Source organism: Blennius ocellaris (genome assembly GCF_963422515.1).
Source record: "Blennius ocellaris genome assembly, chromosome: 6".
In the NCBI taxonomy this organism is placed as follows: Eukaryota; Metazoa; Chordata; class Actinopteri; order Blenniiformes; family Blenniidae; genus Blennius; species Blennius ocellaris.
In genome coordinates this window covers 18,106,066-18,250,244 of record NC_137655.1, presented here as the reverse complement: position 1 = coordinate 18,250,244, position 144,179 = coordinate 18,106,066, and the positions used below count along the sequence as shown (strand labels likewise).

The 144,179-nt window shown below is 42.3% G+C and overlaps 6 protein-coding genes across 10 annotated transcripts in view; 4 read left to right on the top strand and 2 right to left on the bottom strand.

Annotated features, from left to right (window-relative positions):
- klhl6 (kelch-like family member 6) overlaps positions 1-1,546 on the top strand; it is a gene marked incomplete at both ends in the record, with an annotated part of 4,947 nt that extends 3,401 nt beyond the window's left edge. Inside the window, 3 exons of the mRNA XM_080498714.1 lie at positions 309-511; positions 734-947; positions 1,257-1,546. Of these exons, the coding sequence (XP_080354840.1) occupies positions 309-511; positions 734-947; positions 1,257-1,546 (707 nt within the window). The remainder of the gene's footprint in view (positions 1-308; positions 512-733; positions 948-1,256) is intronic.
- Positions 1,547-3,206: 1,660 nt separating this feature from the next.
- On the top strand, positions 3,207-15,861 carry LOC308131595 (uncharacterized protein). Of its 4 annotated transcripts, XM_080498378.1 has the most exons (17): positions 3,207-3,418; positions 3,822-4,118; positions 4,975-5,250; positions 5,427-5,540; positions 5,998-6,105; positions 6,310-6,351; positions 6,611-6,733; positions 7,579-7,749; positions 7,831-8,286; positions 8,474-8,515; positions 8,981-9,052; positions 9,775-9,945; positions 10,803-10,874; positions 11,597-12,316; positions 12,506-12,547; positions 13,007-13,078; positions 13,801-15,861. In XM_080498378.1, the coding sequence occupies exons 1-17, from the start codon at positions 3,370-3,372 to the stop codon at positions 14,706-14,708; spliced, it is 3,735 nt and encodes a 1,244-aa protein (XP_080354504.1). In that variant the 5' UTR covers positions 3,207-3,369; the 3' UTR covers positions 14,709-15,861. The 4 variants fall into 4 exon arrangements, with proteins under 4 accessions (XP_080354504.1, XP_080354502.1, XP_080354503.1 ...); XM_080498376.1 differs by having other exon boundaries at positions 7,579-8,286; XM_080498377.1 differs by lacking the exon at positions 6,310-6,351 and having other exon boundaries at positions 7,579-8,286.
- Positions 15,862-46,603: 30,742 nt separating this feature from the next.
- On the bottom strand, positions 46,604-91,285 carry anos1 (anosmin 1). Its single transcript, XM_080497578.1, has 14 exons — positions 91,015-91,285; positions 84,601-84,648; positions 70,193-70,255; positions 69,617-69,839; positions 64,822-65,006; positions 64,300-64,429; positions 61,875-62,080; positions 59,051-59,195; positions 57,918-58,064; positions 53,791-53,879; positions 52,493-52,664; positions 51,779-51,999; positions 50,948-51,089; positions 46,604-47,744 (listed from the first exon to the last, which is right to left on the bottom strand). Exons 1-14 carry the CDS (start codon positions 91,204-91,206, stop codon positions 47,686-47,688), a joined length of 2,022 nt encoding a protein of 673 aa, XP_080353704.1. The 5' UTR covers positions 91,207-91,285; the 3' UTR covers positions 46,604-47,685.
- Positions 91,286-105,478: 14,193 nt separating this feature from the next.
- tbl1x (transducin beta like 1 X-linked) lies at positions 105,479-127,608 on the top strand. 2 transcript variants are annotated; one of them, XR_013936645.1, is made up of 16 exons: positions 105,479-105,630; positions 118,996-119,105; positions 119,694-119,839; positions 120,110-120,329; positions 121,785-121,917; positions 122,038-122,179; positions 122,303-122,366; positions 122,516-122,613; positions 123,723-123,783; positions 123,896-124,017; positions 124,099-124,173; positions 124,288-124,415; positions 125,014-125,179; positions 125,269-125,370; positions 125,503-126,974; positions 127,052-127,608. XR_013936645.1 is itself a non-coding variant. In XM_080497554.1 (15 exons), the coding sequence occupies exons 2-15, from the start codon at positions 119,048-119,050 to the stop codon at positions 125,527-125,529; spliced, it is 1,542 nt and encodes a 513-aa protein (XP_080353680.1). In that variant the 5' UTR covers positions 105,479-105,630; positions 118,996-119,047; the 3' UTR covers positions 125,530-127,608. The 2 variants fall into 2 exon arrangements, 1 of the variants encoding a protein (XP_080353680.1); XM_080497554.1 differs by having other exon boundaries at positions 125,503-127,608.
- A 161-nt stretch (positions 127,609-127,769) lies between these two features.
- On the bottom strand, positions 127,770-135,388 carry gpr143 (G protein-coupled receptor 143). Its single transcript, XM_080498420.1, has 9 exons — positions 135,034-135,388; positions 133,827-133,936; positions 133,012-133,106; positions 132,564-132,656; positions 131,662-131,771; positions 131,340-131,448; positions 129,951-130,068; positions 129,604-129,859; positions 127,770-128,447 (listed from the first exon to the last, which is right to left on the bottom strand). Exons 1-9 carry the CDS (start codon positions 135,287-135,289, stop codon positions 128,344-128,346), a joined length of 1,251 nt encoding a protein of 416 aa, XP_080354546.1. The 5' UTR covers positions 135,290-135,388; the 3' UTR covers positions 127,770-128,343.
- Positions 135,389-138,742: 3,354 nt separating this feature from the next.
- Positions 138,743-141,895, top strand: LOC308131045 (ankyrin repeat and SOCS box protein 9-like). The gene is made up of 7 exons (XM_080497603.1): positions 138,743-138,870; positions 139,014-139,093; positions 139,257-139,364; positions 139,815-139,965; positions 140,167-140,301; positions 140,978-141,160; positions 141,290-141,895. The coding sequence occupies exons 1-7, from the start codon at positions 138,786-138,788 to the stop codon at positions 141,451-141,453; spliced, it is 906 nt and encodes a 301-aa protein (XP_080353729.1). The 5' UTR covers positions 138,743-138,785; the 3' UTR covers positions 141,454-141,895.
- Positions 141,896-144,179: the final 2,284 nt, after the last annotated feature.

Here is a 144,179-nt window from a genome sequence, read left to right as displayed (position 1 = left end):
CGACGTGTCACTTGAGGTTTAATAATAGCCGTGCTGATGCGCCACATTGAGACACTGAGTCATGAATTCTTGCTAAAAGATGTGATTAAACTTAGTCTTGGTTGTCACAGTATGCATGCTCCAGAGCAGTAAAGAAGTGAGCCGTCATTTCCTGAATTGGGAAACAACTAAAACCACTTCCTGTTATCTGCTCCAAATGTTGTGCTTTAAATGTAATAATCGAGACATTATCAGATTGCACGGGGGAAAGTACAGCGTCCAAAAGCAACTGTGATTAATGGTGGGAGGTTTTACTTTCGTTTCGATAGGAGGTAAAGAGACCCAGCACGACGTGTGGAAGTACAACGGTGCCCTGGACAAGTGGATCCAAATCGACCTCCTCTCCACGGGGCGCTGGAGACACAAGATGGCAGTTCATGGCGGGAAGGTGTACGCACTCGGGGGATTCGATGGAGTGCAGAGACTGGCCAGTGTCGAGGCCTACGATCCCTTCCACAACCGCTGGATGCAAGTAAATACAAATCCTGCACATAAATGTACATGTTTTCCAAAGTAGTTGTGTTTTGATTGTCTCTTAACTTGTGTGCATGTGGAAGGCATTTCTGCGGGGAGCATTTCAAGCTGGCCAAATGATCATTCGCAAGCAGTTTACAATTAGTTTTACGGCCGAGCATTCCCCTGCTTTGGCTCAGATGTCCTCGCTCGCAGTTGATTGCGTTCGCCTGAACTGCAGGTGACCCCTCTCGCGGATGGTGTGAGCTCCTTCGCCGCTGCGAGCTTTGACAGATGGATCTACGTGATTGGTGGCGGGCCCAACGGAAAGCTGGCCACTGATAAGGTTCAACGCTGGGAACCAGGAACAGACTGCTGGGAGCTGCGGGCGCCCATCCCCATTGAAACCAAATGCACAAATGCTGTTACATTCAAAGACTGCATCTATGTAGTAGGTTCGTAAGCAGTGGTTTAACGTTACTGAACACATTCACTCAGGTGCTTTAAGTCTACATTTGTAGTATTTACATTTAAATTGGATCGATGTTTCCCATTTAATATAAAACTACATTAATATAAACTATATATGTCCCTTTTGCTTTTCGCACACTTTATTTAGTGAATGATCTGAGTACTCTAGTAGCGTAAACATGTCGTCTAAAGCTAAAGACTTCCGACTTTTATAGTGTGCAAATAAATGCTGCTATATAGCATTGATTGATTACATTATAACCTAAAATAATGAATGCCCTTGATGATCCTAGGTGGAGCCATGCATGCCATGTACTGCTACTCGCCTCTGTCTGACTCCTGGTCCCTTGTGACCCGTCTGGGCGAGAGGGCAAGCTGCGCCATCGCTGCCTGCAATAACAAACTTTTCATCACCGGGGGAAGAGACAACAAGAACCAAGTCATCTCCACAGTGATGTGCTGGGACGTCGCCCGAGGGGTGTTGACAGAGGAGTGTGTTTTACCAATGGGAGTGTCGCACCATGGCAGTGTGACACTAATGAAGTCCTACACACACATACACAGAGTAACACCTGCGACATAATGCCAGTGCCAACGCAGACACACGTCTGCAAACTAGACTTGTTGTTGTTGAAAATGGAAGTTGAAGCATAAGGAACATTTGAAAAAATAAAAACAAATATGTCTTGTATTTGTCAGGCGCATCACAATAAAAGTTGTCTTTTTTTCTCTATTTTAGCTTGAGGGGAATACAAAAAGTTACATTCAAACAGAAGTGTCAGACACAGCAAAACAACATGTATTCACTGTAATAGTGCAGCAAAAAGGATGATGCATCATGCTTGTTTTTCCTCTTACTGACCACTGAAGCAGTTTTTATGCAAAACAGTATCAACTGGTTAATCTGCATATGATGTGAATGAGCAGAGAATTTCTAACTACAATACAGGAAGTGTTACAGTAATAATAAATTCAAACTACACACTTCTTAGATGGACACATTTCAAACACACACACATGCAAACTGCAAATAGAAATGCTCCAAAGTCCAGAATTGAACCACTGATATTCTCAGAGGCAAAAGTGAGCCTCGGAAAACTGCAACAATATTTAAAAGCAGACCATATAAATGAAAACAGTGAAAACTGTGTACCTTTGTGAACACTGCCACCATGTGGTAAAACTATAAGTACTATTTTTCATTTAACAAATGCCTTTTCATATTTGTACTTTTAAAGCAAACAAACACCCCATGACAAAGCTCAACAAAACACATTTAGAGTCAATATATATAAGTTTATCTAATGGGCAGCCCAACTAAAAACTAAAAAATAAATACATTATTATTATTGACTATAATAATAATAATAATAATAATATATACATTGTTTCCCTGGTGTGAAAATGTGGTAAACAAGGTATATAGTAACATAATTTCTTAATTTTTTTTTCTTTTCTACAATAACTGTACACTCTTGTATTATGAATAATCATTAATCTGCATCAAACTGAAACAGTTTGAAAGTAAATCAATGTTTATGTATAATCTCACATGTTTTGGGCCAAACACGAGGTTTGAGCCAAAACATTATTCTTTAGATTCATAACACAACTCCGTCCTCAAAGTTCAAATATGAAGCGCAACAAATGAAAGCGTCAGCCCACCTCACTTCACTGATTGGCCAATGCTGGTTTCCATCAAATTCTGAGCCAATCGGAAGAAGGCTGGAGGCGGGGTAAAGGAAACACGGCGGAAAAGAAACCTGTCTGTCTATGAAAGGAACATTTGGAAAGAAACTACAGGATTGACAGCTTGCGTGGCTTGTAGCCGAAATAAGCAAATCCTTTGTAGAAACGAGCACAAAATAACCGCAAAAACAAGGCCAGGGTCGATCAGTTTAAGCGGACTTGTCAACATGTCGCGGTCAATGAATACCTTAAAAAAACCAGGTCAAGCTCGGTATAGTGAGCGTTAAGTACAACATTTCAAAATATAATTGATATGGAGTTTCAGAAAAGAAAATACAGTGAAGATCGATGCTGAAAATAGAAACATTTTTGAAAGTGTATATCTCTCTTGGATCAATTCTCGTTGTGAAATATCAACAGTTACATCCAGGTTGTGTCCAGGGTCAAACCAGTTCTTATTGTGAAAGCCGAGAGGTGTACTGACAGACCGGAAACTCAGGTGTGACACCTGCACTGGCTGGAAAGGCGTACCTTCTTCGTTTGGTCTCTACTATTCAGCATTAATGGCTCTTAATAGTTTCTTTGCCAGTCTGGACTTGTTCAGACGATAATGAGTCTTTCGATCACACGAGTTATGAGTTATTTGCCGTTTAGTGACACAGAAACCAAAAAGTGAAAGTAAATCGGACAATTGGAGAATCATCTGTCTCTTGGAAAATGATCTGCGGATATTTCCAGGCTGTATTTATCTTCACCCTTCACTTAGGTGAGTTTTGCTCATTTGTGGATTGTCGTTGTGCTGTGTTTCTAAGCCTGAGAGCATTTACAGCCCTTACACACATTAGGTAATGTTTTATTGTGCTCAGTAAAAATATGTTGACGGTCGCGGTGATTGCATGACTGATGTAACCTTTGAGCGACATATTTCATGTTTAAAAAGTTTAGCATGCATCTGAAAACTACGAACAATAAAAATAAATAAATAAATATAATGCACATACATCCATACTACAACACACCAAACATCCCATGTGGAGTACTTTACAAGTTTGTGGATTCTGATTAAATTGGTTATATTAAATTGCATATAGGCTACTTTGTGTTCTGATGAAGTATGAGCTTGTTATGTTTTTTTGTTTGTTTTTTTCCCCTGCGTTTCCTGTGTTCAGTTGCTGCACAGCCTATACAATATGTGCTCGTGGGTCAGACAGGCAGTCTGAATCCCGAATTAAAGACATATACTGATGGAAGTGAGATCCTCTGGAGACACAATGGGGACAAAGTGGTTGAGTTTAATGGCAACGAGGAGCAAGTGTACAAGCCATATAAAGACAGGGTCACACTGAACTGGCACACCGCAGAGCTGGAGATCACTGGCCTTACTTTTGAAGACAGTGGAGACTATAACCTGGAGGTGTACAAGAAAAAAAACTTGCATCGTTTGGGTTTTAAGCTGAAGGTCATTGGTGAGTGCTTTCCTTCTGTTTTCTAACCATATACTTAAAGATATTCACGGTAGCTACTATTGCAGCTGGGAGTTACACACTTTATGCGCTTCTAAAGCAAATTTCACCAAGAATTATGAACTGTATTTGTCTGAAGCACAATTATAGAGCGATTGATGCCAGAAATGATTAACATGCCATATGTGTTTCATTTTACAATTGCTGTGATTTATTGTTTTACAATGTGGTTTTACAGTGGATGCTTGATAATGAACTCTCGATCTACTGGAATCTTAAGTCTTTGTTTGCAGGATTAAGTGTCTTCTGCTCTATTAGTTAACATGGCAAAGAAACTGACAGTTCAGAACATAGCTTCGATAAAGTGGCTTGGAATGTATCTTTTTAAATGGTATTTATACAGTGAAATATTGAACCTTTTGCAAACTTTATTGAATAATCAAATGTCATTGCTATTCCTTATTTACTTCCACTGGCTGGATCGTTGTCATAGATATCTTATTAACAGTCACACTGTTCTGTTTCCAGCCAATTTACTTTAAACTTAATTCAAACACTACATTTAGCATGTATGTGTAAATGTATGAGTTGTTGTTTGCTCTAAAGTTCAAAGTGCCCTTGGCTCAGATGATGAAATGGGTTGGGTTTGTCAGTATGTCTATAAAATGCTTATTGTACTTTGGCAGAACCCAAACTTGCTCCAAATGGAGTCGTGAGCTTCTTGCATGGCAGCTCTGCTATCTTTGGGTGTGAACGGCTGAATGCAGCTAAAATTTTGTTAGAAAACAGGAAAAACTCTGAAGTCCATTTAACATTTTTTTATTTTTTTTTTATTTATTATCATCTTACATCTCTATAGGTAAATTATCCAAGCCTACTATATCTTGTGAGATTGTGGAAGAAGGCACCAACTCTGATGAATCTGGAGCCCGGGCATCACTGATGTGCTCTGCAGAATCCAGACAGTCTGAGTCCTTAATGAAGTTTGAATGGAGCGCACATGGAAACACGCTGCTCTCCCCAAATTTAACTATCTCTCTGGGGCATCAGCATAATGACGAAGAGTACAATTGCACTGTGAGCAACCCGTTGTCTAGAGAGACGACCACATTCACTGCAAGGGATTGCTACCCTGGTAAGACACTCTGACAGCCGCTCCTCATAATATTATGATGCAGAATTTTATCATTCCGGCAAATATATTTTGAGACAGTAAATTACATGCATCTTTTTTTAGATTTCCTCCAATGTTAGTTTAATGCATGTAAGACTGTGGGTGTTTATGTCTTTGACTTTTGTGCTTTTGTGCAGAGAAAAATTCAACTGCGCTCATTGTTGGCATTTGTGTTCCCATTGCCATTCTGCTGATTGTGGGGCTGATTGTGGGACTGATGTTCTGGAAACTAAGACACAAATGTGTAGAAGGTAAGTCATTTCTCCTGCATGGAGAAATACCTTCTAAGTGTAGTAATCTTTCTACCAACTGAAGAAAACTGACTGATAGACGTCGTCAAAGTTGCTTTGACAATTCACATGTTGTCAAATATTCATATTCACATTTCTGCAAAGATGTTTTAAATGACAGAACATGACAGTGTATAGTTTGATTTGAGGAATAACTGAAAGAAACTGAAACTGTTGCTGATGTGCAACCGACATGTCAAACCTGTTTTAACACTTCACCCGTTTGCATTCTTATCACTTGGTGTTAAGTGATATCTCACTTTAAATATCTCAGACAATTATTAAAGGTGAATGTTTGTCAATAAACGTGATGTTTTTTCCACGGACTATTCCAACACTATTGAAACTATTTCTATGACTTTTCTTTTCTGGTACTGATGATAGATAATGATTTGCGTTTTTTCTTCATGATCTGAAGGTAAGACAGGAATCCCTGAGGAAGAAGCTTTTATAGGTGGACCGTCCACCGTTCAGTGTCCTCAGCCACCACAAGGCTTTCCTACAAAAACTGACAAGAACATGACAGGTGATACATTCTGCTGAATCTTGTGCTCTCAGCGTACTCTCTATTTTGTGGAAATGTTTTTTTTTTACCATTTAGCTTTATTTTAATGTTTTTTTGTCACTGAATATGATATGATATCACTAAAAACAGCATATGTAAAACTTAGATTATCTATACGTTTTGTTATACTGATTAAAACATGTTTTTTACTTCTGTTTCTTACAGGAAATGTAATGAACAGAGTGGAATATTTCGAAAAGAAAAATGGTAAAAAAACATTGCATATAATGCCTAATAATAGATAGATAGATATGTATAATATCACTACAAACGGCATTTGTAAAACATAAATTCACTAAATATTATTCATACTTTTTGGTATACTCTTTAAAACCTTTTTTTCTTTCTGTTGTGTCAGTTGTGTGATATTATTCACTTGGCTTTTCCAACACTTTGGACGATGAAACAATTTCTATGACATTTGAGATCTCTTTTTTTGTGTGTGTTTCTTCTTCATGATCTGAAGAAAAGGGAGGAAACCCAGAGCAACAAGCTTTTATTGATAGACAGTCCACCTTTCGGTCTCCTCAGCGTCTCGCAAGCTTGGCTCCCAAGACTGACGACACGGAGTCAGACCCGAACGTTACAGGTGATCAAGTCTGTTGAATAGACAAAGTAACCTTATATGCAATGTTGTGAGTAAAATGTTTTTGAAGAGATGACTCACTGTGAAAATTGTGACTTTTGGTCAAACGGTGGCCACATGAACTGTGAACATGTCGGGTCTGACAGGCACACAGGTCCTGCAGTGAGCTGCAGGCCGACGCTGGTGCCAAGCTGAGAAATCTGACACAGGGTCATTAACATCGCAGCTGTTGCTTGAGGTTTTACTAAGGGGGAGGAGGAGTGAGGCTGACAGCAGATCAGGAATTTGACATTTTTTGACACTCTCATGCAATCTTGTTAGCCTACATTCCCATGGCGCTCTGATGTGAGCAAAACGTCGCCATGCACCACGTTCCAATGTGCGTTGGTGTGTGAGGACCTGTTCAATGCTGCTTTCAGCTTTAATGGTTCGTGTTTCTTCTTCATGAGCAGAAGGAAAGAGAGGAAACCCTGAGAAAGAAGCTTTCCTCGGTGGACAGTCCACCGTTCAGTCTCCTCAGCCACCACTACGACGAAATATTTTGTGAATTAGCTTTATTTGAATGCTTTTTTGCTCCTGAATGTGATATAATATCACGATAAACAGCATATGTAAAACATAGATTATTTAGACTTTTTATTATACTGTTTAAAACATGTTTTTTTTTTCTTCTGTTGAAAACATTCTGTTTTCATGACTTTTGTGAATCTGCTTTTTTTTGGTGACAATACTTCTAAAGGTATTACACCAATGTTCCATCCTGCCAATGAAACATACTGAATTTATCAGGATGACTGTTACAAGCTATTTTTTTATGCTAATTTGCTTATATAATTTCCCTGTTTCAGAATCAAAGAAGGAGACGGATGATGATAACGAGACCAATCCGGCTCCTGCTCATCCAAACAGTGTGTGTCCTTCTCTGTCTGTCCAACCATCGTCTCCGTCGACATTGAACTCTTCAAACGCACCTCATGAGGGCGACACCGATGAACACCAGGAAGAAGCCAATGGTCCAGGTGATCAAGAAAATACGTCTCAGCAGTTCGACATTCCAAAAGGATCAAAACATGAAAACTCCCTCCATCATATGCTTTCAGAGCGACCAAATGCAGCTGATGATCAGTCAGACAGCCAGTCAGACAACGACTTTGAAGACGCCAGTGAAGAATCTGAGAAACCTGCCACTCAGCAGGAGGACCAGGTCACTGAAAAAGTAATACTCAGAGAAGCTGAATCAAAAGCCAAAGTGTCAGAGGAAGTTCTGCCCCCAGATGAAGCCAAAAAGGCCTCAACAGAAAAGCAAACGTCAGAGCAGGTAGAAAAAGAATCACACCCAGCGAAGGGAAGCCAGCAGGAAGAGGAACAAAGTCATGAAGATGACCAACAAGAAAACAATCAGCAGCCTGAGAGTCTCAAGAGCTCAAAACAAGAAAAGCACGACACCGTCTGTCCTGATTCCACGACGGCCCCCGAGCAAGGAGACGATTCCAGGCTAAGCAGTCAGTCAGAGAGCTTCTCTGAAGAGGCAGAAAAAACTGACGGCACACCGACAGGTGATACATTCTGCTGAATTTTGTGCTCTCAGTGTACTCTCTTTTGTAGAAATATTTTAATGTTTTTTTGTTCCAGAATGTGATATAACATCACTAAAAACAGCATCTGTAAAACATAGATAATTTATACTTTTTGTTATTCTGTTTAAAATATGTTCTTTTTCTTCTGTTGTGTCATTTCTTACAGGACATGTAAAGAAAAAAGCCGAACAGTTTCAAAGGGAAATTGGTAAAAAAAAAAAAAAAAATATATATATATATATATATATATATATTACATATATGCCTAAAAATATATATCACATAATAAGAATAAATCCTCAATGTTTGAAGTGATATATTATTATATATAATGAAATACAATTGTGAAAATGGAAATTTTAATGTCTCAAGAAGAAATCTAGGAATTGTATAAAAAAACAAGATTCCATGTATCAAGCAGTATGTTGTATTAATTTAATCCCTTTCTTGTTAATAGGCTGAGAAAGTTCTGTTTTCTTGACTTTTGTTTACCTGCTTAATTTTGTGACAGTTGTTCTATAAATATTACACCAATGTTCCATCATGCCATTGAAGCATACTGAGTTTTTCAGGATGAACATTTTTATTCTAAACTTTCAAATTAGCGTATGTGTTATGTTCAATTCAATTTTACATTTAAAATCTCATGTTTGTCTTTTTTTCTGTATTTCAGATGCACATGCAATGAGTCCTACGAAACCCCCTCGGTACTCTGCTTTTTGTGAGTTTGGATCCAGTGAAAAAGGTCAGCAGAAGCAAAATTGATGAGTTTCTGAATTGAACAAAACAGTCCAGGGATTGTGGAGCAAGTCTGAGCCGCTTTATTCAAATTGTTGACTTCCATTCAGTGTCAATGTTATATTACTGTAAGAGCTTTTGGCATTGCTATAAACTTCCTTTTACTTCAAAATAGCATATATTCCATTAAGCTCGAATTTGAACTCCTGTTCCCACTGATCTTCCTCGTGAATGTTTCTATCTAGAATTCACTTGTGGTAAACTCAGTTTGGACCCAATTTGGAAAGACACACACCGTCTGTGTAACGTCCCACTGCTGACGGTGCAGGTCCTGAGCACCAACCAGTCATAGCAATTCTTAGGTTTTCACTTTTAATAAATTTGCAAACATTTCTCGAAAACGTCTTTGTCGTTACGAGGTATTGTTTGAAGAATTTAGAGGGCACGAAATAACTTCATCCATTCTGGAACGAGGCTGTGACATCAGAAAATGTGCAATAATTGGACTGTGAATATATTATAGATGCACAGTATGTATCTTCAATTATTAATTATGCCTCATCTCAAGTTTTTCATCTACCTTCAGAGTCATATGTCTCTTTGGCCTTTACAGTTCATACAACATTTGATTGCACAGCTTTTTAGACAATTTGTATTTTTTGTGGGGGATATGTAATTTTACCAAGCTATTTCTTATGCTAATTTGTTAATATTATTTCCCTGTTTCAGAATCAAAGAAGGACACGGATGATGATAACGAGACCAATCTGGCTCCTGCTCATCCAAACAGTGTGTGTCCTTCTCCGTCTGTCCAACCATCGTCTCCGTCGACATTGAACTCTTCAAACGCACCTCATGAGGGCGACACCGATGTACACCAGGAAGAAGCCAATGGTCCAGGTGATCAAGAAAATATGTCTCAGCAATTCGACATTCCAAAAGGATCAAAACATGAAAACTCCCTCCATCATAAGCTTTCAGAGCGACCAAATGCTGCAGATAGAGCAGCTGATGATCAGTCAGACAGCCAGTCAGACAACGACTTTGAAGACACCAGTGAAGAATCTGAGAAACCTGCCACTCAGCAGGAGGACCAGGTCACTGAAAAAGCAATACTCAGAGAAGCTGAATCAAAAGCCAAAGTGTCAGAGGAAGTTCTGCCACCAGATGAAGCCAAAAAGGCCTCAACAAAGAAGCAAACGTCAGAGCAGGTAGAAAAAGAATCACACCCAGCGAAGGGAAGCCAGCAGGAAGAGGAACAAAGTCATGAAGATGACCAACAAGAAAACAATCAGCGGCCTGAGAGTCTCAAGAGCTCAAAACAAGAAAAGCACGACACCGTCTAATAATAGATATCACGACATAATAAGAATAAATCCTCAATGTTTGAAGTGATTTATTATTATTATATATAATGAAATACAATTGTGAAAATGGAAATTTTAATGTCTCAAGAAGAAATCTAGGAATTGTATAAAAAAAACAAGATTCCATGTATCAAGCAGTATGTTGTAGTAATTCAATCCCTTTCTTGTTAATAGGCTGAGAAAGTTCTGTTTTCTTGACTTTTGTTTACCTGCTTAATTTTGTGACAGTTGTTCTATAAATATTACACCAATGTTCCATCATGCCATTGAAGCATACTGAGTTTTTCAGGATGAACATTTTTATTCTAAACTTTCAAATTAGCGTATGTGTTATGTTCAATTCAATTTTACATTTAAAATCTCATGTTTGTCTTTTTTTCTGTATTTCAGATGCACATGCAATGAGTCCTACGAAACCCCCTCGGCACTCTGCTTTTTGTGAGTTTGGATCCAGTGAAAAAGGTCAGCAGAAGCAAAATTGATGAGTTTCTGAATTGAACAAAACAGTCCAGGGATTGTGGAGCAAGTCTGAGCCGCTTTATTCAAATTGTTGACTTCCATTCAGTGTCAATGTTATATTACTGTAAGAGCTTTTGGCATTGCTATAAACTTCCTTTTACTTCAAAATAGCATATATTCCATTAAGCTCGAATTTGAACTCCTGTTCCCACTGATCTTCCTCGTGAATGTTTCTATCTAGAATTCACTTGTGGTAAACTCAGTTTGGACCCAATTTGGAAAGACACACACCGTCTGTGTAACGTCCCACTGCTGACGGTGCAGGTCCTGAGCACCAACCAGTCATAGCAATTCTTATTTTTTCACTTTTAATAAATTTGCAAACATTTCGGTAAAACGTCTTTGTCGTTACGAGGTATTGTTTGAAGAATTTAGAGGGCACGAAATAACTTCATCCATTCTGGAACGAGGCTGTGACATCAGAAAATGTGCAATAATTGGACTGTGAATATATTATAGATGCACAGTATGTATCTTCAATTATTAATTATGCCTCATCTCAAGTTTTTCATCTACCTTCAGAGTCATATGTCTCTTTGGCCTTTACAGTTCATACAACATTTGATTGCACAGCTTTTTAGACAATTTGTATTTTTTGTGGGGGATATGTAATTTTACCAAGCTATTTCTTATGCTAATTTGTTAATATTATTTCCCTGTTTCAGAATCAAAGAAGGACACGGATGATGATAACGAGACCAATCTGGCTCCTGCTCATCCAAACAGTGTGTGTCCTTCTCCGTCTGTCCAACCATCGTCTCCGTCGACATTGAACTCTTCAAACGCACCTCATGAGGGCGACACCGATGTACACCAGGAAGAAGCCAATGGTCCAGGTGATCAAGAAAATATGTCTCAGCAATTCGACATTCCAAAAGGATCAAAACATGAAAACTCCCTCCATCATAAGCTTTCAGAGCGACCAAATGCTGCAGATAGAGCAGCTGATGATCAGTCAGACAGCCAGTCAGACAACGACTTTGAAGACACCAGTGAAGAATCTGAGAAACCTGCCACTCAGCAGGAGGACCAGGTCACTGAAAAAGCAATACTCAGAGAAGCTGAATCAAAAGCCAAAGTGTCAGAGGAAGTTCTGCCACCAGATGAAGCCAAAAAGGCCTCAACAAAGAAGCAAACGTCAGAGCAGGTAGAAAAAGAATCACACCCAGCGAAGGGAAGCCAGCAGGAAGAGGAACAAAGTCATGAAGATGACCAACAAGAAAACAATCAGCGGCCTGAGAGTCTCAAGAGCTCAAAACAAGAAAAGCACGACACCATCTGTCCTGATTCCACGACGGCCCCCGAGCAAGGAGGCGATTCCAGGCTAAGCAGTCAGTCAGAGAGCTTCTCTGAAGAGGCAGAAAAAACTGACGGCACACCGACAGGTGATACATTCTGCTGAATTTTGTGCTCTCAGTGTACTCTCTATTTTGTAGAAATATTTTAATGTTTTTTTGTTCCAGAATATGATATAATATCACTAAAAACAGCACCTGTAAAACATAGATAATTTATACTTTTTGTTATTCTGTTTAAAATATGTTCTTTTTCTTCTGTTGTGTCATTTCTTACAGGACATGTAAAGAAAAAAGCCGAACAGTTTCAAAGGGAAATTGGTAAAAAAAAAATATATATATATATATATATATATATTACATATATGCCTAATAATATATATCACCACATAATAAGAATAAATCCTCAATGTTTGAAGTGATTTATTATTATATATAATGAAATACAATTGTGAAAATGGAAATTTTAATGTCTCAAGAAGAAATCTAGGAATTGTATAAAAAAACAAGATTCCATGTATCAAGCAGTATGTTGTATTAATTTAATCCCTTTCTTGTTAATAGGCTGAGAAAGTTCTGTTTTCTTGACTTTTGTTTGCCTGCTTAATTTTGTGACAGTTGTTCTATAAATATTACACCAATGTTCCATCATGCCATTGAAGCATACTGAGTTTTTCAGGATGAACATTTTTATTCTAAACTTTCAAATTAGCGTATGCGTTATGTTCAATTCAATTTTACATTTAAAATCTCATGTTTGTCTTTTTTTCTGTATTTCAGATGCACATGCAATGAGTCCTACGAAACCCCCTCGGCACTCTGCTTTTTGTGAGTTTGGATCCAGTGAAAAAGGTCAGCAGAAGCAAAATTGATGAGTTTCTGAATTGAACAAAACAGTCCAGGGATTGTGGAGCAAGTCTGAGCCGCTTTATTCAAATTGTTGACTTCCATTCAGTGTCAATGTTATATTACTGTAAGAGCTTTTGGCATTGCTATAAACTTCCTTTTACTTCAAAATAGCATATATTCCATTAAGCTCGAATTTGAACTCCTGTTCCCACTGATCTTCCTCGTGAATGTTTCTATCTAGAATTCACTTGTGGTAAACTCAGTTTGGACCCAATTTGGAAAGACACACACCGTCTGTGTAACGTCCCACTGCTGACGGTGCAGGTCCTGAGCACCAACCAGTCATAGCAATTCTTATTTTTTCACTTTTAATAAATTTGCAAACATTTCGGTAAAACGTCTTTGTCGTTACGAGGTATTGTTTGAAGAATTTAGAGGGCACGAAATAACTTCATCCATTCTGGAACGAGGCTGTGACATCAGAAAATGTGCAATAATTGGACTGTGAATATATTATAGATGCACAGTATGTATCTTCAATTATTAATTATGCCTCATCTCAAGTTTTTCATCTACCTTCAGAGTCATATGTCTCTTTGGCCTTTACAGTTCATACAACATTTGATTGCACAGCTTTTTAGACAATTTGTATTTTTTGTGGGGGATATGTAATTTTACCAAGCTATTTCTTATGCTAATTTGTTAATATTATTTCCCTGTTTCAGAATCAAAGAAGGACACGGATGATGATAACGAGACCAATCTGGCTCCTGCTCATCCAAACAGTGTGTGTCCTTCTCCGTCTGTCCAACCATCGTCTCCGTCGACATTGAACTCTTCAAACGCACCTCATGAGGGCGACACCGATGTACACCAGGAAGAAGCCAAGGGTCCAGGTGATCAAGAAAATACCTCTCAGCAGTTCGACATTCCAAAAGGATCAAAACATGAAAACTCCCTCCATCATAAGCTTTCAGAGCAACCAAATGCAGCTGATAGAGCAGCTGATGATCAGTCAGACAGCCAGTCAGACAACGACTTTGAAGACACCAGTGAAGAAACTGAGAAACCTGCCACTCAGCAGGAGGACCAGGTCACTGAAAAAGCAATACTCAGAGAAGCTGAATCAAAAGCCAAAGTGTCAGAGGAAGTTCTGCCACCAGATGAAGCCAAAAAGGCCTCAACAGAGAAGCAAACGTCAGAGCAGGTAGAAAAAGAATCACACCCAGCGAAGGGAAGCCAGCAGGAAGAGGAACAAAGTCATGAAGATGACCAACAAGAAAACAATCAGCAGCCTGAGAGTCTCAAGAGCTCAAAACAAGAAAAGCACGACACCATCTGTCCTGATTCCACGACGGCCCCCGAGCAAGGAGACAATTCCAGGCTAAGCAGTCAGTCAGAGAGCTTCTCTGAAGAGGCAGAAAGAGGTGAAGGTGAAAGTAAACATGAACAACCAAAAGATGATGCCAGTGATCATGGGGACAAGGCAAACTCCGATCAGGTCAATGGATCACCTGCTTCAGGAACAGATGAAAAAATCAAGTCGGGTGATTCTACTCAAGCGTCACCCACTCCCGAACATAACGCCGAAGAAACGAGAGAAGGAGCTCACAAAGAGAGGGACACAGGTTAACCAGCATAAGGGAGGAAACAAGCAGATGAGTGTGAAAGGGATGGCATAGAGGTTTGAAAATAAATGGAGAAGAGAATCCACAGTCTGAGAGTCGTCGAATCAACACAGACAATGAAAGCTTCACTGAGGACAAAGAAGGGGAAAAGGAAACCAAGAATTGTGAATGAGCCCCCGCACAAACGGAAAAGCGAAAACATCGTAAAGGAACAACAGAAGACAGATGAAAAGAAGGATGAAGCGGGTGGAGCTGCAGTCGCATATTTGCTCAGTGACTGCAATAAATGGCTCAAGTTGATATAAAAAGCCACAACTAACAGAATCACATGTGTGCTTGAAGAGGGGTGGTCCTCCTATCAATGTCACTCTCCTCTTCTTAAAGTGCCTTAAATCTTTATGATACAATATCGAAACAAAACATGACAGAGATATCCCCTCTTTCAATTCCTGTGCTCACCTCAGCCTCGCAGGGTTTTCCTAGAAAGGGCAGAAAGCAAACGAACTGAGGAGCCCCCGTCTGTCTTCTAGATTAAATACCTTTACCTTTTTTTTAAATTAATTTATATTAACATCTTTATTGAAAAATCACATATCAGATTACAATACAGTATAAAAATTCTAATTACATGATTTATAAGAATCTTTATATTCAAGTGCTGCTTTAAAAAGAAATCGGAATTTGATTTTGTTTGTTTCTTGCTTTTATACCTTAAGCTACAGGAAATACACTGTGATCTAGACTTGAACTACTAAATCACTGAGCCCGCATCAAGGTTGAATCCTTAATATCAAATTTGAAGAATGAACTGTATCTAGGTAGTTTATTGAGGTTTTTATAGAAGGAAGGAATGTTGATTGTTTTTAATGATTTCAAAAGTCATTCATGGGCCTGTGTTTGCATGCAACTGTTTTTAATATAGAAAATGATAATTTAACTAATTGAAAATGGAAATCATCATTAAGTTTATGTTTTAGATACATTTGCACTGACAAAACAAACGAGTGCAGTTTGTTGACTTTTGTATTTTTAAGCGTTTTTTAAAATTGTTTTGAACTTTTTCATACTATGACAGTTCCTTAAAACTTCGTGCTCAGTTGTGGGAAATGGTTGTTTTCAATAAATGTTGTTTTTTTTTGTTTACTAATATTTGAAATAAATAAGCTAATAATCTTGTGTTGTCCGTTGTGAATCATTCTCATTGGAAAAACTGAGTTTATTGAAAATAGAAACTGTAATGATAATTAAATGCCAATAGGGGGCAGTGTTTATCAGACTTTACAAACCATAAGTGCCTGATTTTTTTTTTCAGCTTTCATGTGAAAAATCATTTCTTTTTGAGAGTTTAGCACTGGGGTAGTTGAAGGACTTTCACTTTTTTTTTTAATAAAAGCAGAGCTCAACAAACAGCATAAAAGTACAGCATTGAAACGTTGGCTTACAAGATTGTATTGCTGCACATGGCCATTCAGACGCAGTGCCTTGAGTTCAGTGCAATCTGGTGATGAGGGGGTGTATCAATTTTTGTATGAAGTCTGACAGAAACCCCTGAATATTACTTCGACCCAATCAGCCACTTTTCTTTACAGATGCATGTCCAGAGGTTACCTGCAGCAGACCGATGCTACTAGAGAATAGCAATCAAGACAACTCAACTATTAAGTGATTCAAATGCACACCAAAAAAAAAGCATGTTCACACACTGCTGGATGATGAGTTTGTGTGGATTTCTAAGGGGCGCTGCTCTGGCCATGTGAGAAAGTCATTCATGATTAGTTTAACCTCTGAGTCACTGAGAAGTCTGGGATCTGCTACCACCTGACCTGCGAGTTCAGTGCACGAGCGGGGAATGAACACTATCGTATTTCTGTGGCCACAACCAATACCAGAGCTATATTAGAGTCTTCATTTGGCGTCATCAGATGAGGCTCTCGGCATTCCTCCTGTCAGTAGCGATGCCTCAGTGAAAACGCGACGAGTCGTCCACTGAAGCTTCGGAACACACTTTGTTTCTTTGGGACTGTTTGTTGCAGGCAGGAGAGCTTTTTGAGGTTTTTCAGTATTTTGAAAGACGTGACAATGACTCGCCAGATGTAACAGTTCAACGGGCCAAAGCATGCCCTGTAATATAAGAACTGCTGGTTTTCTTTGCCATGTTTTGTAGCTAGATTACACTGGAGTGCAATATTCTTTCAGATGCAGGCCCAGTTGCACTTTCCCTCCGTATTGTTTACGTCCTTTTGGCTGCGCTGCAATTGGAGGAGGGGGGATAGAAGAAGAATGGGCTGCCCTCCAGAACTCCCTTTTAAACCAGGTTGATTAGCATGCTGGGTTGTTTAAATTGCCTCCTGGAGGGCTGACGTGAAATCGAACAATATCCTCTGGCTTTAGAGACTAGCCCCATAGCTTCTCATTTATTTTTATGCAGAGTTAGGACAGAGTCTTGGCTCTGCTCCACTGAGGAAGCCGAGTCCGGGGAGGCCGGGTGTAGGTAGGTCAGGACAAATCAATTAATACCAGCTCAATAAAAAGTTCTTGGCCCTTTCTGGGCCATGCTTTACTGTGACAGTGTAACCTGGGCGCCACCGTAATGATGTGGCTAAATTGTTAAGCACGGTTGAAGCGTTATAATAAAATAATATCCCTTTTCTTTCCTATCTCTATAAAAAGACCTCTGTGAGGGCCGGGTTTGTTTCTGGACTCTGCTTTCAGCACACAAGGATTAATAGCAGAGCGTTGTTGGTTCATTGTAATTGTTATACTTTCCTAAAGGTTTCCCTCTTGGGTGATGATGTTTATGGCTGTACTTGGGTTCAACTCAACCTCTGTGCTTTTATTTTTCTGTTAGCATTTGGTCATCATGTAAAATTCAAGCAAGCCCAAGGCGAAAAGATTATTGCACCCTGGGCAGTCAGCAATACGGTGGAAACACTCATTAATATGCTGCTTATATACCTATAAGTGCTACAAATAGAGATAAAATGAGTGCAAGGTACATGTTTGGAAGTTGCTTGACGGTCCCCTGTGAACCAGAAATGATGTAAGTAGCTATAATTGCAACGACTTTAAATATAACTCGTAATTTTTGCGATCTTGTGTGGAGAAAGAAAATACAATCTGATTATGTCGTAATGATTTATTGGATTTTAATTACTACACTAATAAGGAGTTGAATTTGAGGATGTTATCTATTGTTTGGTTGTGGCTGAACAGCTCTATCAAACAATAGCAGTGTTTCCACGTCCATAACTAATAACCACAAAGAAAACTGCTGTTTTAAATCCCTCTGAATGAGTCTGATGGGGGAATCTTTCACACCAGGACAGCCTCTCTTGGTACGGTCACATATTTCCGCTATTTTGTCCAACGTCTTGGGAATAATTCCTTCTACAAGCATCAATCGGTCACTATTTTCTTCTTCACCGGGAAAAACCTTGGAGCGTTTACATGTTTTCTTTATGGTTTCTATTTGGTTCGCATGCAGCTTTCTTCTTTGAGACGAGGACTCAGAGCCTTTCCTGATTTGTGTGCTTTATCTAAACAATATGTGTGCACAGCTAAGCCTTCAACAGGGTCCAGCTAAACAGCCTCTTTAGTCAATCATTAGAAAGCACAAGTTTCACTGGAGCAGCATGATAAGTGTAGTTTGCAGAGATGCCAGTGCTGGTTGATTGGTGCGCAGATATTCATAGTCCTTGACAATTCTTCTGACTGTAATGGCCTGTAATGAGACCAGTGTGTTCACCCTTTACCACTAGTTGACTGATGTTCTTACATATGCTGAACTCCCTTTTTCTATTGTAAATTCAATTTTTTTCAAAATTGAGTAAAAACACTACACATTTATCATTCATTCATATGCAAAATTGTGTTGCATAACATGGAGAAAACAAACAACCGCTGCTGAATAATTCAAACTTTTGCAGAGCATTGCTTTATATGAACGCCGACAGGTGAGACGTTTTCATTTATATGCTGTATTCTCTATATGAGCGCCACTCATCGTCATTTTGGTTTCACACACTTCTTTCCCACAACTCGCGGCACGGGATGCCATTTGTTAAAGATAATCTCCTCTCTAATTATCTCAGACATGGAGGAGAATATGATGCACGCTTTTCAACAACTACAAATATATCCTCTCAGCACCGCGGACAGACCCAGCAGAGGGAATCACATTGTTTTTGTTTTCTGTTGTCATGCTCATGTGTTTCTGGGAAGAAGAAAAAAAACCAACTTTTTCTCAAACAGTGGAACTGCAGAGCGCCGAGGTTTTGTCACTTCTTTATTCGAACAAGCTGCCTGTCAATGCGCCACTCTGACGTATCTGCACTTCTGCAGAACCTGACACAATTCTCTTGTGGCAAAATGGAAAACACTTGCAGCACGCCGCCTGCTCCGCGTTGTCTGATGGGAAGATTAAAGCCGAGCCAAACAAAATCCACTGTCTTCAACTCTGAGTTGGTCGATGGCGAGACCACCAGAGGGGAGCAGCTCAGCTATGTCATCAGATCACGCTATCATTGATCTCGGCCTCCTGTTCTCGTCCTCTGCCTGTCTTTGAGTTTGCCCTGTGTTTTCAGACGCATTTCCCACAGCTTCCTGCTGCCTCTCATCTCTTAAATGTGATTAGAATTCGTGATGGCTCCACCAGAATAACATGGTGCATTTAAATATGTGGGAAGCCACTGTTTTTATTAAAATTACGTTTCACCTTTACTCTAATACTTACCTTCTGTTACTAATGGGATGAAATAATGTGTTTTTTAGGAATCTGCTGGTAATATTGTTTCTTCAAACAATAAAGGTGGTAGTTGGCTTTGTGCCACAGTCACAGAGAGCTTTGTGATGAGATACACTGCAGGAGCATTGTTCACAGCAGTTATTAAATTTGGAGATAAAGACCTGAGACATAACTGCTGCTTTGAGAGCAATGCAGTGCAAAAAAAAAAAAAAAAAAGTTTATATGGTAAGAGTAAAGGGAGAAACTAAATGCAGTAAACAGTCTCTGATTTGTCTTTTCTTTATATACTCTATGTATATAGTGACGGAGGCTGTAAACAAATCATAGTTCTTCTGAGTTACTTTTCCATTTAAGATGTCCTTGCTCACAGTTGTTCAAGTTACCTCACTGCCATCGCGTTGACTCAATTGAGAGCTGAAATCAGAACGACTCTTTGTGAGCCGTGCCATCTGACATGATACAGTCTCTCTCGGTGTCCATCAAATTTTCAGATACTGCCTTTCACAAGTCTTTTCTGGCCTAACACACACACGCACACACACACACACACACACACACACACACACACACACACACACACACACACACACACACACACACACACACACTTCCATGGGGAGTTTGACCAATTAGCCTCAAACACATGTGTTACACCCCCTGTATTGTGGTCGAGACAACACACCATAAAATCTCAAGCAGATCAGATCTCAAACAGTCAGCGAACGACATTTATTTATTTTTATGTACAAAAATACTATTTACAACATTTACAGTTACCCCCCCCCCCAAAAAAAAGAAAGAAAAAAAAGATATCACATAGATATCACTTCACCCTTACTTTCACCAACAACAACAAAATTCACAGATAGAAAGAATTCTTACCTGATTGGCCAAAGGGGAAAATGTACATCAACCCATGACTCCAGTGAGTTTTGTCATTGGTTTATTAGGCTACAAGTCTTTTTATTTAAAAAAAAATGTCACTTGTCCTGTTCGCAGCTTGGGCTAACAATATTATGTGATTGAGAGTCTTCCAGTGTCAGAACGGTTTTTGCTCTTGCAACAGGAGGGAAGTCTTTTTAGCTTTGTGGTCTGAATGGTTCATTACTCGTGGCTGACACTTGGCTGACCTAACTACTGCCCAGGATCAGGGTTCCGCCCAGGTTTGACCTGCTGTCATTTATTGATATAAATGCAAATTTAAAAAAATGAAAAACTAATGGGAGATTCAAACAAACTGGCAGACCTTTAGCACATTTTTTTTATTAAGTGACGATACCATTTACATGAAAGAGAAAGTAGTGAAACTTCAAAACACAGTTTAAAACATCAGTAAGTGCATGGATCCAATGACTAACTGCAGTTATATGATAGTAAGAAAGCAGTGTTACAATATAGTACTTAAAGGTCAAACGGCACACCCACCAGAATTATTCAAAATGGCCCACTTGGCATTGTTTTATGCTCATATTTGATCACTTTTATACATATAGTCATCAGATATTCCTTTAATGATGAATCGAGATGAATTGGATACCATGACACAATAAAAGAAGAAAAAAAATTCCCATGTGAATAAATAGGTCAGGTTTCAACTGTTTTACAGATTAATTTTTATCATGCACTGCAACAGATATTTAGATGGCCGCCGAAATAAGGTGTATCCTTGCACTGAGCTGAAGTGAAGTACGAGAATCTCCCGACCCACCTATGGTCTTTACATGCACCAAAAGGTGATTCTCTGTGCTACTCACTCTTAAATAAGAACCTGAATGTGTGAAAGACTTTTAGAAAATACCATAATATGGGATATTTGAATACAAAGTGAAGAGAAACCAATCAAGCATGTGGAAATTTGAGAATTGACACAAATGTTCCTGACATTCAGTTTTCGTTTTTAGTCAGTTGTTTTTGTTTGTATTTCGCCACAAAAGATGGACTGAAAAAAAAATCCAACTGAAACAACAGGAATTGCTTGCAGAAATCCTCTCATTATAAGGCCAATCATCAATGATATGCCTCTCAGTCATAATAAGAATACGGAGTCATAATGAATTTCAGTCTTCTGTGAAATAATACGGAAAGCTCCAAATGAATAATATGCTCATTTTAGTAAGAAAGGATTTGGGGGACATTTGTGGCTCTTTAAGATTTTTATAAAAATGAGATGTTACTAAAGCAAGATGTACAACACTGCCTGTCTCTGTTGTGGTTGGTGGGGAGTCTGAATATGTCCAAATGCTCCCCATATGTCTGGCAACTTCAGTGACCCCTCATATTCAAACGTGCCAGGGTAGATGTGTTCCATGCAGCAATGTTGTTATACTTTACATGGATAGCATAGCAATAAAAATATTCTAACAAGAACAGATATATGTACTCTGTGGCACGTCAAAAACTGAAGTTTAAAAAAAAAAAAAAAGGGGTCAACCACTCATTTAATATAAATAGATTATTTGGGGGGTTTTTTTTATGAAAGAAAAAAAACAGTCCTGCTGTTAAAGCTTACTCAGTGAGACAGAATGTCACTACATGCTTAAACAAGCACTGCAGCCAAATGTTATAATTGTTTATTTGTGTGTGTTCGGCTTGATGGCAGCATGTCACTCGTGTTTCCTGGATCTGTCTGCGAGCGAGTGATTCATGCGGACAGCGCCACAGATTGTACTGGCGATTACTCAAAATAGCTCTGGCATGCTGAGTTGTAGAGATTCATAGTTGCATGCATGCATGTAGGGGGGGGGGGGGGGGGGGATGTACTGTATGTCACTGCGAGGGCACTTCTGTGTCTATGTGCGTGTGCGTGCACATTCCTGCGTCCATGTACACGTAGCCAGGGATCTGCCGTGTTTCTCTCCACCCATGGTGGGCCTCTCTCCACCAGATGGATGGTCTCAGCCAGTGTCAGCGAGGTGACAGCTGGCTGGCCTGGCCTCTCTTGGCCAAGGGTCTGGATCCTGTCCACTGACAGCTCCTGACAGCTCCTGATGGGCGACACGTCTACCGCTGCCCCCCACCCATGAGCTTGCATCATGGAAACGCCTGGTTCACCAGGAAAATCAATGATGTCTCACAGCGTGCTTTAATGAAATGTAAATGATATGAGCCACACCCCGGTGAGAAGACGCCTGAACTCATAAGTGCTCCGAAGGAAGTAGCCACCCTCGTGATGATTGAATAATTAGGCCTTTTCAGTGGCTGTAAAACATGTTTAATAGAGGAAAAGAATAATAGCTGCTCCGCTACAAACTGAAGTAAGACAACAGGTCGTGATTCAGAATGAAAAGCAATAAGAACTTATGTAGCATGTCAAAAACCTCATTAAGTAAGCTGTACACTCTGGAACAAAGCCTCTCATGAAAGTCATAAATTAGACTAAGTTAGTGCTACTCTTTTCACTTCACGTAACACCCGGTCCTCCCTCCTGCCTCTTCTGTTCCCTGGCTCTCAGTCTTAAGTGGCCTCAACATCACAGTCAAGTCGTTAGAGAGCCCGGCGGTCTAAACTGCAGCAACCTAGGGAGCGGTGTTGTAACTGGGGACGTTGTACGGGGACTTTATAATGTGTGTGAGTCATTATTTTCAGCTTCCATGCAGCAGGCCACAGGATTCGGCAGGACGGAGATGGGGCTACGCTAAACCAAGCCTGTGTTAATGAGACAACTCTGCAGGGATGAGAAGAACACACACCGAGCGACTCAGGAGACGTCTGCTGGCCTCCCAAAGGTAATTCCCCTAAATGAAAAGCAGACTGCATGCTAGTCATTGTTGCATCAAGGGGGTGAGGATGAATAGTGACAGGGTTGTATTTCAACACACCTCCCCGTGCTCTTATTACGGAGCCGAGATGAGTGGAGGCAGGGGTACCTTGTTCAGACACTCCCCGCCGATGCTCTTTCTTACCCAATTATCCTTGACTAGAATGACTTGTGTAACACTGGCTCTGTCACGCAGCTTTGGAGTAGATGCTTTATCCTATCAAGGCCTTTTCATTTTTCAGATTAGGGCTTGCTCATGCTTCTAACCAAGGACGCCAACAGGGCCAGAGCACTGCACATCTGGGAGACATTAGGGACACATGGAAGAGGCTCATTTAAGGCTCTTGTTAGCTCACCTGGCGCTTTAAGTGGGACCATTAATATTGAGCTACTTAAAATATGAACAACCTCACTTCACACATGTCTGTTTGATGAGAAAGACAGTCATCCGTCCAATTCCTTGTCAGTTCCTGCCTCTCATCAGTAATCCCTATCAAAGTGGCCCGAGCCGCGATTTGGAGCTAATCAGCTTTCCAGATGTCTTTTCTTGCATTTCATTGAATCCAACACCTCTGCAGGCCACCATCCAGCCATAAATCACAAGCTGCACGCTGCATGAGGAGAACGAGGGGATGTGGCTTGATGCATAAGTTGCATACTTAATTCATGAGCTCACTATGGATTTCTTCAGAACACAAGTGAAACAATTAGCTGTTACCGCAACCCCGGAGGCCACAAATCTCTTAAAGGGGTTTAGTATCCCCTTTATAAGCTCCGAAGGCCCAGCTTAAAGCCGCGGGGACAGCAGAGCTTTATAAGACTGATTTGGTTTTATATGGTATTCTTGGATGACAGTCCACTGCGAGTCACTGTGCAGTGTTAGCAACAGTTCAAGGCTTTATTTGGTTCTTCCAGCGAGCCCAGTTCCAACTGTCTGAGATTAGCAGGGTTGAACAGATGTCTGATAACATGTTGTGCTCTCGTCCATCTAATGTAAATGTGCTTTGTGACTTGGGTTGTTATTAATCTCCTCAAAGTCATCAGGCAATGTTTTTATTCCAATAGCTGAGCCAGAATCAGGACTCGGCGAGACTCACATCTATATCAGTATTCAACACGTGAGCTAAACTGAACATTTATTCATAAACACGCGTCCCTTCATTATGATGCATGTTGCAAATGACCAAATATATGATTCAGCAGATTCTATTCAGCCTTGCAATCTGATGAATGTTTATTACACTGACTTCTCACAATATTCTGAATTCACACACAGGACACATCATTCAGACTCAAGATGGCCGTATTTCACAGGAAGTTTTCTCTCCAAGTATGATTTGGTTACTGACGCCTTTGGGAAATCATGTCATTTTAAATCTTTCTCTCTCCTCAAAGAATGTCGCCTCCGTCCCACTTTTTCAGCTTTTATAAACGGCCACTGGCAGGTCTGAAGTCTTTTAATGTGCAATCCATCTGTTCTTTGCCTCATATCCAGGAAATGAGCCGATCCATAATCTGTACCTACTCGGGCAAGGTGATCTGACATCGTGACAGACGTGATCGATCGGCTGTTAAGGTTTATCTTTTTGGAGGAGGTTTTTTTGTTTGGCTCAAATATCGAAGTGGAACAACTGGATGACACAAAATAAAGGCATGAAGCTGTGTTTTTTTTTCTTCTACTGATCCGTTATTCTCACGCTATTAGACATTTCCCAAATACCTTCCCTCCCCTCACATGTAATGGTGTGTGAATTTGAAATCATGTTTAACTGCAAGAATATTTTCACACTCTTAAATTCTGGGCAATGAGATACCTCTGGATCACAGTTTTCCACAGTTCATACCAGCAAACATGTCCTCTTTTTTGCAATATAGCCGTTTGAGGCGCAGGGCTCACATTAACCAGCGTAAGCTGTTTTACATAGTCCAACCTGTTTGAACTTGCGTAAAACTTTACTTACTAAGCTCTCAAGTTATAATGAGGTTGGAAAGCTGGTGCAAGCCACTCCAGATCTCCTCAGTGACAGCTTGAAGGTTGGCACTGTGGTCTCCCGAGAGCTGTCTCTTCCAAGCCATAATAAAGCCCAGAGCGACTGCACTGACTGTCATAAGATCATCCTGTTATTTATTCTATACAAATTACTCGCATATGTTCGGTCCTGCCGTGCCCTCAAGGTTAAAGCTCTTATCTGAGCCTGAAGAGGGATAGGAAAAGCACATTTGGCAGAGTGAAAGATCTACTCTCGGTTGCAGCCGCTAAATGTTGTCTCTCGTTTCCCATCCACACCTCACAGCTCGGTCCAGACGCACGGATAAATGACTTCCAGAGGTATTCGCGTGAAACGTCGCCGATTCTCGGGCCTGTTTGTGATCACACCTTTAGCGTCAGATTAAAGTCATGTCAGGAGTAACTCAAAGGGACACCTTCACATGTCAAACAATTACAATCAATGTCATTTTTCTGGGTTGAGCTTCCCCGTGTGATGGGAAGTGGAGAAAGTGATGAATTGTGTTGTTTTCATATCAAAGGAAAGGGCTTGGTGTGGGGGATCACTGTACAGCACTGGCCTGTGGTGAAGGGGGCTGATTGATGAATGAGGAAACTAATTAGAGGAAGTGGGCCTGTGGTTCTACACGGCGGCTGGAGTTCGGGGTCCTGATCTCACGTCACGCTCGGCACCAACAGCATGCTTGGCTTTTTGGTGAAGGAGCCGGATGGACCGATTTGAATCAAGTCCGACTCACCTTCCTGGAGAAGATGAAACCCTGGGCGGCTATTCACATTAATCATAGGCCCAGTAAATGTCATCACAGGAACTGTTGCAGACATGGCATGCAAAGAAAGGTGAATCTAAACAAAAAAGATAGGTCATAACCTGGATTCCATTACAGGACATAACTGTGGACTCCGGCTTCGGTTTATAACCAGAAACTTTGGCTCGCTGGGGAGATCTGTTGTATAATGCTCTGGATGTATTCTATAAAGGTCATTCGTAGGAAATAATTTATGATCTTAACATTTGGTTCTTGCCAGTTTGAAAATAGGACCAAAAAAAAAGCAACACCACCTTCGAACAATAACACAACCTGCAATAACAAACACTTTTATTTTACTTCCGAGTTGGGCTCCAGGAAAAGTTTACTGCATTTTAGATCGCTCGCACAGTTTATTAGCGGATTTCTTAATTTTAAGAACCGATAATAATAGCCAAAGCTACTTAGGAAAAAATATAAATGAGGGAAGCACATTCATCTCTTTAGGTCTGGTGTATTCTACAGGGAATGGTGTATCCACATGCTGCCTTCCTTGACATTCTCTTTTGCTTTTTAACAAGCGTGCAGAGACACGTAAAGCCCTCTCCATCTCCAGCGAGGTTGATGCAACTCTTCTGATCTGATTCTCCAAGGAATTCCCCTCCTCCAAATGCAAATCTCACTCGAAGAAAAATAAATCAAAAAGTAATCATCGTATCATGTGAAGTGGCTTAAATTCCCACCAAACAGTGTGAGCATGGGCAAACCAGGCAACCTTGTTTTTCTATGAACCGACTATCCGCTAAATGAATGCTAATTCAAAGTCCGTCGTATCAAGTGTCACTAAATCCCAGAGTTGCTTTTGTTCTTCCATGTTTTGAAGTTAATTTCCGAGTTGTAACAAAATTCAAAACGCTTGTCTTGACTGGGTTGTAATGATTAGGATAAACACTTTGATGGTTTGCTTTTGTTTTGAAATATGGATCCATTACAAATGGGCTCCTGACAAATAAACACATGCCTGGCTTCCCCCCCGACGTCCTCAGAGGCTCAGAAAGCTTAGACAGAAACAATGCCACAGCAATCATAAAAGGGAATAGAAAATCCTCTGCATGTCATGTGCTCTCACCATATCCATCAGCTTGAAAGGGCTGCTTTGGAAAGGGTGGACAAAAAAAAAAGATATATATATATATGTATATATCCCTGGATTTGATGAGGAATTATTTGAACCTTCGCTGGGGCATAAATCCACCCCGTCCTAATCCTGTGGTAAGTTGTAAACAGTCTACTGCTCACATGACATACCTCATATTCATGAGTGTTTTAAACTATGATGCTTGTCTAACAATATGTTACGCTTCGAGAATCTGCCTCCACTTCAGGCCAACGTAAAGTCGATGGATTGCGTTTTTATTCCCAGCATTCCTCACAGTTGTCGTGCCGTCTCACGCTTGAGTGAAGCCAGAGGAGGTGGCAGCCAGCGCCTCCGAGGAATCTGGTCGGGATCCCCTGCTGCCCTGCTGCCTCATTCAAAAGGTGAATTCATTTATCAGCATCCACAGTTAGGGAAGTTACTCAAAATACTTCTTTAGTATTAGTTGAGTGACTTAACCAGTTATTTAAATACCAAAAAATAAATAACCCATTATATGCAGAAGTATCTCTTCTGCTATTTTAATGGCTGTGTCTTCTTTAGATTGTCTTATTCATTTGCGTGGACACACTAGCTGAGCTGGCAGCACTGTGCGGATCAGTCTAATGACGGATTCACTCACTGAGTTCAGCTGAAATAACAGCTAGTTTGTTGGGTATCAAATGAAGATGTACACTTTACATTGGTCTGGTTGGCTTAATCAGTCGTTGTGTGAGTCAAGTATTTTTGACTCCAAGTGCTCGATGAAGAGGGAAACAATATTCAGGAGTATTCCGGGTCTCAGCAGAACACCTGCTCCAGAAGGAAATAAAAGAATGACAACAAAAAGGAGCAGTAACAAAAACAGTTGAGATGAAAAACCAACAACCCTGTTGTTCAGCCATTTGCTTTATTGAACTTATGGACGAGGGGCCAATCCCAATGGACTCTGGTGAACACTCTGGTCTACATTGGTCAGCTCTTTGGTCCAAATACACTCACATTGACACCTCCAGGCAATTTTGGAGGCACTATTTAGCCTTTAAAGCACTTTTTTTGCACTGTAAGAGAAAAACAACTCCACAATAACAGAAGATGAAAGGCCACTAAACATACCCAGAGCTCAGATTTGGGACATTCTTTATAGAAGAAGAAGATTATCAACTATATCAATGTGCAGCCCGTTTATAAAGGTAAGGTCATAATGTATAAAGTACATATAAAAGGGGAAAAAATGTATGATGTGATTTTGACAGAGCTTGTTTGACAGGTGTAAATAAAAATACATAGAATGAAAACAAGGGAAACAAATGTAAATAAAATGACCAAAGTTGATTGTAAATAAATAACTAAAAATACCAAATAACCACTGATAAAGGGAAGTTAAGTAAAGCAATGTGCCAATGCTTTAAATTCCAGTCTTGGTAGATCTTTACTAATTTCACAAATGTAGTACTCTACAGAATAAAAAGTTTGTAAACCCGCCCCCGGTTTCTCACAAAAGCCTGTGTTGTTTGCTGTTTGGAGAAGTGACTGCCTGCTGTTTGAGGTCCAGGCACCTTGGCCGTGACCGGAGCGCCATTCATGCCAATCAAAAAGAGTTTTTCAGGGAGATCGGTTTTAGTCAGAGAAAAAAAAAAATTGTCCTCCATGCTCCTCTTTCTTCTCTTGGACTTACCTGAACTCTGTCAGGGGGCAGATCGCTCCAAAAACTGTAATCCCTATACAGCCTGTAAAAACATTAAGCTATTTTGCTGTTAAAAGTTCACATATGGCCTGACTTTGTAAAAACATTTTATTTCTGAGTCCCATGTGGGGAAAACACCGGCCAGTATGAAGCGGCGTAGCCGTAAAGTGAAACAATACATTATGTTTATGATATCGTCATCAGCGATGGCCAAGACTCGGTCAGTAACTACAATTATGAGTCACTTCCTTTGAAAGGAGTGGAGTTGTTTTACTAGTTGTTGTTTTGTCTTCAGCTGCTCAGTCGGGGTGTCGTCACAGCAGATCATGTGCCGGACGGACGTCCTGACGAAGTAGGTGGTCAATAGCCTCGCTCAGGGACCAAGAGCATTGTGTAGGGCGCAGTTACTGAATAGTTACTGGAAAAGTAATTAATTTCTTTCTTTTTTTTAATCAGGATTGTGCGGTGGGGGTTCGCGGTGCGATCGATTCTCTCGTGGAGTTCAGCTGAAGCTACATCAGTAAGCTGGAAGTCAAACGGCGGTGCACCCACATTAGTCTGGTCCGTCTGAGTTAATCAGTCAGCTGTAAGCGCTCCTGCGGCAGTGACAGAATTTGGTGAGCGGTCGTGCAGAACTCTGCACAATGCCGGCTCTCGAAAGCAACACAAGTGAACATGAATGAGCAGTGACACAACAGCTGAGATAAAACACCAGCAGAAAACATACAGTTTGTACGTGTTTTAGGGAGCAGGACAAAGAGACAGCAGCTCTCCAACCATTTTCATTCAGGCCAAAATAATCAGTAACATAATAATTCAGGATTTGAATCACTTACGAACACATTAGTGGTGTTACAGCACTTGGGATGTCTTTTCCACCCCCTCACCGACTTACTCTATGTACGCACAGGTCTGTACGATAGAGTCGACACATAAAACGTGTCGCCCAATGACGAAAGCGCAGTGTCACTTCAGGCTTGCCCTTTTTGCAGAGTCCAAGGCTCGTTTCAGCTGCTTCTTACTCAGTGTATCGTACGGGCGTCATTGCACAGGGCCCCGCTGCCCTCATAAACATATCCAGAAGGGAGTGATTATTTCTCAAGATGTGGCGATGGAAGACTTGCCAGTTCATGCTTCTGAGTGTTTTGCCATGTCGGCCTGTTCCGCCTCACATTTGTCCCTCTTGTTGGGAGGAGATGCTTGTCCCGATCACCCTGTGGTCCGCGTGTCTCTGTGTCTCTGAACCCCGAGCCTCGTGCTGAGACAAACAGCACTGCGGGTTTCGCTGTTTGTCCCCCCCCACCATCTAATGAAATGCACCATATCAAGTGTCCTCAAATTAGTAACAGGTCATAAAACACGGCATCTCCTTTAATCCACAGTGACACCATCCCGCTCACACCCGCTACATGCCGCAACATCAGGAATGCATTTTCATCTAATGTGAGGCTTCACAGCCATGTTCATCCATTTTTGCGGAGACCAATTTGTCCCCGGATTGTGAAATTTCGAAAGATGTCATAAATCAGGACCTTTAAGGAGGAAAATAATGAGTAGCTGAAGTGTGGGCTTTTGGAAATAAATGGGAAAAAGCGTGTTGTCATAAGAAAGATTTGTATTTTCTCTCTCTTGGACAGGATGTCTGAATCAATGCCAAGATGCAACGCTGTCATTAGAAGGTTACACAGACACACTTTGATGAGTCAATACTGGATTTGTCATCATTTCTGTTTGTAGAAACTAAAAGTCTTCTTGACCAACCTCCCCAGTAAGTTTCTTTTTTTTTTTGGTGTATACTTTAACAACTGCACGTATAAAGGGTATTAAGTTAGTATGTGGTCTCTGCTGGGGGGATTTTCTCAAAATTCTTCAACATCAATCAGAAGAAGAACAAGAAGGGACGGCACAGTGTTGCAGTGTTTTCCTGTGTTGCATCACAGCGCAGAGATCGAGGTTTGATCCTGAGCTCGGGGCTTTTCTGTACCTTTGTGTGTTTTATCAAAGTCCTCCTGCTTCCTCAATACGGTTCAAAGACCAAGAGTGGGAGTAATGAATTATAAATACTCACATTACTCGAATTTTACACAGAAATGTGCAGTTTAGTCTAGTTGTCTCCTTATATGTGTATGTATGTGTTGTCTTTAGTATGCTAGTCGATCGTTCATGTCACTGTGTCTTTTGTGCTCCAGCCTCGTCCAGTTCTTGTCACTCAAACTTTGATCGAATTTCAGTGAATACGCCTTACCTGCTTGTTGGTTTTTACCTGCATGAAAAATCCACTGCTTCATGTATTTATGAAAATCTGCCAGACTGTCCAATATATTGTCAATCTATTATCAGTGCTATGTCATCCATACCAAATGATGAAACTGGCATTTAAAAGGTTAAAATCCTGAAAACAACTCAATGTTTTGTAGTTTCATGCAGGGTCGAAGTTGTTTAAGAGATTAATGAACCAGAAAAAAAGTTTTTAGAAACTTTTAATAGCAGTGTTCTTCCATAATTTTGTTCCTAATAACTTAACGGTGTGATCAAAAGGCTTTTGTTTACCGACCTATGACATAATAATATGCATGTGAGTTAATTGGGTATGAAACACAATTCAGATACTCACATTACTATAATTGATTCTTGAGGTATTTGTCCTTTTTTTCATATTTTGTTAAGTTTGGTAACTGTATTTTACACCACTAAAACAACTTGGCCTACTAAGTATGGACGCAATTAGAATATTCAAATCTGTTTTTTCTGCATTATTGTTTAACATTATTTTAACAGAGGATCCTGCTTTGTATTTACAGTTGTTCACTGCAGTGGTATTTGGACTTTATTAAGAAATGTACTACAAGTAAACTGAACTGGGTGCTTAGTATTTATAATATGATAAAAGGTGACTTAGAACAGGTTTTGTTTTTTTAACAAGACAACACTTTTCCTAGTAATTGCGTACAGTTTTGTGACATCTTCCATACTCTTTCCTCCCCTGCCAAAATCTTGCTTGTTAAGTATGTTGAATAGTCCGTAGGTGCACGTCTGTTTGCCCCATAATGGTCTGGTCACACGTCCAGCTGAGACATTGATTTTTACCTTACGTAGATTGGACTCGACTCTTGTCGGGGTAAAGATGGAATACTGGCTTCTTATTTCTTTTTTTTTTTTAAGTACAAACAAATATTAACAGCGGAGCAAAGTCGCGTACAAGGAATCCATCAAATTAGTATTTCTGTTTTGAAGTGGCTCAATATTGATTTCGCTCCCTGTGTCTGCGCTTCGCCGTGCCGTCGAGTCTTCACTGGGTGTGCGCGACGAGATTTGTGTTGTGTGAAGTCAACGAGAGTGAATAATGAAACCATTACTTTCCCCTGAAAGACCAACTCATCTCCTGAATAACGATCATTTTAATTATATTGTAGAAACGCTACCTACTGCTTTTGCCAGACCTTTGTGTGCAGAATCAGTCACGCAAGATTGAGCCTGGCAAATGTTTGTTTTCCCAAATACTAAATGGGACCCCGGGGATATTGTGCTATACCACTTTGTCTCTCTACTTCAAAGGTGCAGCTGGGAATCAACTGGCATGTTTCACTGAGCTTACGTGTTACCCAAACAAAATGTGAAATACAGGAAAGGAAATATTGTGTCAATAGCTGTAGGGGAATTACTTCATTTTTTTTTTTTATTATCTGTGTAGATGAATGAATTCACACAAGCACTCCTCCATTTCCCACGATCCTGCTTGTCCTAACATTAGTTAAAAATACAATAGTTTAGCACCGACACGCCTCATCAATGGATCTGAGCAGCTACACTCAACACAATGTGGCAGAACGTAAGACGACAGAAATCGGAGCCGTTTGAGTATTGACTCCATAATGGAGCTCTTATTATCCCAATACTCCTCAAACAAACTCTCTCACACTTGCTTAATTAAATGCACAACCCCCCCCCCCAAAAAAAAGGGTTTGTTGTGAGAAAGGAGATATTCCATGCAGAAAACACTTCTGCAGACAAATCCTGGCCTTTTGTTCTCCCAGAGAGGGCTTCTCTCACTCTCAAACAGATTCTGACTGTAATTGTTGGCGTAGAGCTTAAGCAGATTCATTTTCAACAAGTTTCTTTTTTTCTATATATTTTTTCCAGCATGTTGCAATGATAGGAACATTGTTTTTGCAAGCGTCCCAGGTCCTTTGAGTAATTAAACTACATCATCCCTGGATCCTTCCAGTGTGGCAGCTACTTTGGTCAGGAGGTATTTCTATGGAGAGAAAAAAAACAAAAAACAACAAACTTTAAGGTATGTGTACAGTACAGCACAAAATCTATTATGAGCAACCTTCAAAATGTTCCCAAATTGAAATCCCCCCAAATAGTGTCATTTTAAAATCTCTTTTCCAGAGTGATCCTGTTCTGACTAATATTGTTTTAAAGCCTGTTGCTTCTCCCGCTTGTGTGTCTTCATCAATTCAATAAATCTGGTGTTAGTCTAATTTCCCGAGCAAAATAGTGGCGAGCTTTCAGCATCTTGCTGTGAGAAGCTGTTCACTTCAATAGTACGACTTTTCATTGCACTAATAAAAGGAAACAAAAGTCAAATAAAGTGTAAAACTGCAAAAACCTAAATAAATGTCACATTGTGGTATCATCAACAATGCAAACATTGTGTTCTTTTGAAACATTAAAGATGTTTATTTGTTTTGTAATAGTTCATGACTTCCAGTCTTGAACGAGGGAACCAAGAGGTCGTGTCCAACCTGATATTAATGTTGACAGCAGAAATGGAGAAGCCTTATAAAAGCTCTTCACAGAGAATAATTAACTTAACTAGTGAAAGCAAAGTGAAGAAATAAATACAATAGCTGAGGGATTAAAAATCTCATCACCACTTAGTAGAGTAAATATTAAAGGCAGCTTTCATTTTTATCACTTTTTCAGGAGTGTTTATTATATCTACTAATATTTCTAAAATAATGTGACTAAGAGTGGAAACAATACAAAACGGCAGTTACAAAGTAGTTTAAATACTTAAACTTGCAGCGTCACCCCCTCCCCCGCAGGCCGGTTTTGGCCACAACCCTTGTTTCAAGTCTTTATTAATGCTCCACTTTCTGGATTTATTTACAGAATGTGATCGCTATTCAAATCATACTTCACTTTAATTTACCCTGTCATCCTATCTGCATACATCTGTAAGTTACATTTACCTCTCTGAAAAGTGTCGGATGCTATCAAATGCTATTAGGAACCTGAATCGACGCTAAAACAAGCTGACATTCCTCTTGTGTTATGATAGCGAGAACTTTCTTCAATGTGTTTTATGGTTTGGGATATTTTTGGCACAGCGAACTGGGAAGTCCACGGTCATTTGTGTTGTGGAGGAGGCATGTTGCGAGCGACTCACGAGGAATCCAAGACCGAGAGTGCATTAGGAGGGGAGACACTGTGCCAAACACAACACTTTTACGAGGTTTCAAACAATGCAGCACGACAGGAACACTGAAAGCAACACTCCGTGTCCTTCAAAACCCGGTGGAGGTGAAATTCCATGCATGTTGATATTTATGTATCAAAATAAGGGGAGGGTGGCAAATTTGTATTTTCATTCCAAGCATTTATGTTTGTTTTCCGCGGCCGAATACCCGTGGTTCGGTGGAGCCTACAGAGCAGGAATGTGGATGGGAGCTCTGAGAGTGTATTTACTGTAATGAGAAGCAGACAGGACGAACTCTGTGCTGCTATTGTTGTGCACAGGTTTGCTTTGGATTCCTCCCTCGGCCCTGCAGGCTACAGACCCATGAATATTTAAATAGGAAAGGGACTTCCTCTAAACATCAATCAAAACCCTATCTATTCAATTAGTGGCCTCAGATCTGAGATGTTCAACCAACAGCAGCTCGTGATTGGAAGAAATCCTGCCCCGTGGCAACGCCTGAGTATATTCCAACCATGTGGATGATCGGTCAATTAAAACCAGCTTCTCAATGGTTGGCGGAGCTTCAAGAGAGAAAAGTCGCTGGATATTTATTCGGTGACACTGCACTTGGAAGAAAGTTTTATTCTATTGAAAAGGGATCAGAATACAAAAGAGAATTTTCAATAAAGAAACATACAACCTCCCCCCGCCTCCTCCCTTCACCCGCAAGAAAAAAAAAGAAAAAAATACTGTACCCAGTTTGAAATTTTAACTCATTTCAATATTTTCTCGTAAAGCATGTTGACTACAACCAAATTCAAAGGCACTTTCACTCTCTGAACATATTTCATCCATGATAAATGCCAGAGGCCAACAGTATTTCTTTTTTATTTGAAACGACATGGGGAAAGTGGAGTGTGTGTGTGTGTGTGTGTGTGTGTGTGTGTGTGTGTGTGTGTGTGTGTGTGTGTGTGTGTGTGTGTGTGTGTGTGTGTGTGTGTGTGTGTGGACCAATGTGAAATGAGACACACAAACAGCACTGTAAAAAGCAAACGATGAGAAAAGAGTAATGAGGCAGATAAACAACAGCTTTGGACACCTGCTCAAAGACATTTTTTTTCTATTTATTTATTTTTTATCAGGCCTCTGCCATGAGACAAAAGCATGACTCACACTGGCACCAGATCAGTTAATTGGAGGTGTGTCATTGAGAGCGGCCCTGACATCTCTGTCAGCAAGCGATTGCACAATGGACCCGTGATCTTCTTTCACCACAACAACAAGCGGCGGCTCGGCCTGCGGAGAAGCTGTGCTTGACACAAACCTATCCCCCGCTAACGAGAGCCAGACACATCAGCCAAAGTGCTATTCTTGGCAGTTTGTGTTGGTCGTCCATGAAAGACAGATCGAGCAGGGGGGAGGCCACAAGACTCTTAAAGAGATTTTTCTTTTTTTTTTTCCAGCAACCGCTTCAGTGGTTAGTTAATAAAATGTTTGGTTTATATTATTCTCATTATTATCGTTGCATATTGTGGCTTCCTTTTCCTTGATTCATTCAAGCTAATTCGGCTAATCGTGTATCAGAGTGTTGGAGCCTCCAGCAAATGATTGATTTGAGTCTTTTGAGCTCAAGAAACCCTTGAGAGGGACTGAATACAAGCAGCAGCGGGACCATTATCCACAGGATTTCTGCATTACATGGTACACTGATTGGAGAAATCTCTCGTTGAGAGATAGATGAGAAGCTCAGAATATTGAAAGCAGCATACATTTTTTTTTCCCTCTGTAGGCAACGAGAGTGAACATGTTTTTTTGCCAATGTTTATTCCCTTTCAATTTGTGCAAAATAGGCAGTGGTGGATGGAGTATTCACAGTTTGTACTAATACACAAATAAACAAATTCTGTTGCATCGATTAAATCAGTAATCAGCTTGAAGTGTGTCCGCCACGTCAGAACGTGGCATTATAGCCTCACTCACAGAACATTTCTTGAACAATAAAATACATAAAAACCATAGTAAACAGAAGTTTTCTCTGTTAATGGAGTGAACTTAAAATATATTATTGGTAACTTGATATTTGTGCGTGTTCCCATTAGTGACTTGTGATTATAAAAGTATTGAAGCAGAAATGAAATGAATTTCACATATGTCTGAGTAAAAATACTATCCAGCTCCAGTAATTTGAGTATTTGTCATCTATTGTTACTTCCAGGATTATATGCTAAGTTCAATGGTGAATTGTATGTCCACTGATTAATCACATTACATTTGTTATCAGTTAGCATGACGAACTTTTATTTTGTAATGTATCACCCTATATACTAAATAGTCTCACTATTTTCCCATCTCTGCATCCATTAATTCTCCTCTTTCTTTCAAACAACATAAAAATCTGCTTGCTTTCATTGAAGATTAATTGCAACGCAAAGCAGAGCCTCTCTAAAGAGATGATGGTAAAAGATTGTCCGAGCTGAAAAGAATCTGTAACGCATTAAGCGCCTCGCTTGGAGGAGCAGATGAAAGGCGCTGCCCTTATATTAAAAGGACTGCTGGGGAGGTGAAGGATCCTCCTCAGGAGAAATCAGAAACACTCTTTTTCCCACTGGCGCCCTGACAGTAACTCACCGTGCTGTCAATCCATTTTAATCAAATTACTGTGATGTTTCAAACGCTCTATTTTAAAAGTGGAATGACATAAGTCTGAGAGATCGCTCGCCCCACGTTACGAAGGCTGTTTTCAATCAGATCTGCACAATATTTCATTGTCTTTGGAGCTTTGCTTTAAAGGGCCGCATGTTTGGGGGAGAAATGAGCGCAGAGACGAATTGAGTACAGTGAGATCGTCGGGGTAACATCATATGTTCACAGATGTGCGAGGAGAACATCATAGGGAACGTGGTGCAAAAAAAGTACGAGGCCGTAAATTATATTTGAGGGGAAGAAGAGGAGAAAAAAGGAGAAATGTTTGTTTTCTCGAGTACATTCGACGGTTTTTAGAGGATCGATCTTTTCAGACAACCACTCTGCAGTTCATGTGTCAAACTCCACGGCTGTTTTCATGTCCTGCTGTGTCAGTGCTCACATTCTTTACTTGATTGGAAGTGCAGATACTTGTGGAGAAAAAAAAACAATAAATCTTTCATAAAAAAGACAGATTCCAGTCATTTACTGGAGTAAAAGTAGAAAAAAAATACAGATATTTTGAACACACCCACACACAGACAACCTTTACACAACCTTTCTGTGTAAAGGTTGCATGTTCCCCCTGTGGATACGTGGATTTTTCTTTCTCCAACTGACCAAAAAACCACATTGGAAGACAACTGGTGACTCTAAATAAACTGCAGTGTGTGTCGGTTGTACCTCGCATTTGTCTTTTAAACCAACGGGGATAAAGCCATAGAGGGTGGATGGATATTTGTCAGCGTGTATGCAGAATTTCAATCATCAGCAATGACGTCATTATTCAGCATGTATCATAGTTTTCAGTCATGGGGAATCAAATTATCATGTTCATGTAAAAAGAAAAAGGGGGAAAAAAGAAAAACAACAACCTGGCTGGACTTCATACAAAACACAATGAATTCCATTTAAAACATTCATTTTGGAAGTTGCTCTGGTTTTGAAACAATACATTTTGAGCATTGAATCATTAATAATAACTTTTGACTTCATCACTTTCCGTGTGGATAACTGTTATCATCAGTCGCTATAATTCTTTCACTGTAACTCCGAATTGACGTCACAGAGGTCAAAACATGTAACAAGCTTGTTTTTGAGAATGTTAAGAAGACAACCTGGATGAAGTACAAGTTACTTTTGTCACCATAAAGAATTTATTTTGAGGCGCTTACGCGAATGCTTCACCCTGCATTTCACTCGAGCACAGTAATTTAACTTGAAGCAATTTTATTGCTAATATAAAAGAAAAGGAGTAAAACAGAGCAGAAAAATATGCTCCGGTGTTCCGTCATATTCGATGAAAAGCAGATTGTCCCAGAAAAAAGTACCAGATAAGTAGCTGATAATGTCGTTTATCCCAAAGGTGGGACGTGGTTAACGGCCACTTAGCATCAAAGCGTGGAGAAACAGAGAGCATCTCTTGTTAGGCTGCGCTGTGAAACCTTCCATAACGCGTACGCCATCTGTTCCTCTGCTCCTCTTGAGTGTCTTAAACGTGTTACGGGCTGCAACGGGCACCGTGTAACCCGTCCTGACACTGAATCACAGGACTCCCTCTGCTCACCTAAATCTCAGCTCCACTCAGCACCTCAACGCAAACGGAACTGTTTATGTTGCAAAACGGGCTTGAAAAAGCAAACTTGCAACGGCGCATTGAGACAGGGGATTTATGTTTCAGGATGTCGCGGCTCTATTTTATATCCTCCAGCCTTCCAGAGCGTGTTCGTTCCGGACTTTCCTGCGTGTGACATGTCTGGTGTGGTCACTCCTGGTGAATGGGGTGGGGGGGGGGGGTGGTCACCGACGAGGGCTTCAGTGTTGAGATGGTGAAATACTCCAGAGCTGCTCACTACTGTCTTCACTCTCTGAGACAAACAAGACCAGGCAGTGCCTCCAGGAAGCGGTCGGCCGTCGCTGAATCCATAAATTGAAGCCGTGAAAAGTATTTGGACGCTCGCTTTACGCTCCATGTGCTTTGTTGAAAAGGTTGAGTTTATAAAGATTTCACAAGTTGCAGGAAACAGCATCATTCGCTCTTTTATTATTGACATTAATGGATCCAGTGATTGTGCAGAATTAAAGGTTTATTGAAAATTTTATTCACAAGACTTTTTTTCATCAGTAACTTGCTTAACGATTCTTACAGCCGAGCCTCTGGATCAAAGTGAAACAAAGATAAAAGTCAATTAGAACTACAATGAAAGTTTCCCTCTAAACTGATATTATGCTGAAAGAGCATTTCCTGCTCCAACGCCCCAAATTCTATTGTAAAATGGTTTATTACTGATTCATAAAGAAGACATAAAATATTCAGTGTTTATGAAGCAATACTAAAACTTTACTACGGTACAGTCTCATTAAGCATGCTATGCTACTCATTTTAATAATGCTCATATTTGAAACATTTTAAATGACACGGTCCATTAAATTGTGAGATTTATGGGGATTTTGTTGCAAATTGTTTGCTTTGTGAAACCCGAACTCTAATGCTTGTTTTGCAACGTGTTTATTTGCAGTGGTTGAGGAAAAAAACGAGTTACGGCGGCTAACCGTAACGCCTCTCTGTGCTCGCTGCTCCGGGATGTCGCTGCAGAAAATCGTTGCAACGTGCATCGTTAGCTCGACCAGTTTTCACACCGGAAACCGTTGCAATTCGACCCACGGAGGGTGAATTTGTGAAATCAGTTGCACAGTCACAGTGAGCGGCGATTCGGGGAGCTTGACGCTTTTGTCGTACGTTAAATGGTCGTGGAGCTGCAGAGCAGCTGCTGCCTTCCCGGGCCTGACTGCAAACATTGAATCACCTTCAGAAGAGCTGCCTGCTGCTCTCTGCTTGTTGGTAGTTGATCACAGCTGCTCTGTTATTGTCACCGTGAAGAACTGCTCCCAGATTTCGTCTCATGGGTTCTACTGTGAATCCAAAATGATCATATCTAAAAAATGATGGTAGTTTGAAAGACTAGCATCTTAAAGATTTCCTTAAATAGAATAGTTATTCAGAACATTGCTTTGTACATATGTGCGTGCGAAATATATGATTCTGACCTACATCTGAAATTTATATTCGTATCGAAAAGCTTCCTTGAGTAAACTTCAAGGATCATATCATTTCTTGAAGACAGATCAAATGTAAAAAAAGAATTTTCAATCCTCAATAATATGTGTACGATAAAAGACGAAAATGTGAAGCTTTGCTTGTGCAAACGCCTAATAACATCATTTAATGGATAAATTCTAAAGAAAATTCACAACTTTCACAAACTGTGACCAAGTGCCTTTTTCCCTCTTTTCATGAATATATTTCCTTTTTTTTTTCTCTGTAAACTACCTGTGTGAAGTCCAGCTGGTGAAACAACTCCCAGTGTGCCTGGCATTTACTAAACAACGGCGATGATGACCAGAGAGCCGCGGCGCAGTTGACTTTCACCAGCCAGGCCCTCTGTTTGACATCATGTTTTCTTAATGAGAGCCAGCTGCCCACAGCGTCAGCGTTCGACTTCATACCAGCGTGAAAAAACATGAAAGTTAGAACTTTAAACATGTCCAGATCCCTGCGTTACGCCACGGGCAGAACGAGCTGCTCGTCAGCATTACAATCAATGGTGTCTGTGATCATCGGGGGTGGAAATGAGCTCTTAGCCTTGGAGCACACACACAAACACACACACACACACACACACACACACACACACACACACACACACACACACACACACACACACACACACACACACACACACACACACACACACACACACACACACACACACACAGCACATTCATTATGTAAACACTGCTTTACTGAGCAATGTGCCAGATTTTTCTTTTAAATGGTATTTGGATCAACATCTTCATGTAAGCTAAATAAATAAGTAAATAATCCCTTTATCCCGGTGCTAATTCATTTGAAGAGTTGACTGCTGCTTTGTGTTTTCAGATGCTCTGAAAGCTTTTCCCTCCAAGTCCAGTGATTGCAAATATAAGCTGCTCTTTTTTTTTTTTTTTACAAAGAAATCAATTTCATGCTCCCTCTTCAGCACATGCCTCATTTCAGATTTTCTCAGTACGTCCAATGGGTTTACCAGAAATACAGAAAAATATCCCAATGTTTAATTTGTGAGCAGAAATCATCTCTGAATTCTTTTTGATTTAAATTTCTTTGAAACGTGTAAACAAACACACATTTATTGTTTTAGCTAAGACGCATATGCGGGTTCAGTCCAGTCCTTCCACACTGGGAGAGGAAACGCAGATGGATTGGCCGTGCAGAAGATAATTTGTCACAATCAAAAAGCAGGTTTTCCTTGAGGAAAAAAAAAAACATGTTTGAGCTGGAGTGAACTGCAGGTGTTGTTTTTGTAGAGGGAGCAAAGTTGGGTGTGTGTATTTAGATTTCAAAGTAGGTTTGACAGTACTTTTTTTTTTTTTTTCCCCTCACTGCTCTTTTCAGGTCACACAAGTTTATTTGGAGTGAAGATGCAGATGTGCTGGTGCATCGTGTTTGCACATGAAATGAAGTTTTTCTCTGACAGACACTTCAGATAGCAGATGCACTATTTTATTAACACGCATGAATCTGAGCTTGGGGATGTGTCTGTGGTGTCTTCCTCTTGTTCCAGTGGCTGCAGGCTTCTTTTTTTCTTTTTTTTGCGGGCTTGATGGAGGAAGCTCCGCTCTCCCCTGACAATATCTGTTTCAGCATCCTCAGAGTGGATTCCCTCTGAACTCAACCTCTTGACCCTCTCCTTGTCCCTGAGCCTCACGCTGCCGTCCATCCTCCCGGGTACAGCTGACCTGTGAACTCTGCCTCGCCTCTGAGGCCTGGCTACCGACCCCGCGCTAAGACTTCACAGGGGAAAAGAACACAAGACGGAAAGTTTCCCTCATTGCAAGTCTGGCCTCGGGCTGTATTGCATTGTGACAAGCTGACACCCGCCACTGATCCAAAAGTTGAGCGTCAGCTGTTGTATTTTGTACGATCGTTTTTCATTCTTTTCTTTTTTTTTTCCAGGCAAAAAAATGTTCTCTTAACAAAATATGATTGCACATCAAACCTCCTAACTTTATTAATTAGAAGTGGGTCAGTGGGGTCAACATGTGTTTATTCTCAGGAAGGAGCATTAAGGGGATTAACACTAATCGGGGGGGGGGATTATAAACAGCTATTACCCAGCTGGATGGTACTCTGCTGCCTGAGCTCTTCACTTTGTTCGCCTGTGGAGGAGGATGTTTGCTTTGGGAAGAGGGGATCTAACATAATGGCTCTTCTGGTGGCGTTTTCTATGTAAACACAAACATAATGAACCTCCTCTGACCTAAATGATCAAAGATCAAAACTCTTCATCACTTCAGAAGGGAAGTTTCACTTCAGGATGAGTCCAATTGAGTGGGATGGCTTTTTATACCAACTTATTCTCAAAGCGTGCGTCTCACGTAACTATAGGTTGGGAATGTGAGTGTGTTTCCAGGTTGTATCCTGCCTTCCCCCATGGCGAGCTGGGCTCTGTTTCATCCAGCCTAATGGACATAGAATGACCACAGCTTATTCTGCATGTGGCTCATTTGGTGGAGGAGCTTGTCTCACGATCCAATAATTGATGATTCAATCAACCGTCTTTGCCTCCCCATGTACCGAAGTGTCCTTGGACCACATACTCAACCCCAAAATGCTCCCAATGACGTGTGACCATGGTTTGTGAGTGTGTATACAAATGTTAGTTATCAAGTAAAGCACATTTAAACTGCTCAAGCATAAAAATCCATCAGTTCAAGTAAAGTCAATTTGCGTCACTCGTAGCATTTCCTCTCAAATCATAATGTAAATATCTGATAAAGTAAAATGAATTCATTTATTCTTAAAATATATATTCAGGTACTGAAACGTTGTTTGACATTTTTCCCTCTCACAACACCTCCGGAACAGTTCAAAATACTTCTGCTACATCTATCACTCAATTTCCATTTCGCTAAATCACAAATAGAGTCTGTGAGATTGGAGCCACTGAAGAAGTAATGTGCTGGAAAACATTTTATGGAACAAGCGCGCCGTGAGATGATAACTTTGCAGCCTCAATTCTCAAAAGGTTGTCAAACTGTGAAAAATGTAAATAAAAACAGGATATGAGGATTTTCACCTCTTCTAAATACAAATCGTTTCGTCAATATGAGATTTTTAAAGTCAGACCATTTGCAATTTCACTAAAAGGGTTGAGTCATTTTGAGTCTATTGAAGATGGGATGAATAGTGAATGGTAAAAATTACACCCCGGAAATGATTACCCTCATTAATTAACTACCAATAGCATTAACACCAAAGCCACACTGTGAGGGTGAAGATCGTCCAAACATGCAGGAAACATGTACGAGGACAAGCAGCAAGGTTTTGTGAACATAAATCTGAGAGAAAAATAGTAGGTAGGTAAGATTTCTGCATTTTCAGTAGATTTGTAGCGAGATATGACACAAAATCTGTTTATCTGTGGTTTTTCAGGATGAAAGTGGGGAATTTTGCACATTTTGTCGTGTTTTAAAACAGGCATCATTGAAATGTTGTTACTTGTATCACTTTGTACTGAAGTATTTACAGTTCTCATCATTTCTAGGCAATGCCACCATTTCACTGGTCGAGCTCTTTAAGAATTTCATTGGGCTTGTTTGTGACTTTCAAACTGAAAACAGTTTGACGTACTCACAACAAGACTAAAATATCCGATGCCGTAACGTGCATAGAGCACAATAACACTAAATCTCATGTTTGGCAGAGGGCGGAACAGTGTCTGAAGTGTTTGAATCAAAGTTATGAGTAAAGATTACAGAGCATCCTTGACTGAGGAGGAGCCACATTCCTTCAACATATGTGCATATATCAGGTTTTGGCTTCAACTATTGGATTCAAACAATGGCAAGTATATCGATATCGGCATAAAAACAACAAAAAAAAAAACTTGTTGCAACAGCATGAGAGTGGAAAGAAAAACAAATGAGCTATCAGTGTGTGTTCAGATGTGGCAGTGGTTTCACTTAAGGGTCCCAGTATTACAACTTTTTTAATCACAGCACAGACATGCCTGTCAACTTTTCTTTGCTTTGTCGGCCTTTAAAGAACAGGAAAAGAACACCATGCTTGTCAACAGCGTTGTAGCCGGGGCTTCTCGTATAATGTGTGGCATGCATGTTCTCAGGTCTGGCCATGTGTTCTGGTCTTCATTAGACTTTAGACTGAACATCTTTGCGGCCTGACAGAGAGATCCTTTCATGTGTCCCCTGCCTGGTCCCACTCACCAGAGCCTAACCAGAAACATGCCACTGCCCAGGGCAAGGTCAGATTTCTCACCATGCCGCAGCATTAAAGCAACATTGCTTCTCCTAATGGAGGTAGGGGGGGGGAAACACTGGTTATTTTTCATCAATCTCATAGACAATATATTCCATCTCATCATATTGAAGGAGTACCAGAGCATTAGTCCATGTGGTAGTAATCTTGAGCGAACGCCTGGCTCTGCTCGATGATCTCACTGACCTGAAACTCACATGAGAGTGAAATTTGGAGCTTTCAAATTGTTCAGGTTACGACGGGTGTCGTCTCAAAAAAAGGGGGGAAACCTGAAGTCCATCCATTACAGTTTTCGCCTCATGCTTCAAAGTCAAGCTTGGCTCGTGCCCATCATCGGAACCCAAATTCCACCGCATCCTTTCGGGAGTAATGTTACAGCTGATCTGCCCAGTGTTGTAGGACGCACTACCAAAAAAAAAAAAAAGGCCCCCGATTTGATAAATAGCGACGCACGGCTCATTGCAATGTTAATCTGCAGAACGAGTGCGAGGAGGTCAGAGGAAATGTGTGGGAGAAACAGCCCATCTTTGTGCTCCCCTGAAAGGACTCGCTGTGTTATTCACAGTGCTAATAAAATAGGCACCAATGTCAACCGGGAGATGGGTAAATATTTAACTGACTGGGATTACTCAAGAGCCAAATGAATGACACTGTTTTCAGAAATGTATGTTTAAATGTGAAACCATTATCCCCGGCCCGACTTTCACAATAGGGACATAATGTCATGCAAAGTGTATAAGCCCTCACAGGCCTTGTACCATCAGAGACAAAGCTTTTTACTGACGACCGGCCTATTATTTAGTTGTTGCGTTTTTGTTTTTTTCCCCCCCTTTTTCTTTTATGTCCTCGGATACTTGGACGTCTTGCAACATGCCTCAAAGAAGGCTGGAGGCCCTTTTGTTTTGAGGTTTTCACACTTGAGGGCCAGTGTGTGTGTGTGTGTGTGTGTGCGTGCGTGCGTGTGTGTGTGTGTAGAGGGACTGTGACAGCCTGAAAAGCGAGAGGGGCTGGGCTGGCGAACACAGAAAAGGAGCCTTCGCAAAACACTGGCCGGGCTCCGAGAAAAAAGAAAGAGGGATTAGTGTGCACAGACCAAGGAACTAATCTCCTGTGACATAATAGAACTGTACATAAACAACAACCCTGAGAAGTGAGTGGCGAAGCATTGACTGGCTGAAGAGGCATGAGTGTGTGAAGACAAGAGCTCAGGATGATTTGTCGCTCGCCACAGAAAATGGTGACAAGAATGGGCTTCGGCCACAGATTCAAACATCTGGACATCTTTTTACAAGCATGCGCATCATATAAAAAAAATAAAGAATAAAAGCAAGCACATGCACATGCACATGCACATGCACATGCACATGCACATGCACATGCACATGCACACACAAATATGCGGCTGTCAAAGCCCTTTTGCACAGATACATAAAGTGTATGATTTCAGAATAAGCGTAAACACATGCTCACATGCATGATTCTGAATGGAGGTTGATTAATCACAACAGCAGAATTGGAAACTGAGGCTTTGTTAGTGGCACATTCGGGTAATTTAAGCAGTCTGGGGAGAGTAATTGTCCTTTTATCGAATTAAGATGAATTATCGTGCAGCCCGAAGCAAAGACATGACTCACTGGTTATTTTTGAATGAGGATGTGTTTTATTACTTATTTTTCATATAAAATGATATTTAATTGCTCTTTCTCTTATTTTTTTAATTTTTTTTTAGCAATGAGCACTGGTGATCTCGAGTGTGCATTTTTGTCATGTACCAAATCCGAAGGACTCGTCGTACAACACGACCACTTGAAAAGCAAACTTGCATCCCTGAATGCACCTAACAGAGTACTTTGTAAAAAAAAAAAAAAATGCTTTGAAACACTGTGAGATTCAAGATTCGTTAAATATCTGCTGAAAAGGCCTTCACTTCCACACACGGAGGATAAAACCTTGCCTGAGCTTGTAACACAAATATCACACATACACAGCACATTAGGCTTCCCTCTCACAGTGTCACTTTTAGCTTTATTTTCTTGTAAACATTTCCACTTTTTTTTTTTTTTTATGAGGGTGGGAGACCGCTGAGCAGAAGTGGTATTTAATGCTTTTCAAACACACAAGTGCTCTGAGAAGCGACGCATTATTGTTGACGAGTCACCGGAGCTGGCGAGCCCGCCGACCTGTTTATTTGGACTTGCAGAACACGTGTCTCCGGCTGCAGAAACCCATCAGTGACTGTGCTGTACGCCGACTCCGCTATGATGGATTTCACAGCCAAAGTAAGCAACAGTTATTGCCAACTACTTGCGTATTGGAAGTAAAAGCATGTCTATTTACCCCTCACAGCAGCTCCAATCAAACAAACAAATAAACAAACAAATAAACAGCAATGTGCTCAGGTTAAGGATTATTTTTATTACTTAGCAGTTTGTACAGTTTCTACCATGGAAAAATAACATGTAACATAAGACTGTATTTACAATTCCATTTTTACAAAATGTCTTTACAAGATGTTTTTTTTTTTTGTTTGTTTAGTTTTTTTGCAGTTCAAAAAAGTTGAGACTAAAACACACAAAAACATTCACATTCACACACATCCAAACCAAACTTTGTAATACACACATAAATAAATATAGACATTCACTGACTGTTCCACGACAAATATTTCTACAGCCAAGAACATGTACAATTCATCATTTCCACACACATAATAATTTCATTAATAAACATTACATATTACTTCCAATATATTTATGTGTTAATCTGTTAATGAAATGTTGCTAACATATCGAAAAGAAGTAACACAGACATCATTTCATGCCAACTGAATGCTAACGGTTGTCATGCAAAACCATTACAAGCTTACAATTTGAAGCAGGTAATTCATTTACAGTTCTAAAATCAAATGGGCTACATGCAACATAACTAGGTGAAATATTCGGAGTTAGACAACAATGACTTTAGTTACATCATCCATCAGTACTGACTGTGTGTGCCTAAGCGCCTCTTTCGTGGGTAACTCAAAATAAATAAATGAATTTCTACTTTTCTTTCTTCATGTGAATAAACACTTGTTTTACAGTTCTGGGCCCTCCTTGCATTCGTGTTCAAACATCCTCAGTCCACTTCCCAGAGCAAATGTGTTGCTTTCAGATTTGACCGAATCAAATTAACAGTCTTTTTGCTGTGCACAATGACATCTCGATCACAGTAAGTCTGCTGGGGGCGGGCTCTGGGCTTTGTGGGAGTCGGGAAGTTGTGTACTAACCAAACATATATAAATATGAGACCTTGCAGTATGAGGTTAAGAAGGAATAGCTGAGGTGTTGTGGAGCCTGGAGGAGGAGGTGGAGGGGGGGATTCATGGTCTGGTGCACTGTGTTTCTGTTTGGTTCCACACATTCCTTCGCTGACAGACAGGAGCGAGCAGAGGGCCACTGGTACTTCTCCCTGTTGGGTTCGCCTCAACCCGCAAACTCAGTGCCTCTCTACCGACGGCTTCTGGTGATGGGAGTGGTGCTGCCGCAGTCTGGGTCCTGGAAGACACACATTCAAAGAGATAAACGCTTGAGTTGGGTGTTAGATCTTTGTGGAAAAGCAGAGTGGATCACTCCCTTTGCTCCCTCCCTTCAGACTGATCAAAGCTCATTCGACAGCAGACCGGAGAAAAACAAATGTACTTGAAGAAATAAATGTTAGTGACTCGCACGATATACATACACTTCACAGTTTGGCTGCTTTTGTTTGTCTTAAGTCTGTGGAATGTTTGCACTTCAATCAGATCCTGTAACCAATCAGGTTTACTGAATCACAAAGAACGACAGCTTTAAAAATAATATAGCTCCATAGTATTTTCAACCGCTACTCTCTCGTGTGATTTCCCACCTTCTGCTCTCATCACAAAACAGGCCCTGGTAATAATTTATAGGAATTCAAGTTATGCCGCTGTTTTGCTTCATGCTTTTGCTGATGAATATAATCAGTTGGGTCACACGCTAGTGTTGTGGTTAACAATATCGCTTCATATCAGAACTGTAGACGTTTTCTCAGGGTAGTTTGGTTTCCTCTCACGGTCTAAACGTTTGGTTTCTTGATGACCCTAAATCACCTTTGGTTGTGTGTGAATCAGATCCAACAACAGCAACAGATGAACGGATGAAGAAAGATCCTTCTGTTTTTGATTGTTTACAATCAAAACATTGCATCATTTCAAATAAAAAACTCATCACGTGTTACATAAAGCCAGTTTTTACTTTATTTTATTTGGCTTTATACTAGTATGGCCTTTCAATAAAACACTTTTCACAATAAGCAGGTTCAACAATTCAAAGCGTTATTTACATGAATAGTGTCAACAAACATAATTTTCTCAGTTAATCCAACCTTTGAGCCGGTGAGAGATTTGAAATGCATGAAGCATGAAAATACTGATGTGTGAAGGTAAATTCTAATCAACAGGATCAAATGTTGTGAATACCATAAACATTAGAAATGATATCCTTGGCTGATGACATAAGTATATCAAATAATTTGCTCCGGTGTCTGGCTGTCTCTTGTTTCTAAAGTAACTGCCACCAACACACAAGAGTGTCAGAGAGGAGATAATAAATCTGTTTGATGAGTTCATTCGTATTTTGATCTTTATTTATAATGACTGTAAATATTCAACGACGTGCAGATTATAAAAGACTACACAGCGATTAGTTTTAATTTTCAATCATGGCTGCACTGTCTCCTAATGTTATTAATAGTGTTCTGACATTTAATATGTGTCACACTGATATCTAATAGCTGAAGAAATCAAACTATCTGAGAATCTCTTTCAAGACAATCACCCTGATCTTCAAATAGACATCGCAGACACACATAAACGCACTTGTAATCTCCTCACCAAGGTTTCAATGTAATTTTCAGAGGACTAATGGGTCGAACGGTAAGAAGTTATCTTTTATCTTGTGGTCTGGTTCGTGTTATGTTTGCAGCATAAGTCACCATGTTAATTTGGCCAAGTTAACATATTATACGCTTGCCATTCAAGTGAATGGACGGAGCTAAGAAAAGCTGCATAAACAATTTGAATGACAGCGCACATAAAAGCAGCATCATTTCAAAATATGTGCTTTAGATTTACTGGGAATGTGACGATAATCTAATGGTGCAAGACAACACTATTTACCCTTTAGGTCATATAGATGTCACTAAACAGATGTGTGACAGCTTTAAAGTCTTTAAAGGGGTCATATTATGTAAAATTCACTTTCTAATAGTTTTCTAACAGTAATATGCGTACCAGGGAATGGTGCCCCTAAAGTGAAAAAAAGTCTGTCATCTCTCATCTTGGCTTGTTTCATTTTTTTTTTTTTTTTTAAGTGTGCGCCCCAACAAATGAATCAGAAATCAAACCCTATATAGTGTCATCGGGGGTTTAGCCAATCTCAATCAAGGTAGGCTCCCCCCCTTTGACTCCTCTCACAATTAGGTAGCTCTGCTCTGGCACATGGCGCCATGAGAGGAAGTACTTCCTCTTCTTCCCAAGACGGGCATGTGTGGGTGGAGCCAGTCCGGCTCACACAGACATAGCAGATTTTGAATGCAGCTCACATGATGGAATGGTTGAAAAATCAAGTAAAATCTGGATTTGGGGCTATAAACTTTGAATACAATGTTTTTGGACAAACAAGACCCATGTGAAATTGTTCAAAAGCTGTAAAGGAGATCTTTAATCAAATACTCCACTTCTGCAGCCAACACAGCCAAACAACCCCCCCACCCCCACCCGCCAGCGCCCCCTAAGCTTCACCCTGGATGACCGATGTCATCCATAATTCCCCCAAAATTGTTTGACATTTCAGGAAAGCTGGGTGTTTTCCAATTCCTATTCCATATTCCATACTGGAGACTTTTTATTTATTGCAGTGACGTTAGAGTGGAATCTATTTTGCTATCCAGCGCTTGTCAAGAAGAATAAGCACATGAACTAAAATGACAATTTGAAGCTTTGACTTAAGATCTCAAGAAGAATGTGAGCTGACGTCAGAAACAGTAATGAAAAAAAGGTCTCACAGAGGGTATATTAGTCAAATTACCCCCCCCTCACCTCATACTACAATAATCACTAATAATGACACACTTCATCTCGTCCTCATCTTACCTCCCTACAGGACCAAGCACTGGACCTGGGGGGACAAAGCATTTTCCATTGATGACCCTCCTTCTTTCTATTTCCCCCCAAAAACCCAACAGAAACTAACGAAACCTCTTGAAGACACGCCTCTCGAGAAGTGAGATCTGATGTCCATCTGTGCTGTGAAATATGTGCTTCCAAACAGTAAAGTGATTCGTCATTGATATTACTGTTGATTCCCTGGTCTAGTCATTATTTATGGTTCTGGTTGAACAGTTTTTGTTTCATGTCTTGCTATATGCTGTTGTGTCACATGTGCCTTGTTTACTACTAATATATACATATGTTGTGTGTTTTCAGGGTTCGTTCTAGTCTTTGCCTCTTCCTTTTTCATTCTGACCGTCGTCTTGGATTCTCCCTGTATGGCTGCATAGACCAAACCAAAGCTTCTCTTGGACAGTGGATAACCTGTTTGATTTGAATCCATCTGCATTTGAGTCGTGTGTTTGCGTCCCGCGTCCTCACGTCAGTATTACACGTCATCGCCTCGACTGAGCTCCTCAGTCGTGGGAGTTGTGTGGCGAATCACTGACCGGCGGTGACTTCAGTACTTACGATGTTGTATGACTGGTAATATGTTTGGGGTCTGAAAGGTCTTGACAGTGGCGGGACCCTCCCCACCAGTCGTAATGACTTGAACCTCCAGTCTGTAGTAGGTGGACGGCCGGAGATTTGACACCACGAGCAAGTTATGATCCTGCCAAAAGAGGGAGGGGAGCAGCGGAGAAGACGTGCAATCAGCTGAAATACAACAGAGTACGCCTTTGTATTTGACAGAACTTTAATTTGAGTGAGCTGTAAAACAGGGGAGTGTGACTGTCTTTGCACAAGCCACAGACAAAAACAAAGACTTTGTTTTCATAAGGCTGTCTGCCTCTCTCTTCACTGCCAGCTTGATAAAGTGTGCGGTGGGTGGTTTTATTTATAGACCCGCTCTAGAGGCTGGGAGGTGCAGATAGGCAGAACGTGTTGTTGATGGAGCAGATTATGTCAAAGAGCGGCTTTTTCAGAGTGTGCACGGAGGATGAAAGAGAGAAGACGTGAAGGCAGATGAAAAGGTAGGAGGAGGAGAACTTGCAGCAGGACACAACGCAGCCTCAGATCTATCCCAGTGTCTCTTTACGTGCCTCTGCTTATCACAAGATTCATGCAAAGAGGCCACAACAGTGTTATCCTCAAATCACCGTCACCTCTGACAGCTGCCATAAATTGAAAATTTGAAGACAGAGAGTTTTGTCCTGCTGCAGAGGATAAGAGGATTCCTACTGTATGTGACAAAGAGAGAATCCCTGTGGTATGTAAAAAAAAAAAGGCCTTTAGTGTGCAGCAGTTAAGGGAGTCATCACAGAGAAATAAAATCCTCTTTCACTGAAAGAATCAACTTACTGGAGGCAGGATCTGGGACTGGGAGATGATGCTGTTTGGCAGGCTGTTTTGCCGACTTTCTGTGGTGATCTCAGCCCAGGTGACCTGGAAGCCTGTGATCCGCTGATGGGGAGCGACCCTTGACACTCGCCACAGGAAGTTGCCGGTGATGTTTCCCTCAGTGATGGAGAAGGAAGCCGTGAGGTTCTCGGGCTTGGCCAAGACCTTCGGAAGCCCCGGAGCTGTTAAGAGAAAGGTGGTGTCAAAACCAGTAGAGGAACAGCGTCAAATACTTGATTTTTCTGTTCTTGCAGAGAGTCAGATGAAGAAACTGACACCACATCACCTCTTCACACTGAAAGAAGAGGAAACACTCTTCATAGCTTTGCCAAAATGTTATAACAACAAAAAAACCTGCATGCCTCTCGAACCGCACAGTAATAAATGGCTTTTTATATTTCTTGGTGATTTATTTGTAAAAAAAAAAATAAAAAAAAACTTTGACATTGACACAATTTAGTTTTATGAGAGTTTTGTGCCAGGATTTCTTTTTTTTTCTTTTTTTTAGCGAGAGCGAGATTTCCCAAAGTTTGCTGCCAAGAATATCTCACAACCTCTTCTTTTAAGTCCGTATAGATTTTATCCAGCATCATAATTATACTATGCTGGGGTATCTAATTACTGTGTTGATCAATTCCAAACTGACCTCTGGGTGTCAAACAGCTGAATACTCACCTCCCTCCCCAGGGCAGGGGATGTGTTTGTGAGTCTTGCTCCGGATGGTGGCACAGGATGGGGTGAGGAAGGTGGTGCTCTCGTCCTTGGAGCGTCTCTTGGACTTCAGCATGTGAACGGTGACTTTGTACTTGCAGGAGAACAGCAGGCCTGGGAGGTTGATGTAGTTCTCCTGAGCAGAGAAACACATTATTCAGTCCTGATGACTTTGACGTGTCACCCGGGTCAGGTCCCATGGAGCTTGGGAGATAATTAAATACACGGTACTGGAGGAGATCACGTTCCCGCTCAGGCTTCAGGAACATGCCCCACATTACAGAGCACTCACATGTTCGGGGTGATAGCCCCCAGTTCCCATATTCAGACTGCAATATAATGGCTTTGCATAGCTTCCAATTGCAGCATGAACACAAGATGAGTTTGAAGAAGGAGAAACAGTGGAACCATATTTATGTGTAATTTGCGATGAGAACAGCGATAATGAATATTGTGCAGCAGTGATACACTTTACATTCGTTCTGAACTTTAATCATTTATTGATCTTAAGGAAAAAACGATTTTCCATCTCTTTCTTCGAGAAAACAAAAAAAAAAATCCAGCTGACTTGCCGATTCCGACCATGCAGTAATAGAGGGCTTACACTAATAGGCAGTCCCGTGGGTATGGGTGTGTGTATATTCTCTCTGATATGAAACAGCTTTGATTAAAAGTGAATGAGGCACTGCGCTCACATAAAAGCACCAGCCTTGAATCCTTTGTGGCAATCTATAGACATGGATGTATATTTCCTAGCAACCGCGGTGCTGCTTCCCCAAGAATGTGTTGATTGCCAGGTCTCTGCCGCCCCATATCAGCCTGAGCCCAAACAGTTAACCGACCCCCACAAACCCAGACTCATGCACAGACACTATTGCGTCTGACAACAAAGCCCCGCGCAGTCGCACGGCCGGGGCCATTGGAGGTGAACGATTCCCCCCCCCCCCCCATTCCGGGAAACGTTGTTTAAGTAAATGTGTTTTATTGGCCAACACACCACATGCCTGACCACACGACTGACTCATAATATTCAAAACAACAGCCAGTGATTTGCCCGGTGCAAATCCAATGCTACAGGGCTTCGGGTTCACTCAGTGGAGTTGTTTTCTTTAGCTGAGTTGTCCTTTCTAAGCATCAGACAAAAGGTTAGGCGCGTGCTTTGCATAGCACAGAGCTGCTGATCAAGTTGTAGCTCTGTGCACTGCTTTCTGCAAAGTGGACCCTGAACTGGGGCTTGTATGCAACGGACGGTGGACACCAACCTGCGTGACGGATTTCTCTGGTCCCCGAGTTTCGTTATGGCTGCAGTACTCCGGCGCCCACTGGACATGGTAGCGACTCACAGAGGGATCTGGAGACGAAGAAAGAGAAGAATGATTGCACTGTTTCACTGGAGAGAAAAATACTGCTCAGACTTCTTGTGTGTGTGTGTTTGTTTTTTTTAAAATAAATGTAAATATGCTTCATATGAGGGCCGCTATGCAATTTAAGCTGAATCAGTGCCAGATTTATATACATAAATCTATACAAGAACAGAGCTTTAAGTCGAGCTTTGAACATAAAAAGCACACTTCATTTCGATTTCAAGCTATCACCACCAGGTAAATTGTTACATATGTTAAAATATGAGTAGGTTTTAACTCGAGTGACATGTTTGACTTTCAATGGTGCTTTAAACATCAACTGTGTTAGATATGTGAATCATGTACACCACTTTCTTTCACTGGCAGAGCTGGTAAACTTCCAGTTGAGCTATTTTCTTAACTATGCACAAGTAAGAAAAAATGCCTTTCTTTGTTGCAACAATGCTTCCTGGAGATGAAAGTCATACCATCGCACAGCCGGATTATTTCCCTTTTAAATGAAGCAATATTTGTGAGGAACGTGCTTTTGGGAGATGAACAGAAAGGCGGAGTGTGAGGGTGTTCCGCACATGGATAGTGGGGTCAAAGAGTAGAAAAGAAGTGGCGATCATATTGCTCAGTGGTGCACTGAATAAAATAAAACATCTTTTGGTGGAGACAGTGTGACGGTGAGGGGCGTCGAGTGAAAACCAGGCAATGCTTCATAGAGTTGTGACACTTCAAACCAAGGGTGTCGTGTCACATTCAGCCTCCTTTGATCACAGTTACTCCCATGCATAGCCTCGCAATAACTACATTTGTTTTCCTTTTGTTTAAGTGCAAAGAAGCATGACCACCCTTTTCTTTACAAAACCTATTATGAACAAACTGAAACTGATCTTTTTTGCCATGATGATTTTCTTCAGGCTTATTTCGATGCAAAAAGCTTTCTCAGGCTGTGAGATTTCTGCAGCCTTCAGGTTCTCAGAAACTCTCCCTCACAGTATAGATGCTAATGTAATCTTGCTGACAATGAGAAGACTGGCTTTCACAGCAGCATCTTGCTAAAACTGGCGGTGTAGTTCTTGGTCTTACTGTTATACAAGGGCAGATCACCGATTTCAATGTTGAAGGGTACAATAACCAGAAAATTCTCAGAAGAACAAATTTAGTCCACAAAGAGTCCCATGTCTCCCAGTGATTTCCACCTGTGGTGTTGTATTAAGTCTTATGTTAGTAAAACAGGGCAACTTATAATGGACAACTAGAAACAGCAGTTACTTCATCAACAAAGTTCCATTTAACGCAGCCTTTATAATACTGACACATTACATTATCATGCTGCAGGATTAATTCAACCCTCTCTCTGGCCCCTTTTGGCAGTTTCTGCTTTAAACTATTTATTCACACCTCATAAGTACCAGCTGCAGCCCTGCTTATAACAAAATAAATGTGTTGACAATGCTTCTGAAAATATTCTTACCAGCACAGGAAGGCACAAAAGTTATTGAAAGCAATTACCGCATCCATATATGGAGCAAAAACCACCATTACTGGTCCTGGCAGTTGAAATGCTACAAGATTGCTGACCAACAAAAGCAGCCTATCTATGTGGGAATGTCTTTCTCCCGCTTTTCTTTTCTAAATTTGATCGGTTAGCCCAAAAAGCCAAAACAATTCAGTTTACTGTTCCCACGAGAAAAATCTGAGGTTATTTTTACTACTTTATATGAGCCGGTGCGATGGGTTATTTAAGATTGTCAAAGTTTTGTGTCAATTATCTGTTAAGTAACTGGTAACGAGTTGCTGTAGCTTAGCTGGAACAGAGATTTTAGCAGCTGATCTACATTATGGTCCCAGAGCTCCTCTTCCACATACAAATGTGCTGGAGGAGCAGTCGCCAACTTGCTCCCAGAGTATTACTAGACATAAAAATGTGACTCTGTGTGGGGGAAAAAAATTCAAGTAAATGGGATGTTTTTAGTTGTTAAACAAATGCAGCAGGGTAAAAAAAAATAAAAAATTATACGTGAGTGGAGAATGTAGAGTTTTGTTCCATTGCTGCAGCATTAGTATGACATTAAAAGACAATCTGACAGGCTCAAGTGATTAACTGATTCACATCTCCCAGATTACAACACTCCAAATCTGATATCTGATATCAGCATTTCCATTTTTTGGGTGCTCATGATAACATACGTCTCTGAAAATAAACAGGAGCCTAAAAGCCTTTTCTCCTTCATCGTTATATTTGCTTAACATTTCTGAGCTTCCTGTTTTATAAAGCCTTTATTAAGTTGGTTGGCTCATTTCTGTGCTTTCACTTCAAGGTTGTGCTTCCTCGCACACTTGGTCATCCTGGACTCAGCAGCTCGGTGGAGTGCAGACTCAGTCATCCAGGCTCACGTCATTAATGTACAGAAGCTTCTTACACACTCATCAGCAGTGTTTATCAGCCCATCGCCCTCGTCTTGTGTTACAAGATTTATTATTCATTCCACTGTGTGCAATACTTCGTTGATTAATAATTGAGTTGTGCTATGTTCACCCCTCGGCAGGGACCTGGGTTGTAGTGGGGAGATAAAAGAGGTCCTTTGAAGGCTTAGACACAGATCTGGCACTTGAAGCCCCTGAGCTCTTTGGAAGCAGAAGAGAGGAATTACAGGGAACCGGGAAATTGGGAAAAAAATAAACAAGATATGCTTAGCCGAGTTTGACAGAGAGGGGAAGTGCTATGTAAAACAAGAATTGGGACATGGAATTTAGGTAGAGAACAGAATCCTGGTGTTGTTCGATAAATCACGACTGGAATCAAGCCTCAGAAGTCCCGCTGCACCGCTGCACCGCTGCCTATTGTCTGCAGTCAGACAGACAGCGATATTTTATCTGAGCCGGTGCACTGTACGCTTCTCCTTCGTCTCCTGGAGACAACCCAGGAGCCGGACTGCTTTGAATCACCGAGACAATGCCTGAGAGTTTAATCATGGTTCGGTTAACCTGTCCCTTTCACTGTCACATAAACCAGATGTCCAGAGAGTCCAGCTCTCCAGGCCATCTGCACGTCTGCATGTTTACAGTAGTGGAACCCAGGTTGTTGGGAGTCGAGGTCAGGGTCATCCCTCACTGTAATGAGTGGCACACCCACACACCCACACACACACACACACACACACACACACACACACACACACACACACACACACACACACACACACACACACACACACACACACACACACACACACACACACACACACACACACACACCGCAGACCAGGACCGCAGAAGGAGACACAGAAAGGGAAACTGGACCAGGATTAACTCTGCACTTGCAACATTGCGATTCCCCAGGCGGGCTTGATCCCCGTCAGCAACACTCAGCTTTCTGAGTCCAGGCCAGCCTCGCTAACAGCTCCAGGCCAACTCTATCTACCCCTTCTCGCTCCTTCTCAGTCTGATTCAGCAGTTGGTGTCTCACCAGGCCTCTCCTACAGCCAGGGTTTGCATTCTTGACTTCAAGATGTGGAGTTTGGCTTGGGCGATGACATATATTAGTAACATAACATAGACCAGTGAATGGGACTTGACAGGTTACCCTGAGAGCATGGCTTTCAAGGTTTCCATATTTTCACTTTGGTATTAACAGAAGGTTTTGGGAGAATGGATGCTGCCGGGGCAGGCCATAGGGTTTAACCCCTTGCGGTGCAACAATCCAACAGCGTGTCTGCTCCCCATGACATCAGGTCTTGTCAAGCACAATGCACCGCTTCAACACTGACGCAAGAGCGAGAATCCATTAGCTGTCAATAAATCCCATCGCAGGGCTCTCCGCTAAACGATGGCTCCGCTCTCCCAGTCTGTGTGCAGGTTTACAACATTTCGCCCGGCGCGCACAAACACACATTGTTCCATTCACATCATCTAATGTCACATTTCTCAAATTTCTAATGTTTAAGTTAATAAAAATCAATCATAACATTTTTCATACCGTACACTAGTTTTACTGCGATGGCCATAATGGGGTGCCATTCCGTAAGAGAGCTCACCTCCTCGGTTCTTCCAGTAGACGCGGACCTGCAGCTGGCCGTCCTGGTAGAAGGGCGTGCCCACCTCCAGAGGGCCCGAAGGGCGTTTGGCCAGGGTGGAACCGAGAGGGGATATCTCCTCCTTCTTTGACTTGAGTACTGATTTTGCTGAGAAGTCAAAGGAAAAAATGTTTGCTGCTATTGCTCAGATATGACAGCTATTGCAAACGGTCCAACATGGTAACAGAAACACATAATAATTTCTGAGTAAGATCAGAGCAGCAAATAGCGCAAAGAACAAAACGGTCACCATGAATTACGGTGCTTTAACTGGAAGTGTACACACTGCAAGCACTTTCAAGGTTGGAGGTTCAACTTACTTTACGGCGACGCTTGCGGAAAAGAAACACGCACACACACACACACACACACACACACACACACTCGGCCTGTGCTTCCTAAATAATCCTGAATACGCAAAGCTACAAATGATTGCAGATGTGCTGTCATCATACTTTGGCCATTCATGCATTTCCTAATTCGCATGATGATTGTTTGCCTGAAGATTGTCAGAAATTTATCTAAACTCAGCTCTTACGAAGAGCAAACAAACAAAAGCAAAAGTAGATTCTGCTCAGCCGGTTCAGCCAGTCTTGTATGGATCTGCAATCAGAAAGCTGCAGCTATGGCCAGCTTTTGTTTGACTTAGGGTTCTGCATGACCCTGTAAGCGATTGCAAATTTGACCTTTTAATGCCAATTTGGTTGCCAGATAATCACAGTTACATCACCCTCTGAGTGTGTGGTTAATACTGATGGGCTCTCCATAAACATGGCAACATTTCTATGAGCTACTATGAGGATATATTTGGGCAGGCTATTATTTCTTAACAAACCAAGATAGTCTTAATCCAATGTTGTGCATGATGATATTGCTACATGAGGAAGTGGTTTGTCCTCTAAATGACACAAACACATGGGGTCACATCAGGAAAATTAGGAAGCTCACCAAAAGTTTTTTACTCAAAATTGAACAGGCAGATTTCCCTGACAGATTGACGAACCCTTGCCAAAACTAAATCATACTTTTAAAAGAAACTGACAAATGGGCTGTCAAAGCGGAAGGGATGGTGCAGTGAAAGCGCCAATGGTTACCTGATTCATTATTCTGGTTGGTACTGAAGTAGAGAGACGCTTTGGGGCTCTTCAGGCGCACCTGTCCCCAGTATGTGACAGCCTGCAGCTCCACAGTGTAACTGCTATTCTGTTGCAACCCCTCCAGCTCCACCCAGGTCTGGCCCTGTGACAGCAGAAAACACTTGCATGTTGGCATTTATACATTACCACACCGACACATGAGCCTCCCATCAAAGCCCCCGTTACTGTACCAGCCATCGCCGCGGCTCAGCTCGGCCCCCGGCCAGCGCGGGCCTGTGGGAAAGCCCTGTTTATTGAGAACACATGTGGAGCTGAGGAAGGGACGGTGGTGAAGAGATAGCCTTCGGGGCCTTATGAGAGAGCCGTGTTATCAGAGCCTCCCAGGGCTTCTTCGTTGTATTTAACTTACAGCATTCCTCCAGCAGCGTGAACTTGATGAGTTCTTGTTATTGACTATGCGTGTTTTGACATTCTTCGACCAGCAGGCTGCTTTCAAAGCCCCGAGGTGCCAAAGTGGAAACCAGTAGTACATGTGTCAATAGGTGTCTGGTGTCTCCCACCTCTATCTCCTCTGCACTACATCTGCAACGCATTTCTAAAGCTAATTCAGGAGAAGACTCCATAAAGGTGTCCCCGGACTGTCTAGACCAGGGTCTGCAACCTGCGGCTCTGGAGCCACATGTGGCTCTCCAGCTCCTCTATAGCGGCTCCATGAAGCTTTTCAGAATACGTAATGCAAATAAACAATTGTTTTCATCTTTGTGGTATTTGCATACCACACTGCTTTTCAAAAAGGGTCGAGTCTCCAGGCTAAGAAACAGCTAAATAAAATAAAAGTACTAAAACAAGCTATAGCTTTGAGGAAAAGAAAGAAATCAGAAAAGAAAGTAAAATGGAAAGACAGAAGAAGAAACAGAAAAGCAGGGACTAAAGAAGAAAAGGGAAAATGTGGAAAGAGATAAAAGATGAAAAGTCAAAGAAAGAGATAAAGAAGAAGAAGGAAAAAAGACAAAAAAGGAAAAGAAATCAAAAGAAGAAAAATAAGGAAAAGATAAAATAACTGCTGGTATATCTAAAATTGTTCTATACAAAAAATAGCTAGATAGCAACAGAAGTTAAAATAGCCAAGATGTATGAAATAGTTAAAGCAGGAAAATCTATGGGGAAAGAAAAAACCTATACAGTGAAATTATAATACAAAATATCTAAATTGTACCTGTGACACTTCATAAACGCAACATGAGTACGACACAACATGAATGAGAGGAATCAAGACAGGTCGAATCAATAATCAATAATTACCCTTAAAACTATCAAACAAAACAATTCAAGCGTGACACAACAGGGCCACAAAATGACAAAACTGAAGCAAAGAGAATCACTAAATTAAGTAAGAACATTTATTCCAAAAGAGCACAAGGAGACTACAACGAGAGGACGCGTTTTCAGCACGTTAACGCATAGTAATGTTTGGAGTAAACAGATGTTGTGAAGTCCATTTTCTGTTGCTCAATTTCAAACCAGCATGGAAATATTACAGCACTGTGGCACAATGGCTGTAAAGAAATCAGCATCGCGAGTAAAAACCGGCCGCAAGTTTGGCCACTACAAGGAACACAGACGGAGGAGCAGTACTAATTAATGTAAACGTTGTTAAAATTCACTGCGTGACCAAAAATAAATAAATATATGCAATCTTAATATTTGTAATATATAGCAATGTTTTTACATTTGTTTTTCATTATTTCAGATCATTTTCTTTGGTGGAACATTGTGAAAATGGCTATTTTGGTAATGTGGGTTGAAGGAGCGGACCGTCTTTCTGCTGGAGTCTCTCATGTGGTCGTCACAGACGCTTAGACACATGCCCTGTATGTGCAATCCTCTCACTTATTACTGGAAGGCTTTTGCAAATCCTACAATTTTCAAACACCGAAAAAAATTCAGTTATATGCATATCAGTGAGTTTTGAGGACGGTGGATGATTAATTCATACAAGCTCATGGAGCCATTGCACCAGTTCAATCATGTTCTTTATTTCGAGAGGAAACTAAAAGTCTGTGAGTTTACGGATTTTCCAACTTGAGAGTTGTGTGCTTATGTAACTAGTTTGTATGTTTCTTTGTGAGCGAAAGCAAGGCTTTTGTCAGTAACATGTCAAATAAAAGGTTATAAACCCAGCCAGAAGTTGTGAATATTCCAGTAAACCGCTTCGAGAAATAACACAGGCCTTATTCACAGGAATCAGGGGACCCTCATGTAAGCTCTATATTTATGTCCCTATTACACAATGTTTCCTCAGGGTAAGAATTTTAAGTACAGTTTTGACACTTAATTTTTTTAAGCTACTGAGGATTGTGGTTGAAAAAAAAAATACTGATAAAAAAAAAACAACACCTCGGGAATAACTGCCCTTACAATCAAAACCAAAGACAGAGAAAATGGATGAGTACCTGAGCTGAATGGCTACAAACAGTCCTGAAATGATAAATCGGCATAAACATGGCTATTCATCACACTTAATGTGTTTTCTTTAAACTCCTAACTATGTTTAACAGTTCTTTCGTCGGTATAGGAAATTCGAGCAAATGAAGTGCATGTTGTATCCATCTGTGTGTGACTGATAGCTTCGCACGTACGTATAAATAAATGCGACTCCTACTGCGTGGTTATCTTGTTTCCGCTCCAGTCCTGCGTGCATATTTAGAGAGACGTATTGAGGCCGGGGGAGAAAGATGCTGAAATAATCTTGGATGAGTCTTAGAAAGAGGATAAAGGGAAGGGAAAAGGACACGTCACTAAGACGGCGTGAGAAGATTACCCCATTGGTGGTCTTTCTCCTTTTCTTCTTGGACGGCACCATGGACTTGGTGGGCACGGTCCAACTCCAGAACACTTTGTAATGATGGATGGGAATATCGGGCTCCTCCGGCAAGGTCCAGTTGAGTCGAGCAGTGACCGAGCCGTCTTCGACCAGCGTCACGTTGGTCACACGCAGACTGGTGGGACCGGGAGGGGCGGAGGGATCTGAAGACGCAGCAAAAACAAATGTGAGCATCTAGGGAGGAACGTAACGAGTGAAGCTCTGTCTGCCTCTTGTCTGTCACAAATCTCAGGCCAGTATACTGCAGGTAGAGTTCTACGGGCCAGGACACCTTTCACCACTGCAGTCTGCATAGCAGCTGAGGAGGGACGGGCACAAGTATGACACTGTGTAAAGCAATTAGTCCTCCACTGACAATCCACAATGAGATGTTATGACAGGTGTCATGTCATGTCTGTGCCGTGAGCGCAGGTCGGGGGGGGGGGGGGGGGGTTAAAAAACACATGCTGCTCACGTTGGCCGCACACTCAACATTCCTATGTGTGCGCCGGTTCTGAACCTATCCATATGTGTTGTGACCCAGCCGACTGCTGGCTGCTGATGTCAGCCTGGTTGCAGGAGGACGGGCAGGGCCACATGCCAGACGCCAGGCCACTGGGAATGATCCTGTAATGAGAAAACGATTCACGCCACAGCCCAGTTGGCTCTCGTTTCTCTCCTCTGCCCTCTCCCACCTGAAACACATTGAATCCAGTCCAAATACCAATTGGACACATGGGTTCACCAAACCAGCTGATGTGGGCTGCGCAAGATAAATAAGCAGTCAGTTCCTACAAATTGCCCCAACAAAGTCTCGTAGTGCAAAATTGCATTCAGATGACTCAGCTGCACTGTGTAAATAACAACGGCATGACAGATCTGCCGGGAGTTCATCAAATCCATGACAGCGCTCATCAATCTATCAATGTTCTGGCTCTGATTGGCCTGATTGGAGATGGGTTTCCATCCATGCAGCAGGATTCTTTTCCCTCCCGGTGTCTGGCTCTGTCTGACAGCAGTCCAGATTGCTCTGGGGAGCAAATGTACGATGAAGGTTTGACAGGACGGGTCAACATACTACCAAACACAAACATACTCTGTATTTGGCACCAATTCGGGTTTCTGGCAGGACATAACAAGGACATCTGCTGACACTTCACTCAGGAACGCCTCTGTGTATACGTGACTAAATGACACGCTCTATGTATCGAGAGCCAATCCTGCAGTATATATTACATAAATCATAAAGTCATCCTCACAATGTGGGCCCTGTGTGCTCAGGACATAAGTGCTGGGCACATGCTTTTCTCTTTACACGCCAAACAAATGTTCACTATCTGATTTGAATCAGATGAGATCTAGACACAATAATATATTTTCAAACCTGTAATTCCCAGGAACCACAAAACAACTGTCCATAACAAATGCCATGTGCAGCACAAGGCGGCTATTTAGAAAGTGTAGTAATTGAGAGTGAGGCAGTAACACAGGATGCCATCGCAGCTTGTTCACTAATCTGTGGCTAAGATCTGAAATGCGCCTCAGTTACGTCACTTTCTCTGGGAGCAAGACAACACTTGCATTCATTTGAGACCTGCTATATTCGGACTAATTCAGAGTTATTACATTTTATATGACTGTAAAGAGGGGAAACCCCTCCTTTGAAGACAGAACTGAGGATCCTCTTGTAGCACAGAAACGTGCCGACTCGGTTACTTTTTTCAGTTCTCGCAGCGGTCTGCTTGGCATCAGCATAAATTTTATGCCGTCCCCAGAGTGAATTCGTAGAAACTCTGGTTGGGGAAGCCTGTATTTAAAAATACATTTTGTGGATAACAAGGCGCGTAAAATAATTTAGTGGTTTAATTTTGCAGTTGGGTTTTGAAAGCATCAAAGCAGTGTAAAGACCATCCAACCTGTCAAAAGTGATTCATCTACATTTGGTTTCCCTAATTACACTGCAGTCATAAACAATTGGCTGCTGTTTATTGAGTCATTGATTGAGTCACACCAGAAAAGACACACACACACACACACACACACACACACACACACACACATACACGCATACACGCGCACACTACCATAACATAAAAAATGAAGGTAAAAAAAACAACCTTTCTTGAATAATAATTTCTTAGAATCAATAGTTAAGTAGGATTGGACGACATGAGGGGAATATCTCTCTCATCAACGTGCTCTTTGTGGCCGTACAAGTCATAAAACTACAGGCCAGATTCCACCTGTTCGAAGGTCTTAACCAGAACAAATGGAGGGCAGTGACTGTCAAACAGGAACTTACACACCAAGCAAGGCCACACACTCACACCCATATGAATATGTGTGTGTACACACACACACACACTCCCACACACATACGGACCTCTGGAGGAGCGGAAGTGTTTGCTGGGCGCTGTGAAGCCTCGGGTCCCGTGGACATTGACTGCTGCAACTCTGAACTGGTACCATCTGCTGGCTCTGATGTCGGCCAGTTGGATGCGCTCCTCTGCAGTCTGAGGGACAGATGGGGGTGGGGGAGTGTGTGTGTGTGTGGGGGGGGGGGGAGAAAACCACGGGGGTCAGGGTTTACGCAGGGTCACAGCCTCATGTGAGTTTGCTGCCACATCAGTCATCTGTGTGTGTTTCTCTTTGCCAAAGTTTCAAAGACACTGCGACAGTGGGGAATGTGCAACCGTGTGCAACAGTCTGTCAGCGGGAGCACAGCTGCAGCGTGTCGCATGCTGGGACATGTGAAACTGTACTTCAGCTGCTATTGAAGCCAATCTGATTAAAGAGAAACCCAAGAACACATCTGATTGGATTTGAAATGGGGGGGGGGGAGAGGCTTACTCATGTCTTACATGCATTCCTTGATATTTTGCAAGTATAGTGTACAGGTTTGTACCTGTGCCACTGTGTCCCACTCTGTGGCATCATCCTCACTGGGGTGGATGCCGTAGTTCCAGCGACGCTGCACCACATAGAGGACGGGCTCCACAGAGATGTTGAACTTTGAAGACCAGCGAATCTCCAGCTGACCTGACGGCTGCTCCAGGAAAACCAGCTCCTTCCTTGGCTTCAGAGGGACTCCTAAAATGAGAAAGCCGGGTAGTTGATACTGTGACAAGGTGTGGAACAATTCATCTGTCGCTTCACTCTTTTTTGGGGGGGAGGGGGGGGCAAATGTAAGTTGAAAAGATGAATGTCATCATCAGAGCTGGACAGATGCAGATTTGAAAAGGAGACGTGACCTCATCGCAGTACATTTAATGCTGTGGGTCAACAGCATCCTCTTTCTACTGTGAGATTTCCTGTTTTCATAGCTGTACCTCTCAGTGATGATACACGTAGTTTGCATCAAGGTATGCAAGATGGAGCACGTAAAATTTCTGTCTCTCATTTTTCTCTTCTTTTTTTTTCTTCTTTCTCTTTTGAAACACACTTATAAGACAAATGCAACAGCGTACATATCTGTACTGAAAGGTCATTTGCATCACTGATCTCTAAATTCAGCCTTTCAGGCAAAGTCGCTGTGGCCATGTGCAATAAATTAGAGATTTATTAAGTGCGGGACTGGGCCAAACACCGTGCCAAGTCAAACTGACTCTCTCCAGTGAATTTATTGCCGTTGAGACGTAGTGAGTTGTTGATTGAGCGTCGGGCACAGTGATAATGAGATGGAGATTGGAAAAGCAAGTTTGGTAGTACAGGAGAAGGCCGAACACATCCCACAGTCCTCAATAAATCACCTAGCACTTCAGACCATTATGTTGGACCTCTAGTGCTGCCGAACGATCCGCTGCTGCTTCGCATTTGTGAGCAGCATCACTGAAAGCTCAAGGAAACTGCGCCTGCATGTCAGTAAACAACATAATCAAGAATGTGTTTTGTATGCATTTGAGCTCCTTATATTTCTATTCAGCCTTCACACTCGGCATGTAAAAATGATTGATCGAGTCGCATAAAATTGTAGAACGTGGAGGTGGATCCCTGAGCCACATGCATATAGAGCCTGTACTTTGTTTAGCGGGTGTGCTATCAGTTTTTTTGTTGGGTTTTTCTTTTTTCTTTTTTTCTTTTTTTTTTGCACAGTAACAGCTGGGGGTCATTGTGCTGTGGTTTCACAGCTCTGCAGTGTCGCGTGTGCGTCCGCGCCTGTGCGAACAAATGTGTCACGTTTCTTGCACAACGAACAACACCAAGGTAACCACAGCATTCCTCCTCTCCCTCCGTCTCTGCTCATCTTCCCACAAAGTCACACAAGTCCACACACAGAAGCACGCACGGACCGAAATGCGGAATGCACACACCGCCGCTGTCTTCGGTCATATGTGGGAGGATGAATACACTTTTTTTTTTTTTTTTTTCTCCGCCTGCTCCCTCCAAAGATAACTTTTAGGTCAGGTTTGGTCCAAAAATCATAGAGCATTCATTTTTCAATGACTGCAGGCTTACTCCAAACCATGATGTCACGGCTGTCGGAGCAGGATCCAGAGTGCGGCGTTCATTCATGTCTTAATCACACCGACAATTACACTCCAGGAATATAATTCTCAATACTCACGCACATACTGTCATAATGACTCCTCTAATTATAGGATTTCAGCAAAACACAGCCGATTCTGTTTGCAGCACATTGACGTACAATAAAGTGAGGATGGCTTATGGATTCGGGGATTGACTGACTGACTTGTTGTGACAGTGCAAACATGACTCGAACTAAATCTGATTTGATTTCATCAAATTCCGACACCCACATTTTTCTCACATTATGTTTCGGCGCATTGCTCCTCTTTTGATCAGAAAACATGCAAAAGAAGTTGAATGGCACCACGTGTGACGCTGCTTATTCCAAGGAGTGAAGAAGATGAGAGAAGTGCCAATGTAGAAAAAAAATAAAGGCAATGGAGGTGTTTAATAAACTCCCTTTTTTTTTTTTTCCCCCCCCATGTATGCAGAGCACGTTTGATCTCTGGCACTTTCACATAAATAAAACTTTGCGACAGCTTGACAGAGTAGCAAATTGTGTACAGCTTATTAAAGTAAGAAAAGAAGATGCTTTGTTATAGATGAAAAGCTCAGTGGGGGTCCAATATCTCTGGGGTTCTGAAGTTTTTCTGTTAGGTACATGTTCATGGGCAGGGGATCCCAAACAACACGCACGCACGCACACACACACACACACACACACACACACACACACATCTGAGAGTGATCTCACATGGGGAAACGCTCCATTTCTCCCTGCTTGTGTGTGCTAATGGCTTCCAGCATCATGGCTCATCATAGCGAGGACTGCATACACACTTGTGCACACACAGAAACAATTACGCTCTTCAAACCATGAGCACCTAATTAGACCTTTAACACTGAGGACCAGGACAGGAATTCCATGTGGACTTTCACCAAAATGCTCGGTGTAATTCAGTGTAAATGCAGTGCTGACGGCGACGTGTCATGAGCTCAGTGTTTGGATCGGATCAGTGGGGAGCTGCTTGATTTGAAGGTCTCGCAGTGTGGTGAATGTTTTCCGTTGACGGGATCACTGTATTGAAACTTTCAAGGTTACGCCTGCTTTCATCTTTCCCAGATTAACGTGCTGTACACCTTTTGAGCATGACATTCACCATGAAGTCCCTCGGGACGTTTCCGACGGAAAACGTAAATACTATCAGGCGTTTCTGTGTGCAAATTGGCAAATCGCATGCTTTTGCCACTCATATTAAACACAGGACGCAGTGAAAACGTGCTGAGATTTACCGCAGTGTGCCTTAACTAGCTATACTATATCACTGCAGCATTTCAAAGCTTCATTTAAACTCATCTTCCCACTTCAACATCTCCTCAACTTTGTTATGGCCTGAGGCTGCAAGCAATTGTGTGCTGACAGTGTACATAATGTAGTTCCAGCTCCCATCTCCAAGTTCAGGGGCCCTGGATTCTCTCACATAACGACTCAGCACCCTCCACCAAGTCGCCGTGGGCCGCACTATTACTCTATTTTACTGAAGCAAAGATTTCTGGGCACAAGCGTGTCTGCGAAGACCTCAATATCCACTGCAGCAAATATAAGAAGAGATATATTTTCTAATTTACAATGGAGAACATATGAGGGATGTGGAGAGGAAGCTGAATGAAAAGAGATTAAAAACATGCATGGTCCCAAAATATGGAACTACGTCATTGGGAATGCAAATTTGTGTTTAACACTGAGCGATTAATTACCTCCACGCTATTTCTGAAAATAATGCAAACTGCCGCAGTTAATCGCATTAAAGACAGGATGTCTGTGTTGGACCATTGCAAAATATGTAATGCCTACTGTTGGATATGAAAAGTAGAGGAGGGGGGTGTATCTATGATTAAACTGAGACCGTATGGGAAACAGTTCTGAGCAACAATTTGAAAAAAAAACAGATAAATTAAGTGCATGGGCAATAAAGCCCATTTATCTGTGGACAAGGTCTTATGTTTAATATTTCACAACAATGCATATAGTCCTGGCTGGTGACACTATTTTCTATTTTCTGCAATGAATAAATTATCATATTTTCTATTTGTTGTTCAGTACTACTACTTCAGTACTTAGTACTTATTTCTTCACCCCCACTGTTGTTTTTACAGGAATGGTGAAATGCAAGAACTAGCAAGGTGTTATAAGCCAGTGTTTATTATTATTATTTAGACAAATGAATTTATACTTAATTAGTCTTGTGTAATTCTTGTTCTTCTTATTCTGTAATTCTTAATCATTCTTATTTTATAATTAATCCATACAATTTAATTTAATTTAATTTAATTTAATTTAATTTAATTTAATTTAATTTAATTTAATTTAATTTAATTTAATTTAATTTAATTTAATTTAATTTAATTTAATTTAATTTAATTTAATTTAATTTAATCATCGATGGCTCAAAACTTTTGAGTATTATTGGTAATGATTCAGTGTGATAAACCCCTCAACAAGAAGCTGATACACAACAAAACACAAAAACAATAAATGTAAGAAAGGGGAAATCAGCACTGTAGTATTTTTTTCTACTTTTTGAACTTAATTCAAACTTAAGCAAATTGACATTCACATGAGGAAAATGGTAAAGTTATAATGCTCAAGATGATCACTTTTGTGCATTACCCTCCTGGTGTACTAAAATATAAAATGAAAATGCATGTCTCTCATCTGTATAAGTGTATGTAATGCACTTTTTCTGATTAAAATAGTATCATGCTGATTACATTGTATTTGCTTTCTCCCTTATAATGCTGCTTTACAGTACAGGCATTTAGCTCGGAAACCATGGAGGTTGTTTACTGTGAAACAGGCAAGTGCTGCGAGAGCTGGCAGCTCCGATTCATCAAAAATGCATGAACAAAAATGAATGCTGGCATTTTTTTTTTTTTTGGTGTGGATCAGCTTTCAATACTGCAATAATGAAATGGTTTAACAGGCTGTGCACCCCAACCTCTTCAAGGCAGTGCACTACAAGGTAACTTGTGCAACATGTATGAAAAGAATCAGGCCCAGCAGACTGATGTAGGTCTGCAGTGTAAAATTGGCACTTTTGAACAGTGTAGTTGGTTGTGAAGGTTTGCGTTCATCTCGTTCATCAGGTCATCAGTCACATTTGACTATCAGAACACACGGACATATTTCTGTTGTTGCAGGGCGAAACGACATGAAAGTTTATTTGCATTACCTTTGTAGAGATTTTTGGGCAGCTGGCAGGTGTGGCCACAGCCGTTGGAGCAGCACTTTTTGACCGCTGAGCACTCCCCGTCCTCCTCGCAGCTCTCCACGCAGGCTGCCGCAAAGCCGCTGGCCTTCTCCGGCGCAGGGCAGTCACCTTGCTTCACTCCCTCCACTGACTTTAGGAACTCGCAGCTCGTAAGACACTCGTAGTGCTTTTTGGGAAAGAGTGGCTGAGAAAAAAGAAAGAAAGAAAGAAAAAAAAAAGCATTACAAAGAGGGGAGGGGGGGGGGGGGTGGTGTAAATGTCAAATTGCTTTTAAGACCAACCTGCCTGGGTACAAGCAGGCACGTCTGTGTGCTAACAGTGACTGTCCTGTTTACGTTTCGGCTTATGAGTCAGTGGCGCTTTGAGTACATGAAACGGCTTTGATTCAGTGTCGTTGCAGGGCAGCAAGAGTTACTTCACACTCCTTTCAGACTTTCACCCCCCCCTTATATTGAATTTTCCCCACTGGGGCTGAAAAAAAAAAAAGCTCTTCCAGTCGAATCTGAGGTGACCACAGTATGCATGGTAGTGTCATACCTCACATAAATCTTGGCACTGGTTTTCCTTCAGGTCCCAGGATTCCTTGCAGGGCTGCAGGCACTGTGAAAAGGAGGAACGGGTGTCAGTTCTTCAAAGGACACAGCCGCTTCAAAGCGCCGCTGCTGTGGAGATGGTTGCCTCCTGAGCTCATGTGCTGGCTGCCTGACAGGCACCTCTCCCCTGCCACACTCATACCAACCAAGTCACGCCCACTTTTTGTTACAGATGCCAGGCATACCTCCTATAGACATAAACATTCTTCTAGAAAAGCAAACACGGGGCGATGGGGTTGTCTGTTATGAGAAGACAGGCACAAGCTGTCTCTGAAATATCTGCTCATGCCTGGGTTTTCGGTTAGTGTGGGTCCTGACAGATTCTCTCTTCACGCCTTAACACTACCAGCCTCCCATACTGTCTCATTCTCATCCAGCCTCTTCTCCCGCTCATGTCTGGGCTTGATACACTCTGGTACTGGCACTAAACTCCCTTCTCTTTGCCATGCTGAACAGAGTGCGTTTAATAAATGATACACTTGGTTTAATGTGCTTGGGATTCCCTTTCTTTCTTTTTCTCTTTTTTTTTTTTTTAACCACGTGGAACAAATTTACTGAATGCTAAGAATAGGCGTCGGATAAAAGAAAAACCTCAGCATGAGTGCAGCTCATTTTGCCAAACATAATAGGATGATAAAACCTGAAATGAAAGTTTACCAATCTAGTCAAAGCCCTCTTGCTTTAAATACAACAACTCACCCCGAACGAATCAAATTCAATAAAAGCGAGTGTAATGTAACACAAAAGGTCCATGCATGTCCAATAGAATCAGGCAGATCGTGCTGCGGAAAAGCGAATGTATTCGGACTGGGAGGGAGAGGAGCTCCGGGGTCTTATGCGCTCCTGCTGCTGGCCACTGAGAGGTAGTGTAAAAGAGGAGAGCGAGTGCCGTTCAAACCGCTGCCAGGCTGCTTCTCTACTGCTCTGGGATCAGCCCAAACCGCACCAGCCCACGACCTGCCAAAGTCAGTCATTCAACCCTATTTAATTTAGACTCCTTCACCAGCTACAGCACCAAGATAGACACATAAATTTTCAACACATTCCTCGACATTCCTGATCCGGCACTGACTAATATCTTCGTCAGCGGGGAGGGGAAATGTGATATGGAGATCTGCTATCAGGCACGATGGTCCGCTTGCGACTAGAAAAAAAAAAAACGGTTCATGAGAACAGCGTGCAGTTACGTAAGCTACAGTACAGAGCACCGGCTAAATGTGGGCACCCACTGTTGAAATGGCAACAGCTAAAGTTGATGCAAGGGATCTCAGTCACACGGCCGGAGTTGCAGTTTAATTCGCTCATTAGGCAGCTCTGTCATTACAACGCCACTGCCAGTGAAAAGTTTATTTGCATTTTATGGAGTGTGGTGGACGAGCGCATGATGAAACATAAACCTTGCTTCTGGAGGAACATGCTGGTAATCAGGACTGCGCATACGCCTGCCAGTGCAAATGCACACAGCTTCGTGGTCGACGCCTTGCTTTGCTCTGCATTGTCTCAGGACGGCGGCAAACTCTGGTAGCGTGTTAAGTCCTAAAAGGAGCAGATCAGGTTGGGCCGAGGGGGGGCGGGCGGGTGTTTTCTTAATTACATCACGGCAATATAGATATCACACCACTAATGTGAAATAAAAGGTGCCAGGAAGAAAAATGGACAGCTTGGATGGTTGTGACAGCACGGGGGCTCCAAAAGAAACTAACGCGGTTTCTACAGCGCTGATCAGGTGAAACCACCGTAACACCTCGGAGAATTAGGATGACACACGAGCTCACTCTCACTGTCCAAGTTATGCCTCGGTCTATGCTGTTTTAAAATCATCTGCTATTAATAATAAGGTGACCCTATATCATTAATTCTGCTCTCGATTGCGTCCTCTGGGAGCAGAGCCTGCAGCGCGGCAGCAGCAGCCTCAGCATCCCAGACTCAATGCGAGCACCACGCTGGAACAATGAGGTGTTGAGGCAATAACCGCGTGCTGCACCAGCGTTTGAAGGACACGCTTGCCAGTAGACGCACATGTTAAAGCCCCCCAAATCCCCTCTACAAATCACTGAACATACACACATAAGCCCGGGGGATCAAGCTCATTTTACTCATTGAAAGATCTTGTGTGTAAGGCCTGAATGCATTCCGCTGGCTCTTCTTAACGATCAATCCTCTTCTCCACTTTTGCCACAAACACAAGTGAAAAATAGAATCGTCGTTACCTCGAGATGCTCGGACTTGAGTGCCAAACAGCATGAATTAACACAGCACATTGCGCACCGAGGATATTGCAACACGGATCAGAATGCTGGCTGTGTGCTCAGTGATGTCTCACCACCATGGGCCAAGATTTCATTTTCTTTCTTCTTTTTTTTTATTTTTTTTTATTAAATCTTCAGGACAAAAGTTCTCAACTAACAAAAACTTGATTCTTCCAGGAATTTTGTGTTTTGTGAATGTATCAGGACAGGGTGGTTGTTTCTGGTGAATGAAACAATACATCGTAATCGACACTCTTTAAGACAAAAAAGAAAGAAAGAAGAGATAGATAAGAATCTGTGTTGAAGCAGAGATCTCCCTGCAGGTGTGCTGAAAAACTGACAATCTGTCAGCGTTTCTTCCCAGACACACCCACAATCTGACATTTAAGTAGGGAAGCAGAGGGCAGACGACAGATGTCTTGCCAAAGCAAATAGGGATGGCTGGATATAATTACAAAGGTGCTCTCATCAATCAATTGCCTGGTTCCTATTTATACAAATTTTTTGTTTTTTTTGGTTTTTTTGCTCAACCTAAAACATGGTACAGATGCAGCCAAAAACATGCTTGGGATGGCGCCATCACATATTTTCTATAAGCTCTTCTGAGGAATTTTGAGGATGTGCCAACTTCACCACACCGTCTGCAGGTCGACACCCTCGTCCTTGTCAAATCCTCCTTTCTGCTTTTATATGTCTGGAGTTTATGAATGTGTTACATTGAGATTTCCATTGACAATTGCACCCACAAAGTGTTGAACCAAAAATATCCTCCATGCATTAAATCTAAATCTATTATGTTAATGGGATCGCGGCGATAGCTGTGGTTAGTATTAATGGGTTCCCTGGAGTTTTTTGGCGCCCTCAAACATTTGCACATGTCACACCGATAGCTGGTGTTTGACTTCTGAAACGCAATCTGGGAAAATACACCATGAGACTGGAGCGGAGAGCATAATCGAGCTGGACATAGTGCATCTCTTGGGCTTGGGCGCCAGCATTAGGTCCGCCTCAAGCAAATCTCACAGGCTGGCAACACAACTGCCATCTGTTTGAGTAGCATAAGGAATGCATGTAATTATTCTATGGGATGTTAACATATTCCAGGACAAATTTCACCCCCGCCCCCCCCCCCCCCAAAAAAAGAAAACAACCCCAAAATGCTTTGCTGTGAGTTGTAAACAAGACTACGGGGGTTGTTTCTATGGACCTGAGCTGTTGCTCTTAACAAAAGCATTTGAGTGGCTGATTTCCCCTTTGTCCTCTTATCTCCGGACCCAATGGTGACACATTCTGCATGGTTAAGTAGGAACATCCATGGCGCTCTTTCACTCCCCATTTCACGCTGTAATAAAACGCAGCAGTTGTTACTCTGGGGGACCCTGAAAAGCATTCTGTGGGGCCGACGAGAGAGTCAGGCTGAATGGCAGCCAATGCCACAGCCCATCTTCAATTCTTTTTTTTCCTTTTTTTTTTTTTCACACCGAAGACGAGGCGGGGGTGAGGCGACGGTGGTGGTGAGGGGGTGGTGTGGTGGAGAGGAGAAGCTTTTCTGTATCACACATGGTTATCACTATCCATCATATAAACACTTTCTGCCCCTAGTGGGTGACGAGAAGAACCCAAACTACAGAAAAGCATACATTATTAGATCATAGTCATGTAAGCATTTTTTTTTTTTTTTTTTTTGCTAATGAAGCATGAACTGCTACCAAGCAAGGTGGCCCCGGGCTCAACATTACACTATGTGTACAACATATTAGACGGGACGTTTTTCTAAACGATGCAGGCAATTTCCCCCACATTGGTGGAAAAAACTTTAATTGCACAATCCCGCGTTGACGCGCAGGGCAGCCACGACTGACTGACATTTTGCGAACGCAATTCAGCAGACACAAATCATCTGTGTTCAACATTTACATAATAACTGGAGGACCTCAAGCACGCTCACGCTGTCATCACCAAAAGCGCACATGTAGCATCTGGGAAGATGAAAGTATTGATCCCTGCACTGATAGCCAGTATCAAGCTCGAGAGGTGCCAGCGAGTATTTACAAGGTGCCATCGCCGGGCCCTTCGGATGAAGCCACGGCGCTCTGCTTCTCTGGAGAAACTCAGATATGGAGGAATCTCTGTTGTTCATCACACGCGTTGTAAATCTCACCTCCCAATCTCATTGAGTTATGGCCATTTTTTTTTTTTGCTGCCCTGGCGCTTTTCACACCGCCGATGACCGGACTCAATTATTCCAGCAGCTTTCAGCTCCCTGCTCATATCTATCGACCCATCCAAGACAGAGTCGCTTGGTTCTGCTCTCTCCCTCGGCGAGGCAGGCACTTTACTCCACATATTCACTCACTTCTCACTCTATTTCACTTTTATTTGGCTGTCGTCTCCCCTCGGCTTCCTCGGTTTCTTCTCAGTTCTTATATCTTCCCCCCCTTTTGACTTTTGTGTTCCCTCTCTCTCTCTCTCTCTCTCTCTCTCTCCCTCCCTTTCTCTCCCTCCAACGACCATGTCCACTCAAATCCCGATCCAGATACACTTTGAAACTTTTCATCTCTCTTTCTTCTGCTCTTCCATCTGCACTAAGCCAGTGCGTTCATCTTGACGTGTTCCGAAATTCTCTCCAAAGCAGATAAATCTGGAGCACACCAGGCTCACACTGCAGTGCAGACAAAGAATTAGCTTTTTATCATTTTATCATGTCATATATCTTCAACAAATACAACCAGCCAGCCAGAACACTTTCACTTGCCAGCTATGTTATGAGGCCATGTTTTTGGAGCCTGCAACATTTTTCTCCTGTAACATGTGTGCGTGCACACGTGCGTGCGTGTATGTGTATTTATTATCGAGCATTAAAGCTCAATGTCACCTACACATTTTGCAGCCCGTATGGGAAACTAGTATGCTGAATATTTGAGCACGCTGATACACAAAATGAGCAACTGTGTGGCGCTTTAAAGTAGGGCTGTATCCAGAAGACGACATGTATTATTCATTGATATGATAATCATTATCATATAAATGCGTCAAGAAATTAATTTAAAAACTTTAGTAAAGAAAAGTTGAATTAATAAAAAAAAAAAAAAAAAACTTCTTTCCATCTGGGATATAAAACTCAATCCGTGTTTGGCATTTTTTAATATATGAGCAAAACTTTTTCTTTTTTCTGGTCAGTCAGCTAATTTATTAATTTAATAATCTAGCTTTATTTGGAAAATGGAGAATAACTATGCAGTCAACCCACTTCCTTGCTAAACAGTATTTTTTAATTATATAGAATCTATTCATTTAAAATTGGGCAACGTTTAGACATTTTTAAATGTTTTTCCATCAGTGGCCATAGTCTCTCAATGCCTGTGTCAATTCTTTTCTCTTTACAAGAAAGAAGCATACTTTATTTATTTATACTTTCTTAGCAGCATTTTAGCAGTTCCATTCGAATTTCACAATAATTACACATACTTGAAGCTGCGGGCTACAACAGCCATAACCTGTCCGCTGTGGGATTCAAACCTGCAAACCTGCAAACACAAGCTCGCTTCTATAACCTCTTACATGAGGTTTGCAGAGGTGCACTGAACACACACACACACACACACACACACACACACACACACACACACACACACACACACACACACACACACACACACACACACACACACACACACACACACACACACACACACAAGAGAGACACACATGTCTTCAAGCTATCTTTCATAGTGAAAAATAATTTCTGGATCTTTTTTAGCTCTAAACAATACAGTTACCTCATCGGTGGTGGCAACAGAGTTTCATCAGGTTAACCGGTCTGAAACATATTTCACACGGTACCGGAGCTGTGATGTGACTGACTGTAAAATCAGATGCTCGTAAGAATTTCCAATACATCGCATGGCGTGTCATTAGGTTTCAAGGGGTTGTGAAAATATAGGGAGTAAATCAAGAAGAAGATATCCTCGTTCCGGGCTGTTATTAAGTCTAGACGTAGTATTTCCTCAACCTAACATGACCCTAATGGTGCATTAAGTCCAAGAGATATTGTGTATTTGATTTCTGTGCCGCAGTAAATCAGCACAGGTGTGTGCGCGGAGCAGACACAGGGTGGATCAGGTAGATCAAAAAGATTAACGGCGTGCTGACTCGAGATGTGAGTTCGCAACGCTACACTCAGCCAACTCACACAAGAGGTGGTGAATATGAGACGAGAGTTTTCCATAAGATGGGGCTTGCTTATCTAAAAGTCAACCTGAGGGTTTCAGAAAAAGGGAGATTTGCTGAGAATTTAATCATGTAATTGTATTAAAGTTTCACATGCGACACAAAAGCCTCGTGCAGAAATTTGATGTGCATATTTCATATTCATACAGACTTTTTGGTCCGTTATTTGATGAGGGAACCGATAAAATGAAACCGCAGCAGTTGTATAAGTTTCCTATTCTGAAATTACATAAGTTTCTCCAAACGAAGGAAACCTACAGAGTTCGGGGTGTCAGTGGAGGATTGCTGCAGTTGGAAAAAGACAACAATTACAGCATGTCGGTGCTTCTTCGCTTCATTTGTTCCAAAAAAAACCAGGTAACGTCTGTGTGGAGCAAATTGGTATCTGTCTGCTGTCTTCTGTCTGAAGATGCATCCAAACCATTCTGGAACATGGAACCAGATCCAATATAAGCTCTTATTGGTTTACAGTCATCGTAGCTGGTTTTGGGGAAGGACAAGCTGTCAGCCGGTGACATCCAACAGCACCTGAGAGATACAAAAGTTTCTCAATGTGTTTTTTGGCAATTCCTCTGGAAATAGGAGACGCTCGCACTATTTCTATTATCGCAGCAGCCCATCGATTGTATATCATGATTATAAATAACAAGCGAGGCCGTTATGATAAGTATGTTTTTTCACGTGGACTCGAGATTGACACCGGGGTTCTTCAAATTTCCCTTGCACAAATAATGACATACTTTCCAAATCTCCAAGTGTTTTACAGCTCTGACAAGGACATATGCTGTGAGCATTTCCACTGTCATAATTCCTTCATCTTTACAACCAACTAAAACAAGGCAGTGGTCCAGCTCCAGCGGTCTGAAACCAAAAGCATAGGTTTCAAGACTTTTTAGATTTTGTTTGTCAAACCAGAAATGGAGACGGTGAGTAACCTAGCAGGTGGTGTCATAGACACTCTTTGAGCATCACTTTAATTATTAATTTAAATGCAGTTGAGGGTGCAGACAACAAAGAGCTGAAAAGGAATAGCTTGGCAGAAAGTGAGAAGAAGAAAAAAAAAAAAAAAAAAAAAAAGCCAGAGCGGGAGGGGCATGCATGAATTATACATTTAGCCCACAATCAGAGGTGCCTGCACTATTTATGAGCAAAAAGCCCACACAGCTTAGCCAGAATTGTGCTTTGTCTGCCGTGGAATGCAATAGCAGTTCACTTAATACTTAATGACTCTGAAGTTTCACCCAGACTCACACACACACACACACACACACACACTGATGCGCCGCTCTGGACAGGCTCCTTCTCTTACAGGTCTTCTGCCATCTCAAGTTGTTATGTTCTGCAGTGACAACGGACAAAATTACAGTGGCTGTAACCAGAGCCTCAGTTATCACCTACCTCTGAGCTCAGTTTACATTTCATGACAATTAGACTCAACAGGATGTATCCATCATGTAGGGTCAGATTGGTGATAAAGAGGCCAAAAAGCTTTTCACTGTGACATGGCATGGGAAAGCCAAACCCACTCCGCCGTTCCCTGAAAACCATGTGAAATCTGCCCAAGGCATGATTTACTGTATTTACTCCCACAGCATCACACTGAATAATGTTATGATGACTGATTCATAGAGGCACGGAGTTGAAAATGGGATCACATGATGAAACGATTCCAGAGCCGAAGCCATTTATTCTACATGTCTATACAGTTGATTTACAGCAACAATAATCAACTCACATTTTCCATGAAAGGGGGATGAAAAATGCATTTCTGCCATGGTAATATCAGTCACTGTCAAACGGGAAGATAGTAAACAAGATAAAAGAGGGCAGCCCTGCTGGCTCACGCTGGCTCTGACCACTCAAGCCGTGTCAATCCCCACCTCATCTCCGAGCGAATCACACCAGACCTGGAGATTCTGCCCCAATGTAGGGCAACAACATGTAAAACACAACAGACTGCAGAGGGGAGGAAAGCCGTCCTAATCCCTCTTTGCCGTCACATTCCGCCACTATCTCTGCTTGTTTATTTGAGTTTCCGAAACATTTGAATTTCATCAATCCTACTTGGCCTCTCCAGCTTCCACTCACAGATCCTTACCCCTTCCTTTCATCTCACTGTCTTTCAAAGATAAAACGTCAAGTTTTGTGAAATAATCCACATTTAAAAAAAAAAAATGAATTGTGTTTGCTGGAGGTGATGATTGAGTTCTCTTTCATACTGATTTCAAAATGAACAACAAAGACTTCACCGGTGCGGGAAAACCTGGGCATGTTGAGTCAGAAGACTTTTGGATTCATAGGGTTGCAGGAAGCAAACAAAAGAACAAAAAGCATGTCGTGCCCTTCATCTCCCGTGCATGCTCAGTCTGGAAATGTACTAAAGTAGTCATATCCAAGTCAAAGGTTAAGAGAGCTGTTGATCAGTCAGTCTCTGCCATACGTCCTGGTGTCTGTTGTTGTGAAACTGTCACACACAATCTATGGGATTTATCTCTGGGATGTGACAGCATTGAGTGGAGCTGGAATACACTGATAAGCCCCACACTCCACTGAGCACAGCAGCTTTAAGATTCTTGAACTTTAATCTTCCTTTGACCAATTTAACTCTTGGCACGATTGGTTTGGTGGCGACATTTTCACTATGACCACCAATAAAAGCCACATTACAGTTGTTGGGTTTTTTTGCATCAACATTTCATGACACGTGAGCTTGTTGAGGAGACAGTGTCAAAGTCAATGTGGTTGTGGTTTGTGTTTTTTCGGCCAATGCATCCTCCGATTGAGAATAAACACATGGATGACAGCAGATTGTCTCAGTGTGACTGGTCATTACTGCTAAAAGAGGATTTCACAGCAGCTTTGATGACATTAATCCTTCATGGGAATGAAATCCCCTCTGACAGGGAGAACATGGGGAATCGGGCTATCTGTGAAAGGTTGATTATCTTACAAAATAAATGGCCACTGTTTAAAAGGCCTCAATGCTCTGTGGGATCAATAAAAACACAAGCTGGTATGAGCGAGTGAGTGTGTTTTTTTGTGTGTTGTTTTTTTTTTTTTCACAGAGGATTTCCCAGAGTGCTTGTCGCTCCGAAATTAAAGTCACAGCACTGCAGAGGAGCTTTGGGTTTGAGCTTCCTTTGCTGACGAAGACTAAACTGCATATCTACAGCCACAGTCTCTTCACCTCCTCTCTTGTGGTCATGTCTTTGGGTTTTTTCTTTTTTTTCTTCTTCTGCTTCTTTTTTTTTTTTGCTGTGGGGGTTTTCATTCCCTGCCACCCACCATGTGAATAATGAGCTCCACAGATAGCAGCCAATGAAGCAACCCCCCCCTCCGTTAACCAATGAAACTTAACAACCATGTCCAGATCAGGTCCTTCCTGCTGGGACTGACCAGCCCTGCTTCACACTCCTCTGCCACCCACACACACACACACACACACTAACACTCACACTGCCTCGAACGAGGATGAAATGCAAGCAGAGACGATTCGGGTAAAACTCCAGGGCTTCCTTTTTTTTGCACAATCTCCAGCAATCTCCAAATTCTCATACTTGCATTTCTCAAAACTGCAAAATGAATGAAGTCAGACTGACTGGGAGCATTTCTAAGATCTCTGCTTAGACGCACACCGGCGAGCCATCCAGACACAGCCTACTTGACAGATTGATTTCCAGCACAGCTTGCTTTGAGGTGTTGCTGCTGGTAATGTGACTAACACAGAGAGGTGCGATGAATGTCTGGCCTCAACATGACCAAAAGGTGCTTTGAAGTCCGTCTAAGCACCAAACCATTCCAGCCATGCCCAGCTGTAAAACTACCAGCCTGCACCCCTTTTATCAGAGCACCTCAGAAAATGCAACACTACTCTAAAGGAATGGTGAACACACAAAACACTTTAAATTAATTAAGTAAAAGTGGTCTTAATGATGATTAATGTAACCAGGTAAATAAGTTAGTGCTTCTGAATTAATTTTATAGGTTCAAGTGACCCAGAAAGAAAGAACAGCTGATGGGGTAGATTGACCATTTTATTTTGGCGTGAGAAAGTGTCTGGGTTGGAAGGGGGGGTTGACAGTGGGCTTTGAAAGACACTTTTGAATGTGACATAGTAGCATTCCACTGATTGTTATTCAGGGAAAAAAAAGAAAACGCTCCAAAGCTTCCAACATGTGAAGACGATGGCGCATGTAATCCAAAAGAGTAAACACTTCCTATTCTTGTCCTGGAATTTGCAGCTTAGGGTGTGATTGATAGAGAAAGAATGTTCAAAAGAGCCACCTGGAATATGTGAGACGTCTATGAAAGACATGTACGACTCATTGCCATCAAATGGAGACGAGACAATGTGGCTTTCTAAGCTTTTTCTCTGCACATGCTCGATAAGTGAATGCAGGAAAGAAAAAAAAAAGGCGAGATCACAGTCAAGTGTGGAGTCAAGTCAACGTCTCCCTGCTAAAAGATGTTATATTTCAGCCTACAGTTCCCATTACAAATCAGTTCTGAGTCACTGAGGTGTTGCTCTCAATGGGGGAAAGTACACAAATAAGAAAAAAACTAATATTCATTCTGCAGGAGAGAAATTATATTGCACTTTCTTGCTCAGGAATTACAAGTGATTGGCACTTTCCAATGACTCACTGCAGGCCAACTTACCCGGGCATAATGCACATGTCCTTTCTTCTCGGCCCTCCGTGGGAGAGGTTTGAGTAATGAAGCGCACAACTTTGTTGCCGACCGGCATTTAGCCGCCTTAAGTCAATCCCAGCATTTGATGTGGAGCCTGGATCACACCCATGGGGAGAGCAAACCCGGCTAATATCAGCTATGCTCTGGAAGCGGAAAGCTTCACACACACACACACACACACACGCACGCACGCACGCACGCACGCACGCACGCACGCACGCACGCACGCACGCACGCACGCACGCACGCACGCACGCACGCACGCACGCACGCACGCACGCACGCACGCACACACACACAAAGTCTATTTTCTTTGCCCCAGCAGAAAAAGAGAACACCCTGGAGCTTTCAAAACTTTCAGGGAACACATCCAAACTTCTCAAGAGGGGAGCTCTAACAGTAGGGAGACCAAATGACAATAGCTCATAGAACCGCCTGCTGTCTGCTTTCCTGGCGTCTCCCCGCTGAATGGAGTTTGTCTGCTGGTCCAGTGTTATGGCACGATAATGACTCCCCAGCTCTTCAAATGCCACTTCGCTCCGCTCTGGAGAGAGGGCAAGCAGGTTAATTACCATGACAATGGGGACACTGAGAGCGAGGCGGACTCTGGACACCGCATTCGAGATGACCGGGATGACTTTCTCATCACGAATGGAAACAGGAGGCTTTGATTTGCTCAAATGCAGACAGATGGACGGGGTCATAGCATCTTTGTCTAAACTATTAGGGAACTCTTCCTCGCATTTTCCTCACAGGCAGGGAGCTGTTAGTGGGGCTTTAAAAAAAAAAAAAAAAAAAAAGCTTCAGGGTGGACAGGCCTTCTGCCCTAACGTACTCCCCAGAGCCACTGCCTTTGTCTCTGTGTTTGACTGTGTGCTGTTCATGAAGTGAAGAGGCTAATCAGTGGCTGTAGCGCTATTCACGGGGAACCACTGTACAGCCTGGGCCCATTTGGTACAATTGTTAGAGTGTCCACAATAGGTCTGTGTTTTGACACAGTAAACACATGTCCTGAGTGTGCACTCCAGTCATTGATGTGGATGTGTAGCCGGGTGATGTTTTCTACCAAAACATTGACTTTTTGGTGCCAAATTAAGTTTAAGCACCACTCCCTGGCTCGCGTCCCGAATGGCTGAACAGAAACCGAGGATTCATTTAAATGAGTTAAATTTGGAGAGCTCTTCAAACCAAAAATGCCAAAGAAGCATGTACAACAGCAACACAAGCATGTCATTATTTTTAAGGGCTCACATCAAATCCGGCCTCATGTATTCACAGCCACCGAGCAGGATAAAGAAGTGCTAACTGGCATGCTTGTTACAGCAGAGAGAACAAGAAGTCCATTAAAGAGTGTTTGGACGTTTGCAGAGTTTCAGCAGTGTTAGCTGGTTGATTATGAAAACAGTATGCTGTCCTCAGACTCACAGCCAGCAAAAGCCTTTTTCAAACATAAAACTCGGCTGTATGACTGGGGAACGACCCGTGCCAAGAGCTGATGTTGGCTATCGCAGTGGAAAGGAGAGAAACATCTCTCACAGAACCGTGGTGAAAACAAAAGAGGATCGCTTTCTTCACTGCATGTTACACAAGTTTCCAAACATGACTACACTTTTTAATTAGACAAAGTGCATTGCAAAGCAAAGAAAAGCTTGAATTTGTTCCTTTTGGTTTGTATTCAGGACCTCAGTTATGTCTTCTTAACCTTTTTATTATGAAATTACATTAATCTCATCTGGATTTATTTTGTTTTAATAGCACTTGAATATTGTTGTTATTGGACGGTTGTCCTGCAGAAGTCCTGGGGACATTGGTGGGGGGTGGGCACGCAAAACTCTCTTACTTCAGTTTTTTTTTTTGTTATTTCGATATTTTGTTATAGATATTATGGCAATGGTTTGCATGCAAAATCCAGTTAGCAGCTATGGTGACGCAGAGCAGCATCTAAAACAAGCAGAGGGCTGCAGGATCAGGACTGGACGCCAGAGTTACAAACTCTTGCTTTGTAGGCTGTGACCGGTATGTCTTCAGGTGTAGTAGAAAGCACAAAAGCTCGGTTGTATCCAAGGCAAATGCAAATTGCTTAGGAAACAATTTAAAATTCAAAAAGGGAGTTTGGAAATCAAACACGAGGGGAGACTCTGCAAAGCAGCTGATACTAGACACTGATTGTGATTAATATGAACACCACATGTGAGATCATATTAAGTAAGCATGAATAGCTGCAGAGAGTCTGTATTTCAATGACTTTTCAATTAATCACCATTAATGTTGTAATAATACACGTTGAACAAATTCCCAACTTGCATTCCTCTATAAGTTCACCGACGTCCATGCACGAGGGTGATCGACGCTTATAAGGACCACATCTAGTCAAATTAGTCATCTCCTTTACAATAACATCCTCCTAGTCTCTATATGATATTTTGACAGTTTTTTTTTTATAGCATTGAAGCAAAATCTAGAAAAGAGCAAAAACAGATGCACAGATTCATGACAGAAAATAAGAGTGTCCATCAATGAATATGTGTTGCATATGAACTATTTTAAATCCTAATGAGCATGCTGCAATTCATTATTTGGTTTCTCTGACTGTGTGAGGAGATGGGAGCCTCAGACAGCTCAGGAAAGAACTGTGGAGCATTTTGCTCGGACCAGGCTCTGCGAGAGGATCCTCCTCCTTCTGTGACTTTCTGTCTGCAGCCTATATGGCACATCTCTGAGGGCCTTGTCAACAGCTCCAGGAGAGTCTGATGGAATTTGTCAGCACTATCTTTTCAGCGGGGCTGTCAACGCCAGCTTTGTCTCAACCGTCTTTGGGACAGGACACAAAACACAAACAAGCCCTGTGGGAGACGTGCCACACGGCATCCAAGTGAACTGCCAAATGACAACAGGAAACAAAAACAATCACGCTTTGCCTTTTTTTATAAATGGACACACGTTTCAACGCTTCAAATTTCAAGTAATCGGATAACAATTACAATGGCAAATGATTATCTATGAAGGCAGAGACGATTTAAGGGAGTGCAAGCGCAAAAGAAAACTATTTCACTTGGAATTCCTGCAGGCTTGGAAAGAAAAAGAAAAAAAAAACTTGTCCTGTCTTGACTTGTGCACTTTACATTGTATTATCTTGTATGTGGCATGTGTCTTGTTCATGAAAGAAATGAAACCCCGCTACCTTGGAGCACTGCTTGTGATTCTGGCACCACACCAACGATCCATTATTCTGTGAAAGAGAAGAGAAAACATGATCAGTCATTAGGGATACTGTTGAAAATACATGTACAACAATCTATTCATCAAATGAGCATTAACAGTAACTTTAAATCTTTTCTCCTCCATCGCAATACACCACCATACTGAATTCCTTAAGACAGGGCCCTCTTGATTAACCATCGCGCTGGGAGCGGAGAAATGTAATAAGCTGGCTTCGAGTCAGCTTTTTTGCATGGTGAGTTCATACAGCCGGAGCAGGAAGGCCGGGTCACCATAGCAAAGCCAGGGCAAACCTCCGGTCAGTTTCAGCAGAGCATGGCGACCTCAGCTTTTCGGAGGATTTCTTTGATCTCTCAACACGCCCGGCCCAGAGGTCACAGAGGCAAAAAAAAGTGATGTCAGCACTCCCGTGTAGACAACACACACTGCCAATTTCCTCTAATTGCTGTGGAAGTGCCACCTTCTGCACTCAAACAAGGCAAGCATTTGGTCTTAATAGCGCCGGGTATTTATAGACTCTCAATGCATAAAATATGGAGGATTATCAAGCGGAGGACCGCTGGGGGTAAATGTCCTGCGTGAGTGGCCATTTCCTGTTTTTCATTACGAAGAAGAATGATGTCGTATTTCTGTAAACACAATTGTGCTTGAAAAGCAAGTGCTTGTAAATAAACGGCCAGCTGGTCATGACAAAGGAAATAAAATATTTTAGGGAGCTCTTTATCTCAAAATTAGAAATTAAGCTCATTGTTTGACTTCTGGTATATATATATTTTTTTTTTCTTTAAGCTGATATTTAGCAACAGCAAACAGTAAACAAACATTGATTAATTCCTTAATCCCTTCTTGAACATACGTGATTGCAGCAACTAGCAATTACGCCTTCAACAAATAAACAAATTCATCATATTCAAGTGCTTTAGAGTAGATAGACATTGAAGGTATGCAGGATTATGGTCATTCAGGAGGAGGATTACTAATATTTGAAAATAATTATATACAGACTGTGAGTTCTTAGCCATATTAGCCATATGATTCCTCAAACTTGGGCACGACAAAGCGATTTGACTGAATAATGTCACTCTCTCCTGAATCAGAGGAGGAATTCATTATGACTTCAGTATGTAAGAACAGCAAAGTTAACCTGTACGTCATTTACATTACAGCAAAGGTATCCTCGGGAAATAAACAATAAATGTTGTATAGACAGAATATTCTATGCATGTTGCCGTCAAATGCAATCAGGTGGCAATCTTGACATTTTTTGACACTGTCAGAAGATTGTCGGACTAACTGTGCTCTGAACCCCGACAATGCCGACAAAAGTCATGAAAGTGAAGGGGAAAGAAAGTGAAAGTTAAGCTGTTGGGTTGGATTTAGTATTAAAAAGAAGAAAGGATCTGAATCAGTTCAAAGGTTGCAAATAGTAGAGAGGAGCAGCAACATCAGGTGATTTCATCGTCACTGCATTTTGGATCGATTGTCACAGCAAACATTTCAGTTTTGACCTTGTTCGCTCTGACTCTGGACAGCTGAAGGACTGCCAATAAATCAAATGTAAAAAAAAATTCTCAGTGGAGACTCAGTGGTTAGTCACTTTAATGGAATCCATTCAATTGGATGACCTGGCTCTGGGCTTGAGTGTTGGATGTTCCCTCTGATTCTTCCTGAAAGCTATGAAGCAGTGAGAAGCAGCCAAACGTTAAAGGGTCTGCAGGCAAAAGGTCTGCTTCAGTTCAATGTCAAGTTCAAAGCTTTTTTCCCCAACAATGTAATCCAGAAGAAATTTCCCATGAGACATTAGGAGAGGAGTTATCATTAAAGGGTTTAATTTGACATCCAGTACCAGTAAGTGCCGTGTTTTTAGTGTCAAGGATAATGGTCAGAAGACTTCAAAGAAATTCATGATTGGGTGTCTTCAGAGGATCTCATGCACAAAACACTGTAGATAAGGATGAAAATATATACGTTTGAGCACTAAAGAGAATGGAAATTGTAGTATCACGTTGAATTTTGGGAGGATTTTGGTTCACATCAGGAGATTTTGTTCTTTTCAGTGAGAAAAACATCTTCTCAGTACCCAAATGATTGATATATTATCTAAAACTCGCCAGTTGTGTATTATCTTGCCCCACGTTGGCCGATCAAAATCTGCCTGACGTTAATTTATCTGAATCTGAAATTATCTATCCCAAGCCAACCTCCACTGGTGACACCACATAAATAAGACTGACGCTTCCCCTGGCAGGCAATGCCTCCAGATAATTTATACAGATTGTCACAACTCTAAACCCTGTCCTAAATCATCAATCTGTTTTTGACACCTTTCGTTGCCCATCCATCAGTGGAGACAGGGCCAGATCCAGCGAAGAGCTAATTCTGCGGTGTGACAGCATCCCTGTAGCAGAGAAGCTCAGCAGGATGTTGCTCCAGCTGTCCAGGTTTGACCCCACCATTTCAGGGACCAACAGGGGAATAATTATAGGTCAGGACTTCATCCCTCTGACTCACCATGACATTCCTCTGCAGTCTGAACATTATGCAGTGCTGAGGACTGTCAAGGACTCCAGTGAATGAATTTTTTCCAGATACGCTCCAGTGTGACTGGGGTCGAGGAGGAGAGACCAGACGGTGGTCTATGAATATGTGCCTAAGGTGAACCCTGCGTTGTAGGCGACAGTGGATTGACTAACTGAGTCGTGTAAACAGGGCATTTATCACAGAGATACATTACCACTGCTGTCAGCTGAAAAGTCAGAGCAGGTGGCCAGGGGCGTGTTGTATTGTCTAGACAACTAAGAGGAACATGGACAAAACCTCTTTTATCTCTGAGGATACCGTTCCACCTTTTGCAAATGTTTCCTCTGATTCGGATTAAATGGATCTCGGGTTACATTGATGTCTTGTTTCCAAATTGTGTTTAATCCTCTTTACTCCAGCATTTTATTACACTTGCTGAGGAGACCTCGCAGTCTCCATTTGTAGACGAGTTAACAGCAGACATGACTTCAAAGAGCAGACTGGCGTCTCTGTCTTATGCATTGACAGCTCAGAGGACCTCAGGCATCACCGAAATAGCTTCTCCTTTAGGGCACATAGGCTCCACTGGAATAAAAGGCCTAAAGATTTAGGCATTGACTTGAGTGTGTGCGAGAGCTGTGGTCAATCTGCTCATCAATTATTCACTTTATATGAATAATTTGACAAACGCCCTGAAAGTGAGCTAATGTGTTCAGCGCATATCCACTGTTAACATGAAAGGGAGTTTCAGAGATCTCAAACAACACCGGTGTAAAGTTGTCTCCACTTAGGAATGAGGACTATTTGTCAAATGAGGTAACGCAGGGTATAGCAGCACCGGCTGCCCGAGATTTACAGACAGGACTGTCATGGTTTAAAAGCATTTACAGAGAGGTGAGGCCAAGCTGCATAGACCCCTATTCATCCGCTGTCTTCACTAATGAAAAACTCCACACATGAGAGGAGCACTGGCTGAGGCTTGATTCCACCGCAGGTTATTTAATATCAAAGGCAAAAACAAGGGGACACGGAAAAACTACTTTCCAATGTTTTTTCTTCCCTTCGCCTTGAACACAAATCTCTCAAGCAGGATGCTTAGCTTTTACTATGCAGCGCATAAGAAATGAATGACTGAATTTAAAACGTTACATTTTTATTGCTTTGAATGTAATAACAAGACCTCATGGACACACCTTGTTTTTGGCTGCACAGGTCTCCACATAAATAACCCACTACAAGGCTGATGCTTTCAGAATACATTATTGCACAGGGCTCCCAGAACGCTCTTAATATTTTAAAGTGTCCGGGGCTAATATTTACGGCTGGGTGTTCCCCTTTGTCTATTGTACTAGGGTGACAAGTTCCCCAAACGTGGAGTAAAATGTCGATAAATCTGTATTTGGAAATACTATTACATCAATAAATCTGGAAAGGCAATACATCTGACTACCAAAGGACTTCCCATGAGGTTCCTCCACTTTGTCACTCCACGCTTGTTTCCATTTCACACTAATTCAGAAGAGCTGCGGCAATTAAAGCAAAGTCTCTGATTTGTATTCTGATTCAGCCACATGAAAAGGAAAGACGTGTGGGTGTTCACAACATCTGTAATAACATCAAATTGCTCCAAGTTGCATTCCGGTTTTCACAGAATGATCATGCTGAAGTTCAAAAATGTTTTATTTTCCAGCTCACAAATGTGTTCAGGGAACAAACTTGCCTCTTGAACCGTGACCAAAAATAAGTAGCAGTCCTTATAGATTACTAGATATTGAGTAGAAACAGTAAAATATTAGGAAATAGCCACTGCGCTGACACACAGCTGGGGCATTTCATTTCCATTAAGATGGAAAGCGCCGTACGTCTTGGTTTTCCTATCGGGTATTAAATGACCCCTGAAGGATGTCCGCATTGAATTGAGAGGTCTGTCGTCTCAATCACTGGAGTGGAGCTCTGAGGCTGCCTGTCGACCCGTTGCTGTAATAAGATCTGGCAGCGGAAGCAGATCCACCTGTAGGTTGTGCTGACTGAGCATGCTCCACTGTTGTGGTAACATCACATTAGGGCTTATCACATTTAGCACAATTGGGCGCCAGCATTTAGCAGGAAGGTGACCTCGGTGGAGCAGCAGTGGTAGCTCGGCGAGAATCTTGTACATACCTAGTAGGTGTGATGCTGGCATTTATTGGCAGGGCAAGGGGGTCGAGGGCACGGGGTGGGGGGGATGGGGGGGTTAGGGTTGGGGAGCCATATGTTTTTGCAGCTGACCAGACCCCCCATTCTCACACGAAAGGACTGTGGAGAGCACTGCAAAAGACAGACTCCGCAGATTATCAACAATAGCCACCTATTCTTAGACTCACAAGCTTGCTCAAGCAACCTTGCTTATCACTAACCACAAAAATGTCCCTCTCTTTGGACAAATGCCTCCCTCTCATTTCACCCCCCCCCCCCCCCCCCACCCAGGACGAGTCAGACTCTGAGGCTCTGTGGTCCATTATATTGACTATTAGCTGTTCATTAGAGGCGAGACTCCTTCAGTAATTTGACTTCTTAGCCAGTGACTAATTTCATTCTCCAACTTTGCAACCCCTGGGCTGCAGTACTGCACTCCTGCAATCCTCTCAAAACAAATACCTGACACCGCTTGCCAAGTTGCACTTTAAGAAGCACTGTTTTTAATCATTCAGATGCATCACACAGCTATTTTCTGTCCCAACAGGATGTTCACTGCAGTTAAGTGCATTCGTTGTTTAACCCAGTTGTAGCTTATCCCTTAATAAAACTGCTGGAATTAACCACAGTGGCTCTGTGTCCCGTGAACCTGCATTAAGAGCAACTTCGCTCGATCAATAAGTGCTTTTAAAGTAAAATTAACTGGCAAGGAACAAACAAGCAATGCGTTCTGCTCGATGTTTAAACTTAATTACAAATTTGCCTTGCTCCACAACGTTTCCTGACAATTAGGGATTCGCTAATGCACCTTGAGAAAGACAAGCCTTGCAGATGCAAATGAAGTCAGCATAAAGGCAGTGGCCAGAGAGATAGCTGGTGAAAAGGAGCAGAGGGAAGGAGGATCAGTGACCAGTCTTTTTTCTTTCTATCGCTCTCTCTCTCTCTCTCTCTCTCTCTCTCTCTCTCTCTCTCTCTCTCTCTCTCTGGAGTCCAGTGAGAGAACAGTGTGTCCAGTGGAGGGTGAAAAACAACTTCTGACACCACGCAGCAAATCATCCAAAGCACACAGCTAATTTGGCTCCAGACAGCTTCTGCATCACAACATGAGGAGGGCAAACGAGGAAAATCCTCACGACAAGAGAAAAGTTGCCCTCTTACATGGAGCAAGCAGCAGCAGCAGCAGCAGCAGCAGCAGTTCATTACATTTATATTGAGAGAAGGGGGGGGGTATCTGATTTTCCAGTAATTAGCGAGTAATGAATGGAAACTGGCTCCACTGAGAGGCATTCATCATTACTCAGTCTCAGAAACACAACAAACGCGTCAATTAAGACTCGATTTGTTTTAAAGCACCATTCTTAACACTTGCATGTGGCAACTTTGCAAGCAACTTAAAACTACCATACTGATGCCTGCAACTGGTGCTTTTTTTATTTTCTATCTATTGCCCCTGCCCCCCCATGTTAAAACTCCCCGGTCCTCCCAGCACCAGCAGTGATGAAGACCTGCTCTTGCGCTCTTTACAATGGGCTCAACACAAACGCGTCTGTTTGACGTTTGAATTGCATGAAGCAGGTTTGCGGTTCCCCTCTTCTTCTCCTTCTTCTCCTTCTTCTTCTTCCTCCTCCTCCTCCTCCTCCTCATCTTCCTCTTCCTCCTTCACATCCGACGGCTCTCGTACCTGGGAGTGCTTGAAGAAGGCAGAGATGCGAGTGATGTGCAGACTGAGGCATCTCGAGGCGCATCTCGCTCGATAAATGCTGGCAGTGAAGAAAGAGTCGTCCTGCTTCCTCGCGCACACGCTCCCCGGGCTCGTTAGCGCTGTAATCCACAAGCACAGGCTCACGCACACGTTCAAGCTCCTGGAAAACATTTTATTTAATTTTTTTTGTTGTTGATTTTTTTCTTTTTTTTCCTTTTTTTTTTTTTTTATTCCCCGCCGACGTGTATTTAATCCCTCCACGGATCGGACAACACTGCGTGCAGGCTCCGCCGAAAGAAACTAAAGAAACTTCAATTATACACCGGGGAGGAGTCACGGGCTCGCGCTGCTCGCCATTGGAGGATCCATCGGTGAGTGACAGGCGCGAGGAGCGTCGAGGCAGGTAGACTGGCTGCTGCTGCTGCTGCTGCTGCTGCAGTCCTGCACGTTATTCCCAGTGTACACACTGTTTATTATACAGGCTGTACGCAGAGCAGCGAGACACGGACTGTAATCACAACTTGTTTACACAGAAACAGATAGGGGATTGTTTTGTTATCATTTTACTCGGGGTTCATAATAAACTGCATAATAAACAATTAGCCGCATAACTCATATAGAGGCTTACGTCAAAGGTGCGTATAATATAAACACCCCACAATAAACAAATACACGTGGCTTGGTTGGTTTTGTAGCTCATTCTCCACTTCCGAAGTTGGGAGATCGACCTATGTCAAACTGTCCTTCAACGGCACATTGAACCGTGGGCCGGTATGTGTGAAAGAACCTTGCATGTCAGCGTTAACCGTTGGTGTGTGAGTGTGTGTAGATGAATGAATGTGACAGATAACCTAAAGTGCCTTGAGACTGCTCAAGCGGTAAAATGAGCTACATATGTAAAGTCCATTTACAGACGCACCACGTTGTCCAAGGACACGTTCGCTCAAAGGAAAGATGGAGATGAGAGATTTAACTACACAGCTTGGGACTGGAAGAGAACCGGATCAAATGACAAGAAATTATTTTTGCCTAATAAACCAATGATGTTTTAATATTTAACCTGCGTTCTGTGCCATAGTATTAGTGTTACATTGATGAAAATCTCCCATTCGTACACTGAAATAAGATAGAAATGAAAAGAGTCATTGTTAGAGCCTGAAGTGTCGCAACCTCTTTGCTTTTGTTCCCCCAAAATGGTATTGTTTTCTCAAGGAATCTCAGTTGAGCCCAACTTGATAGCACCATCTATCTTGTAAACTCTATAGCTTCATTGGAATTCTCGAGGCAAAACCCAGATAATATAGCTTAATCAAGGTTAAACACTTTCAAAGACTTACTCCCTGTGTTGAGCAAGCTGAACTTTTATGTGCAAAGTGGGCAGAGACCCATTAAAAGACATCCAATTGTAAATAAACGGTCACCATATCTGCACTTCTTCGATAATGTTTTCATTCAGTGAATTTTGCATTGAAATGAGTTCAATAAATTATTATAGTCAATATACCAGCCCTGTGCTTAATCAAATAATGCTGTGCTTGTGTCGTGGAGCACGCAAACCCATATGCACACACCTGTCTACACAGGAGAGTTAAGCCTGCCGCCAGTTCCCGATGATACTCGACTGAAATGTGGCATAGACAGGTTTTCTGTATCAGCCCTTCACATATGGCCTTGGAGACGCTTGCCAGCAGCCCAGGGAAGCCCTCTCGCCTCCCCGTTTCACAGTAGCTTGGAAAAACAATTCTACATGGAAAACTATTAAAACCATCCTGACTAAATTCCACAAGATGGACTCCCAATTTCTGGCATCGCTTCATCGCCCAAGGTGCGGAGAAAATATGACATGTAGGAAAAGCATGAAATCCCTGCTATTTATTGGACTTAAGGAGTAAGTATTTAATTAGAAAGTTCCCTCAAGGGTTTACAAGACACTCCTGCTTTTGTCAGCTCCTGGAGTACTTTCCTGAACCCCATTACAGCAGCAGCATAATGGAGTTTTATAGGTGTTGCTCTTAAACTGGATGCAGAGTGGGAGTGAACACACACTCGCACATCATCCGATCTGGCCTAAGTCACCTTTGCTTCTCCATTGATTCCAAAGATTTTGACCTGTGTGTCTCGCTGGAAATGTAAAAATATAAATAAATTCTAAATGCCCATATTAACACATTCTAAAGAGGGAACTCTCTCTCTCTCTCTCCAGCAAACATTGGGGACCATAAAACAAGCTAGAAATTTCCAGCATAAACAAATTCCCTCATAATTGATAAAAAAAAAAAAAAAAGTCAGTGTTTTGTTCAGTGGGGTGTGAGCGGGCCACATAATGGAGAACACTTGCCTGTTGAGAATCATACAAATCCTCTCGCAGCTCTGTGATGATAAAAATGATGTGCATTCGTTTCCCTGGTGGTCTCAGATGTGCAATGTAACTCGGGGTGAGAGGTCCCCTGCTACTCTTAAAATATTTAAACACGGATGTCTGTGTACCTTGAAAACAATATAATGGCTTAATTTGTTGGCTTATTACAGCCATGTGTGGTTGGAGGGTTTTTATAGTGAGCGGTGAAGGAAACACACTGTCTGTGTGCGGTCTTGATGTCTCCTGCAGCCTGTGGGACACGTATCTCTCTGACGCCGTGCTTTCATTGACTGGGAAAAGCCTCTCCCAGCTGTGAACTCATGACTATAAAGTCATGTAAAGAGGGCACGGTTGTCTGACTGGATTTCATCTCCAACTCCGGCATTAATCCACACACCTATATTTGCAAGGAGTCTCCAATAGCGACATGTTGTTTACCTCCACAAACAGATCTGAGCGTGGATACAGCATTGCATGAGTCAATATGGTGTAACATACCACGCAGTGCCATGTGCAATTGTTTCCTGCAAGGTGCACAGCCTGTGGACAGCCATGCTCAGCTCTGTGTTCCAGACAATAACCAGAAAGGAGTTATAAAGTGATCCACAAGCAATGTGTTGGCATTTAGGAACGCCAACTCATCATTTGGATTAAAAACAAAATAATGGAATCTTGTCAATGTCAATAAAGGCTGTCAGACCGAGTAGAATATGAAATACAATACAAGATATAAGGAGTGTCCGTGATATCACAAAACTGGGAAATCTAAAGAGGAAAAAGTGTTTTTGATTATTATTTTAAGCTGGATAAAGAAGCAAGCAGTCAGTCAGACCTCTCTGAGGAGTACCAGTACAGCGTATTCACACGATTTACCATACTACTGTATTTAATTTTAGCTTTTAATCATTTTGATATCACCCTTACCCCCCACATAAAAAAAACATTACTATTATCTTTGCCGTAGAGCCCTTCACTGTCTCCGTGCTCAAGTTCAAGCAAAGGGGATATTTTTGGTTCACGTAGAAATCTATATGATTTCTCCTCTTTCTGTGAGGCCCTTTGTTCACGAACACTCACCGGAGCCTCTTTGCTCTCTTTTTCAGATCTTATTCTGACAGACGGCTGGATATATACCGACGGGAGAGGGCCCGGCACAGACAAAGGACGAGAAAAGAAAAATGCGGGTTTCTGTCACATGATCTCAGAGAAGCATCTTAAAAGATAGCCCGGCGCGGTTAGTTTTCAGCCTGCGTACTCCTGACAAAGAGGCTCAGCCGCCATCAAACACTTGTGTATCTTTGATGCCTAAAGTGGACTCACAGTTTGCACCTTTGAAGAGAGGCCACTTGGATCAGAGGAGAGCAGCTTTTGTTGTGAACACCAGCAAACAAAAGAGAAGCAGATTAAGTCAGATTAGAGTGGCATTCGAATATGAGCCAGAAGTGCAGTAATGCTTAAGATGTTCCATTTTTTTCGATTGCGTGTTTACGAATCAAGCAGTAATGTCGCCCTTCATGATCGAGAAGCATTGATTGCACGTTTCTATTATAGCAGCATGTTGGAAAAATGGCATGCAACACAAATGGAAAAAAGTGGGGGGGATTTTTTTTGGTGGGGGAGTGTGTTTAAATGTGAGACTATCTCCTTTACCCTCGATACAGGGATGGCTGCTAAGAAAGTATGACTTCATATTGTTTCCATTATCACTGTTCAATCCGGATGGCTGGAAACTAATCTAAATCTGGTTTCTAAATGATTCTTGTTTTAAGTAAACACCTTGAGGCAAATCGACAGCCGCCACTAATCAAAAAAGTGATTTCTATCTGAAAGAGCGAGCTGCAACAGTGACGTCATCACAGGCACACAGAACAGTGACAGATAATACTCACATAGTGGTTGATTAAACAGCTTTCATCACATGCCAAGTTAACCAAAGCAGTCATTATCTTTGGCGCTGCAGAAAGGAGGAAAAATAAAATCTATTTTAGAATTTTGTTTGGTCTATTGAGCTTTGTTTTCCTCCTAACAAGTCAACTAGCCAAGAGACAGTATTGCTATCACACTAAGTGAAAGTTCATTACATTACTGTCATGTCATTTGAGGGAACTGGAGCGAGCTAATTTGCAGAGGAAACAGGTTAATTATTCCACTCGGCCGGCAGAGTTGTTGCAGTGAGTATTGATATAATATGTCATTTAATATAGGAGCTGTGTGCATATTTGGCTGATTAGAGGGGTGAGTAGAGATGCATGGCATGTGTTATAGTTTGGATGTGGTTGTGGAAGCTGTGCATCGAGTCTCACCCTGATGATCAAGCCTCTTTCTGTGAGATTTCATATCAATATACTTTCAGGTGAATCACGGGCTGCCCCTTATGATAAAATATATGAAGTGGAAAATGTCCCTACCCTCTGAATAGACGTTCTCCTTCAGCTGTACAGCCAGGCTTTTGTCTATTCACAGTTTTCAAGTGTGATGACTCGTGTGTTCACAAGAATTTTTTTTTAACATCCCCAGTGAAAATATTTTTCTTGTATATGCGGTTGGGAAAAAAAAAAAAACTACTTGGCATACAAGCATGCATACAATATTTTCCCTCCTTCGCCACATCTCAAAACAATGCAGCGTTGTGCAATCAAGAGGGCATGATGGTGCTGCACAAGATCTTATTCACATGCAAAGCCACCCACGAGAGCCACAGTTTTGTCCTCAGTTTAGATAGTGATGGTTGACTGACAGCTGAGTGTCCCGCTGTGGTTGTTAGGAGGTTGGGTGATAATAACTGCACCCGGTGGACTGGTGTTTATTTGCAGACTAAATATAATAAATATCCTGAGAGGACACCAGGAGGACAGAGCCATGAAGCAGCACTGATTTAAAAACCCATGTTATTTTGAATGAGGAGCCTCTTAATGTGCATCCATGGGTACGCTACCGCTTTTGTACCACTAGATGGCAATGTGACCACAGGCACGTTTTCAGGCACAGAGTCAGCCTTGTGAGTCTCTCTCGCTCTCTCTCTCTCTCTCTCTTTCGCTCTCTCTCTCTCTCTCTCCCTCCTTTTTTATCACAGTATTTTCCAGGAGACGATCCAGCCCTGACATCCAACAATAGAGAATTTATCAGGAGGGGTTTTGCTCTCTTGTCTGAGGCAAACAATTATCAGATATGATGGGAAATGGAACACAATTTGAAATTCAATGTAATCTCTCGTTTTCTGGATTCATCACGTACACCGACTAATACATTTAAATGCTTTTGCACAAAAACACACATAATTATGACACCGAGTAGCTTGATTTATCAAAGTTTTATGACCTAATTTGGTAGGGTAATGTTAACAGATGGTAATAACCCATAAGTCATTTTCTTTTACATATCTTTTGACAAGGTGCTTGACATCCCAGAATGAATGACTTTAATGTATGTGATAAGTGCTTCCTATTCTTCATCAGGCCAGTCACTCTCAGCCACCATGTATATCTCTGTGGTTCTCATTCTGGACGCCGTTTATTTCCGAGAGTAACAGCAACAACCAGCTGTGACAGCCACGTTCTACTGTTATCTGCTAAACCTGCAGGTCAGGAGAGGATTTATGGAGCGTGACAAGTCATAATGCTGCATTGGGTGTCGAACTGAGTGGTTGCTCATTACACACCATTATGCTGCTGTGACAAAGCAGGAGTCTGAAACCAGCAAAGCTCTGCACACCAAATGTGCCCATCCCCAACCACTAGCACAGTGTCACCACAAAAACACATCTCAAGAAATCATACAAATACTTTACAATTCTCCCAGGCTGTCCACTGACAACTTTTTTTTTTTTTTTTAAGGCACACAGCTCTGGTTCATAAAGAGCAGTTTAAAGCTCGCTGAAGACAAACCCTACAGAATTTGGGGAAAATAACTCATGCAATAATAAGTTCATTGCTTGTTGCAATTTTTTCACCAACGTTCAGCACTATTTTGACTAACTAGATGGATGGATGGATGGATGGATGTATGGATGGATGTATGGATGGATGGATGGATGTATGGATGGATGGATGGATGGACGGACGATGAATAGTAGTGGTTTGCCCTCACAACGCCCATTGTTTGAGTCCAGGATGGGATTGGGGAACATTCAATGTGCAGTTTACTTGTTCTGACTTACAGTTTCCTAAAACATGATTTCCAGGTTTATAGTTGAGGCTAAATTGCACAAGGTTTGAAATTGAGTGATTGTTTTTATGTCTCTCTTGGGACTGGTGACTGTGGGGTATTATGCCGCTCCATCTCTACATCCAATGGTTGGTAAACGGACATCTTAATGACTTTGTTGAATTGGTTATTTTTGGGACAGTCATTGTTCACACTCCAGGTTGTTGTGGATCAAATAAATCATGGATGTATTCATTATCAGGTTCCGGAGATCAGCCTGTCATTTTTGATTGCGTTAATCAAAGCCAACTGCTACAAGTCTGTGTTTCCAAAGCTAATTTGGTGCAGACTGCAGCTACGACGCCAGAGTAGGGTCTTATTTAACTTCAAAAGTGATTTTCCATTATGTTTTATTAATTGATTAGTAAGAGGCCTATATTTGTAGCAACGCTCACAAGCTAAAAAGTTAAACACAATGAAACAGCAGAACCAAATAACATTTTCTCCTCGGGGTAGTCTTCACATCAACAGGGAATTTCTGAGAGATTTATACCTCACTGTAAGAGGGAAGCATTGTAAAGTCATTGACTGCTATTGTGCAGAGGGGGTGGAAAGGAAAGGCGAATGTGCTGGTTGCCCAGGTCACCAACCCTTGACCTCTGTCCTCGACCCTTGAAGCTCTGACATCTGTCTGCTTTCCCGCCTTCTTTTGCTCCCCCCCCCCCCTGCACTGTCACAGGAATGTGATTATGGCGGGGGCAGGAATGTGGCTTCCTAAAGAAGCACAAATGTGTCTTAAACACTCTGGAGAAAACGATCACGGCACAGAGAAACAAGTGTGATGCATTAGAAAAAAGAAAAAGTCAAAAAAATAAAATTAAAAAAAGCCTGTTTATGTGATGTACACATATTGTGAGGTTCAGTTGAAGCTCCTCTTTCTCATCTGCTTTCCTGTGGTTATATGAAACGAACGATTTGCAGCTGAAAATAGAGACGTTTGTTCCTGTAGTCTGCTTTGCTTTGTCTGAAAAAATAGGTCTGTAGGCTATGACATAACAGTGTGCCACAGAAAGCCTTCTGCCTCCTGGAGCCGGTGTAGATGGCTGCAGAGGGGGAGGGGAGGCCGATAGTGGGGGAGGTGTTGTACAGTGCACTCCCGTACACAAGGCTTGTGTGTTGTTGTTGTTTTGTTTTGTTGTTTTTTTTCTGTCTCATCCCACAAGCTTACACACACTCACACACACACATACTAGAATAAAGACGCCTTTTCTCCCAGCCTGGCCCCACGCTCCTATTCTCTTTACAGTGTAAATAAAGCAGCAGGGTTTAAAGAAACCAAATCCAATATGTCAATGGACACCGTGCACAATGAGGAATAGATAGCCGACTGGATATTCCCCCGCTGCAGACAGAGCTTTCCCCACGCTTCCCCAGCCTAATAACGACACAACAACAGTCGTGTGACTAGCAGCACCCTTCCCCCACCCATACATATTACCATTGCTCCTCAGTGCTGTCTAGAAAGGTCATGTGACCCTCATCAGCTTCCCCAGTTGGGGGAGGGGAGGCAGATTGAACCTGTTCTTTGTTAGGAGGTCAGGCCCAGCTCTATGGCAGGAAACACTGCTACCGTAAACCCCGTGGTAGAGGGGCAAGGGGACAGAAATAGCAGGGGGGGAGGGCGTTTCAGCAGAGAGAGCAAGGCAGAGAATCACACCAGTATGATATAACAGCATTCATTTGAACTCTCACAAGCAAAATATGACCCATTTATTGCTTTTTGTTTTGTTTTGTATTTCACCTTAGTTGCATCTGAGATTCAGAAAAAAAAACACAATTATATACTGAAAGAAAGTTGAGTAAAATGAAACATGTTTAATATCTTATTCCTGGTTTGGCTTTTTTTTTTTTTTTTGATGCATTGATGGTGTGCCTGAGCATGGACATACATGCATATCATAGTGGGCCATGGTGTCCTGAAGGTTATATTCTTGGCCATTTCTAGAATTCAGTACCTGTACCTATCTCTGTGTCCACCGCACCTTTATTCACCCTGTCATTGTTGGCATTAGAGTAACAGGAAGGAAGGTGGTAGTTACCGAATATGATCACTGGCCTTATAAAGGGTTAAAATGGCACCAGCTGATGTAACAGTTTGAAAGGATTAGAAACACGCTCTAGAAATTCCTGTTTGTGTTGTATTGTATAACTCCACTGTAAAAGAACAGCTAATAAATGCACGAGTGGGAAGAAGCATCATTGTGAACAGCAGGAGAAGGCCACAAAGCCTGCTCCTTTTCAGCTCTGTAGCATGCAGCATTTCTTCAGTAGGGCCCTTCCACAAAGCTTCACAGCCATTCATACGTATCTGAGTGTGACTGTAGTCTTTGCAGATGATGTTGTCCTTCCAGCTTCATCAGACCGTAACCGGAGGCAGGTTGCAGCAGAGTGTGACAGAGCTTGGTACGAGGATCAGCACTTCTGAATTCCTGGAGGGACGGTTGTTTTTTTTTGGAGAAAAAAAAAAGTGGAATGTTCCTTGGAAGTGGAGTGGGGCAGCTGGATTAGGTGAAAGAATTCAGGCGTCTGGGGATGTTGTGTGAATTCAGGTAGTGGGACTGGCTGTGTGTAATATAATCTGCTGTGGAAAGGGCTTTGAGAGACAAACACAGAGATCCAGAATGAAGAAGTCTCACTTCACTGCCCAGTCTTCATTTCTCACATTCCATATTCTGTCAGGCATTGGCCAGCAAGGGAACAGACAAACCAAGGCGACAAATACTAAAGGTGGCTGATAAAAACAATTTCAGTGAAGCTTGAAATACAAATATAGAAACAATAATAAGCTAATTCTATGAGGAGATATTCAGCATCTATCATTGCTTTTGTCTGGTAATGTGACAATGAGTCACAGAAAATACTTTTCAGACTTCATTTGAAAAGTGAATTAAAACAAGGTGGGTTTAATAGTCTGTTATTTACTTTTTATTACCGCTTTGGATCTGACAAATGCCATTTTCTCAAATCGTACTAACCAATGGCTTTAAATGCATGATTATCCAGTTACAAATACAGAATATGTATACATAGCTTCGCATTAACTTCTGACTTCATGTATTATTCAACATCCTGCTCAGTGGGATCCGCTTGTATCTTGCAGTTCAACCACTGCAATATTGTAATTCTCAGTATGAGTATCTCTATTTTTGGCAAACAGTCAAACTCTTACCATAGGGGCTTTAGAAAACGCAACAACTTTGAATGTAAAGCACGAATAAGGGCCATATAGTGGTCAGCGCTCCAGCCTCATAGTGAAGTTCAGTTTCTGTGTGAGGTTTGCACTTTCTGCTTGCTTTTATATATGTTCCTTGTACTCCAGAGTTCTTGTCCTGCAAATCTGCATTTGACCCTAAACTGCTCATAGATGTGAATGTATATGCGTGTGATTGTATTTGTCCTGACAACAACTGGCCACATCAACAGGATTGTCTCCAGCAGTCACAAATCCTGTGTTGGATAAAGAGATGTAAACGATAAGGCGAGTCAGAAATGTTAACCATCCAAGCCCACAGATGAGAACACACAACTTCATATTGAGACGATGAGATTAGGATTGAGACTGATTGAGGAACACAGATTTCTGGATGAGTCATAAATTATTAGAGAGCCATAATGCATGAATGCAAGAAAGTTATCAATCCCCAATTTCCACACTGAATTCAGTGGCTGAAATCTGCATGTCCTCTGTGAATTCCTCTTATTCTCTTGTGATTGTCATTGTCCAAAAATGAGATAACAAGATCCTGTAATGAGTAAGACCCTGAGCTGCAATCACATGTTACAGTTTAAATGAGGTTTTGTATTACCTTGCCTTCAGTGCAGTGTGTGGAATGTGTAGTCGTAGCCCAACAGAGATGCTTCTTCTGTGCCACAGAGACTTGTTGGCCAAACACATAAACAAAACATCAATGAACCTCATTACTACAGTAACTGACATGATTCTTTATTACAATGGGCACTATATTGTTCTTCGAATCGATCCCAGATACAACATTTGCACCACCCGGGGACGTGAACTCTCTCCAGAGCACCAAATGTTTGTCTGCACTCTGGAAACAACCACATAATTGAATTATTAAAAAAATTAAATAAATAAATAAGCATTTTAAATATTTATGTTTTCAGTCAGAATGAACCTGCTCAAGTGTCGTCTTCCCGGTCTTGTATAGTAAGACAATACAATTGTTGACTTTAGTCTTTTCATTACATAAAGACATCAGCATATAAATGCCTTTTAAATTGCTCATGCAACCGCGAGCAACAAGCAGTCTCTGTTTTGAATATGGACATGACTAATAATTGGTATCTTGGATGAGGCGGCGTGATGCTTGTGTCCATTAAGGCACCAGAGTCAGCCACTTCCACACTTTGTCTTCTTTTTACAAGCTTGTGTATGAAGGAGTTCACATCATTAGTACCACCTGCAGCAGTTTCCTCATTTAGCTTTAACACACTCAGACAGAGCAGATGAATAATTAGATAATATCCATAGCCTCAGGTGTGATTATAAAGGAGATCTTTTCTCCCGGAGGAAACATTTATCAGGTGTTTCGATCATACTTGCTTGAATTATAAATTCTGAAAGAAACAGTCCTTTCATATTTTATAGAGGGACTCGCATTTCTCTGGTGCTCAGTGCCGACTTCAAAGATACCATTAAATTTTCATGTTTTATCTCTTTTGGTGTCATCAAGAGATAGCAATTTCAATTCAGTTGATTACCATTTTTGAAAGATTTACTCTGATGCAGTGACGATAGTAAGCTGCAGCTTCTTGAGTATGTTGTCTTTGGTATCGTAAAAGAAGCATCTGCAAGTACTGTACTTTATTGTGGCGCCGATGTAAAACTAGCACTCGTAGATTTCATTTAAATATAGCACAAAAAGAATGTGAGGGGATCTGCAGTCGGTTCATTAATCCTTTTCCGTAGCAATGCTTTTTGGCAATAAATCTGACTCGGTTTAAAAGCTTGTTTATTTCTCCTTTAAATGTCCGTGCCAGAGTGAACAACAACACCACCACGTTGGCTGACTTGCGACAAATGCTGCCTGCACAAAAAGGTGCCATCCCACAGCAGTGTGTGAGCAGGCTGCAGATCAGCACGAGGAGGAGGAGGAGGAGGAGGAGGATGAAGAGGAGGAGGTGCCGGGCTGTTGTGGCTGTGCACGGCTCATCCACACGCTACACAGGCTCCTGTTTGTTCAATAAATACATGGTGAAATTGCCAGTATGTCCTGTTTCTTTAGACTTCAATCATCCAAAACCACACCAAACAAGAGTGATGGCAAAATGAGCTGTTTGTCATTGGCAGAAAAGGTTGGGAACATTGTTGATCGGTACAATGGTATTGCCAATTGTAAAAGGTATTGTGACAACAACTCTCTGAGGTCGCTGTTAGAATAGAATAGAATAGAATAGAATAGAATAGAATAGAATAGAATAGAATAGAATAGAATAGAATAATTCCAGGGGGCGAATCTTAACAGTGTTGATTAATTTATTGATTTTACTAGCATTACCATTAGCCCAAATTAGCCAGTCTGCATGTACTTGCAGCCATCAAATGACCTTAATGAGCGATTTGTTGCTGTCTATGTTGGTAGTTTTGGTTGATTCTTATTTGTCTTTCATTTATTAATACAGTTCTTCTTAGAACAAGTGTTATGCCAAATTCGGCATGATAGCTAAAAATTGTTAAAAAAAAAACAAAACAAAAAACAAAAACAAAACAAAACAAAAACAACTAAAAAACAAACAGGATTTTAAAAATAATTGATTACGGACACCCAGAAGAGCCAACGCAACTGCTAACCGCTGTGCACTTGAGCTGTGGGTTAACTTCCGTTGTGGCTTTCACAATTGCTTTGACCCTTCTGGGCCACCGTACAAACAGACTAAAACAACATGTGCATGGTTTCCTGATTTCCAACTCGCTGCCACAGCTGAACTTGATGAGTAAATATGCACCCTATTAAGACACCCTGAATATACAAAGCTATTATAAGTAATACGCTTGGCATATTTCAGAGTAACTGCTTGCTTTTTTTTGGGGGGGGGGGGGTAACTAGTAGTTTTTAAAGTAGCTTGTGAAGTACAGTAACTCAAGCAGTGGCCTGAAGCAGCAGAAGTTACAGATTCTAACCCATTTGATTCCCACCGCCAACCTATTACCTTGCATTTCCGTAAACATTTTACAAAGGATTGTTGTTTTTAGTGAAAGCACAGTAGGTTCAAGTAGGTGTACAATTTTTTTTTTTTTTTTTAGAAAGTGGCTGTCTTGTCAAGGACTTCATTAACGTTTCCAATGTTCAATGTTATGTAACCTTATCTTGAAATAATTCACATTTTGTGGCGCGAGTCTAGATGAAAAATGTTAACATCTTCTCACATATCCAGTCTCCCTTAAGTTGTCTTTAAATCATTTTCTAAAATTTATCCGGGGAAAAAAAAAATCAAATAAAGAGCTCATCCTGACACCTTTTCATGCTGCAACTTTCTCTCGTGAGAGTACAAGCTAGATTTTGACTGGTACGGATGTGAGGAGTCTACAAACGTCAAAGCCAGAGAGCAACGTACCCCGGAGATCTGAAATGAAATACAGGATTCACCCATAAATCACATGGGGTTCAAAATATATAGCAGGCGGGGCGAAATCTAAATTTGTGGTGGGTTTATGATATCAGCCTCCTGTGTTGACGACAACACAGGAGCACAATCAAAATCTCCTGTTTTGGGATCCACGCCCACGTGGGCGATTCTGGTTTGAACGAAGAGCCCAAACAAAAAAAAGTCATCAACTTTCAAACTTCACATTTTCAGGCAAGGGTCAACTCAGGTCCAACTCCGACATATATGTTTGAACAAGAACAAAAACATGACGACTCCTGACAATGCACATTCTCTTCATCCTTAAAAACAGCCAAAACCTTATTTTAAAGAATATTTCAAAACATATGCTTGTTTTTTTTTTTTGATACCCCTGCAGTCCAGAACCCACCTGAAAACCTAAACACAGTGTGGTGCAGTTTGTGGCTGCAAGCAGTTCATATGCACCCGCGCGGCTATTACGGTGTGTACGGTAACCAAAGGAATGTGTCACACTGATGTCAACTTGTTATTTACTTTCCAAATCTGAATGACTGAGCAAGGCGAAAGGAGAATTAATCAACCGCTGTGTGACCAGGCAGGCGAAAAAGAGTCGGGCTTGTGGGGGAGGGGAGCGGCCTGAGAGGCAACACGCTAAACTGTAGTCTCAGCACACTGTGTTTCACACCCAAATATCCCCGTGGTTACACATTCTACCACCCATTTATGGTTTTCTTTCATTTACTAGCCGGCTTTACTGAGCATTTATATTTGTGTATTTTTTTTTTTTTTTTAAGTGGGGTGAAAATATAATGGGTATATGTTGTGGATGCTATCCGTTTAGTTAGTTGAGCTGGTTAGTTGTACTCGATGTGTTTTGAGGGTTTATTAGCTAATCTATAGGATAGGCGGTGTTTCCAGTATTCAGGTTTAAGGTCAGTTAGCCTTGCACACCCCCGCCTCCCTCTCTCTCTCTCTCTCTCTCGCCCTCCTTGCCTTTCTCTACCTCTCTCTTCCTCTCTCTCTCTCTCCGCCTCGCCGCTGTCTCCTTCACGTTGCAGCTTCTCAGTGAACGATAAAACTCCTCCAGAGTAAAAACCTGCAGCCTCCCCACCGCCACAAACCCCGGGCCTATTCCAACTTTTTCTCCCCCCTTTTCCTTTTTTCGTTTTTTTTTCTCCCCCCTCCCTCCCTCCCCCTTCCCTCCCCCCTCTCCACCTCACCACCACCACTACCCCCACCCCCCCACCCACCCACCCCCCACACCCGAGCACGGCGGGGGGATTTAGCCGACAGTGAGTCACAGAGCCGCGGTCGGAACTTGAAATATGACGGTAATCAAAATGGGAGGAAAGTCGCTGCGAGCCTGCTGAAGTTGGAGGTTTCTCCTTGTGGAAGAGGAAGAGGTGGCGGCGGCGGACACCACGAGTTCACTCTGACAACAAAAGGTAAAAAAAAAAAAAAAAAAAAGCCCGGGGAGGGTCGGTGGTGGTGGAGGTGGAGGTGGAGGGGGGGGTGGAACGACCGGGTCGGACCGCACCGGCCCGGTCCGGGTGTGTTTTGTTTTGTTCATGTGGACGGAGGGGATAACGATTTAGTAGAAACGGGTGATTACTGTGTAGATTACGACGCTAGATTAGGAGGTTGCCGGGGACGTAGCTTAGTCACCCATTGACTCCACACGTGTGCTGATTCTCCTGCCCCGCGTCCTTTAATCTCCTTTATTTGATTTCAGCTTGTTGCTTATTTCCTCCCCATGTTTATAAACAACCGCTCCTGCTATCGTGTGTTGTTTTTTTTTTTTTTTTTTTAACGCTCACATTGAAACCTTCTGAAGCTGAGCTACTTTAACAAATGCAACAACTTTAAAATGTGTGATTGTTTTTTGTTTTTTGCCTTATTCAATGGGGGGGGGGGGGGGGGTGGTGGTGGGGGGATAAATACCCTGCTTCTTCTTCTTAAAGCACACGAGAGGATTCAAGACAATAAGCCTGAGTTTGAGTGAATGATACATATTTATATTGCCATGCAGACCCAGGAGACGCATGTGTGGGGGAGGGGAGAGACATTCAACTGTACGAGACACTGCCACCAGTTTCAAGGGACAGTTCATGTTACTGTAGAACTCCAGTGTTTACTGCTGACTTTGTCTCAGCTTTTAGCTGTCTTCACGCATTTAAAGCAGGCATCAGAGACACATGTTTAATGTAAAGCTCATTAAAAAAAAAAGCATCCACACAATGAAATCAGCTCATTGGGGGTGGGGGGGTGCAGAAAGCTTGTGCGACTTGTACAGTAGCCTTATTTCCTTCCAGCAGTCCTTGGCTGTTCCCCTGTACTTCAACGCAATAATGGGATCCAGCATGCAGACTCGCAATTAAGACGTCTGGTTGGCCTCAGAGAATCAAAGTGTTTATTATCTCTTATTATAGCAACGCATGAGGGGGATTCAGATGAGCTGAAATACTCCCTTCTATTCCAATTGCTGTCTAACCTCCTTCTATTTCAGTAGCCCCAATTGATTGATGCCACAGTGGTGGGCCCTGGCCTTTCTATTACCTAGTGCTTGTAATTGTGTGTTGTTCACTCACTGTATCTGTCATTGTTGAGTCAGTGACTTCCAGAAGAGGTCTGTTTTACAGGGGGGGGTGCACTGAAGAGACACTCTGGTGAAAAGACAGACTATTTGGCTGTTCTGTCCTCTTTTCTTTTCTTTTTTAAGGTTTCCTGTTGTTAGTTATAGATTCCAGGCTCACCTTCACTAGTGTCATTACCACAAAAAACACCAATGAGTTTATACGCTGGGCGTGCATGGGCTGTGGTAATAATTCTAGATCATCGTTTATTGCCTTCGCCCGAGGATGTATCGTAGCACTGTGGTTATGCAACAAGGCAGTCATTTACAAAAAAAAAAAAAAAAAATCAAGACGAAATGAACGAGGACAATCACAAGTATGTAAACTGTTCTAATAAATCTGATAGTGTAGTTAGTTACCTAATCCTTAAGCACCTTTCAGTTGTCTTGTTGGCATTGGAAGTGAAGAGGTAGCTGCAATACTCCTAGGTTTTCTTATATTTCATTTTGGAAAGTCAACACGCAGCTGTAACCAAGTACACATTATGAATTAGGTTAAACCATTTGTTTGTAAATAGTGGCTCATTGTTGTTTCCTCCCGGACATATCGGCACTGTTTTGGTAATAAAACTACCGCTTAATGTATAGTTAATGAAGATGGCACGTGAAATGACATGCGAGCGTGTATTGAGAGATTTCATGATGCAATGGGAAGAAATGGAACACAATTGATCACTTGCATTTACTAATATTCCACATATCCCACGAACAAGTCAAGTGTGGTGGCTCCTCTCACAGTTTTGTCCCTTGGCATGGGGACTTGCTCTGAACTCTTAATTGCTGCCATTAGAAAAACAGGTTTAGTGCTGCCAGTTAAATGAACAATAGCAGTTTGACTTATGACATCCTAACCTTTTACGTTTATTGATTTCTAAATATGTTCAGCTTAATGTCCTGTTGCGAGCTCATCAAGACGATCCATATTTACATAGAATGGTGTCAGAAATGATAAGATATTTAAATGCGTGCACTCAGAATTACGAATATCGAAGCTTTCGCTGTCTTTTGATTGATCTGGGGTTTTTTTTGGTAGATGGACACAGTCACCTTTGTACTGTATCCTCGGAGGGCACGGCTGAATGATGTTGTTAGCTCACAGGTTATTGTTTGTCTGCCTCTTCCTCCGTGACAGAGTCTTGGATGAAATGTATTGTCTTTTTCACCGCTTGTGTGGTCTCGGCTTTAGAAGAAGAAAAAAAAACAAAACCCCAACCTGATGGCTTACAATATGCGAAGAATCATATCTGATTTACGTGATCGCTCTTCCGCCTTCCTTTTTAAATTGATTTCTGATAACCCACTCAAACTTAACTACTGTGGAGAGCCGGTGCACAGAAGAGACTGGAAGCAGATCCATACCACATTGTGTTTGATTGTGTTCAAAACAGAAATGTTTCCGCTGCTCAATAAGTAGGGCAAGGAAGTCCCTGAGAAAGCCCGTTGTCAGCTTTGTGTCGCTGCATCGTGGTCTCTGTATCGGGCTGTCCAAATATTTCTGTAGCAGTATTTATTTATGATAGGCCATGGGGGGAGGTGAGCCTTTCTCTCCCTCCAAAAGAGACATGGAGTGTTCATGGGCTGCCAGCCAACTGGCAGACTAGTGGTTACTCTGAAATAACACCCATACAAGTACTGGCGAGCTGAAGGCTGCAGCTATTTATTTGGGTATATTTTGGAGTAAAGGCGGCGCTGTTTATCATTGAGCTAGTGGTCGTGGCGCTCGGGATTCTGGGCCCTTGTATATTTTGAATTTAAGAAGCGGACCGTATTCGCGCGTCTCAGAAGATGTGTTGCGCAATGACTTATCTGGGGTTTCACGCAGTAGTGTCTGATTGATCTTATTTTTTTGAAAGCGTTTTCAATAGCAAGTAATGCAGTAAAACGTACATTTTCCTCGTCGACAGTCTTTAGGTGTGTCTGCCGATCGTAAGTCGTGTGTGTGAACGGAGTTGTATCGAGACATTGTTACAGCTGGGGGATGACTGTTCAGGAAGTTGTGCAAGCTCTTGCATGCCAGAGCGAGAAACGTCTTTACTTAAGGTTATATTGTGTTATTGCTCGGTTCTAATCTTCTTGCCCCATCCTGATTCAGCCATGTAACCTTATCTGGTGTTTTGTGGAGCAATGAAGATAAATATGGGCTCATAAAACATGCCTCTATAACCTTGCATGCTGAGAACACTATATAGAAGTATGACTTTCACACACTTTTGGTTCAGAACTGTAAAAAAAAATAACCTGTGGATAGGAGTAGTATTGCTGAGGTTTGTTGTGCACACGAGATGGTGCACATGTGACGGAGATCTCAAAACTCAGAAAAATAAACAAATAAACTAGGGTTTGATCGTGTACGTTTTACCGACGTAGTATATCGCATATCTACGTTTTTGATTTAGGGGAATTTCAAACGTTTTTCATCGAAGAATTTGAGCTTCTGTAATTCGATTGGCAATCTTTTGGTGGTAATGCTGAATGCAGTTGGGGTTTTTGCATAAAACGAGCGACCGTTATATATCGACCGTTCACCAACAACGTTGCACGTGTCGATTAAGATTTTGGATTTCGGAACCAAATAACGCCAATATGGTCAGTAACGTGCAATGCATGGGCATGAGTCCATGTTACCTGTATGTGTCCGTATCAACTGATTTTTTTACACGTTTCCTCCGTCTTGTTTATAGTAGGGCAGGTGCCGTTTTGCAGATTGTCATCTTAATCCTCACCAAAAAAAACTCGTTGCCAACTGTGCACACACTTGTGTGATGTTGATTGTGGTGGACTGAATGGTAATGTAGCTTTATTATTTTGAGCTGCATCCACCTATAATGTGCTATGTCACCATTACCTGATCCAAGATTAACTTTTGTCTGCGTGACTACAATGTGAAGTGTTTCTACAGGATATGCCAGCTATTATAACTTGGTTACATAACATGGTTTAATGTGCCTTAAGGTGTAACTTTGCCATTAAATTTGAGATGCCAGCGTTTGTTTACAGTGGCTTTCTCCTCCGGAAATGTTATTTAAAAACGAACGTTCAAAAGAACCATTATTTAACAAGAAATGTTCAACTGAATGAATAGGACAAATATAGCAGTGTTGCATTAATACGATTTTGTAGCAAATTATGATGTACTTAGGCTGGTCATTTAAATTCACTGAGTCAGAACAGAACTGGCTTTTTATCTGTAATTTTCTCCTCAGGATGGCAAATGTCTCCTCACACCTTCAAGCCTCACTGCATATTACCGAACTGACATTTTCTGTCAGTCTCAACTTGAATTCTTTTTAGTTTTTTCCCTTCCTTTTTTATGCCTGTTCTTGTTGCATTCAATGGTTATCTGTATACCGTGTTATTGTTTCAGCTCTTAGAGCAGGTTCCATCGACGGGGGGAAAAATGTGAATGGTGGCTTTGAGCACAGTGCTGTGGAAACAAACCGACCTTCTGTGAAATGACAGTGAAAGTTTCAGGTTTGCTGCAGCACAGTTTGTAATTTTCTCCTCCTTGTAGTTTGAAACCAGTCGGCGTCACACCGCAGACTTACCCTGCCAGTGGTGAACAATGGGGTTGTACATGAGTGTAATCCTGGCACCATAAAGACCTGTTCTACACTTAGTCACAGTTGCATATAATTACTTGGTGTTAATTAAAACGTTCTTGGTTCCCAAGTGAAATATTAGCCCGTAAAGAGGCCTATATTTTTGCTGCTTTTAATTTAACAATAGCAGCAAAAGGTCTCAGAAAGGCGGTGCTATTAAGGGGGAAAAAACCCCCCCAAAACAAATTCAGGTATCAGTGGTCTTTTGAAATGAATATCCACACTTAGGAGAGGAAATTAGACATAATCCTATACTTTTATTCAGTCAAATGGTGACGGAGGTAAAGGAAGCACGGTTGCTAAGAAGGGAAATATTTGGTGTGTCGTATTAGTGTGGCATTGTGTAAAGACAGAGTGGAGGGAAGGCTCAGAATGGAGATCAGTATTTCAGCACACTTGTCTGCCTTTTTTTTGTTTGACCCTGATGTCAGATGGAAGGAAAGCTCAAGGAGAGCGGGCGGGGGGGTGGTGGGGGGGGTGTATTTAGGGTGGCATGAGCAGCTGTTGACAGAGAAGCGAGATCTTCTGGTCTCCATAGCAACACTTGTATTGCCCACACTGGTTTGTCTCTGTGTTTACAGCTTATTTGTGAAATCCTCGTCTCGATGGGGGGGGGGAATTGCCAAGCTGAGGTCTCTCTGTTGACTGTTGTCGTGGCAAGAACGCTTTATTCCTTGTTCTACTATTGAACGTATGAATCAGTTGCTCAATATTTAAAAAGAAAAAAATGATACGATACTTCCTTTTTTTCACGTAGCGGAACTGTTATTTTGTGAAAAGCGTGCTAAAATGGAGCGGAGCGTACAGTCCCACCAAGATGTAATACTTTCAGTTCCTGCCAGTGTGGGAGACAATAGCCATTTTACAATATGTCAATACAGCCAGACGAAGGCCAAACGCTCCCTTCATTATTCAACAGTCGTTTTTGATCAGATAGCGCCGATCATTTACTCTCAAATTCTAAAACGGCACATGGGGACTTGTGGCTCTTTGTCATGTCAAGCAAGATAAAGTTAGTATGCACTGGCCTAGATTTGAAGCTGCTGCGTTTTAGAAAACGGTAGTGAATATAATTCATTGTGTTGCTGCGCATTCATTGTCCCTGATGAACCAAAATGGAGGAATGCATTATCCTGTAGTGTTCCAGCACACGCGTGCAAGTTCTCCCAGTGAATAGAGGCTTGTTATTTATTGTTCAAGAAAAATGCTAAATCTGACATATAGAGTGTGGGTTTCTGCTGTGTGCTTTACGCGAGCCATAAAGACGCAGAAATGGGCTTGTATATGTGTATGCTGCCCTTTGCATCTAAAAAAACCTTGTGTGTTCCAGTCTCCTCCACACAAAGTACTTATGTGCCACCCACCCCCACACAGCCGTATACACATGCATGCCCCACAGCGGCTGGTTCCCTGTGTGCTCGCATGCATATATGAAACCAGGTTATTTGGAGAAACCCAAATGAAATGGAGCGTTTTTTTGACTCGCAATAACCTACTTCCTGGGTCTTTACGTGTCGCTTCTCAAGGATCTTACTCATCTCCCACTTCCATCAGGTTAATGAAGACCAGCATAGTAAAGGTTTAATGTAATAATTTGTCATAGTTGCGTGACTAAATGAGGCGTCTGTCTCTGCCAGGATGACCGATGTAACCATTCCAGCCCGAGCTCTTAACCAGTGTATTATAAACTGCGACATCTGCGATTAAGGTTGGCACCAAAAATATGACTGGGGCAGAAAAAAAAAAAAAAAAGGACAAAAATCTACATTTGTGTGGGCAGGGAGCTCTGCACATACACACCAATGAATGGGCACGACGATGCGCCCACTTCTTTCAAGGCACCAGTTGTACAATTACTGCATGTTTGCATGGATACTCTCATTTACATATGTTTAATTTCATGTCACTTCAGTCTTGACTTTGAATCAAATAATTCGGGATATAAAAACACAGGAGGATCAATCATTTCAGTTCCTTTTTCTCCATGTTGGAGAATTACAACAGTCAGACTCTGCCTGTCTTCCTTTTTTCTTTGTTTTAGCATTGTTTTGTTCCTCTTTATGCCCGTAATGTCCACATGAAAAGAGGTTTGATTTTTTTTTTTTAAAAGCCCCGGTGCTCTTCTTTTTGAAGAATTTCACACCGCTGCTGCAAATGCTGTTTATACCAAAAATACAAAGTGGCGGCAATATGCAAGTGGGAGTTGTCATTTTCGCTTGATGTTAATGAGTTCGGCATGAGGGACGATTGTAGTTCCTGACGCTCCCAATGGGACCGCGATCGTGGCGAATCCTTCTGCGACCGCGGGCATCTGTCACCGCCCTTCGTTTGGGATCCGGGTGGGAAAAGAGCGCGCACACTTATTGTCTGTTTTGCCGCAATCTATTGGCGTATCGCAGATCTGGGCCCATTGGAGTCTGGAACCACCATGGGATCAAGGTGTGTTCGCAGGGGCTGCGCTAACAATAAATGTGCTCGGTAATCCTCTGCGCCGACGACCTTTTCCATTGTAAACTAATGAAAGACACAGTAGGCCAGGCCTTCCGATTCCAGCGGTGGCCCGCCATGTGCCACGGAGAGGCGTCGGTCTGCGGATTTTCATTCCAGCCGATTACCTCTGCAGGTAATTTCACGTGTGAGTTATTCCCATCCGAGAAAAGGCGTATTAATCAGAGGGTGGAGTCTTCCGTTTGGAATGAAAAACCTGCACACTGTTGTCTTTCTTGGCACGCGGCTAGCCACCACCGCTGGTAAACATTAACAGTGTTACCACCCATAGGAGGCGTGGGAGAGGTGTTTCCCCTGGAGACTGGCGGCTACCATCCCCCCCCCACCGCTCGCTGACCTACATCGGCTGTCGCTAAATGACTCACTAAGAGAGGCAAAGGACAATACACAAATGGTTGTTGTGATTACCTGTGTGGGGATCATTATTTATCACCCCGCTACCCGTCCACCATCCCCCCACTCCCGGTTCCCTTCCCCCACACGCCGGCTCCCTCTTTTTCTCTCACACTCCCCTCCCCCCGCCAAGACTGCAGCCCAACCAGAAGCTTCAAAGGCGGGTTTTACTCAGCAGAGCAGTTCAAGAGAAAATGGCTGCTGTTTCCAGGTCTTGTTTGCACATCTGTCAGAAGGTGACCGTTCAGGAGAAAATGGGCTTCGTGGTATGCAGGCGTTCAGCTTCTGTTCTTCTAAAAAAACCTGCATGTGAAGGAAATTACTGGATCTGTGTTATTATTTTTTTTGTCTGTACTCGGAAGTGTGTACGTTCACAGAGCGTTTTTGCCTTTATTTCCACAATCATTCCATACAACAGTTCCCCGTCGTCTGTTATGCATCAATTCACAGTGGCACGGTTGCTTTAAGCAGACGCGTATGAATCCAACACATTCAGTTTGCCGGTGTATTTTTTTTTCATCTTTCTATTCCAGTCTCTTGCTTTTTTTGGGGGTGTATTTGTGTATGGTATATTAGTGCTGTGTTGTTGGGTCTTGTTTTTCTTTTATATTTAGCTCCCATAACACAAACCAGCAGATAACTGAACTAGTTCTCTTCCCACAGATTGTCCTAGCTTGAACTAGACATTTCACAATCAAACAAGCATGTATACAATTGGTTTCAACAACATACACGCCCTGTCGCCTTATTAGAAAGATATTTGTTATTCCTTGTTGCTCGACGTTTGTTTATTTGGGTGTGAAATGTACTATAAAATCGTCTGGATTGGTTGTGAGATTTCCGACCACATGATATTTTCTGGAACGTGTCCTTACCTGTGTTTGGTAGAGAAATAACTCTTTTTGTACAGTCTCTGTTCCTGAAAGTGCTTTACTTTCATCTCTGGAAACATTCAGTCAAAACACACAAAATTAGTAAACAAGTAAATTTTCTTAACATGTACTGCTAGCTGTTTGGGGATTGTTGTTTTTGCCGTTCAAATCAATTTTTCTTCTGTTTAGAGACCAAGTCTCTGTCCACACGAGCCAAAATTATCTTTCCTTCCTCTCCAGTGTTCTCAAAATCAATTCCATCGTACGTCACGATGAACACAGCTCTACACTGTCGTACGTGTGCCAGGCCTTTAGTGGGCGCTGTTACTCACCAAATACGCCACAAACACAGAAGACACCGAGACCACAAACGGCGGGAAGAATAGAATGCTCCTGCTCCTCCTCGTACTCAAGAAATCCAACATATCACCTTATTAAACGTACAGCTATCAGGAGCTTCTGCAGCACGGCCTGGAGCATGGAGTCCGCCATTGTTGTGGTTAATGAGTGACACCTTGCATCACGGAGAGGGTCATGGCGGGGGAGGAGATCATTGTTTTTCGCAAATTTGCAAAAGACTTCACAAAGGTATTCATTGGACCTGTTCACTCATCAGATGTACATTTGTGATCACGATTTAGAAACATGGACTATCTTGTGTGCTTCCTTTATTTTCATGTGTGCAAATAAATCTTCAGTTTGGTTGTGAGACTACCTACTGAATAATATGTTGTGTGTAGGCGGTTTGACACACCCTTCATTGAAGGTTATTGGTATGAAAGAAGTGAGGAAATGGTGAAAACCATTGACCATGGTCACGTGACTTCTTGTGGTTCAACACAAGTCTTTTTCAAACGTGTGCACTTTTGTTTGGACTTGTTTCAGAGCTCACATTGACCGTATAGATTCAAATTTAATTGTGTTTGTCAGATGCAGTTTGCACGCAGGACAAAAAACAGTCTAAACAAGTTTGCGACGACAGCTGGAAGATGTTTTATTATTTGGGTTAGACTGTGGCCTTGGGCCATTATGTATTCAGGTGCAGATTCGAATGGAGCCCATGCAAGCTTGCTGGTGCAGTTAAGTAATTGTCACAAGAGTGCAGTAAACATCCTGGAGTTAATTCTAATGACGCTGATGTTCCCAGCAGGGGTTCTCATCAATGACCCGTTAGGTGTGTTTTGTCTGTTAGCTCCTGGTTTTATCATTGTTCTCTGCAGTTCGCCCGTGGGAAACATTATTACTGATATGAATGTGAACTGGTTGGCTTGAGAAACGTTTTTGTCATTTGGCCATGCAGGCACAGTACACTGAATATGGAGTGGAATGTTACAACTCACTTGTGATGAGTCCAAGAGACCATACGTTTGAAGTGTTGGAAGCTACCAAAACAGTAAGTTCACAAAATATGGAGAAATACAAAATTGGTAATACTTTGGTATATTTATCAGGTTTTGTTTCTTGGAATAGAAGTGCATCGTGGTGGTGTTTTGCCATACTGAAAACTGCAGTTCTCTTTTTGATTCTATTAAATGGCTGATTGTGATTGACGGTGCTGTTGTTTAATTCACCAGTTGACAGCTGTGAAAGGACTGTTGGAGAGATGTGCTTATTTGCTGTGATCCTTCAGCAGCAAACAAATATATTTGTAGTCTGTGCAAATTTCATGCAGACCTGAATGGAAAACAAATTGAACTGTTAAACATGTGGTGCAGAACATCCCAGAAAGACTGTTTTGTGGAGCTCGGCAGCCTGCAAATCCCTGCATCAGTACCGAGGTTCAGCCCCTGTTTGCACACCGTTTCAAGTGAAAACCCATCGTTTTTGCATTTTTGCTCCAAAGAAGTTTCACGTTTTCACAGTAAAGTTTTGGGAAAAAAAGATGTCCGTTTACACGGAAACAGCAGAAACCCTGAAAATCATAGCCCCGTAATAAGCAGGGCAGGCCAGGGGTTGGCGCCAATGGTTTTTCTTGTAATGAAACCACACACACATACGTGCAGAGAACAATGCGCTTTAAATGTTAACAGTGGAGAGTATCCAACATTTGTATGGACAGATGATGCAATGCTATTAGTGCAGAATCTCAAGTGTAAAGCTACCCATATAGATTATAAAACTACAATATAGACTGGAAGTCACGCCACGCCATGTTTGTTATTGTCCATCAACTCATGCATGAGCAGAAGAACTATTTACCACGGCCGTGATGCGCATGCACACAATCGCAGCTCTCCCACCGTCGACTCGGGGCAGGTCCTGAGCATTTTCAGAAAGTTCCACCGAATGGGCCACTTCTTTTAACAAGGGAGGTTTTACTCGTATTCAGACTAGATTCAACTGTTTGATGACGCTATGACATTGAATGCTTGTCATTAATCCATCGTAGTGTTCCCAAAACTAATGCTGGAGTCCAATTTATATTATAATCATGAAATATTGCCGAACTAACTAATTCATTGGAATACTATTAAATGACACTATGTTGTTGATTATAATCCAAAAGATTTTTAGATCATTTTCCCCAGTACTGTACAGCTTCAGTGTGTTAACGGTTAACACCTTGTTGACCCTGTTCAATGAATGAGATTCAAATCATTATGTGCGCGCATGTACATTGGCTTTTCACTCCTCCAAGGCACTTATTATTTGTATTCAGCTCATTTCCAGCTGGTGCCTTGTTTGGCTGAATGCAGAGAAGATGAATGGTCTTTTGAAATTGCGGCATACGTGGCTGGAGCGTGTAGGTTGTGGATTTCTACTTAAGACCTCACAACGTGGCGTGATTCATATTGCTATAGCAACTCAAGCAATGTGAATTAGTTACTGTGTTGTCCTTGGAGCTCGCCCGTGGTATAGCCATGTTGATTTTATTGGCTTCCACCTGAATCACGGCCCTGTAGTGACATTTAAAGTCGTCATTGAGATGCAACAATTGCAGTGAATTTGGTTAAAAGTAGATAATTAGACCAAAAATAATGAGTTTAGGTGATTTTTTTTTCTCCATTTGGAGGCTGTACTTTGTGATGATCACTTGAGTAGATAAACCTTAAACCCATTGCCGAGGTCAGCATATTGTGTGTTTGTCTGTGAGGCCCATTGTTTGGTCAGTGGAGACCTGAATGCCCAGGGACTTGTGTAATGGATGGTGGCATCATGGGCCCATCTGATAGAGGGATTACTGTTGCTGCCCCGTGTTGACGGGCCCCGAGCCCCTCCGGGCCGTCTGTTAATTACGTTTCCAGTTGTTTGGTATGTGGCTCGTTGCAGCCCTGGGCACAGTGGCTGCCATGCTTTGATGTGGCGAGACCTCCCTAATCCCACATGTAGGCTAATGAGCTAAAGAGAAGCATGTTGGCGGTGGTCAGATCAGGGTACAGTGGCAAAAGTAGACCGGCTTACTGTTGTTTTGTCTTTGAAGGGGCTTTCATCTTAGAGGCAGATTTGGGCGCTTATGCAACAGATAAGCGGAATACCAAATCCATGCTTTATGGTCAGTGTTATTTCAGTGACCGTTCTGTTGTTTTATGGCGACGTCGCCCTCGTTCTACCTGAGCAGTAACGTTATTTTGTCCATAAACGTAAAGAAACATCGTTTCCCGGTTGCAGAGATGGTTGCACATCCAGTCCTCGACATGTACGCGGCAATACAATGGAGGTAGACTCCATCTGAAAGAATATACCAAGGTGAAACTGTGAATAATTCATGTTGAGTAACATGTTCAACCCCTCTGGCTCTATGCCCACTTGTAATTGGGACAACACCATCCTCTGTCTATTTTGCTCGATCTCTCTTGTTGCTACGTTACCAACGGGATTCTTGAGTGGGTCTGGACAGTGTTTAGAATGAAAGTTGGATCGACACACAGGCTTCATACCTGACGCCACCCCTTTATTTCTCTTTGTGTTCTCAGCAAAATTCCCATCCCCGCACCTCTCAGTGGGAGAGCAGGAAATGATAATATACGTCTGTCTTGACTCATTCCTCGATTTCAGTTTTGCACTCCTCTGTCCGTGTGCCTATATCATTTCTTCCCTTTGTGCGCTGTGCGTTTGTGCTTATTTTCATTATGCTCGTGGGTGTATATACAGTGTTCTTCCAGCACCGTTTACGTAAGGCGGACAAAACATATGTGTGAGCCATTAGGACACGGTCAAATTGGCAGTATTTCTACAGTGTTCAGTGGCTTCTTATTTCTATGTGAAATGTTAACAAAGCACTGCTGAAACACCTGTTTCTTAAAGAAATACCTCAGAGGAGAAGATTGGGTTGGCTGTTGTGACTAATTAGCCTCCTGCTCCCTTTTGTAATTTATTACATGGGCAGCAAGCTAGCATTTAATATCCTTACTGCTTCATCAGGGCTCCCTCCATCTCGAGCTGGCCGGGCCACCAAAGCAAAAACACCATTCGGATCACAGTGGAAACCAAATGAATATAGACACTCCCATTAGGACTGAGAACTGAGCCTGTAAATACTCAAATTCACCATTAAACATGCTTCTGAGGTTAAGTATCCCAGACATTCACATTCGAAAAGTAGGGAACCGTGCAGCAGTGAGGGAGAACGAGCTGAGGCTGAAATCCAGGGCTGCCCTGCCTGCGTGCTTGTGCGTCTTCACATGACCGCATCACCAGGCAAACATCGGGTCAGACTGCTACTGTGTGCAGAATTAGTTTCTATTTTTACTCGGAATATGAAGGAGACCGTGTTTGTCGAATGCCATATGGTTCGGGAAGACAGACGCGTGCCGAGACCGCAAGCCTGAATGTTAATGTGTGCTCTTGTTTTTGATTATTTTTCAGGAGTGAGCTCAACCTTCCCACAGACCTCCTCCTCCCTTTTCATTGGGCTAAGATGAGTATTACCAGTGACGAGGTCAACTTCTTGGTGTACAGATACCTCCAAGAATCAGGTTTGTCTCTCAAGTGTTTCCTAAACACCCCATTGCTCCTTATTGTGAATTCAAATGAATGCTTGGCCTCGTACGTTGCGTAATGTTTTGTTAGTTGTTTTGTTTTTTTTCCACTTGAAACTGCAACGATTTATTTTTTTTGATGTCTTTGTTTAATTATCATGCATAAACCAATCACATTTAATACCAAATAATATAAACCCAACCGTTCTCCACTGGAATGTGAGCGCTTTGTGGCCACAAAGATTATTACTCCGACATATTGTTCATTCTTCTGGATCCTTTGGATTTGGAGTTGGTGGTTGAAATCTTAGCTGCTGTGTTTTATGACTGTTTATTGAGACTAAGTCTGAATCCATCTGGCAGAGTTCAAGTTCCTCGCAGCTCTTAGGGGGTCAACATTGACATTGGTATAAATTATTATGCTCTCAAATGTCATACTTGTTATGCCATTTGGTCGTTCTGTTCAATTACAGTCCGCTTTGTTTGGATCGGACGGGACTTTTCCTTTGAATATTTTGAGTTGTGTGTTTGTGCACATCTTTTGCTCGGCACACCTAATGAATGTGAATGATGTCTTGTTTTCAGGTTTCTCCCACTCAGCATTCACCTTTGGCATCGAAAGCCACATCAGCCAGTCGAACATCAATGGAACGCTAGTGCCCCCTGCAGCCCTCATCTCCATCCTGCAGAAAGGGCTTCAATATGTGGAGGCAGAAATCAGCATTAATGAGGTGAGGGGCCAGGGACATGCCGTTACCGACTCCCCCACACGTCTTCCGCTGCCTAATGATACAAAGACAGACTTTGATCTCTGAGTCACCACATCTGAGCAACTGTAAATGCTTTTCACGTCGTCGGCATCCTCACGCCGGCGGAAACACCGAAGCCTGTTTGTGAACGATAATTAGGGAGACCACTCCCCGCCTCTACGACTGACCACTGTCTGGGGATGTAATTTGAAGAGGTCCTAATGTTGAAATCCCGCCTTCTCCTCCCGACAGGACGGCACCGTCTTCGACGGCCGGCCGATCGAGTCGCTGTCGCTCATCGACGCGGTGATGCCAGACGTGGTGCAGACGCGGCAGCAGGCTTTCCGTGATAAGCTCGCCCAGCAACAGGCTGCCTGTACAATAGGCCCGTCCACCTCCGGGAACCAGCCCAATGCACCAAAGAACGGCGAGGCCACCGTCAACGGGGAGGAGAACGGGACTCATAACATGAGTAAGTACAAACGTTTCACGGCAGACAACAAGCCGCTCTTCTGAACTGCGTTTTATGGCGCAGCGCTGCCGTGACACACCCACCAGCTTTTTCTGCCCTTGATAACAAGTCCCCCAAAAAAAAGAGGTTGCCGTCTCGCACAGGGAAACAAAAAACGGCCTTATTGGCTTTTCAGCAGGATGAGATAACAGCAGTAGTTGTTGTTCTTGTTTGGAGTGAAACCGGAGAGGTGTAGATCAGGTGGAGCTCCAGACAAGAGGAGTAGGTGTTCGTGTCCCAGAGGAATTGAATCCAAAGCTGTGGACGACAAAAGAGCTGAATTTGATGAAGGTTAGAGTGTGGGTGTTACAGGCCCGAAAGGCTGCACATCTCAAGGCTTGGTCTGTTACTCTAAGTACTTTTTTTTTTATAAATTCTGTTTGATCGTCTGCTTTTTGAAGGCTGAGATATATAATAATCGTTCATGATCATGTAAGAAACATTTAGCCTTTGCAAAATCCATATTGCTTCACCTCTCTCACTGCTATGTTAAATATATATCTCTTTTTCCACATTTATTTACAATCCAGAATTCACTTACAGAATTATTATTACAAAAAATATGTATAAAACAAAACAGATGTGTACAATAACTGCTCTCTCAAGCTGTAACACAATCAATATATAATCCCACATTTGGTCAAGTAATACATTAAAAGACCAACCACAATCAAATCAAATCAATTTTCTATTCCGCTTCAAAGCCTTCAGGTTTGAGAAGGCGATCACTGCTAACAATGAAGACAAGCAGGGTAACCCTGGACAGATCAGAGAGACGCAGTAACACACACATTATTAAGCTCACCGATTCACCTCATCTGCATGTATTTGGTCTTGTGGGAGGAACCTGGCGTACGCATGCATCCTGGGGTCGAGCAATCTCCTAACAGAAAGGCCTCGTCCGGACTCCAAACAAGACAATCTATCACATTTATCTATTCATGTTTATGCTTTGTTTTCATTTGCTCATTCAAGTCATTCCACATAAATAATACCAATGGGGGAAGACTTCTCATTTTCTCCAAAGCTCCAATTTGTTCCGCTGCGGAGTAAAAGATCCCCCAACATGCAGCCAGTGTTTATTAAAAATCGACCTCCAGCGTAAAGCAGGACAAAGGTCCTGGAAATGATGGTTGTACCTCCAGATGGAAGGATCTGAGCAACAGTACATCCACAGATCCCCAGCTGAGCTCTCCAAGATGTTTTTATAACCAACATCTGTGCGAGTTCTTTAAAACCCATCTGCAGCCGTTCTGATAGTATCTGATGCTTCACAAACTTCACGTTGCATTTTGCATTCAAGTGATGAAAAATAAAGTCATATCAAATCTGTTTCCCTCGTCCACACCGGCGTAACACCTGTCCAGCGCGTTGTATGTTCTGTGTAAACGCGTCGCGTGCCTCCTCCTCTTCCAGATAACCACAGTGAGGCCATGGAGATGGACGTAGATGTTGAGATACCAGCCAGCAAAGCCACGGTGCTGCGGGGCCACGAGTCCGAGGTGTTCATCTGTGCCTGGAACCCTGTCAGCGATCTGCTGGCCTCGGGGTGAGTTTCTGTAGTGCGCCGAAACCGATCTTAATTCCTTCCGCGATGAGTCACACGCCGCACGAAGAACCCAAGCCAATCTTTTGACCCCTCTCACCGCCTCGTTGCTATTCTGCTCAGCTCGGGGGACTCCACCGCCAGGATCTGGAACCTCAACGAGAACAATAACTCCAACTCCACCCAACTGGTGCTGCGCCACTGCATCCGAGAAGGTGGCCAGGACGTCCCCAGCAACAAAGACGTCACCTCACTAGACTGGAATGTAGGTTTCACGTCATCCGTCCGCCCCCCCCCCACCTTCTTCTTACCTTTTAACCCACGCGGCGAGCAGGCCGAGCAGCTGCGGACAGTAAAGTAACGGTGCCGCTATCTTTCCGTCCAACAGAGCGACGGGACTCTGCTGGCAACAGGCTCATACGATGGATTTGCCAGGATATGGACAAAGGACGGTATGTCCAACAATTGTCACACGCTGTTGGTTCCCTGGTCATTGAGTTTATGGCGCCGTTATTGTGAAGAAAAAAAAATACAGCCTCTGTGACAGTTTTTTTTTTCTTCGTTTGTTTGTTTCAAAAAGTATATGACTCTTGTCCATCAGGAAATCTGGCGAGCACCTTGGGGCAGCACAAAGGGCCCATATTTGCACTCAAGTGGAACAAGAAGGGGAACTGTATTCTCAGCGCTGGCGTAGATAAGGTACTTCACAGAGATCCCCGAAGCATGGATCTGTGTCTCCTACTAATAAAATCCTCATGTTTTCTCTAGTTCTTAGGGGTTTTTTCCTCTTTGATCACCAGCCAGAGGCTCAATCTGTGACATATCATTTCCGTGGCATGAACACACTGCAGTCTAAACTCCGCTGCTATCAGTAGATCTTCAGAGCGGTCAATCCAATACGAAAAACATGGAGACAAGCCTTTTCTGTCATTTCCTTTGATATTTAACTTATGAGTTCAACATATCGTATCATGTCCGAAAATATATATTCATTTTATTTATTTATTTTACAAGGCTTATTTGTCCTGAGAACAATGATTTTTATTTTCCGAAATGCAAGAATATGAAATTTAACTGTACAGAAACTCTTGGGCCTCAGTTACATTATGAGTTTGTTTCTTTACCAAAGAGGTTTGCGATCCTACAGTTAATGAAAGTGAAGGAATACGAATATAGTCATTTGTGGCGGCAAACAGTCTCCTGTTAAATCTCTTTAGCTTTCTGCTTCACTACTTTGTGGGTTGGGCTGCAGATATTCACTCACTCCATCAAAACCCCTCGACATACACATCGTTATACAAGTGATATTCACGCTGTTTAATATGTCTGCTGAGAGCATGCCCCATCTTTGCGACGTAGAAGTTGTGTGCCTGTAAATTAGAACCAACCATCCCAAATATTAAATAATATATTGATGTGAATAAATATTTACTTCTCAGATTGAGAGAAATTAAGGCTCAGATTGTGATTTGAAATTTCAGGGAACCCGACACAAATGTGATTATCATTGAATAATAGTTTTATTTCCACACTTGTAACATATGAACCAAACAGTTCTTTTAAAAAACAATTTCGATAGCAATAATCGTGACTTTAAAGCTAAAATTATAAAGAATGTTTCAGATATATTTGAGTAATAAATATGAACGATTGCAGTTTCTTTGTTTGAATGTTTTGAGATGCAAACGTATGTTTAACATGCACCACATATTGCACTTTGCTTTTATCCTTTCTGTTTCCATATTTTCTAACCTAAGAATTTGTTTCTAAACGTTGCAGTGTCTGACAAATGCAATTTGTTTTCGCAGACGACAATCATTTGGGATGCGCACACAGGAGAAGCCAAGCAGCAGTTCCCATTCCACTCGGGTATAAAAACAATTCCGCCTCACATATATATCGATACGGTTCAACGTGGCTTCCTTTTTTCCTTTGTGGATTTAATGAGCGCGACTCTGTTCATTGCAATGTCTCCCCACAGCTCCAGCACTGGATGTGGACTGGCAGAACAACACCACGTTTGCCTCCTGCAGCACAGACATGTGTATCCACGTCTGTCGCCTCGGCAGCGACCGGCCCCTCAAGACCTTCCAAGGCCACACAGTGAGCGGCTCTGCCATGTTGCTGCCTTTCCAAAGGGCCTCCTCCCTAGACGGTGACGCTAATGACTATTGTGTTTTACAGAATGAAGTTAATGCAATTAAGTGGGATCCGTCGGGTATGCTGCTCGCCTCCTGCTCGGATGACATGACCTTGAAGGTAAGACGCGCCCCTCATTATGAGCCGTCGCTGGGGCAGGCTCCAAGGCCGAACCGTGTTCATTCATACTTTGGTTTAATTTTCTTTTCTTTTTTTTTTTCTTCCCCCACACAGATTTGGAGTATGAAGCAGGAGTCCTGCGTCCACGACCTCCAGGCTCATAGCAAAGAAATCTACACTATCAAGTGGAGCCCCACAGGCCCCAGCACAAATAACCCCAACTCCAACATCATGCTCGCCAGGTAAAGACACGAGTTCCACATGAAAAGCAGCCACCCACATAGATTATCCCAGGTCGGTGTGTGAAGGGCCGATTGTGTACGCTTGAAACTGCACGCCGGTTTAGGAAGGCGATATTGTTTGACTTTCAAAATAAATCATGCAGGAACACTCCCAGCGCTGTGTGGTCCAGACCTTGAATTCAATGTCAATGCAGATTAGCGCTCCACTGACAAACCAGCACACATGTATGACCGAATTTACCTTTCAAAATGAAATTCTGTTTTCTGTCTCATACAAAGCCCCCAGAGGAAGAACAGTTCACGCTAAAACAGACTTAACTGACATTTGCAGTGCCAATAATTAGTTAGCTCTGCGTCTATTTATATTTTGGTGAGGAAGAAGTGCTAATTGAAATTTTTTTGGTGTTACAGTCACGATTTCCACTTCTTTAATCGACACGTTTTCCCCGCCGTGTGAAAGTGTGAGCTTTTTATTGGAGTTTTATCAGTGCGAAGGCACGAATCCAATGAGGATAATTCACACCCGGGCGTCATGATGCAGCGTGATTGTTGCTTGTGCTGGAATGTGGCTGAATCTGGACCTCTGGCGTTTTCCCAGTGCTTCGTTCGACTCGACGGTGCGACTGTGGGACGTCGAGCGAGGAGTCTGCATTCACACACTGACCAAACACCAGGAACCCGTGTACAGCGTGGCCTTCAGCCCCGACGGCAAACATCTAGCAAGCGGCTCCTTCGACAAGTGTGTCCACATCTGGAACACCACGGTGAGGCTCCGCCATTCGCGCCATCCCGACTCGCGGAGGAGGGTGGAGACTTCGTTGGCGTTGACATGAATTTGTCTGTTTTGTTCCAGACCGGAGCGCTGGTGCACAGTTACAGGGGCACTGGGGGTATTTTCGAGGTGTGCTGGAACAGCACCGGAGACAAAGTCGGTGCCAGCGCGTCAGACGGCTCGGTAAGCCAGATGTCTCCGTGTGGCGTTCGCGCCGCCGCGTGCAAAGTGTCCTGAGCATCTCGCTGCGTAAAGTCGCAGCCCCCCCGTCGCCTGAAAGAAATGATTAATCCCTTCTCATTCTTCCCTGTCCAGGTGTGTGTTCTTGATCTCCGAAAATAGCCGACTCGAGACTTTGATGAATCCTGGAATGTGTAGAAATTGCCTTCTTCTGACATCAGCGCACACACTCATCGCTCAAGAAGGGCTGTCGAGGTGAACTGGAAGAGAATCGTCCCGGGAAGCAGCGGCTGGAAACACCGGCAGAATTCAGTGCACCTTACAGTTTGTTCACGTGTGGGTTTTTTTTTACGACGCGCCAATATGAGACCCGACGGAAGGGGCGGCCACCGAGTCCCGGGGACGGGACACAACTCCCCCGGGTGCATCCAAGTTGTAAAAGGTTTCTAAATGAGGAAGTGCAGCGATGCCCGCGGGGGGGGCGCGCTGGTCCAGCTGTTATTCGAGCTGACGTCGGGCTGTAAGGGGTGAAAACACAAAGACCAGTTGAGCGAACTAGAGTGTTAATGAGATACAGGCGTGTCGAGTGTGAGAGGCAAAACAAAAAAGAGAGGGGGGGAGGAAAAAAAATGAAAAAGAATTGTGACAGAAGAGTTGTGGATTTAGATTTCCTGGGGAAATGTTACTTCATGTCCAAGTGAACTGTCTGACAACACGATGAAAGTAACATCAGTACTGAAGCACTGCTGGTGACAGGGTGCTGCACTTCTCAGTGGAGAATAGTTTGTCAAGAGTACTTCTTGCTTTCTTTCTTTTTTTTTTTTTTCCTTTTCTTTTTTTTTCCTTTCGGTCTTATTTTCCACAGATGGACTTTTGAGAGTCAAACTGAATGTGCCGCTACGAGGTAGTTCTTAGCTCATTTTAACATCAGGTCAGCAAAAAGGAAAACCTGCCAAGAAACAGTCCTAACCCCTCGAAAATGACCTGCTCAATTCACTCGAGATTAAAAAAAACAAACAAAAAAAACAAACAGACAGACAAACGAAAAAAAAAAGTCATTTTGTGGACAAGATGTGAAAAGTGCGGTTTACAAAGAGAATTTTCTCCCTTTCTGGATGTAAATTTAAAGAATGTAAAGATATGTAAATTAGATTAATACACAGACTTATATACTGTGTATATATGTTTATATACAGTACACTTTATTGCCATCCTGTAGGGGCTCTGAAGTGGCTAGAGCTGTCGCATCTTTACTGTTAATTCTTGACAAGACCACTTTTTAAGTGAAGTGCATGTCTCATCAGCTTCTGTTGATAGTCCTTTTGAACTTTGATCATTTCTGTTGCATCAACCTGTTTTTTTTTGTTTTTTGTTTGTTCAAACGAGTCACAAATGGCAGCAAGACCTTCAGCAGACCTTGCTTTCCTCTATTGATCACTGGAAGTCATGGAAGAGGCGCGCACCAGCTGCATTCAGGGAATTATCTCGTCAACAGCTCCGGGTGTCGGCAACTCGCTCCTCTCCCGCTCGGCCTGTCGCTCTCGGATCGTCTCTGTCCGCGGAGCAGGACGTCGGAGGCGCAGGAAGAGACGGATCAGCCCAGTTCGGTTAGCGTTACCACAGTTACTACTTGGCACTTTTCCTGCGATCGCTCTTTCGACAACGACCATCTCGTTTTGACCAGAAGGTGGCAGAAGAGTTCTGATTGGGCTTCGTGTTGCCAGCCGGGGCTGGGCTTTCAACAGTGAAACAGCACGCTTGCCTGTCACGAGATAAAAGAGATGAGACTTTCTTTCCAACCAACCCGCCACCACTTTAATTCCTGTTCTCTGGCCCTTCTCACGTTCAACCACAGCAACATAAAGTGCACTTTTTGTGTTCGGAAGTTCAGCAAATGTTCAGATTTAGCTGAAAGTTGAAGGTCCAATTGTTTATTTCTCTCTTTTTTTTCCCTCTTTTTTTTTTTTAAACGTTACAATTAGATGCTGTTGGGTGTTGCATTGTTTCCTGATCTTTTTCTGTTTTGTTTTTTTTAATAATTTGCTGAGAGCCATTATTGTCTGTGTCAGACTGAGAATTGGGCTGTGGGTTGGTGGCCGTTCTTGGCATGCTACAGAGCTCAATATGGAACAAGTGCTGTGACAGCTACCTATCTATCTCTTTTGCGCCCAGTTGGAGGGTGCTTTCACCTGTTTTCAAGACGAAATGTTGAAGTCATTCAGTGTCTCAAAATAAATTACTCTATTTTGATATCAGAAAACACGCTCGTGTCCAGATTTCATGTGGCGTGCAGCGGTCGTCGCCGTGTGTTTTAGTTTGCCATGTTCAGCGTTCAGTCACACCGCGGCCGTGAAAACGAATGGAACGGTATCGCAGCACAAAAAATCTCTGACAAGCAGGCGTTAACAGAAATTCTGTTTCGTTTAATAACACAAAAATACAAGTGTGCAAAAATACAAGAAAGATAGTAGGAAATTAAACAACTTTTAAAAAAAGAAAAAAAAAAACTAGACTAGCTTATTACATTCTGTTTTCAGCTTGATGTCAAAAGTGCATTTCACAAATCCAGTGCAACCGATTGAAAGACGAGGCCTGGAGAAATCTTATCTTTAAGCTCTACAACTACTTTTAAAGGTCACACTGTGAATTGTTAATTTGGAAAATGTCATGTTTGTTCGGTTGACTGACTCCTAAGAAGAAGCAGTAGCTCCGGGCCTCCTCAGGTGATCTGAGTCTGTAACGTCGCGCCACGCTGAACTGCAGACAGATTTAAAATGCTGAGCCAAGACAAACAAAGCTTGAAATCAAGACTCCGTCAAGCCAGCCACTGAGACCCTGTGACCAGGTCAAACCTAAACAAGATAATAGAGGCTATAAGGAGACAAACTACAACAAAAAAGTGACTAAGGAGGAGGGGGGGAAAAAAACGGCGCCGTGCTGCATAAGGCGACAGAGGTGGACTGAAGACGGCCCCAGCTAGTGCCTCACAGAGTTCTCCAGGGATTCTCCGTCAGCGTCTACATCCTCATAGTGTCGCAGCTCGCTGGAAATGTGGATTTCAACTGTACTAGACTCTGAACCTAGCAAGACAAAATAAGGGTAGATTACTTAAGGATGCTGAACACGACAAATTCAGTTCATCAAACTGGGTCTGTGCGAGGATCTTACACGTATAACAAATGTATAGCCTGTGTGTGTCGTGCAGTGGAAAAGTTTAAGCCTTTGTTTTATAAATGTATACGTATAAAGGTTTTTTTTTTTCCAACATGCACCAGCATTGTGTGAAAATAAGAACTCATAAAAATCTTATTTCGTTATTTCCCAATACTACGAATCGAACCAAAACGTAGGTGAAGAGCTCTGCAAAATAAATGATAAACCCAAAAAAAAAAGTCATTAAAAAAGAGTTACTTTTATTTCTATGTACTTTTCACATTCAAGACACTGGCGATACAAAACAATGAATGTCCTTTTGTACAGGAGCTACATTTGTGCACAAACGACAAGCAGATCATGAAAATGCGTTGCATACGTGAAAGAATAAATATTACTAAGAATATTACAGTAGGTGTATCGGCATACATTTAAGTAGGTGTCAGATCATGAGGTACATCGTGGTAAAACTGATGCGTGTGGACATGATGGTTGTTGGAGCAATTTGTAGGATAAGATGACTCAGTTTTAATTCAATGAAGAGTTGCATTATGCAGCGACATTTTAATGTATTCAGCCTGTTGATTGTCTTATTTAGCAGCTTCGTGAACGAGGCCTGTCGGCGGCAAACCAAAACACAGAATGATATAGCAGCAATGTTCATTTCACCTCTTCGGTTGGGGAAAAAAAACGAAATAAAACCAGAGCAAATCTGTAACTTCCCATGCTGTTCACTTCCCCGCTCTCCCTGTACTCTCCAGTACAGACAGAAACAGACAGTTCTGCAGTGTGTTACATAACGCTACGACACTCTTCATTATTACCTCAGCAGGACTCGGCTACAGCACTAATGTAAAAAAAGAAAAGAAAAGCTACTTAAAATCATTCACAATGCTTGAATATTGTCCTGTTCAGTGAGTTTTGATCTTAAACGCTGCCGATAGTTTAATTTATTTTATTTATTTATTTTTTAAAAAGGCTTCTACATTTAGGAAAAGACATTTTATATGAAAATAACAGTTCACCAGGCTCACCAGCCCTGGTACACCGGCGAGCTGTGTTCGCCACTTAGGAGCCAATTACCTTCTGAGAGGACGCTGATGGCGTCTGAGTGCGGCTGTCCGTTCCCCATCATGTTTTTCTGGGCTCCCTGAACGTGACCCTGGTAGAGTAGAGTCGTCCCCGCGGCGGGGTTGTGGCCGCCCGCGTTGGGCACCGATGTCGAGACGGAGTCCCAGGCCAGCTCCCTCCTCCGCTGCAGGCTGAAGTCCACGTTGAAGCCCGTCCAGCCGTGGAAGGCCAGGGTGTTGAGGAACGCCTGCATGGGGTTCAGGATGCCCTGAGGGAAGGGAGACACAGATAAATACTCCTCGAGCGTGAATTTAATCTTTAGTTCAGGAGTGATTTAGGGTTAGTGTTTTGTAGCTCACCATGATGAACCAGGTGATGAGGGCTGCGTTCCTGACGTCCCTCAACCCACCGTCATTGATGTCCGTCTGCATCTCCAGATAGAAGAGGAGGCTCTCATTGATGATGTTGGGAATCCAGCTAAAACAAAAACAAAACAAGAAACAAATGTATTCCTATTAAAGGTAATACGATTTACAAGCGTGTAGGAATTTGTTTCTTGCTCTCTTCTTCTGCTGGTTTTAATCATTTCACATCCACTAATGAATCTCACAAAAATGTAGTTAATGCCAGAGTCAGACATCATGACGGGAACCAACGGGCTTTCCTGCTCCATTCAATCTGGCCAAGCCTGTGTCGGATGATCCACAAACTCTTATGCAGTTCAATTTATCAATAGAAAACTATTAAAAAACTGAAATCTGTGCCAAACTTTTATTTTGCTTAAAATAACCTTAATATCAGACATTCTAATGATTTCCATACCATGAGACATTGTTGTTAACTGCTGCTCAACTCTTATGAGTTTTATTCCCGAGATGTGTTTAGTCTTTTTGTGTAGTGTTCTACAGCCATGAATGTTTCACTTTAAGCTTATTTTCTTCATTCAGATCAAAACTTGTGTTGAAATTAAAGAAACTGTAGTTTTACCCTCAACATGTGTCCTTTCGTAAGGATTTATTTAAGAATAAAATCTAAAAGTAAACACAACACGCTGGGGAAAGACATTCCCCTGACCCTCATATTTCCCCTGCAGCTGCACACACCACACAGGGAAAGAACTACGGTCAGTCTATTGGAGGACCCCCCCCCCTTAAGTAGGTATTTATCAAACCTACTTAAGCCTTGTGAGGTAATTGAAGAGATTTTTTTTAACAATAATAAGTTATGACCATAGATAATTTTATAAACATGTCCCAAAATAGGGCTGACCTAAAACAAAAGTCTATCAAGTCCAAGTTATTTTAATAGAATTTGGAAATAAATGGAAACTGGCTGCAAAGTCACATGAGGAAAAAGACATAAAAGGCAATTTGTACAAACAACCGAACACAAAGTTGTACAATATTTTGTGGAAATAAGCGTATTAAAATTAACACAGTGTAATAATGATATTTGCTTTTATAAGGGGTCATTTGCGACAAGATTTCCTGGCCAGGTGCAATAGCTTTGTGCCGGAAACCAGAAAAGACTCCAACACTTTGCTTTCTCTGGCAAAAAAATGATTGTGTCCCATAAAACCCACAACTTATGTTGTTTTATACATTCTGGGTTTCAAACAGATGAACTAAAGGTGATGTAAGAGCATCATTGGGGACTTTTGACAGCACCTCCTGTGTTCTCTCTTTATGCTACGCAGTTAATATAGAAAAGCAAAAATGAATCCCATTAGATAAAGAATAACAACATACCAGATAAAGAACACCAGCATTATTTTAAAGAAGCGTATCTTGATGTCGTTGGCCAGCCGCCTCTCGTTCTCCGTGTAGATTCCCTGTCGTCCCTTCAGCAGTGATGTCACTGGATTGGAAATGACGAGAGGTTTTATTGTCTCTCGTCACACACACACACACACACACACACACACACACACACACACACACACACACACACACACACACACACACACACACACACACACACACACACACACACACACACACACACACACACACACACACACACACACACACACACATATGAACTCCTTCCTCGTGAGCACGAGGAACTGACCTGCAGACACGGTCCGACTGAAGAAGACGGGGTTGGCGATGAGGACAAGCAGCATGGGGGCATATGTGGTCACGTAGTGAGGGATGGCGTGCTGGAGGCCCTGCTCACAGCTGCACAAAACAAAATGTGACAAATAATTCAATCGGCACTGGAAAGCACAAGTTTGTCGAGCTTAACAAAATTATTGTGTTTACCTCAAACAGTGATAAAAGTCAGTGGGACAAAGGTAAAAAAAACAACAAAAACCACAATCAATGTTACACTATGTGATCACCGGCAATGCTAAAAGTATGCAGTTCTTGTTTTGCTCCACTTAAGCTGCTTAGGATTCTGTTGAATGAATGGCACCGTAGAAGCAGACAGAACAATGTAACCGAAGGGACTTGATGTTAACTGTAACCTAACAAACTAAAGCAAGATTTGAACTTTGCAGTCCAAATATGAAATGCAGTTGTCAGTATTGGTATTCGTTTACATCACCGTTGGGTCGTTTCTCAAATTTCCCCCTCAGTGCACCCTGTGCCCTCACACTATAAATTATCTGAAAAGAAAACATGCAAAAAATATGCAAGAAAAGAAAGGATGACTATTTAAAACACTATAACTATGTAGAGTTACTTCATTAGGAAGTTTGAGTTCTGCTTTAGAAAACCAAAGGAGCATTTTCCCTCGTTCACTGATATGAATACTGGGAGAGACGATACAGCTTGTATGATGAATCATCTCTTTGTGTTAAATTTAGTGAGTAAATACATTTCCAACCCAAAAAAAAGGAGTGTCGTAGGATTCAATATATCAAACAGGTAAAAAAAAACATGATACATATTGTTAGTTTGGTCTCACGTACCAATAAGCGCACCAAGTCTGTGTTTGTTATGGGCAAAACTGAAAAAGTGTCTTACTCAGAAATGGAGGGGTAGTAGAGCATGGCCACTCCTTCAATACACAGCAGCACTGCCAGACCCCATGTAATCATGTGGTAGAGGACAATGGTGCTGATAGGGAAAGAAACAAGTCATGAGACAGAGATCACAACACATGCCGCAGCTCTGCATCTTAAGGATGAGGGTTTATTCTTTTTTTTTTTTTTTTTTGCCTTTTCTTTCCAGTGCTCACAGACCACATGCGCTGCATGAAAGACACAAGAAAGTCATTTGTTATTTGAATGACAAAATCGAAGCAGATTGAGACGAAGCAGTGAAAAATGAAGGAGAATGCAGCAAAGGAAAGTGAGGGGAGAGACGTTTTCAAACGTTCCGCTCATCGCGAGCGGCTCGGTGTCAGTTCAGGATGATGGAAGAGATCTGGAGGTGTTAATGAACTACAGAAGGCAGGTGGTGATGGAACAACCTGATTCCCGCCGATGTTTTAACCACCAGGAAGACGTCAACAGCATAACAGAAGGTCCACCAAAACGAGGCGCTGAAAAACAACTGGATCCACATCTGTAATACACACACACACACACGCATGTGATCAAATGAAAAAAACATGTTTCAGACTTGTATTTCAAGCATTAATCAGGTTTATTTAAATGGTTCCTTTGTGCTTAGAACTCTGAGAAGGATAACGTTGTGTAGAAGATGACTGGATTGAAACCATGGCTGAAGGTGCCTCATAATACTATAGTGCGTATTAAAAGATTCTGAATCTGAACTCTTTAAAAAAATGAATTCATCCATTCACTGACATGTAATGTTTTATAATGGTTCACTACATTCATATCAATGCAGTTTGTGTTTTCGTGGTTCCATTATTTGACATATACAGTTGCATCAAGATCTTTTGTTTTTAAAAAAACAAAAAGAAGAGATCTGCATTTAAATTATGTTCAATCAACAACAACAACAAATCAAGATGTTGATCAACTCAAATCATTACTTTTGAAATCAGTCCGAGCTCAGACGGACTTCCAGCTGATGACATTCTGTCAAAAGACACACTGTGACAGTTGTGGCAGGATTATATTGAATTAAAGCAAATGACCTCTTCTGTCCATAAAATCAGGATTTTCCGAGGTCCTGCATGACATCTGTTCGCACAAAGTGCTTGTTTCACAGCTGCGCTCTCCTTCCTGTCGCCTGTCAAGTCTTGTGCGAAGCCTCACATAAAAGTGGAAGTGAAGCGTTGAGCAATGTGACACTATTGACATAATCCATACGCACCGCACTGCCCACGCAGAAGACCTCTGGCCAGACATCGGTGTTGTTGGCCACGGAGATGCTGTCAACAATGTTTGGCAGGCCGAGCCACACGGATGATCTTATCATGATACCTGGAGGAGGAAAGCGTCACAGAGTTTATAATTGTCAGAGGTGAACGGATTCCAGAACTCCTGATTCGAGAGTGAAAAAATAAAAAAATAAAAGCAAAAACAGGGAGTCCACAAACTCTATTTCCACATGATTTTTCACATAATAATGTAATTATAGAAAACTATTAAATTTAATGATATTGAATTATGAAGACTAAAGGCATTTGTGCTTTTGTAAAAGTTTGAAAATATATGAATCAATCTATCAATCTCTGGACCTGCCCACCAGCCCCCAGCAATGACATGCCCAATGTGATTTTCCACTTTTAGAACTTTTAGAAAATGGTCTGTTTTTAATTCAAATCGCATCCGACGTCCTTGTTCAACTTCTATTAATTAGATTCAGTCATGGGGTCTTTTAAATTACACAATGGAAATCTGAGCCTCCCCCAGGTGTGTTTTTATAAGGGTGTTTCCATTTCCTATTTATAAAGCTCCCCTGCTTCTCTGTGGGGGGGGGGGGGGGGGGGGGGGAGCTCTCCAGGAAGGGGGGGAGCTCTCCAGGAATGTTTATATGATGCAGACAACACGCTGTTCTGCACTAAAAAAAAACAACCCCAAAAAAACAGATTTAGCTTCAAGCTGTTAGATTGCAGAAGTGAAGGAAACTCAGAGAGAAATACATGACTTCATCTGTCTCCATTCTCGCTAGAAGCAAGAGTTGGATGAGGAGTTCAAATGTCACATAACTTTCTGCACAGCGCAACACGTCGGATAACCTGCAGTCCTCGTTTTTGTGTGTGTGGAAGCGCTCGGCCTGAGAATTCCGTTGCATTTCGCCTGTGAGTCATTCCTATGAGTCATACCCATTGGTCGTGATTCATTCTTCCGCATTAAATGAAGCGCAGGATCTTCAATAAATCACGATCAAGCTATAGACAAAACAACTTTCTCGTCGGCAGCCACAAAAGGGTTAATGTATGCGTGCGTAATGTGCGCGTAATTGGATCCAGAAAGCAGCAACAGGCGGATAAAGCAGACTGTTCTTTCTTTTCTTTTTCTTTTTCTTTTAGTAAATATGAAAAACACCAAGTGTGTTCCAGCACTTTTGGTTTTACCTGCACAACCCAGTATGTCACATATAGTGATGATGAACAGTATCCGTGAGGAGGACGCGGGCCTGGGCAGAGGATACTGGCCCAGTCTGCGGTATCCTTTGCGCTTGGGCAGAATTTGGAGAGTCGCGAACAAGAAGCTGAGCGCGGCGCTGCCCAGAGTCAGAGCCCCGAACAAGACCGGCTGGAAGGACACGACGAAGTCGGTGGCTGCGTCTCGGTTCGGACAGCAGAACGTCTCCAGACGTGGGGATGCCATCTGGGGACGAGCAGAGAGAGAGAGAAAGGGGGGACAGAGGGAGAGAGAGAGAGAGAGAAAGAGATAGAGGGGGAGTGAGAGGGGCAAGAAAGAAGCGGGCGAACGGTGCGGGGAGAAAGAAGAAAAGGAAAAAGAAAAGGAGAGGAAATGACTGTGAGTCCATGACCCAACTCTCAGAAATCACGGGGTTGAATCATCATGTGCTTCCATTTAATCCCCCCTCTAGTTGTAAGCTTAAAGTGTGCCGCACAATACCAGAGAACTGCTGTGTGAAAGAGTGATTCAGGTCTGACATTAAGTGAGTTCAATGGGATATAATACATTTTATGTACAGATGTATTTATTTGTTTATATTTAGCTGCACTGTCTGATCCAGACATTCAGATTTGTCGCAGTGACGTTGATTTACTATAAAGCATGTCAGTTGTGCGACTCATTCAATGGAACCATGATATGACAACGTCAACACGTCAACCAGACAGTCCACATATAATAATAAGAAGACATGAACACGCGCTATACCTTTTGAATTACAAATGAGTAAAAGCCACATGGAAGCACTTATATGCATCATATTAGGTTTAATACAGACACATAGTTTTGGCGAGAAGGATTCCAGACCGAGTCAGACCACAGACACCACATGACAGATGTTGGGGGGGGGGGGGGGGGGGGGGGGGGGGTGGGGGTCCTCCAATTCTCAGTGGCTGAACTAATAAATGGTCTCCTGAAAGGTAGACGGTTCATTCATTCATTCCATTAACCTCAATGTGTCTGTAAGGAATCTGCAAGACCTCAATGTTAAAGTGACTCTCCAGGAGGTGACGACACACACACACACACACACACACACACACACACACACACACACACACACACACACACACACACACACACACACACACACACACACACACACACACACACACACACACACACAGGACTCAGCAGATATGTGAATAATGTTTCACAGCAATTCCCCTCCAAAGATTTACATACATATATTATATTACCACAGACAACATGTGTGTCCTTCACAAATACGTTTCTTTTACTGGTTTAAAGTCTGTAAGATTTTTTTCCTCATGTACCCACTTAACCCAATGTTTGATCAAGTTCACGGCATTTTCTGTCATTGGCTTGGATTATTTCACACGTATTAGTGTACGCCGTCATGCAGAATCCGTGCTGGTTCATATACTGAGAGAGATACGAGGCAAATCATGTGCATATTCCATACAAATCATGCTTGTGTACGTGAGGCCTGTGCACTTTGAAATATCAACATATTGTAGCACAACAATGGCTTCAGTGTGCAAAAGATGCACAATTGACAATCAATTTCATGTATTTATGAGAGATGAGCTGCTTTAAAATAGACCTCACAGCGGGTGTTCCATACAACTCCAAACCCAACTATTTTACTTGAATTATTCATTCAATAATGAAAAGCAGACTTTTTTGTTTGGAAACCAAAAAAACAAACCCAAAACAACTTCTTTCTGCCTTCTGCTGGCTCATTTATCTGTGTGCTGCATGCATGGTGCAGACACTGACCCAGTGTCGGTGCAGGAGAGGTCACTGTTTGATCTGCTCGCTTGGCCTGAGATCTGAGAGCACTGGTGGTCATTTGAATCAGATTTTTTTTTTTTTTGGGGTGGGGGGGGGGGGGGACAACCCGTCAAGGGCTCTCATTATTCACAACAACAGAGAAGGCATTCATTCAGTTTGTACAATGGTATTCTAATCCATATGCACCTTCCACTGACAAGGCACAAAGTCAATTGCATGGCAGGCTTGCAGCCTGCTGCCAGGGATTAAGAGCTCCCCGAGGAATACAGTCTGAGAATCGACCCGCTTTTGAACATCTGCTCTGTGCGGCTGCCCTCTGCTGGTCTTCATATAATGCGATTGAAGCTCCAGACGCAGGAGATATTGCTGCTGCTGCTGCTGCTGCTGCTGCTGCTGCACCACACTGGGGAACGTGTGTGAAAACGACTTAGCTGCACCCATAACCTGCAATTGTATTGTATTTATAGTGGATCGCCACCAGCAAGCCTAAACTAATAACCTCAGAGTTCAGAAACACATAGCACAACTGTTTTTGTTTTTGTTTTTTTGTCCAGTCACACGAGATTTACTCGGAAAAATAAATAAATAAATATAGATTAAAAAATATACAGAGACTCTATAAGCAATTCATGTGCTGTTTGTGAAGAAAGTAGTTCCTATAGCGGCTCCCTTCAGTGAGGTCAGAGGTCAGTTGATCTTATCTCGGGTGATGTTATGGACTGTACACTGAAGCAGGGTAGATTCTTAATCAGTCTTCATTTCTTAGAATAACATAAACACCAGTTTCCGGCTCCTTTGCTTTGGAAAAACATCTTGTACCCACAATTGGTGTGCACCCGATTGACGCATTTATCTTGAGATACCAGAAAACACTCTTAAACATATATTCTGTACTCAGAAAGTTACTGAAACTGAAAGCATCGACTCTTGAAAACACCCAATAAGGCATATATTAGAAATATGGATGGTTTTGATGAGTTTCACTCTACTTTACAAGAGATGTGATTGCATAATTGTCAGGTGCATCTATATATTGACTTAAATTATATATATTCAACACCTTAGGGTTAAAAGGATTTAGTAACAGAGGTATAAGAGCATGTGCAGGATTGAGTCTATGATTACTAGATTATTAGAATAACTTGAACAATGACAGGCACTCACTCTGCCAATTATAACATAAAAGGATCATTAGTGTGCACAAATCCATAATTAAACATTTATTAGGTGTTTATCAGTTTTTTTATCCATTGTAACTGATTGGCTTTTATTTTCTCCCATCATCCAATCTGCAACATCAAGTGATGCGTTTGTGATTTTGCGACCTCCTTTTATGGATTATCAATATGTCTTTAAGAAATATTTGCCAAACTTTTAGACATATTGATAAATGAACAAAACCTTTTCACACAGCAGAGGACGTGCCATTGAAAGTGAATTACTAAAAAAACTTAAAACACTTAAACTGAGAACACACTGTGTACTTTTTGTAAGACTCCAACTTCACATAAGTAGATGAATAAATGACTTTTGTTTCTTTTCACAGCCTCACCAAACACCTTTGCCGCCGCCGCCCCGGAGGATGGGCGTGGATGCACCGTGTCAAATTACAGACCTGCTGAACAAGTCCTCCTGCCTCCTCCTGCCTCCTCCTGCTCCTCCTTCATTGGCAGAAAACCAACTGTAACATTCAACCAGCCTGTTTCCTGCAGGGCAAATACTTTGTTTTAAAGGGAAGTGACATAACAACACCAAAAGGGTTTGCCACAGCTTGTCTCAAAGCAAAGATAAACCCAGAGTCTATCTGAAATCATACCTGCAGAACGGCAAACAATCGGGCCAAAAAACAAAACAACCCCAAAACAAGAAAACAAAACAAAACAAAAACAAAAAACCCCTCTGTTTTGGAGCAACACTGTGAGGTATGTCTGCTGGACGCCAAGAGGCTCAGAAAGACGCAACATGTCAAAGGGGAGCTGCTGTTTTTCTCTCAAACCCTCTGATGAGTGGTGAGTATACGGCTGGCAGCATCAGCTCCCCCTGCAGCTGCACACACTTTTTGGATTTACAGTTTCGGCGAGTGATTTTTAAATGCGTAATATCTGTAGGCTGAATGTTGAGCCGCTGTTTTATTGTTGATGTCTGCTTGAAGACGAGGAATCGGTTTGGTCTCCGGTTCATGACGCAGCCTACAATGGGAGGATCCTCGCCCTGAGAAAACTCCTCGCGCAGGTAAAAATCTATATCTTACATTATTTATTTACACAAAGTCATGGCACAACATCACTCCAACACGAGCATAGAATGGAGTGTTCTTCACAAAACGTGTTCAAAGTTACGAGCCTGATGTATTTCAGTGAATAAATATGTTTTGTGTTTTTTGTTTTGCTCGCAGGGTGCATGTGTCAATGTCAGCACTCTGGACAGATTCACGCCCCTGCATGGAGCGTGCATGCGAGGCCACGCGGCATGCGCTACGGTCTTGATGGAAAACGGGGCAAATGTCAGTCAGGCGTCAACATGCTCTTTTGATTTCTTTTGTTTTTTTGTGTGTGTGTGTGAAGTCGAGTCTGAAGAGGACGTCAAATGCTGTGTTTTCTGTCTGCGCAAAGATTCCGTCCGTAACGGCGCGATCAATTATTGTCAGAATGGAACTAACGGAGGACACATCTTAGTAAGAAATTAACCAAACCAGCAGCTCTGTGCAACACAAAAAAAAAACCTCAGTGTTCAGCACAGATCTGAAGGTAGACGGGTGCGTTCAACGTCACACGCTGCTCACATGATGGTACACAAACTACAAATGTGTCACTTTTGGCTCGCTTTCTGGTCATTTTTATTGATTTATTTCATTGATGTTTTAACACTTGTGATCAAGTCTTGTTAGAAGAGATCTTCCAGCAGACATTCTCAGAAAATAGAACTATAAACATGTTCCTGTTCCCCACGTAAGGTGAACAGTTCCACCATTGACGGCCAGACCGCGCTTACGGAAGCTTGTTCCGGGGGTCATGTGACCTGCGTGTCGCTGCTTCTTCAGCACGGCGCCGCCTCCCGGGGAACCGGACCGTCTGGCTCTCCGATCCACAGCGCCGCCGCCAAAGGTCAGAGGTCACATTCCGCACGTAGAAAATACACAGAATGTGCGAAAAGCTAATACCTTCCGAGAGAAATCTCTCGCTCTCTTTTTTTTTTAAGTCTGCAAAGTGAAACGCGAGCATATTGGTCTCTGTGATGTCGGGCGTGAGCAGACTCTTTCAAGTGCATCACTTCTCATTATGACGGTGCTGGTAACTCTCCGGCAGGTCACGCCGAGTGCATTGAACCTCTTGTTCAGTGTGGTGCGGACGTGGATCAGCATATCGACCAATTAGGATCCCCTCTGCAGGTCGCCTGCTCCAAACAGCGTCTCGGTGCCGTGGAGAAGCTGCTTCAACTCGGTAACGCCTACGTCACTGCCCTCACATTATTCATCAGTGCTTTACATAGAAGGACCTGAAACGATGAAAGCGGAGGCTTTACTTTAACGTACACAAGGCCTTTTTTCTTAGAAGCGGCGTCAATGCGGGGCTCAGTGAACGACGTGTATTTAGAATTTACACAATTCATGATAAATTAAATGTGCTCAGCAGAATCTAGAGCATTTTGACACCAAATACTGTGTACCTTGCTAGAACATACTGCATAGAAGAAGTTAGTTCATCTAAATGTCAATTCTACTTACAGAATGTAGAATGTTCATTTGCCTTTTAATTGCAGTCAACTGATCAATGAATCCAAAATCTGAATTATTTGGGATTTCTCTGATTGCAAAACACTTTTTCAAACATTCAATGATACATTTCACCTTCCATTTTCCTGTCCTTCTAAGTAAACTTGTACGTTTGGAGTTGTTCTGCAGAGTAAATCCAGCAGTGATCAAACAATTTATTGACAATACTGGAGAATAAACGGACTTCATTCTGACCAAGTGTTTTACGTGTTCACACGTGGTTTTCTGCGAACAATCTGCAGCTTCAGGTTACTTTAATGTGTCGTGCCTTTTCGTTTTTAGCCCCTCATGTGTTGCCAGTGTAGAAGGAGGACTTTTGACCCCCGCCCCTCCTCCCCCTTCAGGTGCCAACGTGAACAGAGGCGTGTGTGGAGACCCCCCCCTGCACGTGGCTGCTCGTCTGTCCAGCCCCGAGCTGCTGTCGGTCCTGCTGGACCACGGGGCGGATCGCTTCCTCCTGAACTCGGAGGGGAAAAGGCCCCTGGAGCTGTCGCCTCCCGGCAGCAGAGCAGAGGAACTGCTGAGAGGTATTCGAAGCCAGCAGCCTCACTGAGGATGACTGCCAGGATCTTTCTCACTGGCATGTTGCTGTCGGCACTGGCCGGTGATCGAAACATCTCTCTGTAATGACTCCCGCTTCTCCCGTGTGTCCCCAGGAGTGTCTCCTCTAATGCAGCTGTGCCGGACACACATCAGGAGAACTGTGGGCAAGCAGAGGCTGGGTGGGATCCGTGACCTGCACCTCCCCACAGAGCTGATTCACTACCTTCTCTTCCAATCAGACCCCCAGAGGAGATCCAACGCACTGAAAGCCCGTTAAGACTGAACGTTTCACACATTGGACAGCAGGGGGCGCACTTGGTCAACCCTGCAAGGACCAGAGACTTTCACAATGGCTCAAGGTTGTGATGACAATCAACTGTTTCTCCTTTGTGTTCAGGCCCTCAGCATCAATGTGGGCTCCTGTACGGAGACACAAGACGCAGTGACTTTTGAGATATATTTTCATATTTGTTTAATATAAACTGGATTGCACAGCGATGGTTGACGCTTGTGCCTCATTAACTGGTTTGTTGTTTGAGTGGCGATTGCATGTTCTCCCTGTGCGCACAGTGGATTCCTCCAGGGACGCTGGTTTCCTCAGATAGGACAAAAAACTAAAACTAAATTGCTTATTCTGTAGGTGCGAATGTGAGTGTCTGGGTTTGGCCTGGATGGATTTATGGAATCATCAGTATAGATGATAAAGAAAAAACCCCAAAACAGAAATCTTGCAATATTTCAGTCTGTTCTAAATCTGAAATATGTGAAAGTTCCACTGTTCGAATTAGATTATTATGTTTTGAGATGTAGATGTAAACCAGTATTATACAATTTATCTTCCAAATGTTTGCTTTTATTGACTTAACCATTTAATTTCGAATGCTAATAAAAAGTTACTAATATTAATCACGTTTCGTTTAAGCCTGGTTTAAGCTGGTGGTCTGCATAGAGGCTGAGGAAACACATTTGTAAAGTTGTCACGTTAATAACTTGCTGTACAAACAAAGGCTCCTGCGTCATCGCTTTATGACTGCACAGCAGACGGGTTGTCATGATGCACGGAATAATCTGAGAAAAGTCAGCCGTTTTGCCAGCGTCTAAAGTGCACACTTCAAAAGGATCTCGGCGTCAGAAGGAGGACACACAACAAAAACACGGACAGAGGAAGAGACGAGAGAATAAAAAAAGATGAAAAAAAAAAAAAACCCATCCGTGATGAAAGTGACACTTAAAAATCCATTGTAAGGTCTGGTTATATAATGAGTTCTAGCCTAGTTAGACTCTTACATATTATTCCACCCGGATTGCTGTTTCATTGTTCCCTTTCTTCCCTCGCCTTGTAACTCGTCTGAAAACTGGAGCTCTGCAGGAGTTAAAGTGAAGAATCGGGAGTTCAGGAGCTTGTCGTTTTTCTCGTGGTGGAACTTTTACCAACGTTAATGAAAGGAGGAGGCGATGGGGACTCCTCTGCCAGGAGAGAGAGCGACAATTTACATCATTCGTGTCTGCAGCTTCCATCTCTCCACAAGCATTTTATTTAGGTCACTGCTTCCGTAGAGTGCCTAAATCCAGTATTTACAATGACTTTTCTATGGTAATCGTTTGTACACAGCTTCAAGCAGAAGTATATGCGATGCACAACAGACCGCCATATCTGATTCGGATTTCCTCAGCGGTTTTATTCACAGTATTTGTAAACGTTGACTCGGAGCAGCCTGTGACCTTGTTGACCTCTCGCTCATGTCTTTAAGGCCTCGCTGGCCTCTGATGTGTGGGTTTTCCAATAAATCCAGCCAATCAGTGGTGTTCAGAGAGAGAGAGAGAGAGAGAGAGAGAGAGCATTACTGGAATCTGGATTCTGGTTATGCAGCTATTGCTTTTCTTGTAAATGAGTCATGTTTACCACCACCGTGTTGTGAGCATTGATTTCAGTAGGTCGTTTAGGGAGATGATTGAAAAGGCCAGTGGGTGTGTGTGTGTGCGTGTGCGTGTGTGTGTGTGAGATTCGAGTTCACCTGTGGACATCAACCGCAACTGTCACTCACACACTGCTAGTTAAATCCAGCTCTCATTAACTTTTTATTGATTCTCTCTGGCCCAGTTTGCAGGCCCAACTAAATCATCATCCCCTCAGACATCACAGGATCGCCCGGGGGGGCCGGGTGCGCGCGCACACACACACACACACACACACACACACACACACACACACACGCACACACACGCACACACACGCACACACACGCACACACACGCACACACACACACACACACACACACGCACACACACGCACATTCGATTTAACTTGCATTTAATGTGAAATCAATACAACAGAGGAGCTCCAGACTTGTGCAGCAGCTGGAAAAGACTCACAGTGTCCGTGAGATGCTGTGATTAGTGACAGCCAGACAATCAAGAGGAACAAGTCATGTCTGTGAGCCTTGCGCCACGTGATCGCTTCAGTACTCCCCCCACATCGTGGCACCTCAGATTGCCTCCCGCTTTGCTTCGGCGCAGCGTACGCGAGCGAATTTCCCGGGTTTATTCAGGTACCGTGTGGCACTTAGACGCACTTAAAATCAAACCATCTATGTGTGATACCAAGGCTTTTTGCTTGTGGCCTCTCGAGGCATGCACTCCATTAACCCCTATCACCCGCTCCACACTTTCCCCAGCACTTTCTACCTAAATACTGCCAAATGCATTTCTCTGTGAAAAGCACATTTGACATCCGGTGCACACGCTTGCTTAAAATAAGTCTTTGTACAAACAGCTTTTAAAAGAGTGCTTTTACACGAGTTGTATGACGAAGAGGCAACAACCTGCTGCTTTAATGGAAAACCAGCACTGTTGAAGGTGTCCTACAAGATCATCGAGGTCAGCGGTGTGCAAAGTAAAATAAAAATAAACAACCAGTTCATGTTTTATTTGCTAAATTCTTACCCGTGATCGCGGCCAGATATTATTATTATTTGCCCCTGAAAAGAACCCGTTACTCCAAA

Excerpts from the sequence above, each read along its gene's own strand:
- LOC308131595 (XM_080498376.1), top strand. The coding sequence starts at position 3,370 with ATGATCTGCGGATATTTCCAGGCTGTATTTATCTTCACCCTTCACTTA. Across the intron at positions 6,734-7,578 it reads GTCAGACCCGAACGTTACAG|AATCAAAGAAGGAGACGGAT; the intron begins GTGATCAAGTCT and ends TCCCTGTTTCAG. Across the intron at positions 8,287-8,473 it reads AACTGACGGCACACCGACAG|GACATGTAAAGAAAAAAGCC; the intron begins GTGATACATTCT and ends CATTTCTTACAG.
- anos1 (XM_080497578.1), bottom strand. The coding sequence starts at position 91,206 with ATGTTTTCCAGGAGCTTGAACGTGTGCGTGAGCCTGTGCTTGTGGATT. Across the intron at positions 69,840-70,192 it reads AGTGCCAAGATTTATGTGAG|CCACTCTTTCCCAAAAAGCA; the intron begins GTATGACACTAC and ends CTTTTTTCTCAG. Across the intron at positions 62,081-64,299 it reads ACACTTCCGCTCCTCCAGAG|ATCCCTCCGCCCCTCCCGGT; the intron begins GTCCGTATGTGT and ends CTGCGTCTTCAG.
- tbl1x (XM_080497554.1), top strand. The coding sequence starts at position 119,048 with ATGAGTATTACCAGTGACGAGGTCAACTTCTTGGTGTACAGATACCTC. Across the intron at positions 124,416-125,013 it reads TCCAACATCATGCTCGCCAG|TGCTTCGTTCGACTCGACGG; the intron begins GTAAAGACACGA and ends GCGTTTTCCCAG. Across the intron at positions 125,371-125,502 it reads CCAGCGCGTCAGACGGCTCG|GTGTGTGTTCTTGATCTCCG; the intron begins GTAAGCCAGATG and ends TTCCCTGTCCAG.
- gpr143 (XM_080498420.1), bottom strand. The coding sequence starts at position 135,289 with ATGGCATCCCCACGTCTGGAGACGTTCTGCTGTCCGAACCGAGACGCA. Across the intron at positions 133,937-135,033 it reads TGACATACTGGGTTGTGCAG|GTATCATGATAAGATCATCC; the intron begins GTAAAACCAAAA and ends TTCCTCCTCCAG. Across the intron at positions 133,107-133,826 it reads TCTTCTGCGTGGGCAGTGCG|ATGTGGATCCAGTTGTTTTT; the intron begins GTGCGTATGGAT and ends TGTGTATTACAG.
- LOC308131045 (XM_080497603.1), top strand. The coding sequence starts at position 138,786 with ATGTCTGCTGGACGCCAAGAGGCTCAGAAAGACGCAACATGTCAAAGG. Across the intron at positions 139,966-140,166 it reads CCACAGCGCCGCCGCCAAAG|GTCACGCCGAGTGCATTGAA; the intron begins GTCAGAGGTCAC and ends ACTCTCCGGCAG. Across the intron at positions 141,161-141,289 it reads AGCAGAGGAACTGCTGAGAG|GAGTGTCTCCTCTAATGCAG; the intron begins GTATTCGAAGCC and ends GTGTGTCCCCAG.